The sequence below is a fragment of the Phragmites australis genome, chromosome 5 (genome assembly GCF_958298935.1).
Source record: "Phragmites australis chromosome 5, lpPhrAust1.1, whole genome shotgun sequence".
In the NCBI taxonomy this organism is placed as follows: domain Eukaryota; kingdom Viridiplantae; phylum Streptophyta; class Magnoliopsida; order Poales; family Poaceae; genus Phragmites; species Phragmites australis.
The window spans coordinates 6,493,688-6,610,397 of NC_084925.1; the positions used below are offsets into that span (position 1 = coordinate 6,493,688).

General features: G+C 44.6%; 5 protein-coding genes, 1 long non-coding RNA gene and 1 pseudogene across 9 annotated transcripts; 4 read left to right on the top strand and 3 right to left on the bottom strand.

Annotated features, from left to right (window-relative positions):
• The first annotated feature begins 27,503 nt into the window (after window positions 1–27,503).
• Window positions 27,504–30,836, top strand: LOC133918603 (plastidic ATP/ADP-transporter-like). Of its 3 annotated transcripts, none has more exons than XM_062362555.1 (6): window positions 27,550–27,594; window positions 27,658–28,317; window positions 28,599–28,865; window positions 28,948–29,091; window positions 29,181–29,528; window positions 30,191–30,836. In XM_062362555.1, the coding sequence occupies exons 1-6, from the start codon at window positions 27,565–27,567 to the stop codon at window positions 30,578–30,580; spliced, it is 1,839 nt and encodes a 612-aa protein (XP_062218539.1). In that variant the 5' UTR covers window positions 27,550–27,564; the 3' UTR covers window positions 30,581–30,836. The 3 variants fall into 3 exon arrangements, with proteins under 3 accessions (XP_062218538.1, XP_062218539.1, XP_062218540.1); XM_062362556.1 differs by having other exon boundaries at window positions 27,664–28,317; XM_062362554.1 differs by having other exon boundaries at window positions 27,504–28,317.
• Window positions 30,837–44,576: 13,740 nt separating this feature from the next.
• On the top strand, window positions 44,577–49,282 carry LOC133918604 (glycine-rich RNA-binding protein RZ1A-like). The gene is made up of 9 exons (XM_062362557.1): window positions 44,577–44,813; window positions 45,659–45,757; window positions 45,826–46,202; window positions 47,211–47,271; window positions 47,385–47,438; window positions 48,165–48,233; window positions 48,384–48,449; window positions 48,546–48,614; window positions 48,872–49,282. Exons 1-9 carry the CDS (start codon window positions 44,703–44,705, stop codon window positions 48,959–48,961), a joined length of 996 nt encoding a protein of 331 aa, XP_062218541.1. The 5' UTR covers window positions 44,577–44,702; the 3' UTR covers window positions 48,962–49,282.
• A 2,951-nt stretch (window positions 49,283–52,233) lies between these two features.
• Window positions 52,234–59,075, top strand: LOC133918605 (ABC transporter G family member 39-like). 2 transcript variants are annotated; one of them, XM_062362559.1, is made up of 23 exons: window positions 52,235–52,802; window positions 52,975–53,095; window positions 53,200–53,288; window positions 53,374–53,458; window positions 53,570–53,729; window positions 53,810–53,886; window positions 53,979–54,029; window positions 54,107–54,197; window positions 54,292–54,593; window positions 54,675–54,956; window positions 55,038–55,515; window positions 55,587–55,690; window positions 55,783–55,942; window positions 56,028–56,150; window positions 56,234–56,343; window positions 56,433–56,765; window positions 56,875–57,165; window positions 57,251–57,334; window positions 57,431–57,564; window positions 57,652–57,879; window positions 57,974–58,145; window positions 58,243–58,497; window positions 58,587–59,075. In XM_062362559.1, exons 1-23 carry the CDS (start codon window positions 52,471–52,473, stop codon window positions 58,845–58,847), a joined length of 4,323 nt encoding a protein of 1,440 aa, XP_062218543.1. In that variant the 5' UTR covers window positions 52,235–52,470; the 3' UTR covers window positions 58,848–59,075. The 2 variants fall into 2 exon arrangements, with proteins under 2 accessions (XP_062218542.1, XP_062218543.1); XM_062362558.1 differs by having other exon boundaries at window positions 52,234–52,802; window positions 54,292–54,956.
• Window positions 59,076–60,738: 1,663 nt separating this feature from the next.
• On the bottom strand, window positions 60,739–61,714 carry LOC133918606 (uncharacterized). The gene is made up of 2 exons (XR_009909798.1): window positions 61,299–61,714; window positions 60,739–61,075 (listed from the first exon to the last, which is right to left on the bottom strand). It is a non-coding gene; the product is annotated as an uncharacterized LOC133918606 (long non-coding RNA).
• A 2,275-nt stretch (window positions 61,715–63,989) lies between these two features.
• LOC133918607 (palmitoyl-acyl carrier protein thioesterase, chloroplastic-like) lies at window positions 63,990–69,431 on the bottom strand (annotated as a pseudogene).
• A 10,896-nt stretch (window positions 69,432–80,327) lies between these two features.
• LOC133918608 (uncharacterized) lies at window positions 80,328–87,374 on the top strand. Its single transcript, XM_062362561.1, has 5 exons — window positions 80,328–80,531; window positions 81,557–83,750; window positions 85,129–85,249; window positions 85,905–85,964; window positions 86,059–87,374. The coding sequence occupies exons 2-5, from the start codon at window positions 81,628–81,630 to the stop codon at window positions 87,073–87,075; spliced, it is 3,321 nt and encodes a 1,106-aa protein (XP_062218545.1). The 5' UTR covers window positions 80,328–80,531; window positions 81,557–81,627; the 3' UTR covers window positions 87,076–87,374.
• Window positions 87,375–89,882: 2,508 nt separating this feature from the next.
• LOC133917409 (F-box/kelch-repeat protein At1g80440-like) lies at window positions 89,883–91,373 on the bottom strand. The gene has a single exon (XM_062361312.1). It carries the CDS (start codon window positions 91,106–91,108, stop codon window positions 90,017–90,019), a length of 1,092 nt encoding a protein of 363 aa, XP_062217296.1. The 5' UTR covers window positions 91,109–91,373; the 3' UTR covers window positions 89,883–90,016.
• Window positions 91,374–116,710: the final 25,337 nt, after the last annotated feature.

The window sequence follows — 116,710 nt, forward strand, 5'->3', positions numbered from 1 at the left end:
ATGTATACAGTATATCCACGGGCGACAGGTACCCACAGACGAGCTAAAACTGACAAGTAAAAATATATGGGAGCATTATCCGTACTTGCCACACTCGATTGTCATCCATACTCATTACTTGCTAAGCCGAGATCGGAATGATGGAACGTTTGTGTTGAATTATTTTCTATTTATATATTTTTATTTTTTAATAAAAAAATACACATCCATTTCAAAAAAATTACAGATCTAACATATTGTCTTCCATTGGAAGGGCAAAACAGGGTGACACACCTCAAGCGAGCAACATCTTAACGTAGCAAGCCAGCATGATGATCCTCTGACATGATGCGGAAGAAAATGGATGATATCTTATTATCGCTCTTACAGTGTGACACCTTGAAAGGGTCAACATCCACACATGCGCATGCTAGCAGCAGCCAACCCGAGGCATCCACGCATGTGCATGCTAGCTGTAGCCAGCCCAAGGTTCCCACGGCGGAGGCAAATTCTATAGGACTCTGTCCTATGAAAGACCCTCTTCCCTGTGATGACACGTGTTCACTGTCTCTCTCTTCTCTTCAGCCTAGCTATTGGATCATAGGATGGATGGTATGGATGGGGTCTTACGAGGATCTTTCTGGATATAGTCCTATAGAACTTGCTTCCTCCCACGGCACCCACGCCTATGCACGCTAGAGGTTTGTCTCTTGTCATGTACATTGCTCATACATACTTTCCTAATAACACCATGTAGAATTTCCTTCCACACCATATTGCCCAGATTAATCTAGCTACTATCCATCTGGTCATATGTGGTCGTAGACTTGTACTATAGACAGTCTTAAGCAAAAAAATACTACCTTTATTTTTATTTACTTATCATCAATAATTTACTGTAGCAATTTTGACAGTGTGTTTTTAAAAAATTATGACCCTGTCCAGAAAGACTCTCGTGAGACTCCATCTATGACATCCATCCCGTGATCCAATGGCTAGGCTGAAGAGGAGAGATAGAGTGGACACGTGTCATCATAAGGGAGGGGGTCTTTTGTAGGACCGGGTCCTATAGAATTTGCTTCCGTCGCTCCGGTAGCCTCTGTCGCCTGCGCCCGTACCGATGCTACCGCGCCCGTACTGGCAGCGACTTTATACGGTGTCATCCGTTAAGCAATGATACTTTTTTTATATGTCAATGCAGACGTGTTTGTCCTACATATTTAATTCCCAACTATTACCTATAGGCTCCACAAAGTGTTGCTCGTTAGATGTGCGAAACGAGTAACACCTTACTGTCACCCTTCCAACAGATGACGATAGGTTAGATTTGTAATTTTTGAAAATAAACATGAATTTTTACCAATATTGAAATATAATATAAATATATATAAATAAATAAATATGTTTGTGATGTCCCAACCCAACACCCGCTGGCTTCCGCAATGACGGGCCCAACCGGCCCGATCCCTGTCTCTAAGTGTGGTCTGCCTGGACGTCACAAAGAGAAGAGCATCTCTCGGGCCCGTTTGGGAGCCCACAGGAGATGGGCTTGCCCGCTCCGTCTTTTTATGCGCAGGCGCGCATTTGTTGTCAGTCCGGAGAATGCAGAACTCGTTCGTCAGCTGGCTACCACTCCATCGACCCAAATGGCTTGAGAATGCGCCCACTAACCAGATGGCAAACGAGTTTGGGACGTCACGTAGCGAGCGAGTTCCCGAATGTCGATGCAACCCAGATTCCTACCTAGCGGTGAAAATGACTCAAATACAGACGAATAATGGTCGTATCATATCTTATTTTTATTTTTAACCAGAAACAGAAACAAATATGAAAATCTTAGATACGAAACAAATACGGATAATATTGGAATCAAATATGGTGCAAATACAAATCAAATACAAATAAAGATCTAGATATTTGTTAAATGATAAAGACCCCTTAAATTATGAGTATAAAAACAACAAAAATAATAATAATATAGTATAACTTCACAGATAAGTAAAATAAATTATACATATAAAAACAACAAAAAAAATAATATAGTGTAACTTCACACATAATAGAAATTCATAGTTTGTCACAAGTTGACAACTTAAATTGCTCCATCACAAGCTCATAAAATACATAGTACAATATAGATAACTAATCATAGTTCATCAAGTCATAAAATACATAGTTCATTACAAGCTCATAAAATACATAGTCCAAGCTCATAAAATACATAGTCCATTATATTTCCTAATTTAGATAGCTGCTGACATGCTGTTCCACAATCCATATCATTCCTCTATTTCAATGTCCGTCTCCATCATGTCCTACTCCTCCCCCATATCATCCGCAATTGTATTCTACTTTGGCGGCCCTACAATCTGCAAAGACAAGGATTACTGTAAAAAAAAAACTGAAAGCAAGCAACACGTTTCTGCAAAGCTATCCGAAACATTCATTTTGTTTAAGGTTCTTTCCTTTTATCTTTTTTAAGCAAAAGGGCAGGATTGACGTGCATAACATATAGGTGCAGTCATACATGTGTAAAACATACAAGTGCAGTCATACAGGTGCAAAACTTATAACTTAAAAGCAAGATCTTAAAGAAATACATGTTAAAATATGTATATCCTAGATAAGTTTCTGTATGACTAGGTATTATAGTTAGATAAGAAAAGGCAAATTGTATCCATCAAGCTTGCGAAACGTCGCTCAAGACCCTCCATGTCCAACTCGATCATCACATATGCAATGGTTCCACCTGAGAATTAGTAAAAGATTAATTAGTTATAGACATCCTCTCACATAATAGACAAACCATTCAGGCAAAATAAGATGTTACCTTTTCTAGATGCTGCACTCCAGTCTTTAGTACAAATTAAAGCTTGCACAACCTCAAGGTCTAGACAGGTGCGAAATAGGTCAACAACCCGTCCACCAGCATTGAATGCTGACTCCGAAGCAACCGTCGACACTTGAATAGCTAATACATCACGAGCAAGTCGGGAGAGAATAGGGAGTTCAGCTTTTTTGAGCTTTCACCATGACAAAATATCAAATGTTTCGTTTTTTGCGATCCACTTCACTAGCTGTTTCTCCTTGTACACTTCCACCTCGTATTTGGTACCCTTGCTTGACTCACTGCTGTTATGCAAGAAGTTATCAATATCGAGATCATTATCATCATCTAACTCATCCAGAACATCTAGTTGAGATTGCACGGTAGCACCAGTTGTCTTTGTTGAAGTTGCATTTGAAGTAGAGGCATAAGCTTCAAACAATAGGTTCACAACACTAATAAACTTATCAAACTCCTGTGTAGCATTTGTGGGGTAGATCTTTTTGCAAAATATTCTACCAACTTTGTCTTGTGTCTAGGATCTAGAAAGCTTGCTATAGATAGTGTCATGTTGGACTTCTCCCAATACTTATTATATTTAATTTGCATGGAAACTATCATAGCCTTAATTACTTCATCAGAATTGACACACCATTCTGCAATTGCAAGCTTAATTTAACAAAACTTTCTGAAGAACAGATTTGCAGTTGGATATGAAGTTCTAGAGAAGAGCTCAGTAACATCAAAAAATGGCTTCAAGCATGCAAAAATTGATGTTTCACTACCCCAATTTGCCTTAGTTGGTTTACATTTCCCATACTTCTTTTCTTGCCTAAGGAAAAGCCTACCAAAAGCTTCTTGATAATAAATAACGCTCCTTAACATGAGATACGTGGAGTTCCACCTAGTTGGAACATCCAAGGTGAGACCCTCTGAGATATCCAAGTCACATTCTAATGCACACTTCTTAAACTCCTCAAATTGTAATGGAGAATTCTTCACAATTATAATTGTATTTCTGATTTTTGAAATAGCTGATGCAATTTGTTTCAAACCATCTTGAGCAACAAGGTTTAAAATGTGATTGAAACATCTCACATGGATAAAGAGCCCATCACTGATAAAGGGAGATACCTTACTGAGTTTGGTTCCTACCCGATGAACACATTTATCATTTGCTGAGGCATTGTCCAAAGTAAGTGCAAACAATCTCCTATTAAGATTCCAGTCAATCATGCTATCATAAAACTCTGAGCACAACTTCTTTCCATCATGATGACCTCTTACATGTATGAACTTAACAATTCTCTTTTGCATGCACCAATTATCATCTATCCAATGCACTGTGATACACATGTAGCCTTTGTTTTGGTTGAATGTCCACATATCCATAGTTGTACTAAACCGACAATTGATGGTTTTAAAGTACTCGTACAATTTTTTATTTTCCTCTACAAAGATGTTTAATATATCTTTCCTCACAGTGATATGACTTTTAATCGGAAAAGTAGGGCGCAAAGATTTGATAAAATCCACAAAGTACTCATGTTCAACTATATTAAAGGGATATTCATGCATAATAATTGCAAAATAAAATTTCTTCAAACTAGCAGCCTCGTCATATCTATAAGTCTCAACCGAAGCAATAGAATTGTTAACCTCCTCCTCCTTCAAATTGAGCTTTTGCTACCCAGTCAAGATTCGATGTTGGCTATTCAAGTAAGATTTGAAAACAGATGTGCCTCTATGGCTCACATGTCGAGACTGGTAAGTGCACTATTTGCATTTGGCCCATTTGTCCACAATCTTAGTGCCATATTCTATTGTCTTCTTTTTATCAAATTGTATGAAGTAGTTCCAAACATTAGATGTGCATTTCTTCCTTCTCTTACTAGGAGGTGCCTTGTTCTCAGCATCCCTCATCAAATTCATACTTGCCTCCCCACCATTAGTGGCACCTGTAGCTTGACGTTCTGCAATAGGAGGAGGAGCGTTCGAGGGTTGTTGTGGTGAAACAATTAGAGGTAAAGCCAGGGATGTAGTTGTTGTGCTTGCAATGCTGCTAGCTTCCATGCCTTGGTGAAACAATCAAAGGTAGTTTAGATTAGCAACAAATAACTAACAATCTAGTGGATAGGGAGGCACGCGGACTCACAGTGATTTAGAAACGGTGGTGGTGACGAGCGGATGGGGCGGCGCGGTGGGCACCCGACGGCTGACGGGGAGGTGGGCGGCGACCGGGTTGGCAGCAGCGCGTGGACGGGGCAGCGCGATGGGTGCCCAGCGGCGGATGAGGTGGCAACGACACACAGACGGGGTGGAGAGGTGGGTGACCGACGGCGAAAGGGGAGGTGGGCGGCTAACAAGGTGGCGACGACATGCAGATGGGGCGACGCAGTGGGCGCCCATCATCGGACAAGGAGGTGGCAGCAGCACGCTGGCAGAGGGACGTTGTGCGGTGGGCGAGTGATGGATAGGGACGAGACAACTGATAGCCTGTATGCTGTATGGAATAAGGTTAGGGTTAAGGTCTAAGTGGGCCATGGAGGACTGGTGGGCTATTGGTGATAAGCTGGTGAAAACATATATTGTTCATTTTTAAAATGATCGGATATCTGTATTCGTATCCTTATCTGACCCAAATAGTATTTTCGTTTCCGTATCCTTATCCGGATAAGAAATATCCATATCTGATCCAGAATTATTCAGATAAGACCTTCTGTATCCGAATTTCCAGATACAAAGCAGAAATTATCTGCTCCGTTTTGAAGCCTAATTCTACCAGAGGAAGGCAAGGCGACACGGTCGTTGAATGCAAAACCCAACAACGTCTAATGTCTTCTACCTGTAGTAATACGTCATGCATGTTCTGTGTGCCGATGGAACGTATATTATTTTCCAACTTTATTATTCAGATACATGTGGAGCACGCACAACCACAACGAGCGATGGGCAGGCAAAAATCTGAAAATAGAAAATAGACATCCTCGTATTTACTAAAATAGATAATATATCAGTGTATTTGTAAATTTAGCACATTTATTTAGTATCTTAAATACCGAAAATTGATTCTGGTACCTGAGGTACCAAAAACTCCTGTATTCGGCACCTTAGGCCAGATCTGCTCATGTCGTGTCGTGTCGCCGCTTTCGGTGCGCCCGATCGCATTATGTCACGTCGTTTTGCTTTTGTCATTTTTGAACCCATGCAATGTTGTTCCTGAACCCACGCGTTGTTGTCCCCACGTTAATTAGTTAGCCTTGCGCTGCCTTGTCTCGCTATAAGATGAGAGTGGGTTGGTAAGGAACCGCAACGTGAGCAAGTGAGGAGACGAGAGGAGAAGCAGCAACGCATCGCGTGGAGAGGAGTAGCAGCATAAGGTGAGGAGTAGCAGCAGCGCGAGAAGAGGAGAATCAGCCAAGACACGGAGGAGCAGTAGCGCGAGTTACAGAAAGTACTTAAATTATATATTTAATTAATACCTGCAGCAATAATAGTAATTAGAGTAAGTAGATTATTTAATCCATTCAATTATATTTGTTTAATTATTTGCTTAGTTTGATTATATAAATTTGATTATTTGCTTAGTCAGTGTAATAGTAATTAGCATGAATTTATATAATAATAATTATTTGCTTAGTGAGAGTAAGTAGATTGTATAATAGTAATTAGCATGAATTTGATTAGTCAATGTAATTAGTTATTTAATTAGCTTAATAACATGATGGCCTAGTGATGGTACTTTATACTAGTGGTGGCGTAGGGTGTGGCCTAGTACATGCATGCTCCGTAGGTGTAATTAGGGTGTCAGTGAAATGAGAGGAAAGAGAGAAAAAAGGAAAAAGAAAGGGTAAAAGGTAAAAAAAATTCATAAAGATTGAAAAAACTTGGGTCGGATAGAAAGATTTGATTAAAATCACAATGCACCAAAAATTGTCAAATTAAAATTTTTAATTAATAGTGGTGTGCGCTTTTTTAATTAGTATTTTAATTCAATCTATTAAAATAGTGGTGTACACAAAAGCTTTTGCCCTTAGTTAAAGAAAAGAAGTAGCTATGAAGTCAAATAGAGCAATGGTTTTAGTGTCTTCTACTTACCGTAGACTAGTTCATTTCAAAACTAGCTTTCAAAATAGTTTTGAAGTCAATTTATAATGAGATTGAATATTTGGTTAATATAACTTTCATGTTAGTTTAATTAATATCTTACTTCAATATTAAATATTAATTGTTTCATTTGAATTCAATATTGATGATTTAATTTGAATTGTTAGTTACTTAAATATTTAGCATTGTTAAGTATAGTACTATTTAATTTGCATTGTTAACTTCTTTATTATTTATTGAGTGACGTAATTAGTTGGGTATCGTACATACATCTAAGTAGTTATTTTATTAGATGTATCTTTGTTTACCAGATATGTTATGACTTTTCATATTTATTATGGAGAACGTCGCGGAGTTTTACAGGGGAGACTCGTAACAATTCAGAATTGTCATCACATAGAGAGTTCAGTTGAGCTACCTAATGACCCAGATGGCCTAAAATCACATGTTATGAGTCTTTTGCGTGTGAACCAGCAACCTCATATTGTTGTCCTAGAGGGTGTGCGGTCACGCCTTGTTCCAAACAGCTCGGTCATTGTTCATACATTGTTCGAGATGAGAAGGATCGGGCAAGCAAGTGATGCATGAAGAGGATGGAGGGCATGTCGGGGAGGGCAGTTCCGGTAGAGAGGGAGTTAGAGTAGACCATTCTGAAGTGGATGCAGGATGCATGGATAGAAGCCGATGGTAGCGGGGATGAAGAAGCTGCTGAGAATGATGACCTAGTACCTGTGATCCAGTACTTCCACGGTGCTGAGCTGCTGGATTGTGTCATCATTGAGTATAACACCTTATCTAACTAGGGATACCAGAATAGTGATATCCAGGTCAGGCAACAGTTTCGTAATAGGGGAGGTCATCCACTTTATTAGCAACTATGTTGTAATAACAAGAAGGGACTACAAATACGCCCAGTCTAACCCTACAGAGTATGAGGTCAGGTGTATCAAGTACCTGAATTGTCCTTACTTCGTACGATCACATATGTCGAAATATGATAACTATTTTGTGATCAGTAGACACAACTCACATACATGCAGCGAAGAGACTATTAGGAATATGAGACACGCTGTTGATGCGAGGTTTATATAGCCCAACTCCTCATCACTCTCGTTGGCACGGATATTTATTTGTCACCAAAATCTATTATGGAGGAGGTGCATATTAAGACGGGTATGCTGATCAATTACCACATCGCGTGACGAGCAAAGCAGAAGGCATTGAAGATGTTGTTTAGAAGCTCCGATGAATCTTATAACTATGCTCTGAGGCTACTGCAGTAGATTATCATGACGAATCCAGGAAGTCAGTGGGTCATGGCGGATGAGCCGATCAAGCTAGAGGATAGGTCATACATCACCACTAACTGATACCTCAATAGGTTATTCTAGTCCTTTGGACAATGCATCGAAGCTTTCAAACATTACAGACCGGTTGTATGTGTGGATGTCACATTTCTGAGTGGCAAGTACCATGGTACCCTTATGACTGCGATAGCGGCGGATGCAAATAATCAGATCATTCCTCTCACCTTTGCAATGGTTGAGAGTGAGAACAATGATAGCTAGTTGTGGTTCCTTACTTTGGTGAGGACACGTGTCGTGAGAAACAGATAATGAGTTTGCATCATCTCAGACTATAACAAGGGCTTTCTGTATACGTTGGACATGCTACATGAAAGCACAAACAACTCTATTGCATGGCTCGATGTGGAGAGAAAATGGTGCATACCTCACTTGGGAGCGAACCTGTACACAAGGTACTGTAGCAAGTCTCTTGTAAAGAGATTCAAAGGGTTGTGTCTGCAGAACCAGCAGGTGAAGTTAAATAAGATATGAAAAGAGTTAAATGAGACCACTCACAAGATGATGACAGATTAACAAGCACAGGAGGGCCATCTACGAACGCAAATGGTTGGGTGACAAACTATCATTAGCCGTTCATGTGCTACGTTTAGCCAATGAATAGCGGTGAAGCCGGTAGAGCGTTGAGCCCTAATCCATGACACTCATGGTGCCAGGTTAGCACATAGAATTTAGATGATCATATTGTACCATTTCTTATGCAAATAGGCCTTCTAAAATTATTGTATCCCATGTTAGGTACACTATCATGACAACGAACATAGCAGAGGCGTTCAACATTATCCTAAAGGGAGTACGGGGCCTTCTGCTATGTGCCATCATTGAGCTCATATCCTATAGAACGACAGACTACTTTCGAGACCGTGGTAATGCTACTATGAATTACATCACACGGTTCGCAATTAAGGTGGAGGAAATCATATCCAAAAAAGGAACAATGCACACTTTCATCAGACGAGGATCTATGACCTAACCAACAATGAATTCGAGGTCAAATACCACCTTAGGTATACTTCAGGGTATAGCGTAGGGGACACTGTGCAGCAATGTCAACTTGGACCTCATGAGGTGAAGTGCATATGCAATAAGCTAAAACTGCATCATATCCCATGCTCGCATGTCTTAGTCGCTTGTAGGGACAAGGGCAGCAATGACAGATCACAGTACGCAGCATCGTACTTCACGATCGACGCATTAAGGAGCACATGACTTTCAAAGATATGGTCCTTCAACACCAAAAGCAGCTACAAAGCAATCAAGGGGCCTAAGTAGGTACCTTATCCGCAAGCATGATGCACGGATCCTGAAAGGCCTAGAGCCACGAGGTTACAAGGTGATATGGATGAAGCAGATGCTATTGACGGCCTATACAAGTGCAAACTTTGCAAACAACCTGGCCATAACAGGAAGACATACCCATCCCCGCAGTAAACTATCAGGCCACTATCGAACTGTAGTGTATTGGAGTTGTTGCATTTTAGTTTGTTGTTTGAAGTTATTCACAGTCATGGTTTGTATTCTAAATTGTTATTTACCTATTAGTTGTACTACTTATTTTGTAATATATCGTTTGGTACTGGCATCACACAATGTTTTTTTATTGAACCATGAAGCTTGTTATCCACCTATTTATTGAACCATGAAGCTTGTAATATATTCTAATTTGTTATTCACCTACTTATTGAACCATGTAGCATGAAATCATTGTCATAGCTCATGGTCGTCTTCCCGAGCTTCTTCAGCAGTGGTATGACGAGAACCATAGAGGACGGATGATTTTCACAGGGTAGCAGGTACCACGATTATATGTGCTTTTTAATTACCACGATAATTTGCTACTAACTTAGTACATATAATAGAAACCTTTTGCAGTTGCTTTTGTTCCGAACCCGGAGTGTCCACACGATTAAGGAGTTAGACCCTTGATTCTACGAGCCACTCGCACAGGTAGGACTACTACCTTTCACTCTCATGATGGCCGGAGCTCCTATAGCGGGTGGTGGCAAGACACCTCTCTCGCCAAATGAGGAGTCACTGCTCACATGCCTCATTGACAGGTGGCGTCCTGAGACACACACGTTCCACTTTCCTTTTGGCGAGATGGTCGTAATATTGAGGGATGTGGCTATGCTGACCGGGATACCAATCAAGTGCGCCTCGTTAGTAGTTTTGCGACCAGCAAAAGAGCAGTGGAAGGGTTACGTTGAGGGTAGGTAATTATTTATTATGTAATGCACATCGAATATTGTAGTGCTATTTAAGCTTATTCATTAATCCTCCGCACCTTGTAGGTTTGGTATGCAATATGACAAGAAGGATGTTGGCCTCTTTGTGTCCAGGATTCATGGGCTGCCACAGTTTGATCCATGCCCACCGGATGCAGATAAGGCTACGGTTTTACAGCACTATGAAGTTTACTTGTACGTTCTGCTGGGAGGCATCATATTCTGCAGCACGGTAGACGATTATGTCGTCCTTCATATTGTATGGTTTGCGAGTCAGCTCGCGTCACATCCTTATGAGCCAACATCATACAGTTGGGGATCTGCTGTGCTGGCTGCCATATATAGATGATTGTGCGATGCAACCTAGCGATCAAAGAAGAAGGGATCAATTACAGGCTGCCTACACCTCTTACAGCTATGGAGTTGGGAGTACCTCCTGGTTTGTCGGCCTTAGGTGCTCAAGAGCTACTATCCAATCCCCATATCCGATAACATTGTAGATGCCATGAGGCCTACGATGGGGTATCAATGGATGCATGCCAGTCTGAGATGGAGTTAGCAGCAAGATCATGATAGCTACTCCTGGGTGATTAGTGATTTGGATGCCCTTAGCGCTGATCTCATGGAGTGAGTAGGATCCTTGGCGTATGGCACAAGTGGCCAAAATCACGGCTGGAGGGCTCATCCCATCAAATTATTGGCGTGACTCAGAATTATGGATGACCAAATACTTCTTGTTGTACATCAACAACGTGGAAGCATATTCTCCTAAGCGTGTACAGAGCCAGTTTGGGTATCGACTGGTGGTGCCAGTACCTCCCCCACGAGACGTCGGTCGAGCGCACGAGTTAGTGTGTTATTGTAGGTAGCATTAGTACCTTCGGTGATCCATGCTAATAAATTATAATTGTTTGTATCACATACAGGAATAGCGCAAGGGGGTAGAGGCATGCGGGACTGGGCATCCGTGAATGTCGAGCACATATAGAGGTGGACGGAGTCAGCCGCGATGGATGTCATCATTCTTGCTGGATAATACGATGATGCTACGTACTGAGAGTACCTTTTGTGGTACCATCCATACACGCATGCCACCTTACTCAGCGGACTTGTAGAGACAGGCCCCATACCCTTCCTTGAGGATTGTGTCCACCTTCTTCATATTGTGGTAAGTGTTGCGGTACTTATAACGATTTTTATTGGTTAAGCCTCTGTATTACTGACATGGCCCTCATCTTATACAGACTGAAGAGGCGTACAAGATGCATACGCAGGCGGAGCAAGTTTGTGGGGAAGCAAGCAGGTCATTAATGCGGAGGGATCAGAACCCTCTTCGAGACTACATGAGGATAAGAGGGTCCTACTTCCTGTCCCCTATACATGGTCTACGTGGTTGTGCCTTGCGTTGGAGTAGGTATGACCTACTAGCCATGGAATCGTCCCATGCCTCCCATAGTAGGCACTCATACAATGCCCGTGACGAACCTGTTCGGGCACAGTAGTAAGAGACACCTTCTGCTTCAGAGTATCGCGAGGAGTGCATGCAGGCTCCTACGCCCGAGCAGTGTACACTGGGTTCATAGGCCCTGTAGTGGACATAACCTCCTCAATATATGTTGAGACCTCCGCTCACAGCATTGACTCGTCACGAGGACATCGTCAACTGCACGTAGCAAACGCCTGACTTGAGCGGCACGCATGATGTTAACTAGGCTGCTGCAATGCAGGACGCTAGCTTCACCGAGCTCCTCAGCGCACAGTACCCCCAATATCCTGATGCACCTAGGGGGATCATAGTGGTATCAGCAGGGAGAGTATTCGGCACACCGAACTCTGTCGAAGCACGCTCTAGTGGCATCCACACTGCTGCATGAGGATCCTTCATCATGGTACATGCAGGGCAGAATTAGCGAGGCAGGATACACATTTGGTGAGAGTCCCACACAGCAGGACGATGATGATGACGAGCAAGGGAATACGAGGTAGAGGCTAGCACAGGCCGCTAAGATGAGGGCCACACACCAACCAGACGCGTAAACTCTTGGAGATTGCATTCGGCGTCATCGTCGTTGAGTTGCTAGTGCAATTGGTCGGTGCACTTGTACTTGTTAATGACACATATATTATTGACTTTTTTGTCGTAGTCATTCCTATTATGTATTATTCACTGTATTGTTAATTTAATTATTTTTAATTCATGTAATATTTGTCAAATAATTCTGGCACATAATTTATGTAATGTTTGCCAAATAATTATGATATTTAATACTTGTTTAATGTTTCTTAAATAATCAGGGATTCGTGCTTTGGTGCAGAGCCATAACGTTGCAATGAAGGATCAATAAATCTATGGTAGGATCCTTGAGTACAGGCTTTCCATTGACACCTACAATGATCCATATAATACTTATTGCCTCACTGCAGGTTGTGCGTGAAGAGAAGGATGATCCTTCTAAGGAGAGCAATCTAATCCAAGCCGTAGCCAAATTGCATGCAAGACCCTTCTGTTTTGTGTTAACCGCTCTGCTCCAACATATAATCACCAAGGACCTTAGGGCCCTCTTGCACGAGCAGCGTCAAACGTATCTCAAGGTGTGCGAAATGGCCGACCATCCTTCTTTTGTAAGTTCCGACCAGTATGCATCCTACATTCAGGTTCGTAATTTTCTATGTGTTCACCCTACTTTTCTTTTTTTCATTGATTCGAAAACTCCTATTTTACGTTAGGCGTTCCTGGAAGACGCACAATTGATCAACAAAGATATCATAAACTTCTTAGTGATGTATATGCTCTTCGGCGAGGGTGTCATGTCTGGTTCGCGTAGAAGACAACGACGATCAGTGAACCTAACGGGTGCAGGGCGCATTCTACTACTCATCCAGAAAATGACGAGGGTGAGGAGGATGATGATTTCATGTCCCCAATGCCTCAACATTCCATCAACAATACAGGAGAAAGTTCAATGATCAATGCAAGAGGATGTTCATGTACCACATCGAGATGGCATACAACCAAGAAGGAAATAGGACGTGCTACTACCTTGATAGCTCAAGATGACAATGATGATAACAATTTCATGCCACAAAACCTCTCCCTCCGAGGCTTCCATTTCCGAAGGACATTGATGACCCTTAAAATAATGGTGGATTTGCTGGTACCCATCCTTACAACTTCCCATTACCACCTCGGAGACGACAACCGTCTTACCCTGATAGCCTTGACTGGCACAGCTAGCATTCTTCTGCTAATTCATGTCATCATTTTCCTCCGCCATCTTGAGATGATCGAGGTATTTAACATCTATGCACTATGAACTACGCAAATGGTAGGCAAGACTATTTATTTTGTTTATGAAATATTTATCTAATCACTGTGATGGTAAGTTTATTATATTAACGTACTATCCAAGCACAATTCTTTCCAACATATGAAAGGTATTTGTGAACTATTTGTCTAATCAATGTGATGGTAAGTTTATTATATTAACGTACTATCCAAGCACAATTCTTTCTAACATATGAAAGGTATTTGTGAACTTAGACATGTCAATGTATTACCAGCATCTCAGGAACTAACATTAATTGCAACTCTAAAATCAATAATGTGATTGTATGAACCGTTCAACCTCGGGCTGTGTTTGCTTTAGGATTAATGCTTAAAGCAGGCTTTGACTTTGGATTAAGATCAAAGGATAGATGTTACTTCTATACCCACTAAAAATCAGCAGCTTTCATAGGGAAAGCTTTCATAGGATTCTAACTCATTGCTGAACTTTTACAGAATAAAATGATCACACCAAGTAACAACTTTCATAGGGAATCTCTATCAAGCATCAATACCATAACTTTTTCAGCTTCCACAAGAAATCATATGCTCTAGCCCCCAACCAAGTCCATGCACTCAGTCCATACACCAGCCCCCAGCCACCATAAATAACTCCACTCTTATCCATGGATAGACCACTGCTTCCTCAGCTCTCTCAATTGCAGTATCTTCCTCAGCTCCACCAAGCCCACCCAAGAAACATTACAGGATTTTTATCCCCGAGGGGGTCGAACTGCCGATGTGCTTATGTGGCGACCCTTCTAGACTTCGCGAGTCCTATGACATCTCCTACACCTATGTCATATGCTTCTTCACGTGTGCCAATTAGTAGTACAAGAATCCTCGATATGGACCGTATGAGTAACCACTTGTATAGCGACGTATATCACTAATGTGGCACTTTCTGTACAATTTCATGCACTGTCTTACTAATCTACCCTCTTGTTTCATTTGCCCAGTCTCCTCCACCTACCTATCACTTCATGGAATGACTGGATATGGAGCAAAATGTGCACCAGAAGCAGTGGGTCGATATGAGCATATAGTGGAGCATCCTAGGAGTACGAGCAACAGTAGGAGGAACTATGGCTCAAGCATCGAGAGGAGGAGCGTATGAGGAAGGAAGCCAAGGAGCCCCCCGCGGCTGAGGCACATGAAGCAAAGAGGGAAAGAAAGCGAGAGAATGCCCGTCGCGCTAAAGCGGAGGGCCCTGATGCCCTGTGAAAGGGCAAATATCCTAGGTGCACTCAATAGAGAGCATCGTAACACGATCTATTTTAATTCCTTAAGGCATGTTTGGTTTAGTAACAGCACACTATTAAGTTAGTCTTTAGTCGAACTATACATGCTTACGTTTGTTGTCGTCATCTCTTTATGGTTATGGTCCATTTGCGTAGCGACGAAAAACCTCATATCACATGTAATGTTTATCAGTGTATGTAACCTCTATACCGGGTTATATCATACCGTACTTCACAACTATTATTGTTCGACAAATTCAATTTTGTATCCTCCCGTTACTTCCCTAAAAAGTTACCTACACAAATACATTAAACAAACAATTAAATATCGATAAAATTATGTTGGAACAAATTACACATACTCAATCATCCAGTTCCTTTCTTTATTTATTCACTAATTCCCTGATAAAAGAAATTGTGCTACCGCACTCTATTCAGCCCTACTATCACCAATAGGTACTGCACTCTATGCAGAATGATGACACGAAATGCAACAACCCATATTCTTAAAACCAAGACAATAAAAACTTTTTCAAAAGAAATTAAAAAGAGTTCTACAAAATTAAATAAATCTGTAAGTGTGTATGTGTGCTTTATGCATATATGCATATATATGGATATATGTGTTATGTGTATAAATACATATATAGAGAGAGATGGCTATTTTCTTATAAAAGAATATTTATAGATAAATATGTGTGTGTGTGTGTGTGTGTGTGTGTGTGTGTGTGTGTGTGTGTGTGTGTGTGTGTGTGTGTGTGTGTGTGTGTGTGTGTGTTGATTGCTATTGATTTTGTGAGCCAATATAAGGATATATATAGTATATGCGATGTATAAATATAATATACATGTGTATATACATGAGAGAAAATAGAATGGAAAAAGAAAAGCTTTTGTGTTAATGGACTAAAGCCCATCTCACCTCCCTCTCCTCTCTCTGTTTCGGCCCAACCCAACCGGCCCAGCCGAGTCAGCCCACCGCTCCCTCCTCTATTCCCTCCCTCTCTGCTTCACCTCACAGAGCAGTAGCAGCTGACTGCCACCTGCATAGTCACCGCCGAGTCCGAGTCAGAGATCAACTGCCTGACCGCCAGATGGGATCGTCGAGCCTTTAGAAGCTAAAGCTTGCAGCAATTTGCTAGAGCCCGAGCCAATCACGAGATGTGCACAAGAGTTCAACCACCAGTCGCACGAAGTTCTGATCAAATTCGCAGGATTGTTGAAGTTAAGCCAAGTAGTATAGGAAGGAAGAATCCAGAGGCTATACGTGAACTTTTGCCAAAGAGATAGAGACACGAGCACGTTTGAAGCCCCTTTTCAAATCCAAGTAGAATTAGAGATAAAAGAGATGTCCACCTATAAATATGTGTCCCTACACCCTCCCTAGATCATCCTGAGCCTTTTCCCCATCTTCTCATTGAGAAATCATCTCCATAGGTCATTGGCGTCGGGAACCGAAGCTTCAAGCCACTACTCACCGTCGCTAGCCTCAATCGCACACCGCCGATGACCACTCGTAGCCCAGTCGTGTCCACCGTGAGTACGTAGTCATTTTACGTCGCTCATCGGAGTGTTTGGAGCACGGCAACGAGCTTTTCGCCTCTCACCAGTGACGCGTCGCTGCGAGAGCCCTCTGAGCCATCGTCATCGTCGTTGCGAGCGAAGGAGACCGAGGTAAGCCGATCTGAAACCAACGGCTGACATTAGATTTGCATACCCCTTTGGTTTTAATCCCAGTCAGTCGAGGACATGGCAGCCACGTAGACGCATGCGTCAGATGTGGCCGCTCTGTCATCAAGCCACCTCAACCAAACAGTCGAATCAGCAGCCCAGTCAACGTTTCTTTTTCTTTTATTTGTTTTAATTGTTTTGTTGATGTAATAATTGTTATATATTGCGCAATAAATATTTTATTAGTATAAAAATAAATCTAAAAATAATAATAATAAGTGAATTAATTTCTAAAAATGTTTACTAATGTTATATAGTTTTATAATTCAAATAAATGCTAGAAAAATCCCAGAAAATCATACATATCTTTGGAAAAATCCTAGAACATTCCTAGGAACATAATTTCATCTCTAGATAATCTTTTTAGTCCTGTTTTAATCTTTAGAAAATCATAACTTGTCAATCGTAGCTCCGTTCTGACCTGTTCTTTCGCCAGATTGTCCGGAATAGTATGATCTTGTATGTGATGATGTTTGTTATGTGATATTTGATTCTTGTTGGATCTTGGTGTTTATGTGTTGTTGTTTTTCCACGTATGTTGCGAGTAGACGCCAACGTTCAGGAAGAGCTAGAAGGTCTGCAGGATCAGGATTTTGAAGAGCCAATTGAGTTCAGTGAAGGTAAGTTATGTTCTTGATCATTTTTATCTCAGTTTTACAAATGTTTTGTTTTATAAGCATGCATGCTAATAATTTATTGAGAATCCTAAGAGTTAGGTTTTACTCTAGATTTTCCCTTTCATCCTTATCGCCATTGTATGGTTTTGGGTTATGGATGGATAGATAATGCTTAGCCTTGCTTTGGGCTGGTAATCATGATAATTATTCCACGAACTTGATAATGGTCATATGCAACAACGATAAAATATAATGGAATATTTTTTTTCAGCAACATGGTATAGGGATTTAAGCAGGTGGTGTGATGAGATGTACGGTTGGGAAAGTGGTAGTGTTGCTCAAATCGAAGGGCCGGTTCGTGGGGTGACCTTTCTATGTTTATAGTACAACCACAAGCCTGGTACAGATGGGCCTAGCCAAGTAATTTGCTTACTCTCAGTATAGTATAGACCGGACAGAAGAGCGGTGATTGGACAATATCTTGGGATTTGAAAGGCGTAAGAGGGGGCTTCCGTTGTTGAGGTGGATTCACGCGATAGTGAAACCTTAGCGGATAGACATATGTGGAGAGGGGGCATTGTAAAAGCTTTGCAGTGGATTCATAGCGCACACCTTGGTAGTATGTAAGAGTTCTCTGTCGGCCAACAGGTGCTCGGCAAAACTGAATGAAATATCTTGTGAATAAAGTACAACCTCTGTAGAGTTAAAACTGAATATTCAGCCGTGCTCACAGTCATGAGCGCCACTGAAAATCTACCATGATTATAACTTGATGTTTTGGTTAGTTTGATCAACTACGATGGTGGAAATCATAGTTGAGGATGATCAATCATAGTTGTAGGAATTATGATTGAGGGTTCAACTTTAGTGGATGGAACTTTGGGTTGAGGTGTTAGTTAGTTGGTTAAGTCAAGATGGATGAAATCTTGAGGTGGTTTGTTATTCACTTAATTACTATTATGTTTCAAATGTTTTTTTTATTTAAATGCTGATTTATGCAAGAAAGACATATTAGCCATATTCTTGTTGAAGCCTTTATATGCATACTATTTCCTTCACAACTTGCTGAGTACAACAAGTGTTCACTCTTGCTATCACCAAACACTCAGTTGGAGAATGTATCAAGGAGTATGCTGAAGGTGGATCATTCTAAGATGCTTTCTACGTTGATGATGCATGTGGAAGAGTTGTAATGGATTAGAGCCTTCGTAGTTCACTTAGTTTCGCTGCAGAGTTTAATTGGTTCTTCGACCCTTGAAGGTCACTTCTGTAATACAGTTTATTCGATTAAGTTTGGATATTGTAATGATTATCATCAATGAAGTCACTATGTGTTGGGATTGATTCCTGGGCTCAGCACATAGATGAGATTAGTTTGTTTTTCTTGAACCGGTCTCGACAGAGGTGTTATCAGAGCCATATCGACCTAGATTGCAGCCTTAGATAGCTGGTGAATCCTAAAAGAGAAACTTTGGAAAGAATTAAAGCTATGCTTAAAGACCCCTTACTCTCCTCTCATCTAGTAAGATTTACTTACCCTCCTCTTGTGCTTAAACCTACAGATAGAATCAGATCTCAACGAAGTTCGTCATTCTAACGGATTGCGCCCACGGATCTTGCCAAGGATGCTATGGGCCTTACTTACCGACATGGGACACCAAAAGAAGCCAATGTACCAAGGAACAAGGCAAGCCAACTGCACGGAATGGTCTGTTACTGTCTTCATCTATGGACGCCGCACACACAAGGGAGAGTTCAGAGTTGCACGCACCTACACCACAGAGATAAGAAGATCCAGCTTTGAAGAAGGCATACGAGACACCGCCCATCAAGCACTCTACCGCATGTGCCTGGACTATGGAGCAACAACTAAGGACTCACTGTACCGCTACGTCCCTGTTCATGAAGACTCAAGCCCGGATACTGGAGTCTAATGTTACTACGATGAAGAGAATATCACACTCCAAATTCAAGTTCAACTCACCATCGCCCTGGATCGACTCTATGAGAGCACCATACAAGAACTGAAGGAGGTTCGCCATCACTTGGAAGAAGCTAAAGAGGACAACGTGACACTTCGACATAGCTTGCATGAATTCACTCCTACACGAGTGTCACCCCTAAGCAAGAGAGCTCGCTCTGAACCTCTCTCCAGCTCACAATCAGAGTACCCAGACAATGACTCAGATGGAGAACCTGCAACCCCACCATGTCTACCAGATAGGAAGTCCCCTGTTACAATAATAGAGATCGATCAGTAGTGTCGTTTTGGAGTTTTGGTTCTTATGGATCTTTTTGTTTGTGAGTGTCAGATGTGAGGTGCAGGATCGCCCTTAAGCACCTTGTCTGCATCCATATCTTAGAAGTAGAGTTGATAATAGTAATAAATACAATAAGAGTTTTTTTTTAGTAAAATCAAGCTCTACAACATACACTACTTCCTAGAATCTTGTGTTTTCCTCTGATCTATGCTCTTCTTTGCCAGATGGTCAACACCAAGAGCAACATCGGAAGCAATGGTAACCACACAGAAACCTCGCCTCCACCACCACCTTCGATGACTATGGAGCAGCTTGTGGTTATGCAAACCTAGATCTTGCAAGGGATGGCCTAACCAATAACCAACATGCAACAGACTACTTAGAATCATACGCCACCATAGCTCTACTACCACAACCAATCCAAGTTAGGGGAATTCATGAAGACTAAGCCACCCACATTTTCCCACACCACTGAGCCGCTTGATGCATATGGTTTTCTTAACACAATTGAGAAGAAATTATTGACCGCCCAATGCAACAATCGTGAGAAGGTTTTGTACGCTACACATCAGCTCATCGGTCATGCCGCTAACTGGTGGGATGCTTTCTGCAACGCCCATGAGGACCAGGAGTCAGTCACTTGGATAGAATTCAAGGAAGCTTTTCACCGCCAATATGTGCCAACATGCACTATTGCTATGATGAAGAAGGAGTTCTGTAACTTGAAGCAAGGGTCAATGTCAGTGAATGAGTATGTCAACAGGTTTACTCAACTCTCAAGGTATTCACCAGAGGATGTAGACACTGATGAGAAGAAACAAGAGTGTTTCTTAGACGCATTGGTTTATGGGATGAAAGCTCAGTTAAGCACCCATGACTACCCAGATTTTCAGCATTTGGTAAACAAGGCACTCGTATTGGAAGACGAATGCAGTATGCTCGGTGAAGATCGCAAGACAAGATTGGTCTCACAAGGACAACACTCAGGCAGTAACTCTCACCCATGCACCATGCCACCCCAGGGACAGCAGCAGTCATCCACTCAGTTTAGACCTCAAGCAGTAGCATCTCATTCTGTGAACCAGCAGCCTCGCCCCAACACCAGCTACAAAACACCAGCCTCGGCCAAGAACCCTAACCCACAGGCTCCAACTGGACGTGCATGTTTCAACTGTCATGAGATTAGACACTATGTCAATCAGTATCTTGGGAGGAGGCAGAACCAGACCCCGGTTCCATTCAATTTGTACACACCAACAAAGACACCTGCTCCAACTCAGAACCACAATCAGTATCAGACACCTGCACCACCCAACAGAGCTCAACAGAACCATGTGAAGGGACACGTGAACCATGTCTCTATAGAAGAAGTTCAGGATTCACCTGATGTCGTACTCGGTATGTTCTTTATCAACTCAGCCCTTGCATCTGTTTTGTTTGATTCTGGAGCCTCGCATTCGTTCATTACATCCAAATATGTGGATACACATAGTTTGCCAGTAACAACCTTGAAACATAAGATGCTAATTAGCTCACCTGGTGGAGAAATGACAGCTAGTCTTATCTGCCCTAAGTTAAGGGGGGGTAGAGTTCCCAGCCAACCACATCATCCTGGAATCAGAGGGGATCGATGTGACTATTGGGATGGATTGTTTAGCAAAGTTCAAATGAGTAATAGAGTGTTCTAGAAGGGCAGTCACCTTGGAAAACGGAAAAGGCGTCAAGATAGAGTTTGTGGCAGACACGCCGTCAGCAGAGGAATGCAAGTTGAACCACATGGAAGGATCTTCAGTGGACCAGATACAGATAAGCTGCAAGTTTCTAGACATGTTCTCAAATGAATTGGTAGGTATTCCACCAGATCGAGATATTGAGTTTGTAATTGACCTTGTTCCTAGAACTGCACCTATAGCTAAGAGACCCTATAGGATGCCCACTAACGACCTAGCCAAACTAAAGAAACAAATTATTAGAGAATGGTTATGTTTGCCCTAATACCTCGCCATGGGGAGAACATATGCTCTTTATGCAAAAGAAAGATGGAAGACAAATGATGTGAATAGATTACCGAGCATTTCATGATGTCACCATAAAGAATAAATATCCCTTATCCAGAATCGAAGATCTGTTCGACCAACTTACCGGAGCTCTAGTGTTTTCGAAGAAAGACTTAAGGTCATGATATGATCAGCTAAAGATTCCAAAATCGAATATACCCAAGATAGCATTCATCACCCGATACAGATTGTATGAGTTTACAGTCATGTCATTCGGTTTAAGTAATGCCCTGGCTTACTTCATGTACCTCATGAATAAAGTTTTCATGGAGTATCTGGATAAGTTCGTGGTAGTGTTTATTAATGACATACTGGTTTACTCTAAGAGTGAAAAAGAATATGAGGAACATCTAAGAATGGTTCTGGGAAAGCTTAGAGAACATCAATTGTATGCTAAGCTTAGCAAGTGCGAGTTTTGGTTAACAGAAGTGCCATTTCTTAGACACATTCTATTTGCTAGAGGAGTTGCAGTAGACCCAAGTAAAGTGAAAGATGTGTTGAATTAGAAATCACCTACTAGCGTTACATAAGTGAGAAGTTTTCTTGATCTAACAGGCTATTACTGTCGTTTCATAGAAGGATTCTCGAAAATAGACAAGCCACTCACAGAGTTGCTAAAGAAGGAAAAGAGGTATAAATGGACAAACGCTTGTGAAGCGAGTTTCGATGAGCTTAAGAAGAAGTTAACTACAGCCCAAGTGCTAGTGTTGTCGGGTATCCGAAAGAACTTCGACATATAATGTGATGCATCTTGATAAGGTCTTGGATGTTTTTTGATGCAAGAAGGACAAGTGGTAGCGTACGCTTCGAGACAGTTGAGGACTCATGAGAAGAATTAACCAACTCATGACCAGAAGTTAGCAGCAGTGGTACATGCTTTGAAGATATGGAGGCATTATCTTCTTAGTAAAAGATGTGAAATATACATGGATATAAGAGCTTGAAGTATATATTCACCCAGACAGATCTTAACTTGAGGCAACAAAGATGGTTAGAATTGATCAAGGATTATGATGTAGGAATCTATTATCACCCGGAAAAAGCAAACATGGTTGCAGACACGTTAAGTCGGAAAGTGTACATTACTATCACTATGTTGCAAGAAGCTCAGCCAACTTTGTGTGAAGAATTCCGACGTCTTAACCTAGGTTTCGTTACCGATTTAGAGGCAGTAACCATGGAAGTGAAACCTACTCTAGATGAGGACATCTGGAAGGGACAGGCAAAGGATGAAAATATCAAAGGGGTTAAAGAGAATATTAAAGCAGGCAAAGCCCCAAAGTTCTGAGAAGACGAGAAATGCATGATATGGTTTGGCAAGCGCATCTGTGTACCAGACCAGAAAGAGCTTAAGGAGATAATCTTAAGAGAAGCTCATGAGTCAACTTACTTTATTCACCCAGGCAGTACTAAAATATACCAAGATTTGAAGAACCGCTATTGGTGGTCTAGTATGAAGTGAGAAATAGCTGAGTATGTGGCAGTGTGTGATGTATGTCAGCGTATGAAAGCAGAACATCAGAAACCAGCATGATCGCTATAGCCTTTGAAGATACCAGAATGGAAGTGGGATGAAATTAGGATAGATTTCATAGTCAGTTTACCTCGTACCCAATTAGGCTATAATTCCATATGGGTCATTGTGGATCATCTCACGAAGGTAGCTCATTTTATCCCGGTCAAAACAATCTATAAAGGAGATAAGTTAGTAGAGTTATATATATATCCAACATGTGTGCCTACATGGAGTTCCAAAGAAAATAGTGTCGAATCGAGGGACACAATTCACCTTAAGGTTTTGGCAGCAACTTCATAAATCATTGGACACGAAGTTGAATTTTAGTTCGGCATATCACTCACAGACAAATGGACAGACCGAAAGAATAAACCAGATACTTGAGGATATGTTGCGAGCTTGTGCTCTTCAAAATCGCAACAGTTGGTACAAGAACTTATCATATGTATAATTTTCATTGAAGCGTTTGGATTTGCCTCTCGCCAGTGACGCGTCGCCACGAGAGCCCTCTGAGCCGATGTCATCGTCATCGGGAGCGAAGGAGGCCAAGGTGAGCCGTCCGATCCGAAACCAACGATCGAGATTAGATCTGCATACCCCTTCGGTTTTAATCCCAGTCAGCCGATGACATGGCAACCACGTAGACGCGTGCGTCCGATGTGTCCGCTCTGTCATCAAGCCACCTCAACCAAACAGCCCAGTCATCATTTCTTTTTCTTTTATTTGTTTTAATTATTTTACTGGTGTCATAATTGTTATATATTGCATAATAAATAGTTTTTCAGTATGAAAAATATAAAAATAATAATTATTAGTAAATTAATTTCTAAAAATGATTAATAATGTTATATAGTTTTATAATTCAAATAAATTCTAGAAACATATAGAAAAATCCCAGAAATCATAAATATCTTTGGAAAAAAATCCTAGAACATTTCTAGCAACATAATTTCATCTGTAGATAATCTTTTTAGTCCTGCTTTAATCTTTAGAAAATCATAACTTGTCAATCGTAGCTCTGTTCTGACCCATTCTTTCGTCAAATTGTCTGGAATAGTGTGATCATGTATGTGATGATATTTTTTGTTTGATATTTGGTTCTTTTTGGATCTTGGTGTTTATGTGTTGTTGTTTTTCTGCGTATGTTGTGAATAGACGCTAACATTCAGGAGGAGCTAGAAGGTCTGCAGGATCAAAATTTTGAAGACCCAACTAAGTTCAGTGAAAGCAAGTTGTGTTCTTGTGGGGTGACCTTTCTGTGTTTATAGTACAACTGCAAGCTTGGTATGAGATGGGTCTAGGCAAGTAATTTGCTTACTCTCAGCATAATATAGACCATGTAGAAGAGCGGTGAATCGACGATGTCTTGGGATTCAAAAGGTGCAAGAGGAGACTTCCATTATTGAGGTGGAATCACGAGGCAGTGAAATCTTAGCAGGTAGACATGTGTTGAGAGAGAGCATTGTAAAGGCTTTGTAGTGGATTTCTAGCGCGCACCTCAATAGTACGTAAGAGTTCTCCATCGGTCAATGGATGCTCAGTAAAACTAGATGAAATGTCTTGTGGATAAAGTACAACATCTGTAGAGTTAAAACTGAATATTTAGTCGTGCTCACAGTCATAAGCGGCAAAAAAAAACCTACCATGATTAGAACTTGATGTTTTAGTTAATCGAGTCAACTGTGATGGTGGGAATAATAGTTAAGAATGGTCAATCATAGTGGTGGGAACTATGATTGAGGGTTCAACCTTAGTGCATGGAACTTTGGGTTTATGTGTTAGTTAATTGGTTAAATTAAGATGGATGAAATCTTGAGCTGGTTTGTTATTCACTTAATTACTATTGCGTTTCAAATATTTTTTTTATTTAAATGCTGATTTATGCAAGAGAGCCATATTAATTATATTTTTGTTAAAGTCTTTATATGCATACTATTTCCTTCACAACTTGTTGAGTACGATAAATGCTCACTCTTGTTATCACCAAACACTCAGCTAGAGTAGATATTGAGGAGTACGTTGAAAGTGGATCAATCTAGGATGCTTTCTCGATGATGCTAGTGGAAGAGTCGTAAATGATTAGAGTCTTTGTAGTTCATTTAGTTCCGCTGCAGAGTTTAATTGTTTCTTCGACCCTCGAAGATCATTTTTGTAAGATGGTTTATTCAATTAAGTTTGGATATTATAATGATTATCATCAATAAAGTTACTATGTGTTAGGATTGATTTCTAGACTCAGAACATAGATAGGATTGGTTTGTTTTTTGAACCGGTCTCGACACAAAATGACACACATTCACTTATAAAATTCCTTTCTTTATTTATTCGCTTGTGTCCTAATAAAACAAAATTATGCTACTGTATTATTTAGCCTCGAAATAGCACACGACCAGAAGCGACGTAAGGGAAGAAGCAGGGTTAGCCCATATTCAGTACGAAAGTGCCGAATACAGTGGATATTATCGTATTTGGCACTCAGTTTTCGATGCCTACGATACCAAAATTGATTTTTTTTAAATATTAAATATATATACTAGATTCGTAAATACATCGTCTACTATTTATAATTATTTTAAGATTTTTGCCGCGAAGGGCGAGCAACAAAAAAGTGTACGAGGCGAGCAACATGCGTCGCTGAGAAGGGAAAGCGAAGATAAAAAAAAATTGATTTGAGAGTAATGTCACTGTCAGCTGAGATATTTCCGCGCCAGGGGCCAAGAAGCCCGTGACGGTCACGCGCGTAAAGCCAAAAGGGCCTAACAACTGAACCACACTCCACTCGAACCACTGTGCATTTTCTTAATACCCTCGCAGATTGACACGGAACTACCACCAAAGAGAGGCAGGGGCGGACTAAGGAGAGACACAGCGAGGGCATAGGCCCTGCTAAAAAAAAAATCATTTTTCATAGAATTTAAGTTTTTTTAAGTTGCAAATACCTCGTCACTGGTATGCTTGTTTAATTTGAAAAGACGCCAGCTGTCAGCCGCTTCTCTAATGACTACTGACCGCGAACTAGAATATGTGCTGGTTACACTCAGGAAACTAGTGATGTTTTGGCACCAGAGGCCGAGCATTTTCGAGCGTCCAGGTCCCATCGGTGCATATTGCATCGTCCATCAACTTTGCCATGGAGCCCAGCACGTAGCGTTTAGCGAGCAGCAGTGGAAAGGTGGGACCAGCCGGGCACCGTCACGTGGGACTTGCGGTGGGCAGAGAGGAACCGCGCGTTCCTGGCCGTCAATCCGATGGCGTCGTCCCGGTCCCGGTCCCGGTCCCGGCGACGCGTCCGCCCATCCAGAACGCAGGACCTCGCCGCCTCCGGCACCAATAATTCGAACTGCGAAGGCCAACGTGCAGCGCTGCGCGTCGCGACACGACCGGCGAGCGGGTTGCGTCCCGTCATCAGATCCTTTAGGCACAAACACATCGTACTAAGTACTACATCCGTTCTTATGTCGTGTTAGGTGTAGGGAAGGGTTTTTTAAAAAATTATTTTATTTTTAAATAGATGTTGTTTTAGTTTTAAAGATGATATTTTATCAGAGTATTTATATTAAAATATATTAAAAAGTGAAGTTTCACGTTAATAAGTGTGGTAAATTGATGGTTTTGTATTATTGATTGAATGTTAAAAAAATTAAAAAGGATAATCATATATAAAAAAATTATTATAACATTATTCTATATACCATAGGCTAAAATGATGTTTAAAAGAGAACAAGGTAGTAGTATTTACCTAGTGTGCTATACACAAGTACTACTACTATATATTGTTGTTTTGTTCACTTCAGCTAACTCATACAGGGCTCGTGTGCCCAAGCAATCAATTGTTGGAATATTTTTGCGGAATAATTATTGGATTTGTACTTGGGAAATAATGGGACGAAACGAATGTTACAGAGAACAGACACTCGAAGCTAGTCGGATAGATCATTTCTGCTAAACGAATGTTAAACCGTCAGTAGCTTTTTTCTACTAAATTATGAATTAAGGTATTTTGTATTATAATTTAGCTTGTGGATTGAAAGAACAGTTTTAAAAATGTGATTATTTATTTTTGCTTATGTTTTTAAAATTCATAATCAAAATAAGAAAACAAGTAGAGATTGCGTACTTACGTTAATCCCACACTAACCACTGCCTCTCTTCTCTAATCTCCGCACCAGCACTCGGCCAGCCTATAAGACAGAACCCTCCCCTTCCTAAACCCTCCGCTTGCGGAGCGCCTGACCTTATCTCATCCCCCACCCCCCCCCCCCCCGCCCCTCCTCCATCCCCGAGATATTTCCACGCCTCCACCACCCGCCCCCCATGGAGTCCGGCCTCGTCGCAAGCCACCGCCTCCGCCTCCCCCTCCCCCTCCCCTCCGCCGCCGCGTACCACAACCACCACCACCTCCTCCGCCTCCGCCTCCGCCACCCCCTCGCCACCCCCGCCGCGGCCGCGCGCCTCCACCTCCCCCACCCCACTCCGCTCCGCCTCCCCGCCGCGCTCCCGCTCCGCCCCTGCCTCCCGCCCCTCCGCGCCTCCGCCGCCGGCGCCGCCGCGCCGGCGCCCGGAGATGCCCCGCCGTCGTCCTCCCCCAAGTTCCTGGGCGTCGAAACGCGGACGCTGAAGAAGATCGTCCCCCTGGGGCTCATGTTCTTCTGCATCCTCTTCAACTACACTATCCTGCGGGACACTAAGGACGTGCTCGTCGTCACCGCCAAGGGCAGCAGCGCCGAGATCATCCCCTTCCTCAAGACGTGGGTCAACCTCCCCATGGCCATCGGCTTCATGCTCCTCTACACCAAGCTCGCCGACGTCCTCTCCAAGGAGGCCCTCTTCTACGTCGTCATCTTCCCCTTCATCGCCTTCTTCGGGGCCTTCGCGTACGTGCTCTACCCCATGCGCGACGCAATCCACCCCACCGCGCTCGCCGACCGCCTCCTCGCCTCGCTCGGGCCCAGCTTCCTCGGACCCGTCGCCATCCTCCGCGTCTGGAGCTTCTGCCTCTTCTACGTTATGGCCGAGCTCTGGGGCAGCGTCGTCATATCCGTCCTCTTCTGGGGGTTCGCCAATCAGGTATACCCAATTCTCTTCTGTTCTCTCTGTAATAGGCACTTAATGGTTATGGTATTGCAAATTCTCTCATGAAATGTTGGTGATTGATGACTGAATATGTTAAAACTACAGTAATTGATGGTTACTCTGTTGTGGACTCTGGATATTCCCTTTCCAAAATATTTGGAATGGTTGGCTGTATGCGCAGAAATTAGTAGAGTCTTGTTCCACAATCAGGGCGGTAGATAGTTGTTCCATGTTCTGTTTGTGTATAATTCCTCAGGTGCTCTTAATGGTTGCAGATTACTACGGTTGAAGAGGCCAAAGAGTTTTACCCGTTGTTCGGGCTTGGGGCCAATGTGGCACTTATCTTCTCCGGCCGCACGGTGAAATACTTCTCAAACATGAGGAAGAATTTGGGTCCTGGGGTGGATGGATGGGCAATTTCGTTGAAGGCCATGATGAGTATAGTGGTTGTATTGGGTTTTGTCATCGCCGGTATCTATTGGGGAGTGAACAAATTTGTTATTGGGAACTCAGCTGTGCCAAGAGTTGAGCGGAAAAAGAAGGTTGGACTTGACAAATTTCCATTTTTATTCTTCTTGTTTTTATGGATCCTTCCTTAATGGTGCTGTGAACATAACCTTTCAGGATAAGCCAAAGCTTAGTCTGGGTGAGAGCTTGAAAGTGCTGCTGTCATCTCGGTATGTCAGGGATCTTGCCACATTGGTCGTTGCTTATGGAATAAGCATTAACCTTGTTGAGGTGACGTGGAAATCAAAACTGAAGGCACAGGTATGTTTATCCACGAAGCATGCATTGTAGTTTGTCTGTACCATGTACATGGTATAGTTGTTAATTAACTTTCTGCTGCCATCTTGCAGTTCCCGAGCCCTAATGAATATTCTTCATTCATGGGCGATTTCTCAACTGCTACTGGCATTGCTACATTTACAATGATGTTGTTAGGGAGAGTAATTCTTAGAAAGTTTGGGTGGGGTGTTGCAGCTACGATCACGCCTGCAGTGTTGCTTCTCACAGGAGTTGGATTCTTCTCACTGATTTTGTTTGGTGAGCCATTGACTCCTCTTATGACCAAGTTTGGAATGACACCTTTGCTTGCGGCGGTCTATGTCGGGGCAATGCAGAACATTTTCAGTAAGAGTGCAAAATACAGTTTGTTTGATCCTTGCAAAGAGATGGCGTACATTCCTTTGGACGAGGATATGAAGGTTAGTCTTCAAGATACCTGTTTCTTTTGAAGATTAACATCCAATGCATATCGTACCAATCTCATTGTGTGTGATTGCTCCAATGAACCGAATAGTTTTGTAGTACCGTAGTAGTCCGCGTGTTTAGTTGGTTGTTGAACACACCAGATAAACCCTGTCGTTCACTAATACTGCATTCCTGCTCATACTCAATTAAAGTTTCTAATATTGGTACTTCACCTGATTACTTAATCTCATCAGAGGAGGTGCTGCAATCAGCATATACCCTGACTTGCAGAAGCAAAGACATATGCATGAGATTCCTACTTTTACTGGAGTCACATTAATTTCTTTATAATTGGAAATTGGAAGCTGTATTGATATTTAGTACTATGCCAAATATGTCGTGCTTCTTTGTTCTTGACTCTAATTGTATTTGTATTACTTAAACACTACAATAACCATTCAACCTTTCTCATGTGATTTCACAATAAAGCATTCATAATTGTTAATTTTTTATTTACTACCAAAAGTCTTGATATATCACCTGTATAAGATCCAATGATAGTCTCCAAAAGTCTTGATGTAATTGGCAATGCTGTTTCTATGTTTGTTTCATGACAAACACCTTCATATTCATTTGTTAATTTTTTTTTCTCAATGCTTTCTTGTCATGATAACAGGTAAAAGGTAAGGCAGCAATTGATGTGGTCTGCAACCCACTGGGGAAGTCTGGAGGTGCTTTGATCCAGCAGTTCATGATCTTGTCGTTTGGATCTCTTGCGAATTCAACACCCTACCTTGGTGGAATACTCCTGGTCATTGTTCTTGCGTGGCTGGGTGCTGTAAGGTCCCTCGACTCTCAGTTCTCTCCCCTGGCAAAGCAAGAGCTTGAGAGAGAAAAGATGCTGAAAGCAAAGACGGTCGAAACAACCGCACAAGTTGTTGGGACTGGAAATGATTCTCTCCAAGAAACTATAGCTAGTGAGAACTCCACAAATGGCTCGGCCATCAAGCAGTCTCAAGAACCCGAGAGTACCGCCCCGGAGAAATCCGGCCAACAATCTCAATAAGATTTCCCCCAGAAATTTAGTTAGTACAAGCATTTGGAGGAACCAGAAGTTTCTTAGACCTGTCATTGGGAGCTGCTGAAAAAGGCAGCAGGATGATAAGAAAAATAAGGCGGCCTGTTCTGTTGTTGTAGCATATTTTGATGTCACCTTGAGAGTATCTGTAGCTCTTTGTTGTTTCATTCCATAGATATAAACCATTTGTCTTGGTTATTACAATTTTGGGAAATCTGCTTCCATGAAAGTATTCATTACTGTAGCCCTGCTTGCGATTACGTACTTATTTGGCCCTGATTTTGATATTGATGGGTTTCATATGTTTGTATTCCAACTGAATATTGATTAGCCGGTTTAACCATTTTTTAGTCAAGTACGTCATCTCTTCCGTGCCTAAATGTCCAAAACCCAAGCTAGCATCGACTTTCGGTAAGAACTGAGGAGAGTACCTTCCGGCAAAAAAAACAGAAAATGAGAATAATTATACACCATATTTATCCACATTATCCTGGTTAGGACATTGTCTAATTTACAAGAAATATTAAGGAGGCTGTGTCCGTTACAGAACGTTGATCATGGCTTCCAAAGAGTCCAGCACCATCTACCGTGTTCTTCACTTTCCCCCTATCTATTCTATACTTCAAAATGCTACGGTGCTAGGTACAGCACGGTAAGTAGCAAGTTCTTCTTTCAGCAGTAGAACATCTTCTTCACCCTATCCTTCACCTCACCGCCGGCAATGGCTTCACCGTCGCTCCATTCGCCCCATCGGCGCGCCTTGACACCTGATTCTCCGACATATTTGGGTCCATATAGAAACGTGCCCGGACGCCGGGATGCAGCAAGGTGAGCATAATAAGACGGTGGGGCTGTTTTCAAGGACATGGAAGACCATCGTTCAGTCAGAGATAGTGAAACACAGAATGTTAATACTCTGAAACTGGGAATGTTTTTCAGTAATTGCAAAAGAACAGTTAGAATTTACCAACAGAAACTGACCGCTTGCAACGGGCATACCTGCATCAATCCATGCATCAAAGAAAAATATTGTTAAATTCTGGACCGAAATCCACTCTGGTTTTTAAAATAAACATAATTTTAAAATAAGTGGTAACAACTACGTGTAGCGTCCGTAGCAACGATTGTTTGTCAGTGTCTGCATTTCATCTGCTGCGAAATTGTTCTCGTCCCAGAGGACATGATAGTGGGCTGGCCGACTAGAAAAGTAATTGATCCATCTCAATGTAAGAGGATCGCACATTGTTTAATAAGACTGGTACAAGAGTTTTCTAATCCAACCGGCATAGCTGTTTTGCACAATCACATGTTTATCCATAGCCATAACAAACGAAAATGCTCCGTGGAAGCATGAGGACTGTCTATTATTTCAGGAAGACTTCCTCTTCCATTAAGCAAGTAAAAGAACATATTACAGTGCCTTTCAAATTTTAAATCTGACACATTCTTACCTGAATTCTAGCATGGCTGCAGTGGTAGAAGTCAAATTCCGTAGGGTGACAATAGGGATAAAAACGGATTAGAAATCAAATTTTGCTTATCATATCTTTTTTCACTTTTTTAGCGGATTTGAATCGGATCGGATAATGCACGGATGCGGATATAAATATGGATACAGATTTCTTCAGATGTTAGAACTAGTACAGAAAGGACGGAATGGGACCTCAAACAAATTATCATAGTCGGATAATACGTGTATATACAGAAAATAGATGCTAATAAAAATTCACACACCAAACGGCTTGGACCTGTCAGTGATTTGCACGTTGATTTCACCATTCTCACCAAAAACAGTGCGTCTGCGCGTGGTACAAGTGACACTTCATTTTTTTTCTCTTGCTTATTTGCACATTAATTTCCCACCAACAGTCACATGCGCTTCTAAACTACTACCTCCAATAATCCAATTTCAAATATAAGTCTATTTAGGATTGTTGTTGTCAAACCTTTTAAACTTTGATTATCAATATCTTAAAAAATCATATAGATTGATAATATAATATTGATGTTACTAGATTCATCGTAAATAATATTTTCATAATATATAACTATTTCTGCTTAAAATAATATATTTTTATAAATATTTTTAGTCAAAGTGCACATTAGAGATTGTGTCGATATACTTATATTTAGGATCGAAGGAACTAGCTACGGGTAAAACAAAATATCCACTCCGTGTATAATTGATTAAGTGCTCTGTTTCTTCAACATGGCAAGCAAGCGCATGCGTGGTGATTAGAAACTCTGATGACAAAGTGTTTCTCTCCTGATGGCGCGTCTTATTCCAGGGCTCATCGGCTCAAGAAGCGGAATTGGCTGAAGGTCTAACCTTGGCGCTTCACTGTCGTCGAGGACCGACAATTTTAGAGTTTGGTTTGGCTACATGTATTTCTCAGTTTGCGGCAACCTCAGTTGGCGGCTCCAGGTATGCAGCGGTGGTCCGGGACTGCCGGGATGCTATGACAACAATTGGTGAGGTCAAATTGACCAAAGAAAAGAGAGATCAGCATAGAGTAGCTCATGAACTCGCTCAACATGTTCGCCAATAATTTAGCTCGGCGATGTGGTTGTCGATATTCTAGAACGTATTGAGCACCTAGTGCTTCAAGATTGTAATACTACTCTCCCTTAATTAATACAAATTTATCTTCTTTAAAAAATATATATCTACTACTTAAAAAATATGCAGTGGTTCTCACACCTTCTCATGTTCTGCCTCCATATCCTGCCCTCCCTCATGTTCTGCTCCCGTAGTTAGATATTATTTACCCGCAAATACCACCGACTTACCCCTTCCACCCGTCCCGAGCCGCCATCTAGTCATTCCTCCCCACCCACCTCAACTCCTCCCCGCGCATCGCCCCTCATAGCGCCACCCCCACCGCAAACATCTCCTTCTCCCCTCTGCTCGCCTCCTCGTCCTCGTCGATGTCCTTCCTCCTCTAATCATCGTCCTCGTCCAGCCCCGGAGGTAGGCTCCCCCGCCCCTGTGCTCGTATGGTGGCGACGGCGGATCTGGCGACGCCACAGCACAGAGTCCCCGCGGCAACAGCGGTGATGGGCAGGTTGTCTTCCATGACGCCATCGCAATCTCCTCCATCTGTCGTGCGTGTCATCCTAGCGCCACCCAAGGCTCGAGGCTCAGAGATCTCAAGCTGCCGCCCATGATGACGTAACATCAGTCGGCTTTCGCCTAGGTCCCTGTTCCTTCACGTTGGAGTCACGGGCACGAATGAGACGAGATCGCCAACGGGCTTGGCAATGGGTACGATGATGATGAGGAACTCTTCCATGGGGACGTTTTCATGCTGCCACAACACGAGATGGTAGTGTGTGCGTCCGCGGGCGGCTACCATGACTGTGGGGAACCGTTCAAATAATATTATAATTAATCATCAGGAGCATCATTATCCATAATCACAACCTCGATGATTAACCAGAATATCATCTCGGTAGTACCGGCACATATTTTATGCTCAAGGATCGGAACACATACCTTTCAACGTATACATCATAGCTTAATAAAGAGCGAGTAATAAACATTTATATTACAAGTATTAAGCATGCAACTGATTTTAACAATTTACACAAAAGCGAGCTAGGAGGAGACAAAATCCCTCAACTCCTAACCACAAAAGAACTATGCAGCGGAAAGTTAAACTTATGAACAACAAAAGAGAACGGCGCCACATGTCCTTAGGCACTATCTCAACACGCCACCTTCAAAGTAGGATGCACTACTCTTGCCCGCCACCCTGATCGGCAGGCATGAAGTAGCCAAAAACAGCCTCTTCTCCAGCAACGGGAGTACCTGAAAGCGCAGCCATGAGTACGAAGGTACTCGCAAGACTTAAACCATATAGAGCACATATACATAGCTCGACTCCAAGGATTATGCATTGATCATTAGCAAGGATGGACCACAGGTTAGGTAAAATATATGCACTAAGCATCCTAGGCATATGTGTGAGCAACTAAAACATAACCAAAACATATGAAACTATCCTGCAACTAACAACCGAACAAATGTAACTGTAACCAACATATGTATCAATAGTAACAAGAACCAACATCACCATCTCCCACATACGGAACCACAAACCATACTCGAAACTCTACGACCGATGCAGATGGACAAAAGCATGCTTATGACCAAGAGCACGGCAGTTCGAACTCTTTATACACCCTGCAGGGGGATACTCCTGGACCCACACGACACAAGGGCCATACGGCTTGTGCCACCGGTCAAAGTGCACACAAGGGGGTACTCGTGACAACCTTTCCCAACCAGCCACAACCGTTTGGATCATGCATCGCTCGACATGATGGTACTAGAACTACTCCCGGAGCAAACTATTACCGCTACAAGCCCGCCCGCTCACACCGTCGATGTCCAAGCCCAAAAAACCATAGCTGCAAAGGTATTCGGCTCGCCTTACAATTAGATCAGCATGTGATGAGTAAGGTAAGTGCTAAAGCCAACAACACCGACGATCGGTGCTTAACCGGCACAAAGCGGTCTACGGTGTCCGATTTTCCTCTACCGACCTACCCAGGAGAACTCCACATCCGGCAGGACAAAACACCATTCTAGCATCGCCCACACCCCGTCTCATACTCACCACTTATACAACCATCCCAACCTCAATAAGTGTATGTAATCATAAAAAGACCCTATGCTCGCGAACAACAGAATGTGCCGTCGTTCGACTTCTACCGAATGACCTAAGCATGGCTAAGCATATAAGTTGAACTCATACCTGAACATTGACAACATCTCAAGGCTACAAGGAATGTAAATACACAAGTATTCAAGGTAGAAGAATGCAATCAGCATAGGTTCTACCCATTGGTACCTGACTCTGACTCACTAAACATGCATACATACATAAGCATATTTCATCAATTTTAAACCTATCCAATTACGCAAGAGGGATCAATATGCTTAGTTGCTTGCCTGGATGCACTGGCTCAAACAGGTGGGGTGCCTCGGGATCGCCCTCGGCCTCCGGAATCGACGGATCGGTGATCTCTAAAAAGGATCAACACGTGCAATACAATGAGTATGAAAGAAGTGCAAAAAGTATGCCACAAAGCTTAACAACATGCTAGAACCATAAGATATGCGAATCAATTCAATACTAAACGATCTAAATGAAATCCGAAAAATAACAGCCATCCGGAGTATCCGGGCTCGGACCCTCCGTGTGATTCTCTAGAAGAGGTGTTGGGTTGCTGCTTTTTATTTGACTGGCCTGGAGTATCCGGGTGAATCCAGAATGTCTGAGTTCCGGAGTATCCGGGCCATCCTCCAGTGAAGGCTCTCGGTTAGCACTATTCTAACTTGATTCGGAACCTCCGGGTTGATTCGGACTATCTGAGATGTGCCGGACACTCCGAGTGAGGTTCCGAACGAAGCTCTCGGCTACATGATCACATAACTACCCAGAGTCTCCGGGTTTGACCAGATTATCTGAGTGATACAGACTTGGATTCTTCACGATTTTTCCACTCGGGTGATTTGACTCATTTTACAAATATGTGCTACACAAACATGCATATGCCTTATCCAAGAGATCCTAAACCAAACTCGCACCCTAAACCCTAACCAAATTTGAACACAATTCAACGGACAAATTCTGCTGAACCCGGAGTATCCGAGTCAACCCAGAAAAGTTGTTCTCGAGTGGATTTTTAGTTGATTTGAATTGAGATCTTTTCCAAGCCTAAAGGGGACATATTAAGGATAGTCCAAGGGTACTAGAACTTACTCATCAACTACCAACACGACTCTAGAGCTCATTTTCGACCAAAACCCCATTTTTGCTCCAAAAAGCTCAAGAACGCCAAGAACTTCAAGAACTACTCGATTCTTCCACGAAAACGAAAATGGATTGGATAGATGAGTAGCTCATGAGCTAGAGAATGCAATGGTACCACATGCATACCTTGAATCCTCCACTTGAGCTCGGATTTTGGGAAGAAAGAGAGAGTGAGCTTGAGTGGGAGAGTGAGAGGGGGAGGGGAGCTGCTGCTGCAGCTTGGTGAGGACGTGTGGAGTGAGGAGAGGAGAGAGAGAGGGCAGGTGGGGTGCTTCCCACTTGAGAGAGGGAGTGGGTGAGGTGTGGGGCCACATGTGGGCCCCACATGTTAGAGAAAATAGGTATTTTCACTGCAACTTCAATTATTTTTTTCCCTAATTTTCTTTCTCTTATCCAAATAATTTTTAATAAAGTGCATTAGTGCTCTGAATTACCATTACGCAAAATTAAGCATAATACTTAAGAAGCATGATTTTACTTAAATGTGTGATTAATAATTTGGGATGTGACAATGATGCACCTGGAATGTCGTCCTCAATGTTGAAGGGCGCCGGCCGCGACCTGTGGCGTGTGCGTGTGTAACGAACATGGTACTCTTAGGGTATGTAATGTGATTTTGGTGATTAATGATAACATAGTTAATGAGACTAAAATATTTATCAAGTATATGCCTTAATAAGTCTCATTGATGCAATACATGAAAAAGCCACCGCAGTCGGGACAAAGATTGATTGAATTGGAGAAGTCTCAGGAAAATTGTACACGCCGGATGGTCCGACGCTGAGAGGTTTGTTCACGCCGGAGCATTTTCAGAACAAGGTTCTTCTACACGCCGGATGATCTGGCGCTCGGTGTTGTGTACGCCGGATGGTTACGCCAGAATGCTTTTTCCAGAGAAGGTCTCAATGGCTAGTTTGGCGTGGTTGTACACGACGTATGGTTTGGCGATGAAGATTGGCTACGCCGAAACATTTTCCATGAGTGATGTTTCTCGGTGGCAGAAGAATTGTACATGTAAGATAGTCCAGCGATAAAGCTGGTGAATACACCGGAACATCTGATGTTCACATTGAGTTTGAGTAGGGATCCAACGGCTAGTTCTTGGAGGATGTACGTGCTGGATAGTCCTGTGAGTACAATCTATTTATACCGTATCATCCGGCGCATATAGAAAATTTGAGCCGTTGGGGAAACATCTAGTTCACAGGGTTAAGGCTATAAATACCCCCCAATCAGCCATTTGAAGGTGTGGCAGTGGGCTGGGGTCCAAAGAAACTTATATACACTTGAGAAGACATTCAAGCCACAAAAAGTGCTAAAAGTGATCATCCAAGGTAATTAAGTACATAATTAGAGAGTGATTAGTGCTAATAGGCCTAGAGAGAGTTGTTCTAGGTGTTGCTGCCTAAAGAAAGGATCAATGAGTTATCCTAACTTGTACCAAGTGGTACGTCGACACCTAGCAGTCTTGATGACTTGTTGGCACCTTGGGCCTTAGTGGCTCAAACTTTTTGACCCTCCTATTTGATGTGGAGTGGCGGCAAGACTCTTGTATGGGGATGTGGAGACTTACCTTGGTGGCTCAAGCTTCAAAGTGAAGACAACGATATATGACTGGAAGATAGACGTATGGTGAGGTCTTGCCTTAGTGGCTTAGTGGCTCTACCCACTTGAGACCTTGGTGGCTCAAGGGTCGTGACCAGGTGCCATCCAGGAGCTATAGCCTAAGTGACTGCTTCAACGTGGATTAGGGATGTTATTTATTCCATCGATACCAAGGGATAAAAATATTTTGTGTCGAGTTTGCTCTCTCTACCATCTTTACGTTTCCGCATTTACTTCTTGCAATCTATCCTTGCATGTTTATATTTATAGAGTAGTTTTCTAGGATTGATTATATGTTGCAAAATTTTAAATGATGGAGTAGGCACACTAGATGAACCTATAGCACATTTAGATACAAATTGATATAGGTTTATCTTGTGAAGTTTTTGAAGCTGATTAGTTTTAGGGAAGAATGTAAAACCCCCCCAAAAGTCACTTGGATTTTGACTTTCCCCCAAAAGTTATTTTGTTGCAAAAAACCCCCCAAAGGTTTGGTTTTGTTGTAAAAACACCCCCAAAAATTCAAAAACATTTAAAAATTCTAAAAAAACTAGAGACAATTCTAAGATCTTTTGTGAAATTTTTTTTCAAAAATAATATCCTTTGCATCATATTTCATGGAGAGAAAGTTTGGAAAAAAAAAGAAAAATGTGCAGCTCATTTATTAATTCGAGTTAAATGCATAGTTAATTATTTACTAATCCAAAAATCATGAAACCAATTTTTTAGTCTTCTTACGTGATCCTCTATCTTCTAAAAATACATAAAATCTTGAAATAGTTATTATAACGTGCAGGATTGAGTAAATGTGTTGCAGATAGATTAATTCATAACTAATCCATAACACCCCCAAAATTAGTGAAACCACTCTTATTAGTTTACTTAAATAATTATTTGTGTAGGAAAAATAATGGTAGACATGACAAAGTTAAAATAACATGAGTTAATAAATGAGTTGCACATTTTGTTTTTTTTTCCAAACTTCCTCTCCATAAAATATGATGCAAAGGATATTATTTTTGAAAAACAATTCACTGAAGGTCTTAGAATTTTCTCTAGTTTTTTAGAATTTATTTGTGATTTTTTATTTTTTGAATTTTTAAGGGGTTTTTGCAACAAAGTTAAACTTTTGGAGGGTTTTTTTTCCAACAAAACAACTTATGGGAGGAAAGTCAAAATTCAAGTGACTTTTTAGGAGGGGGGGGGGGTTGCATTTTTCCCTTAGTTTTAAGTGTCCTAATTCACCCCCTCCCTCTTAGGATGTCACTGATCCTTTCAACTTGATGTCGTGCTTCGGTATACCGGCTTTCTTGACCGAATTTGTTGAAAAGTTGGTAACTAACCTTTGCCTTTGAGCTCAATAGTGCTGCATGATTTCAGTTGTAGTTTTGGTCATGGATCATGCCATATTCCTAGAAACTTTTATGCGTTGTGTACAAGGACAGGTGAAACAAGAAATTATGGTTAAATCAAACCAAAAAAGACAATTTCTACTCCAAATTGCTTACTATTTTTGTGTACTTGGAGGTGTGTGAGATCATCTCCTGCCCTATCTAGTTAGGATAGGTAGTGCAGGAGAGGGGAGCAAATTTTGTGTATATGTTGGTGATCTTGTCATTCCAAATGCCCAAACTCCAAACCAATGCACTTTTTGCTGCATTGAAATTTTGCGTTGTGAAACCTTGTGATAAAACTTGAGTCTTTATGGTACCTTGCTATTGTTTGTCATTCCGTGGTAGAAAGGTGTACACTACTACAGAACCCGTTAAAAGTAGCATCTCATTAGTGTCGGTTATGCCAAAACTAACACTAATAATGTATCAGTGCCGGTTCATAGCAAAACCAAACATCTGCTCATCCATTCAGACAAAAACCGACACTGATAAGTAGTATCAGTGCCGATTAGTATTAAAAAACAACATTAATACTATCAGTGCCGGTTTTTAATACTAACCGGCAATGATACATCGTCCGGGCCCGAATTTTTGATGAATTAGAGTTTTAGCTTTATGCCGACGTCTGGCATGACTTGCTCTCTCGACCTTATCCGATCCATGCGCAGCTCTCTCTCTTCCACCTCCACCTCCGCCTCTCTCCTCAGCGCGCCAGCTCCTCCCTCCCACCTCTGCCTCTCTCCTCTGCCCTCTCTCCTCTTCTCCGCTCGCGACGGCCTCTCTCCTCAGTGCGCCAGCTCCTCCCTCCCACCTCTGCCTCTCTCCTCTTCTCCGTGCGCAGCGGCCTCTCTCCTCTTCTCCGTCTCTCTCTCTCTCCTCTTCTATGTCTATCTCTCTCCCCTCTTCTCCAGCCTCTCTCCTCTTCTCCTCGCGTGGGGCGGCGGGATCCGGCCCGGGGGTGGCGCGATCCGGCGCGGGAGCGGTGGGATCCGGGACGGAGGTGGTGGGATCTGGTGCGGAGGCGGCGAACGGTGGTGTGGGGGCAGCGATCCGGCCACCAAGGGCTTCAGCACGACAGAGATGGATCCGCGGTTTCTGTGGCAGCGGCCTTCGTGCCCCGCATTTTATTTGTGCAGGACGGAGAAGAATCCGTTGCGGCGTCATCATCGGTGACGATGACCTTCGACATGTGGGGCCGGCAGCAGGTTCGGCTCAATGTATCAAGCTGGCTCGTTTTGCCTGGCCATTTTTCTTTTTTTGTTTCTGAAAAACCTCATCAGTGTCCGGTCCAAAATCAGCATTGATAGGCTCCCACTATCAGTGCCACTTATGGAGTGCTGATTCCAAAACCAACACTGATGAGGTTTTGGAACCGCCACTGATGATGTGTTTTGCTGTATTGGTAATAAGCAAACACAATGCTCTTCGGTACAACAAGATGACAAAAAACTATGCCTGTTGTGGTGATATGGTATATCGTGTGGTAATTTGTGTTGTTTTCCTTATTCGTCAAATCTAATGTATGAGAAGGAATTGTGATTGTCAACCTATGAGCTGCTCATTGTAATCATTTTCAAATGAATTGATATGCTGTGTGTTTAGTCTGCTTCAAAATACATGACTCATGTTATGCTTCACTTTTATGCATGTATGGTATGTTCCTTTTATGTTGTAATTTATTTCTAAACCTGTATTTTCAAGGGTTACTTTGAGATTACTTTTACTACCATGATAGAACATATTGTCTTATCAAATGATTTGTGTAAGGCGTATAAGCATGTTGTCTGATTAAATACTTTTTGTTATACATCTAAATGTAGCTACTAAACACATTCCTTACCAGCGACCTCACATTTTGGAGCTAAACCCATGAGAAACATCCAACCAAACCTTCTCTTGTATGAACCTGGCTAGTTTTAGTGTTAGCTTTTTCTACCCTTTTTGTACAAATTTTCCTGCGGCTTGTACAAACATCGAGTCTCATCAGTCTTGGTTCTGTTGGGCTTGCATAGTCTGCATTTGTAGCTTTATAAATAGGTGGCTTGACTTCAAATTTTAAGTAGCCAACAATAATTAGCATGGTCACCGTACTTCATATCAATTATTGTGAAAAAATTATACTACCGAAACACAAGCGGAATTTGGTTTTTGAATTTGAGTACCTAACTATGTGTACAGTTACAGGACAATAAGGATGCGGGAGCAGCTGCTTTGAACTGAGAAGAAATAAATTGTGGCAAGCAAGTAATAAGCATTTTAATCTTGCAATATTGAAAGTGCAGAGCTACTAGCTAGTGGAGGAGCTACTACCGTGTTTGTATGTATCACTGGATATTTCAATCTTGCACACATGACCTTACAGTGTATGCTAATTTTTCTATTAGCTCCGATGCTTCATGCCTCCGTCACATGATTTCTTTTGAAACTAAGTATCACAGGATGTTCTGACTTGCCTGCATGATCTTTGATAGAGTAAACAATAATTCATGGTCAAATATTTATTTCAGAGATGCAACTTTTTTTTATTATGAATGAATTTAGTGCTTGATCTAGCTTGCGATATTCTAGGAAGTATTGCTTAGGTTTAAGGTTTATTTGTTTCACGAGTGCAGTGTTGCAACTCATCTGCACAATTACCTACACATGTGACTTAGAAACCGTTGCAACGTACTGGCACTCAACTATTTAGGTCAAAATCTGTGTCACGAGTGCTGTGTCGTAACCCACTTGCACAATTGCCTACACATTAATTATTAATATGTGCTATTATCATCTAAAAAAACAATCTGTTCGGATTGATGAAAATACTTAGAGGTCAAAACAGCTAATCAGAAGTTGAATTTAATCTGAAATAGATTTAATGCAAATGATAGAAATATGTGCTTCTCTCACTTAAATTAATTCTCCACTTCCGCCCTTGTCCTGAATTACATTCTGCTCAGCTAATTTTCAACAATATGTGAATATATCCTTGATTCTAGGGAAAAATGCAAACCCCCATCCCAAAGTCACTTGGATTTTGACTTTCACCCTAGAAATTGTTTTGTTGCAGAAAACCTCCTAAAAGTTCGGCTTTGTTGCAAACACCCCTCCCTAAAAAAATTCAAAAAAATTCTTAAAAAGTCACAAAAAATTCTTAAAAAACTAGAGATAATTCTAAGACCTTCTATGAATTTTGTTTTTCAATAATAATATCATTTGCATCATATTTCACAGAGAGGAAGTTTGAAAAAAAGGGAAAAACGTGCAACTCATTTATTAATTCGAGTTAAATTCATAGTTAATTATTTACTAATCTAAAAATTATGAAACCATTTTTTTAGTCTTCTTACATGATCCTCTATCTTCTAAAAATACATGAAATCTTGAAATAGTTATTGTAACATGCAGGATTGAGTAAATGTGTTGCAGATAGATTAATTCATAACTAATCCATAACACCCAAAATTAGTGAAACCACTTTTATTAGTTTACTTAAACAATGATTTATGTAGGAAAAATAATAGTAGACATGACAAAGTTAAAATAACATGAGTTGCACGTTTTTCTTTTTTTTTCAAACTTCCTATCTATGAAATATGATGCAAAGGATATTATTTTTGAAAAAAAAAATCACAAAAGGTCTTAGAATTATCTCTATTTTTTTAGATTTTTTAAAGATTTTTTTTTTTGAATTTGTTTGGGGGGTTTGCAACAAAGCTGAATTTTTTAGAGTTTTTTTAACAAAATAATTTATGGAGGAAAATCAAAATCCAAGTGACTTTTGGGTTGTATTTTCCCCTTGATTCTATAATCCAGTACTTCTCTTTGATGAGATGCACCATAATCGCAATCCTCTAATTTGGCACCAGCTTTTACAAATTTATTCCGAGCTAAAGCTTTGGAGAAAACACACAAACACTGCTTTGTTGGCTATTGAATATTTTTGTTATAATATATGTATGGTAGATTATTTTCAGAATATTCTGGTTCATTGCTATGTTTATTAATTAATGCTTTTAAGTTGATTCATAGTCGCTTATGGAAGTTTTGCGTCTAAATTTTTAACTATCGCCACTATTAAGATGATGATAACATATATTATAGCGTAAAAATATTCGGTTTCAGTTGTAACGTACGAACACGTAACTAGTGTGTATATTTTATATATATATATATATATATATATATATATATATATATATTAGTGAAGGTAATCAATATCATTTTAATTTTTATATTTTAAAATTTTAAATTTAGTAATTTTATGTGGCCGTTTGAAAAAATAGTAATTATAGTCACCTGTAGCATGTTAGAAGGGCAACAGCTGTCTGTTGCATTTTCAACGAGTGACAAGAACGGTGACAGACGTCTATTCTGCTATTTTTTTCATACGAGCATCTAAAATTGCTAAATATGAAAATTTAAAATAAAAAAATTTGAGAAGGTAATTTAGAACAACGCGCTATGTTGTAAAGAACAAAATAAGATCCTCATGTAATTGAGCATTTGACTGTGACTTAAGACTATCCTAAATATATTTTCTTTATTTCGTTCATTTTCTGATTTCGCTCCCTATTTTTATTCCCTTTATTTTCTCTCATTATTAACAGCTTTCTTTCGAAGGGATTTATGAAGAGAAAGGAGAGAGAATTCCGTTCTAAAAGAAATGATCTTAAAAATACCTTCGTAACGGAAGCCATAAAGAAAAATCATTAGAACGTTAAAAAAATCCTTTCGTAAAAAATACCTTCCATCAGTTAGAGATGACCTAAGGCTAAACCCAACGAATTCACTTCGGGGACAAAAATCCCTTCGTAAAGGGATTTTCGTTCCCTTTATCGTTCTAACGGTTTCCCTTTACGATTTACTTCACGACGAGATTCTCAAGATTATTCTCTTCAGGATAGAATTCTCTCTCATTTTCCTCTATAATTCTTCTCGAAAGAAAATTATTAAAGATGAGAGAATATAAAGTAAATAAGAAGGGAAAAAAAATCGGGAAGGAAATGAAGGAAATATGGTTGATAAACCGTTTCCGTGGTGTGGGACGCGGGGACAGGCCATCCCATCGCCCCCCTGATCGAAGCGGACGGCAGAGATGGCCTGGCCGCGGATGGCGCTGGGATTCTATCCAGGCACCACACGCTCAGATCCGAGAGCCCTCTCCTCCTCCTTCACCTCTCTCTCTCTCTCTCTCTCTCTCTCTCTCTCTCCCCCACCCTCACCCCACAACCCGGTCGTCGTCTAGCGCGAGCGAGGGGAAAACCCAAAACCCTAGCCCTAGGTCCGGTCGCCACCGACCGCGAGATGGCGGTGGATGAGGTGACCTCGGTCTACGTCGGCGGCCTGCCCTACGAGGCCAACGAGGACATGCTCCGCGACGCCTTCGAGTACTACGGCACCATCGTTGCCGTCAAGGTCCGGTCCGCGACACCCTCCCCTTCCTTTCAGTACTCGCGTCTGCTCTCTCGAAGCTTTGCGGACGGTCATGGGTTCGATGCTCTGATGTGCGCGACGGCCGGTGGTATATTTTTAGAAGGGTCAAGGAACAGCGGTTTGATTTTCAGGGTTTGGTTTGCTGCGACTCCTGCTTTTTTTGCATAAGGTTGTACCTTTCAGTTCGGTGGTAGAGATAGTTTTACTCAGATTTTTTTCCTTTAGGATGATTATGTGCACATATTAGGCGCTAGGGTATTTTTTATTCTAGAGCGAGGGATCTGGCGGAGCTACGATAATGCTCAGTTTGGTGATTAATAATTCAATGTCAAGATGAATCGAGGAGGTAGAATTGTTCTGAGCGGACTCTAGATTTTCAGCTTAGTGTTTGAGGTATTTTTACCCTGAAAGTTTGCCTTTTCTTCTAGGTGCTTATGTTTTTCCTTTATGATTACTTGATTCAACACCTTGAAGAATTTTGAGGTTAAAGCTGTTCCAAGAGGATCTCATAAGTCAACTCGAGAATACGAGTGCATTATGGTCCATCTCTTGAGTATCTTGCTTAAGGGGTGTGAAGATGACATCATTATTGGCCCAGGATACAAAGTAGATGGGTTGAAAATGCGAGCTGTTAATTGCCAATGCAAACTGCATATAGAAAAACAAAAAAAAGATAAATTGATTTTTTTTTCTGCTTGTTTAATAGCATGAATTAGCAGTCAACGCTATTCGTTTTCTTAAAGTGGTTACCTGCGGTGTAACCAATTGTTTTTTAGATCGTGTGAGATTATATATCATATGTTTCCTGATTAATTTGTGCATTCCAGGTGATAAATGATCATAAGGTCAAAGGCAAGTGTTATGGTTTTGTTACTTTCACTCACCCCAAGGCTGCTGAGCATGCAATTGCGGGCATGGATGGCAAGGTATGCTTCTTATTTCGAAATTGCCTTTCTTTAATCTTGTATTATATGTTTTTTTTTGTTTGCAACAGAAAATAGGCAGTCGCGTTGTTAGAGTAAATGAAGTGCGCACAAGAGGTCCCCGAGATTTCGGTCGTGATGATTTCCGACGAGATCCTAGAAGGTATGGTAGGGATCCATACTGGGACAGAAGGGATAGGGAGAGGAGCTATGACCGCGATAGAGATCCATACCATGACAGGGATAGTGATAGATCTCGGGAGCATGATAGAGACAGAGACTATGAGCATGGTGGCTTTAATCGAGAAAATGATTATCCCATGGATCGAGATCAAGATCATGAAGTCGACGAGAGGCGTCCTAGAGACCTTGATCATGCAGTGGAAATGCATAATATGGATTCAGATAATGACAGAGACAAGGAGCATGGATCAAGAAAAAAGTTCAGGTACCACTTCCATTTTGTTTTTCATATTGAAGTTATGTTGATATTGCTTACCATGATAGCTATTTTGGATAATTGTATGAAAACAACATCATGTATGATGCACCTCTTTTGGGAAAAAAAATATTTGCAGTAGGTGTGAGAGCAATCTGAAATCATTATCTCCCGGTCCTTTTGCCAAATTCCAATGTATCCATTATGTTACTCTACACACTCAATTCTTTCAAGATAATATAATGAACCACCTGCCTGCTGAGTTAGAATGATTAGCAGTTTTGATGGTTAGTTTGCCTTTTTTTCTAACACGTGCATGCTGACTAGTGGATTTGCAGATTGTCATAGTCGCATGATTGCATGTACTCATACAATTTGCTATTGCGTGCATGTGCAAGCTTTGAGTCTTTACTTTGAGTTTTACTTCATCATTATAAATTGAAATAGGGTACATTGCACTATGACCCTCAAAGAGTTACTTGCAAATGTGTTGCATGCTTCTATTATATTATTTTAGTTTGGAAAAAGGTTTTTCCTACCCTGAAGATTTTTGGTGGTCTGAATAACCCCCTAATGTTTTTGCGTCTCGTTTAACCCCTTGCTTACCTCAAACTGGATCACTTACCCCCTTAACTAGGATTTAATCTCCGGTTTTGCCTAGCTAGATGTATGCTCAAGTGGTTTCGCCACGTAGGAAGGACAGGTGGAGACTGAAACCTGGTTAAGGGCATAAGTGATCCGGTTTGATGTAAGCCAAGGGTTAAACGAGACAGCAAAAACATTAGGTGGTTATTTAGAACACCAAAGATCTTTGGGGTAGGAAAATAGACTTTTTCCTTTTAGTTTTGTTGACTGGTAAGATATTCACAGAGGGAGCATAAATTGCAACCCTCAAATACATTCTTTATTTCTTTCTTTAGGTCCAAATTTGCTTACACCCAAGATTTTGCATTTCTTATATTAGCCATAATCTTTTCAAGAATCGAGGCATTTACTTTCCTAACGTCTTCTATGCAGCCGTCCAAAAGGTCGTGATAGCAGAGATTTATCGAGTTCCAGTGATGATCTTCAGATTGACGTAAATGCATCTCTATTCTGTTGTGAATGGCTGTTTGTAGACAGGCTCTCCTAACTCTTGATCTCAATTCCTTCTTGTTTTGTTAAGTCTGTCATTTCTCTTTTGTATATCAGGGGAAAAATCAGTTGGAGAAAGCCATTCAAATGCGTCAGGACCTTGAAAATGAGGTACTCCATTTTCTTCAAGATCTTGTTCTGTTATAGTTTGATATGGACATACCATCTCAGAGAGTGGGTGTAGAGCCACGATGAATTCCTTTCTTCACCACAGTCCATTTAAGTTAACTTGCCTGCACTGGTTTGGCAAATATAAGGTGAAAACGAGCTAAATACAAAACATTCTAAAACCAAATATTAAGTATTCAAAGTTCTCCAAGACATAATGAATGTAAGCATGAGGATGTTTGATGACCTGCTGAATTTCAACATTTAACTCAATTCCATTTGCAAGATACCAAAAACAAAGATAAGTACTAATCGATTTTCGTAATGTCCATTTAGTATGTATTTTGTATGTCACAAATTCGATTGAGTTTTACTTTGGATTTTTTCATGTTTAGCTTGTTTCCATTTGATACGCTGCCTTGCTTAAATACGGTCAGATGGCCAACCAAGCATTAATCACTGAATACACGGCCTTAGTTTGTCAAAAGAGCTTTACAATCAGTTGCCTATTCACAGTTGCATTTACACTTCTCATACATTTCTTTTTCCAACAGAGCTATCAGTTCACTGTATGTAGGACCCATGATAGGATGATAATGTACTCAGATTTAAATGGTTTTGGGCGCTCTCTGCCACTCTTTAGATGATCATAAGTAGTTTAGTTCACGATTTAACTATTTCTTGCATTTTATATTATGAAACAGGAGTTTGAATGTTGTAGTTTTGCAGGTTAATCAGGTTAAAGATAAAGTTGCAGCAAAAGAACAACATATTACAGATTTGCAGAAGAAAGCTCAGGTGATCTTCATCGTGATTTTTTATGGATTTTGTTGTCATCAGCCGCCCCATGCATATTTGAGATAGCCACTGTTTGTCCCTCTCTTAAGAGTCCAAACTGGTATGAGTTCTGATGATAGGTCATAAAACATATTTCTCCTAAAACTGCAGAAATTAGAGGATGAACTGGCTGCTGCACGGAAAGTTTCTTCAGAACGACAATTAGTTGTTACGGATGTATGTGTGCTGCTCATCACTTATTGTCCGCTTCTTTATGAAGAGAAATAACCTGTATCTCTGCAATGATATGTATGCTGAAAACATTATATGCAGCTGTACAAACATTTTCTACAACTCCAAGACTACAATGACAGGGTCAAGACGGCTGAACAGAAGCTCCAGGTTATTTTCTCTTACATTTTGTTTCCTTTATGACCCGGAATTCCATGGTCCTGTATTCATTACTCATTAGTGATTGTTGAGAACAACTGTTGTTTAAGTTTGCTCTCGTGGTCATGGTTAGAATATATAGCAGTGAGACTGGGAGTACTGATGAAGCTGTGCGATCATGAGATCACCATTCCTAGCACTTTTAGCCTTGCAGGGACCATTTTCGTGCTGTATTATATGCTAATACTGACTCTCTGTTTCCATATCAGTCTCTTGTTGATTCTGCGATGGATGAACTTGATATGGCTGAAGATGCTACAACCAAAGATGGTTCAATGTATGAGAATGGCGTGGTTTGAACAGCTGGGCGCTGCCTACTGTTTCCAGATCAGGTTACTAATTTCTTTGAGTTTAGTTTGCCTTGGCCATGTACTAGTACTGTAACTAGCAGCCAATCGTAAGTTAGGATGATGGAACGAGTGGCTGCACATTTGCTATTGTAGTCGAGACTGTCTGAGTTAAATTTATCAGCCAGCCTGACTTACTGGTGATAAGGTGAACTCAGCCTGTGATATGTCAACGAGTGTAGTTATGTAAGCTTGACTTTCGAAACGCTCCAAATTTGTTTGTCAACTATATGTCGGTCGGTGAATCGTTGAGTTTCATGGATATTGTTCAAAGCTTGTCATTCTCGCTACTGCTCACCTTTTCTTTATTTGGTGAAACTATTGCTCATTCAAAGTGCCATCATCTTACACTACAATACCACATGAGTAGCTGCATTGGGCTCCGAAATATGTGGAGATACATCTATGCCAGGAACAGGAACTGTCCCTATGCCAGGAACAGAGAAAGGAAGACGACCATGCAATTGTATACGATTGTTGGCACAGCATGCAGCAAAACACTTTATTTTTGCCAGGATACAACACAACACAAGACAGCACATTACTGGCAAATATGTGGGATTCCACATTCCATGGAATTTGCGGCCCAAATTTGAGTTACTTGTCCAAGAAAATGGCGAGTGGCAACGAAAACGCCGGCAAAGTTTGAAGTCGTAGCCTCTCCCGCGGCCGGCGAGTTGGGTCACCGCCCACATCCGAACTCAATCACGTCAACCATGGCAACCAGGATCTGTCGGTGTGACCCTCTCAACAAAGGATAACTGCATGCATTGCTTCTGCTCCACTTCAAGTCGGTCCAGGCTCCAGAGACTTTCAAGAGCAGGCCATGTTTGACCGAGAGAGAGAGAGAGAGAGAGACGGATTGCTGCCTCCTTAATTAGTTACGGGCGCCGTCAACGTCGTCATTGGCGCAGGCCCATCTTGACCACTTCTGAACCTTGACGTCGAGCACTCACCGCGCCCTGTTGACTTGTTTGATCAGCGAGGTCTGTAACGTTAGCACTCACGGGTTGGCTATCCTCGACATGACGGCAATGTGAAATGGCGATTGCAATCAACTCGTTATTCTTCCTAGTGAAGTATGTGACGTCTCGGTTCAAAGACAAAAAGAACTAGCACACGCACTAGTGTACCACTACTGCTCAACGTGTGGTGAGATGAGAGACAAAGATAACTGATAACTCCAATGCCATATCAAGCAAGCAGTTAGAAATCCAACGCAACCTATCTCGCTAAAAAAAGAAAGAAACAGTACTTAAAAAGAGAGGTAAAACCGATGTTCAGTAGCCTCTATTAGGCTAACTCTAGCAGAGCCTTCAAATTTGCAGATTCGGTGCTACAATGTTTTACGGTACTGTAGCATCTCCAGCAGAATCGGTGCAGTGAGTTACAGTGTTACAGAGAGGATATGGCTCTGTAAATATGCGGAGTTACTGTAGCATCCGCAACACTGGCAGTACTGTTTACAGAGTCCGACAGTGGGATCGGAGAGAGAAAATGAGGAATAGAAGGTAGGAAATGGGATAGCTGCTAGAGATAAAAAAAAAATAAGGGATACTGTAATAGTATTTTTGAGGATGAGAATTTAAAATAGCTACCGGAGATGATCTTATAGTACAAGCTTTTTTTAACATAAGATTAGTACGGAAATGCCCTTACTATATGGCACTCCTGGTTATCAGGATGAAATACTTGTATCCATAATCTATATCGTTAGCCAAAAAAAAAAGTACTTGTCCATATTGCTACAACATAAGCCAGCAAACAAGTCTCAGTTCCACAGTTCCTGTTACGAACTGAATGATAAAAAAATCGTCATCGGCGGTAATTCCCATCCATTGGTAAGAGTGAACATAACGTCCATTCATTGTGTATAAATAAACATCAAGTTAATGAAAGAAGTGTCGATTCCATTCTATGAATCTCTACTGCCTCAGTTTGTTACAACAGTTCCTTCAATGTGGAGTCCAGAAGCTAGGTAAAAGAGAAGTCCAGTGTCCAGCAAAACAAGTAAACAGCATGCAGCCACAAACTGATGTTCACCTGCACGGCTGACCTCACCTGAGCAAACATGCCCCTTGCCGTACGAAGCCAAGCTCCCTCACCAGGAGATCAGGACATGGAGTCACGGCGTAGAGCCATCTAATCTACGATCAACGTGTAAGATTGAATCTCAATTTTATTGGTGTTTAACGTTTTTTTAGTTATATAACATTTTCCGGTTTCATAACTATTCAACGTTTTCTATTAATTATGCCACATTTTTCGATTAGTTATGTAACAGTTTTCGAGTAAAGTCAGATGATTCTAGAGCGTGTTTGGATGCCTGCACGTGCGCCGACCTGATTCCACACGTGCAGGCGTTGGCCGTTCGCTCGGTGTTTGGTTGCTGGTACTGCCGGTCGAGACTGCATCCGCTCATGCACGTGCATTCGCCCATCCTAGCTCCGCGCGTACGTCGGAATCGGTCGTTTTCATAGGGTTGGCTGGGAGATGCAAAAGTACTGTACACATGATTTTTTTATTTAACTTTTGATTTTATTTAGAGGTACGAGAGAGGTCAAAAAACCTAAACGTTTTTTAGCAAACTAGAGCTCATTAGCAACCCATTTTAATTAGTTTGAAAAAAATCTAAATTAATATTTAATTAAAATTCTCCAAAAATTATAAAAAATTCACTAATATTCTTATCCTGCGACGTACTAATTTATAAAAATATTTTAAATCCTAGATTATTTAGTAAAAAAATAAGTTTCTTTATAATGCAACATATACTCATGCAGACAACCTAACACAATTTCTTCTCAGCGAAGCTAAGCATATGAGCCAACCAAACAAACTCTATTACATTTTCTCAGCCTATCTCAACTCAATCTGACTCAACTCAGCCTGTCTCAACTCATACAGGCTGAGCCATACAGATAACCAAACACACCTCTAATACCCTCCCTAGGCCACTGTGCAGTGATCTACACAGAACCCTAGCCGCAGATCCGCGGATCGACGGCGCACACGAGTCCGGCGACGGTTTGGCCCGTAGCGCCCGGGTCAGGAAAGGCGATTGGCGCCCGGCCAAGCCGCGAACAGCTGAGACCGTTGAAACGGTCAAACTATTTACGCCACCTCGCCAACCAAGAGCGATTAGCAAGCAAGCGCTAATCACCTTGCCAAACGACGGTTAGATGGGCACGAGAGCGCGCAGGTATTTATACCCCATCGCCGTCTCCTCACCGCAGACACTCAAGTACTCAACTCGCTCTTCTCCTTCTTCGTCTTCTTCTTCTCCTTCCTCGTCTTCTTCTTCTTCACCACAAGAGCAGCAAGCAAGAACGCAAGGTAGGTAGGAGAAGAGACCCCTCAATCAAGCAGGACCAGAATACAGGAGAAGGAATTCAAGCAAGAAGGGATCAAGAAGAGAGGAGGGCCGAGCTGGGGTTGTAGTACGTACCAGGATAGGGGGGATGGACGTGGTGCGGGTGGGGAGCAGCATCGCGGGCGGGAGCATGCGGCGGACGGCGTCCTCGTGGCGGGCATCCGGGAGGAGCAACGCCTTCGGGCGGTCGGCGAGGGAGGAGGACGACGAGGAGGCACTGCGGTGGGCGGCCATCGAGAAGCTGCCAACATACGACCGCATGAGGAAAGGCATCCTCACGGCGGCGGGAGCCGGCGTCGAGGAGGTGGACATCCAGGGGCTCGGCATGGCGGAGCGGAAGAACCTCATCGAGCGCCTCATCCGCACTGCCGAGGAGGACAACGAGAGGTTCCTCGTCAAGCTCCGTGACCGGATGGAGCGGTGAGCACTCGCTTCAGTTCTTCTTGAATCTTTGATCACTTCAGAAAACTAATCACTTGAAGAATGATCTGCACAAGCACCAGAAAACTGCTTGATTCTGCAGCACATAATAAACGAGCATTTCATGGATATATATGGCAGTCGATTCTTCATGATTTTCTTGGCCTCGCAGAGTTGGGATCGACAACCCGACGATAGAAGTGCGGTTTGAGCACCTGAACATCGACGCAGAGGCGTACGTCGGCAACCGGGGTATCCCCACATTCACCAACTTCTTCTCCAACACAGTCATGGTACGCATTTGCAGTGGCATCTCCGTGCTTCCTACTTCCTAGCAATGGAAACAGATTGTCAAGTTGCTTCAGCTTCTGACTCTCGTGTGTTGTTCCTATCTCAGGATGCATTGAGTGCTTTGCGCATCGTTTCGAGCGGGAAGAGGCCTATCTCCATCCTTCATGACATCAGTGGAATCATAAGACCCGGCAGGTGAGAGATCGAGAGCTTTTAAAAATACAATATTTCAGTTTTTTACTGTAGATTGGAGTTTAATTACGATGTGGAATTTGTTCAGAATGTCTTTGTTGCTTGGCCCCCCTGGGTCTGGGAAAACCAGTCTTCTCCTAGCTTTAGCAGGGAAACTTGACTCAACTCTGAAGGTACCACATCTTGCGTATTTTCTCGATTTGAGTTGTTCTGAGTGTCAGGCAAAAAAAAACTACTTGAGAGAAAAGTTGTAACATGGATGAACCTGTAATGGAAATTTTCAGGTGTCAGGGAGGGTGACTTACAATGGGCATGACATGGATGAGTTTGTCCCTCGGCGGACATCGGCATACATCGGGCAGCACGATCTCCACATCGGCGAAATGACGGTACGCGAAACACTGGCCTTCTCTGCAAGATGTCAAGGAGTCGGAACACGTTACGGTATGTAACATGGGCACTGGAAAGGAGAGATGATTGTTTCACCTTTTGTGAAGTGACTCTTATGGTGTTCTAAATTACAGATATGCTTGCTGAACTCTCAAGAAGGGAAAAAGAAGCCAACATTAAGCCAGATCCTGATATTGATGTTTACATGAAGGTAAATTGTCATTTAATTTGAATCAAACCCTTATATTTACATTGGAAGTAACAAGGGGTACTCAAAGTTACTGTGCTCTTCTGTGCAAACAGGCCATCTCCGTGGAAGGTCAGGAGAGCGTGGTCACAGATTACATCCTCAAAGTCAGTAAAATACAATACAAGGAAAAGAAGCAAGAGAAATCGATACACCCCTAACAATAATTGCATTCTTTTTGCAGATCCTGGGTCTGGAGATCTGTGCAGATACAATGGTTGGAGACTCTATGATCAGAGGTATATCAGGAGGACAAAAGAAGCGTGTCACAACAGGTATGTGCAATCTGCAGTTAAAGAAGGATCTGTGCATAAAGTCCTTTGAACCTGACAGAAATACCTGACTTCTCAACTCGTTGAATTTGCATAGGTGAGATGCTTGTTGGGCCAGCTAAGGCGCTATTCATGGACGAAATCTCCACCGGTCTGGACAGCTCCACGACGTATCAGATAGTCAACTCTCTAAGGCAGTCGGTCCACATCCTTGGTGGCACTGCACTGATCGCGTTACTTCAGCCTGCACCTGAAACATATGAGCTCTTTGATGACATTGTTCTCCTCTCTGAGGGCCAAATTGTGTACCAGGGACCTCGAGAAAATGTCCTTGAGTTCTTTGAGACCATGGGTTTCAGATGTCCTGAGAGGAAAGGTGCTGCAGACTTCTTGCAAGAAGTGAGTGATCCAGCAGAATCCTGTTTACTGCACGTTGGGACTTGGAACTCCGATTTAACATTGTTCTATGTGAAATCACAGGTTACATCTAGGAAGGATCAACACCAGTATTGGTGTAGAAGAGACGAGCCATATCGGTACATCTCGGTCAATGACTTCGCAGAGGCATTCAAAGCATTCCATGTTGGGCGTACGCTGGGATCGGAGCTCAAGGTGCCCTTCGATCGAACCAGGAACCACCCTGCTGCTCTCACAACGTCAAAGTTTGGCATCAGCAAGATGGAGCTTCTCAGGGCATGCTTTTCTAGGGAGTGGCTGCTGATGAAGAGGAACTCGTTTGTTTACATCTTTAAAGTAGTCCAGGTATGCATCTTGCTTCCTGAAATCTTCTCTACTTCCAAATTCAGATAGTAATTCGGATGAATTGTTACATATTTGTACCAGCTCATAATCCTTGGAACCATTGCAATGACGGTCTTCCTGCGCACAAAGATGCATCGACGCAGCGTCGAAGATGGAGTGATCTTTCTGGGTGCAATGTTCCTTGGCCTAGTCACACATTTGTTCAATGGTTTCGCTGAGCTCGCCATGAGCATTGCAAAGCTGCCGATATTTTATAAGCAGAGGGACCTCCTCTTCTATCCATCATGGGCATATGCATTGCCTACATGGGTGCTCAAGATCCCAATATCATTCTTGGAATGCGCTGTGTGGATTGGCATGACCTACTATGTCATTGGCTTTGATCCAAGCATCGAAAGGTTCTTCCGCCATTACCTGCTGCTCGTACTAATCAGCCAGATGGCATCTGGTCTTTTCCGGCTTCTTGCTGCATTAGGAAGAGAAATGGTTGTTGCAGACACGTTTGGGTCATTTGCTCAGCTTGTTCTTCTGATTCTTGGTGGCTTCTTGATAGCAAGAGGTAAGTCAAGTCTTCATTCACTCATGGTTCATATAGCGTCAGGAGCATGGGACTGAGTTTTCGTTCTGCAGATAACATCAAGAAATGGTGGATTTGGGGCTACTGGTGCTCCCCTCTGATGTATGCCCAGAATGCCATAGCGGTGAATGAGTTCCTTGGCCACAGCTGGCAGACGGTAATGCAATGACTTCTGAACCAACCCAATCCTGATCACTCTGAAGTTCAGATTGATAACTGAGCTGACAAACAATGTCAATCTTTGTGCAGGTTAATAGGACAGAAAGCAACGACACGCTCGGTGTCCAAATCCTAACAGCACGCGGCATCTTTGTAGACCCAAATTGGTACTGGATCGGTGTAGGCGCCTTGCTTGGATACATCATGCTCTTCAATGTACTCTTCGTACTGTTCCTCGACTGGCTTGGCCGTGAGTACCTCCTCAGCCCAATAATAAATTGATCCACACTTAAAACATCTTATGTTTGGCACTGACATCATTCTTGTGACAACAGCACTTGGAAAAGGTCAGACTGTTGTTTCTGAAGAGGAACTGAGGGAGAAGCAAGTAAATCGTACCGGTGAGAATGTTGAGCTGCTGCCTCTTGGAAGAGATTCCGAGAATTCGCCTTCTGATGGTCAGTCATAAGCAGATTCTTGTGCAACATGCCTTAAATAATACACACCATTGTTGCATCCTTGTAACATGTAACAAATGCAGGAAGAGGAGAAATCGCAGGAGCTGACACCAGGAAGAGAGGAATGGTGCTTCCATTTACGCCATTGTCAATCACCTTTGACAATATCAAATACTCCGTGGACATGCCTCAGGTGAGCATAAATCAGAAGATCTGTCTTATTTTTAACACAGAAACTGATAACACTAAATAGTAAGTACTAATTCTATGAATCTTTGACAGGAAATGAAAGACAAAGGTATTACTGAAGACCGGCTACTGCTGTTGAAGGGTGTAAGTGGAGCCTTCAGGCCGGGGGTCCTTACGGCATTGATGGGCGTCAGTGGAGCTGGTAAGACTACTCTGATGGATGTGCTGGCGGGAAGGAAAACTGGTGGTTACATTGAAGGAGACATTTGCATCTCTGGATACCCAAAGAAGCAAGAGACCTTTGCTCGGATTGCTGGTTACTGTGAGCAAAATGATATCCACTCTCCACATGTCACTGTCTATGAATCCCTCGTGTACTCAGCATGGCTCCGGTTGCCCCCTGAAGTTAACTCGGAAGCAAGAAAGGTAGGTTTAATGACTTTCATTCTGATAGTTCATAAGTAGCCCGTTACCATTTTTGCATTGCAACTGATAACTAGAGTACTTGGCTGATTGGATCACTTCATGGACACAGATGTTTGTGGAAGAAGTCATGGAACTCGTCGAGCTCGCACCACTGAGGGGAGCATTGGTGGGACTGCCTGGAGTGAATGGTTTATCCACCGAACAGAGGAAGAGGCTCACCATTGCTGTTGAGCTCGTTGCCAACCCATCCATCATATTCATGGATGAACCAACTTCAGGACTAGATGCGAGGGCAGCTGCAATCGTGATGAGGACAGTCAGAAATACAGTCGACACTGGACGAACAGTTGTCTGCACAATCCACCAGCCCAGCATCGACATCTTCGAAGCTTTTGATGAGGTAAGTTGCAGAAATGATAAGAAAACTGTAGAAGACATTCTTGAACCGGTATTAACACTAACATGCCATTCTTGAACTTCTACAGCTGTTTCTGATGAAACGGGGAGGTGAAGAAATTTATGTCGGCCCCTTGGGACACAACTCATGCCATCTGATTGAATACTTTGAGGTATGATTCAGTACTCACCTATTGAACAAAACATCCAACTTCCAACTTATGACATGCATGGTAAGTGGTAACTTTGTTTGGTGCTTCAAATTGTAGGGAGTACAAGGAGTGAAGAAAATCAAGGACACTTACAACCCTGCAACATGGATGTTGGAAGTGACCACCCTGGCTCAAGAAGATATACTCGGGGTCAACTTTGCTGAAGTATACAGAACTTCTGACCTATACCGGTATGTTCAGTGACATCAATCCCAGAATCATGTATCTGCTTTATCTGTGCCGCATTTCATATCACTGATTGGGTTGCATCATTGCAGGAGAAATAAAACTTTGATCAGTGAACTAAGCACACCTCCTCCTGGATCCAAGGACTTGTACTTCCCAACGCAGTACTCACAGTCCTTCATCACACAATGCATGGCTTGCCTGTGGAAGCAGCACAAGTCATACTGGAGAAATCCTTCATACACTGCAACTAGAATTTTCTTCACAACAGTTATCGCCCTCATCTTTGGAACCATCTTCTTGAACTTAGGCAAGAAAATGTAAGTACCTTCGCTAAGAATTCCAATTGAGACTTGATCCATGTCGGCATATTGTAACAAAGAAACTTACTTGTACTTCATCTTTCCTTTTTAGTGGCAAGAGACAGGACCTGTTCAATGCTTTGGGATCCATGTATGCAGCAGTTCTTTTCATTGGAATTCAGAATGGCCAAACCGTGCAACCAATTGTAGACGTTGAGAGAACAGTATTCTACCGAGAAAAGGCTGCTGGAATGTACTCAGCTCTCCCCTATGCTTTTGCACAGGTACATGGTCACAGCAGAAGTTTTGGATAAAAGGAAATAATTGCACTGTTCTTCCTTCAATCTACTTCTGAGTTCTAACAATTTAACCCTTCAACAGGTTCTTATTGAGATACCACACATCTTCCTCCAGACCGTCGTGTATGGTCTCATCGTTTACAGCTTGATTGGATTCGACTGGACAATTGAAAAGTTCTTCTGGTACATGTTCTTCATGTTCTTCACCTTCATGTACTTCACATTCTACGGGATGATGGCAGTCGCCATGACACCAAACAGTGACATTGCCGCCATAGTCTCAACTGCATTCTACGCAATATGGAATATCTTTGCCGGCTTCCTTGTCCCCCGACCGGTAAGTGTCCTAGACCAACTCCTTGTACATTGCAACATCCAAATTTTGCCTATACTGTTGATGCTAAAGCATACATGGCTGGCTTGCAGAGGATACCAATATGGTGGAGATGGTACTCGTGGGCATGTCCGGTGGCTTGGACACTCTATGGACTTGTGGCCTCACAATTTGGAGATATCACACATGTTGAGCTGGAAGATGGGGAATTGGTGAAAGATTTCATCAACAGATTCTTTGGATTCAGGCATGACCACTTAGGTTATGTAGCAACTGCAGTTGTTGGATTCACCGTTCTCTTTGCTTTTGTCTTTGCCTTCTCCATCAAAGTCCTCAACTTCCAGAGAAGATAATAGAAGCCACCTTAAAAGAATTCAGCTTTGGTTCAGCTCCCTCTTAGCATATAGGCACAAAAGAAATGTAAGATATCGAGAGAGTATATATAGTTGTTTCATTTTTTGGCAATTAACATCTTTTTATCGTTGTCCAATCACTTTGGCCTGTATAGAACAAAAGGGGGCCTATTAGCCTATATGTAAATTGTATATTGTGCATAGTTGAGTTCAATGTAAATTTTTTCAGTCAAATTTTGTACCCTTGTAGGCCTCCAAAAGAAAAGTTCATGACAAAATAACATGAGAAAAAACAATGCACTGCATACATAACGATGAAGAACATTTTAGACAGATACTCGAGAAACTCCATGAGCATTAGCAAAACAAATTAGTTTAAAGAGGAACATTCAGGAGCTACACATCATAGACATAGAGCCCCTATAACCAGCAAAGTAGAGTGCATCTAACTGTCCAAGAGAGGGATGATGTACCAAGCTTTTCCCCCTTTTTTTCTGTCTCCAGCTTTTCCGAAAGATTGCTTATCCCATGCCCAAACTCTACCAACAAGGCAACAAGCCCCATCAAGTAATCCCAAATCGGCATCTCTCCCCATCCGCACGCTTGTTCTAACACAAAACGGATCACATTTCGCAGCTAGGAACCGACCAGTGGAAGTATAGGGCACGAGATTACCGCACATCATCGCGTTGCAACTGCAGTTGCGGCTCGCATTTGCGCGAGCTCCTGCAGCCCATACTTGCAGGGCGAAGACGAAGCCGGCACCGCAGATTAGGCGCGAAACATGCCGCCGGAAACGCAAGGGTTTGGAGCTCCGTTACCCAGGCCGCCGCCGGCCGCCTCGGAGTTTGCGCGAGTCCGGCGCGGTGGGGGTTTGCGATGCTCTGGGGGGCAGTTCAACTGGATTACTGGACCCTCTTATGACCGTTGGATGAGGACCGGTCGTGCATGATCACTCTAGGAGGTGGAGAATGAGAAAACGATTTTGATTTTTCCCGGAGAAATTAACAAATTCTCTGTTGACTAGTGATGAAGTAGATACTAGAGAGTTTTTGAACAATTGTTTTCTGGGGAAGATGCAAAGACAGATTTTGCACAATATTTGAATATCGAATGGTTTACCAGTTTTGATTCATTTCTCTCGTTTCATCGGTTTCTAGCTTTCTATGGTAAAAGGTTTAAGATGTTCATGTCATGCTTAAGGAATGTCTTCAAAGAGAGATTTCAGAATTTACCACCAAATCCGCACGTCTTTCAACTCATGCCATATTCTAGAATAGAAGAGTTCGTGCATCTGGTGGCGAAATCTAAAGGGCTTGCAAATTGGGTGGCAAATCCTAAGCGACACGTCCTGTTCCTATTGCTCCGATTGACATCCGGTGTATTTGCAAGAACGGTAGGCAGCGCTGTGGCTAAGTCCCTGTTTGTTTCACCTTTAAATTCTGGATCGAAAATTGTGGATTATAGAAACTCATCTTAAGTGAGTTGTGGATTGTGCCATAATACAGATATATATTTGTAGAATTTCTTTTTAGAATTTAACCGTTTATTTGTATAATTCAAAATCTACAATTCAGGGGCAAATAAAAAGGACATAAGTATGAATAGGCAAAACTATATCATCGAACGATCAGAACAAGTGAACAACCATTCCTTCTTTTTCCCCTGTTTTTGTTTTTGTCCCCTGGTGAAGTAAAACTGCAACCTTTTTAAGGATGGTGTAAGACTGCATTGAGTATTTGTGAAGAAGGAACGCAGCAAGAGCGCATCATAAGCGACAGATCGCACCATAACCTCAACTGCATGTCTGCATCTGTCCACTGAATGGTGTCAGTCCTGAAGATGCAGCAGCATCTACGAACAGAAGCAACCTGTATACACACAAGGACTGTAACATATACTAGTGCACTGACAAGGCAAACCAGTCACAAATTTACAGTCACAAGCACAGCTGCTTCACTCAACTCACTCACAGACACTACTGGGGTTAACGTATAGTTAACACTTTACACAGCAAAGCCAAGAATTGCAGCATGTTTTATTTCGACGAACAATTCCAGATTCATCACGACTCACAACTGAAAACATATCCACAGCAAATCGATCATGGCGCGGCAGCGAGTTGGTTGATCTGATCTCACTCGTCCTTCTTGCCGCAGCTGCAGATGCACTCGAGGCAGTGCTCGCAGGCCTCGTAGCAGCAGAAGCAGCAGCACAGCATGAAGAAGCTGCAAACAAAATAGAACAAATCAAACAAACATTATGCATGATTCATCATCGTTCATATGCATGTGTAACTACATATGTTTCGATGTTTGCGCAGAACATGTGATGGTGAAGATGACAAGATGATTGCAGTTGCAGGTGGCTAGTGCACTTCAGAACACTGATACTGAAGCTACTGTATGCAGCAAAAACAGGGGGAGTAGTAGCATGTGGTATATCACTGACCAGGCATAGAGGAAGCCCTTCTCCTCATGGCGCTTCTTGACATGCTCCATGGCCGACAGCTTCCGGTCCTCGCTCTGCGATGGTTCGTCCATCGTTGCCGCCTCTTCCTCTCGACAGAAAGGAAAGTTATGATCTACTGAAAAGAGGGTGGAGAAGAGGCGTGTCTTGTTCTTGCACCAGTTCTAGTGTGGTATATAACAAGAAGGCTGGCTAGAGCGCTACCTTACCTAATCCCTTGCTCCTTGTCAGATTGTTCCAACAGCCATTGACAGTGCAAAATTTTTTTGGAAAACAGCATTGACAGTGCATTATTGTTACATATTTTTCTCTAATTTCATAACGATAAGCTCGTATCGCAACCATCGTGCTCCCCACCAATTTTAAGCTATGGGTAGATTATTATTAGCTAGGTAATCTTGGAAGATGCCCTCAAATTCCACTGTGAGAGAGTGATGTGGATAAATAGCCTTTGACAGCGTATTAGCAAGTTGCAACAAATGGAAAGAAAAGGCAGTGTCCCCTAACTTGCCGTTTACATTGGCACATCATTAGCTTTAGACTTTTAGGTCGTTTAGGCTTCAAAAGAAGCGTCATTTGCATATTAAAGGCGGCATGGAAGGGACTTGGCGCCAAAATGACAGAGATCTCAATAGCAAAAACAGGGGAAGGAACGCGATTGCGATTCAATGTGCGAAAATGATCTAAACCATCAGCTTTTAATTTGCTCGATCGGATTGCAGGTTTGTAGGCTTTCAGCTACTGTATGGTGATTTGTACTTTTTAGTGCCAAATTTATTGTATCAAAGACTTAACTTGCAGCCAACTTACAGGACAAAAATACAATTGGTACGAATATTTGTTTTAAAAAATGCATGGTACATATATTACAAATTTGGCATTTCTAATGACATTAAAACAAGTGGCTTATAGGAAGGTTGATAGGCGATTCATATGTCTGCAGCATGCACAGGATTTTGCACCACTTGTAGTTCTTTTTTTTATATATACCGCCCCCCTTACCCGGGGCCTTTCTTGAAGGCCAAATCAAGGATGTGCGACATCCGGGAATCGAATTTGGGTGGGCTCGATCACATCCTTGTGCCTCGCCACCGAGCTCTATGCCCATTCGTGCCACTTGTAGTTCTTAGGGAACTAGGTAAGCTTCTGTGCAAATCATTCATCAACCACAATCCAAGGTTAAGATTTATCAAGGTGACATGCCACCAAATGAGTGATAGCTCCTTGCTATCATCCAAGCCCCCTAAAAAAACATGGTTCAGCTACCATCTCTTTATATCAGGTGGATCATGATTCAAAGTAAGACCACAAATAGCTCATGTTCAATGAGCGTTCTAAAAAATTGAATTTTCATATACGGTGGCACCATTATTTTCAGATGTTATTTTCAGTGACTCATCTATGCCCCAGTTTCCACTAGCTGTAAGCATCAATCTCAGTGAGCACCAGCACTACGAAATGATGTGGCCTAATATTATGGGTGTGAGGTGTCCATGTAGCAACCGAGCCAGATGTATTGAACGAATCAGATAAGCTGCCGTGCGTGGGTGCATAACATGGCTGATCTTTCTGGCATGAAACGGTCAGGGTTCGGAGAATATCTTTTTGCATCAGCATATCTCATGGAGAATGAATGTTGGTCACAGTACATGTGTATATATTTTTCTTCTTTGTCTGAGTTGAAGTAGAACTAATCCTTCTAACTCTTTCCCAGCAACTTGTCTACAACGTAATATCGCCCTGTTTGGAATGCAAGATTGATGTAGGAATTCCGGAGGGATTTAAATTCCATTGTTCCAAATGAGGTGAAGTTATTAGACCGATAATTTTGCTACTCAGAATTGTCAAATGAAGTTATTAGACTCCAATGAAACTGGAGAACGAACGCTGCTACCTCCTGGTGAATTGGCTGTTTTGGTGTCTCGATGCATTTTTTTTTAGGAATTTTTATCCTTGATTTTGATTTCTTAAGCTGGAGCACTGCGCCTCTGTCAGCGCTACAGATTTGCACGAAATCTGCTCCAAGACTGCCACCTGTCGATATGGACATGCATGTTCATCAACAAAATCATGTTCTGATTGCAAAAGAATATTATATGATTACCTCAGTAGTATCAGGTTAGAATGTACAAGATTGATTACGATCATTTTGAATCAAAGCACCTGACATTGACGTACCAGATTGAAGACATGATCTCTTATGTCCAGTTTGGAGTTGAATGATGCATTGCAAAACTAAGAGACTATTCGTCGCAAGAACTTTGTAGGAATCAGGAAACAGTTTGTTTGCTACAGTACAGGAGAAAATTCTGGTGCTCCAAAGGGGCATAATACTTTGAGAGGTATTTCAAGTTACACGGTCATAAACATTGGAAAAGAACAATGAGTAAAACTAATATCATTTACCTAATTATAAAGTGGATCCATGTTGCTGGACTATCTTTTAGTCTAAGATTTACAAATGTAATTCAGAAACTTTCCAGGCTATACAATTAGGAAAGTGTTATGATAAGAGTATCAGTTCTGGAGGCAAAGAACCAGGGAAAAATGAGTTCATTTACAGGCCAATGTGGCCTTGTATGTCCTAATGGCAGGACCCAGGCAATGAACACACCCTGAGTATCATTTTACAGATTCAGGTCCCAAAACATGCAAAGACAGCGACAACAGCACTTGAAGAACCCTTTTTCAAATTAAGGACAATGTAACAACTTGGTACATAAAAAGAAGGAATAATACCAATCAAGACTAAGTCTCAATTATTTTGAGGTCTTTGTCATTGCACATAGGTCAATCGAAGATAAAAAGAATAGCTACAGCCATCACAACTCCTTAAAGGGCACGTTAAGCTGTCCATTTCAGCTCACCAAAGTCGCAAGCTTCACTAGACTTCAAGAATGGCGAGCTCGGCAGACACCCACATTTGAACAGGCCACAGCAGCCAGAGGAAACTTGGAATGTCTCGACTTATTTATAGAACAAATACAATATACAGAATCAGGAATCTGTTTGTCCGAAATGCGATTGGACTGGGCCCACTGCTCACTGGGGCTTACTGGATAAACATAGCCCTCCAGCCAACAAGGATGAGGAAGCGTCCACTTCAGCATCATACTGAGGCAGCTAAGCAGCTACATTTTCGATCGCCAAGCATACTTTGGTGAACTTGAAGAACTGTGCCCACCATCCAAAGTTTTCGAAAAGAAAAGGATAGGAAAACAACAACATACATGCAGAAGAGAAACATACTTTGTTGTTTTGCCTTCTTCTCGAATCGCCTTCCCACGGCTTTCTTCCTATATAACCTTGGTCTTGTAAGTTGCATCAGATTAGTGACATGCCGTCAGTCTGCTCCCAGTAAAGAACACAAAGCACTTGTTCCCCAGCAATCAGGTTCATGAAGTTACAACTCGCCAGCTGAGACTGGAGTCACTGTTCCCGTGGCATTGGTTCTCTTTGGCCTCCACATAGTCCGTGCCTTCACAATGGTATGCCCTGACCCAAGGCACAGCAAATGCTCACACTGCAGGGTTGTTTCTCCTGACCCATCAGTGCAGTCAGTGAACACCGTGGTCTGTGACTGCAGCACGCTGTCTCGGCCGCACTCCCTCTTGTAATCCAGGACCATGCTGGTCAGCTCATGATTCTCAAAGATGGAGATTGGAGCACTCTGGTCGAAAAACAAGTACAACAAATCAGAGGAAGGTTAAAAGTACAGCAAAGAAGCATTATATCTTTCTGTCAATGGAAAAGGTAAACCAGAAGCATTATATCTTTCTGTCAGTGGTGGGTTCTGCTCAAAGCCAAAGACAAGCTGACGATGGACTTCATCAGAAGGAAGGTGCTACGACAACTGAAGAAGACACGGTGACGAGCTCCGCACGGCTGAGGAGACAAATCTCTACGAAAAAGCAACGCTGCATGTGAAATCTGTGTGGGATTTGTGTGTTCTGGAGCTGGGACTCTTTTGTTATCCTTCTGGTTAGAATATTCTGTGATCCTATCTCTGTTTGCTCAGGTGGTTCACTTAGTAGGGGGGTTGAGTTTTTCGGCGTATGAAACTAGAGCATTGGTAACCCCACCTTTATCTTTTTGTTTCTGTTCGAGTCTGGTAGTCTGTCATCAAACTGCTTACCTGCGGCTTTCAATATAAGTCGGAATGATCCTTTCATCTAAAAAGAGGTAAACACCAGGCGACATGATTATGTGAACTAGCGAAATGTCAAGTAGCACAAGCAAAAGGATGAGCAGAGTTATGACAAACTACGAGAGCTAAATGAGCAGGAAAGAAGACCATTCAATAGACTATTCTGAAATCGATCATGCAAGCCTAAGATTGGATGAAGAATTAGGTCGTGCAAGCAGTAGAAGATTTGCATTAAAAAAACTAAAAACTACAAACAAGAATTCCAGTGTTAAGCTTTAGATCAAGGGCACAGGCAGAAAATTACAAAGTGTTGTTGTGTACCGAGTGACAATCGAACAGGTTAATTATCAGGAAATAGCATTCCATGTCCCACTTGTGCAACAATGATAGATTTGGACAAACAGTGGAACTATCAAACAGCATCTGGCTATCTGAAGTAGGTAGGCACAGAGGACACCTTGGTAGCAACAACAAACATACTGCATACTCATCTGGGGCCTGGCCATGTGCGATGTTATCTACAGTTATGCCTAATTATAGTTTTAGGACATAATATTGAGCTGTAGCAAGGGATGCTTCTTAAATTCCGAAAACAGTATGATTCCTAAAATCTTGAGACAAAACAAATACATGATTTCTTTATTGCCCGTCAACACTAACAGGTTAGACATACATCCCAAACAACAAAAAGACAGAAAGGAGGACCGAGACCTCATTTGCCATTGAGACACCTCTCAATGTTTTGTTATACACGAAAGCGTATGCCTAACAGCAGACACCTTTAGGGAATCACTAAATAGCATATAATCTGAAGATGATAAATACTCGAATTCTGAGTAAAGTGGCAATATTATCAGTTGCCAATAAATTAATAGGCTCAACTGCAATGCGAGAAATCCAAATAATTGACAACAGTATATTTAAAAACTACTCAGCCACACAATTAACAGGGTAATTAATATTATGTACATCGCAAAGACCAGTTTATTAATCTCAAGAATCCAGTCATCCAAACAAGGGACCTAAACATAAACAGAACACCATAGAGATGCAGCTTAAAGGTAATATTGTTTTTACCTCAAGAATCCACCCAATGTATCTAACATTGTTGACATGCTGGTTGAGATCAAGGTCAGCCCATCAAGGCTGCATTACATTACATACTAACAAGCATAAATTTTAAGAAACAATACCAACCCAAACATAGGACATTAACTAACGGCGTGTGGAATACTTACAATCAAACCCGTTTGGACATATTTCCTAGCCATAACATCACCATGGTCTGGCAGTTTTGGAAGTTTTCGGTTGTCTTCATCAGCAATAGCAGTGCACTCAAAAAAGTATGGTCCTATTTCAGTCCGCATTTCATCTGGAATTCTTGCAAGTTTTCTAGTATGCTTATGCATCATAACCCATTTACTACACATTTGGCCAAAGAATAAGGAGAATATATCAGTAATGCAAATGGCTAAATGACAGAATATAACATGTTGTGGATCTGTGAAGTAAGAACTAATTTGAGTGCATAGATTAATAGAAATATGGCAGGGAGGAACAGTCAAGTAGTAAATGCTTATGAATTATGATGTTATGTGACTAATTTAAACGAGGATAACATCAAGATGAAAACCTTGTAGCCCTCAGTATAGTCTGTCCTGAGTTACAATCATGTAAATGCCAATCTCGACGCATTCCATTTTTACTATGACCACTAACCCATGTATGTATGCCAACAGTATCGCCCCTGCATAAGAATAAAACAAACAGTTAATTTCAAAAAACAGAAACAAATGTCTTTGCCACATATACCAAGGTTGCAAAATTAATTAGGCCGCAGATGATAACAAATTAAGAAGGAAAATTTTATTGTGAATGCTTTCCAAGTTGAGGTTGGAATGAAAATGGACATCAAATACCTACTTTTAAATATCACTTTCACAATTATCGTCAATGACTTCCAGACCACCAATGAATGAGGTAGAAGCTCCACATGAGAAATTTATAGTGTGCAATGAACTAATCACACGGTTCCATGTCAAAATCAAATCAGGTACAGTTCTGCATCGCCAAGAAATGTAAATCCCCAAATAAAGCTTCCTCAAGCTAGGCAGCTAGCTACTCCAGCCCAGGATCTTCTAAGGCAAGGAAGCGAGAGCATGTGTCATCCGTCTGATTATAAATGAAAGATTGAGATTGAAGCATGCAAAAGTTTCATATTTTTTCGCAAGGATACTCCGCCCTTAATTTCTCACCAACACTACACATCACTATGATATTTCCAATCAAACATTCTGAAGATGCTGAAAAGATGTCATACAATCGCTTCACCACAGCAGAGGGTTCTATACTCCTCTTTCTACCTATCGTGGTACAGCAAGCTCGCGACAGGAGTAAAAACCAAAGCAATAAACCACAGTGACCCCTAGCTGGTAAGCTTGACAACTCCACATTATTAGCATAACTTGAAGAAGGCTATCACTTAAAGCCAGAAAAAACAGCCAGTTCAGCCTGAAACAACTCAAAATAACAAGAATGGGACACTTTGCAATATGTACCAGCATGGATACTGCTCGACCAGGACCTGCATTTGACTGACGACCCAGAACAAGCTTCGTTTACTCATCTCCAGCGTCGAACCGAAGCCGTCACCTAGCAACCCAGCGCTCTTGACATGATTGAGTGCCATCTCCTGAACCCAGAAACAGAACGAAACAACAAGATCAGCATCCTAGATGATGCACCTACAAGGATACAAGAACAATCAGATGCTATGATTAATGCTTCAGTTAACTCACCTGTAAATGATTCATCAGCGTCTCTATCGACGCAGTCCTGTCGGCCCCGATCTCATACGATCGGATGGAAAAGTCCTGCCGGAACACGAGCCCGTCGAAGCTGAACGTGTCGGCGAGCATGTCGGGACGCTTGGGCTTCTAGTCGACCAGCGTCCACTGCAGCTCGGCGGCCAAGAATATGGTGGTGATGGCCGCGAGGAGCATGCTCCAATCGGGCAGCTGGTTGTAGAACGTCCACGGCGCCGAGGAGCGGGCCGGCTCGTCCTCACCGTCAGTCACCGTCGCCTTGCCACCGACGTTCACCTTGGGGACGGCGTGCACGCGCGCCCTCGCTGCGGCTCTCGCCGCGCCCGCCTTGGCGGCGTCCCCGCGGACGTCCAGGCTGTCCGGCGACCCGCCAGGGGTGTTCTTGGATACCGAAGCCGGCGCCGGCGACGCCGGGAAGAACGCCGAGGAGGCGACGGAGCCGGCCATGTAAGGTACGGATGGATACGACCGAACAGCTCCGCCGCCAAATCAAATCACCGAACTGCTGGGGGAACTCGAGCTAAATTTTAGAGGAATATAGCGTTAGATTTCCGAAAAGGTGGCAACTTTATGATCAATCGACTGTATAGGGATGTTGGAGATAGAAATAGCTCGACGAATCCATCTAGCAGCACCGGGGTGAACCCTTTCGATCTTTTTTGAGAGGAGCTTTTGAGCCGAGCTGTTATTTTATTTTCCAACAAAACCAAATAAGATCATCGGTTCTTCTCGTTAACCAAGAACAACCCAAAAGGTGAATAAAAAAATAACCGAAAAGAGAGCATCGTCCATGTAACCAACACGCACCAAGAATTCGCGGTGGGGAGGGGGTGGGGGAGATCGTACAGAAGAGGGTAACTACGCCGGAGAAGAAGCCGCGGGGACGAACCTTACGAGTTAGGGGGGCGCCGAGCCGCTTCCTCCTCCTTGTGCTCGCGCCGCCGCCATTGGCCCCTGCGATCGCGCCGCGTCGGGGTCGCGAGAGTTGGGGAGATTGGACTTTTTTTTTTTAAATGGGCAGCGTTATATTAATTTAACTGATTGTTACAAATGATGGTCGGGATCACGTCCGAAGCCTCATCATACCAAACAGATTCGGAGAACCGATCAGCTAGCCTAACTATTACATGAGTTGCCTCACTCACTATGGACGTGTTTGGATGGTTGCACATTGCATGCACCGAGTCTGGCTCCTGCCGGCTTGGCTCGTGAGAAACGCGGATTTCATCCGTATCCGCGGAGCCAGGCTGTACAGTGCTTTTGCATCTGCGGAAGCTATCTCGTGTGAGCGTGCGCAGCCAACCAAACGCCCGTCAAACTGAACCAGCTGCATGCGTGGAGCCAGTCGAGCAACCAAACACATGTACGAGCCTGTTTAAGCTGCACGCACAGAGCCAGGACGGCGGGAGCCGAGCAACCAAACAGGCCCTATGTGCGCCTTTGGATTGGAGGATTTTTGTAGAATTCACTTTCTAAGGATTTTTTCCTATGAGGACTTTTGGAACATAGGAATAGAAAGGAAATATTCCTATGGAATTCTTTCCTATGCTCCAGTTTCAGAGGAAACTAAGAATGTGGTCAGATCTTTTGGAAAGAATCATAGGGGAAATGATTGCGTGCTCACGCGTCACTTGCTCCACTCGCATTGCTCGTGGCGGTCAAATTTCTGGCATTACATGTTCATCGGGAAGGAAACCAACAGAAATTACTATTTTGTTCAAATTCAAAGTGTTTTGCAGGTTCAGATTCCCATGTTTTTCCTATGGTACTGCCAAAGGCTTCTCTTCTATATTCCTATGTTTTCAATTCCTATAGGATTCAGAAAACGTGACACCTCAAATCCTATTTTTTCTATTCCTACATTTTTCCTATCCTGCATTCAAAAGGGACCCTAAGTTTTTTTTTTACATCACAGACAATAGCTCCAACTTCAAATCTATCTAGCTGCGGGGATTGTATCTTCTTTATAATATTTTGGCAGTCGGATGCAATGATGACATTCTAAAGATTTTGGTCGTTTGCGAAAACAACACCACATCGAACTGCCAAAGCTCCAGCCAGCTCTGGGTCTTCAACTCTATTCATAATCTTACAAAAAGTCTTTTTAAAGACCCCATCATGATCACGAATCACAGCTCCCACTCCCATATGAGGTGGATGTTTAAAGATGGCTGCATCCACATTAATCATCAACCATCCATCCGGCGATGATGTCCATTTAGGTACTGAGGAATTAGACTCACACCTATGAGATGTTGGTTGTCTGGTTAAGTGAAGCAAAACCATGTCTATATAAGCTTTTGCACGTTCAAACACAGAGTGAGGTTGCATCCAATTCTCACCGTTTCTAACTGCATTTCTTGCCTCCCAAATATGCCACACAGTAATTGTAAATGCTATGCTTCCTCTTCATTTGCTCCATCTAAGAAATCAAGAAGCCATTGTTTAATCGAAAGGAAAGCAAGGGACTTGCAGTTAATATTAAAGTATTTTCTTATCTGACACCATATTTTAGATGCATATTGGCAAAACAAAATGGCATGTTGTACTGTCTCTTCTCGTCCACAAAAGCAGCAAGCAACAGGAGCAGGAATGTGTCTTTGCTTTAGTTGTTCTCCAGTCGGCAAACAATCATGAGCCATTCGCCATAAGATTGTTTTCATTTTAGGTGGTTCTTTAATAGCCCATAGGTGTTTCCATGATTTAGATATTTCATATTGATGTGAGGTTTCACCTCTGCCATTTTCACTCAGAAATTTGTGGAGGCTTTCTAATCTTGTAAGGGAGTATGCTGGTTTGACAGTGTATATGTCTGATTTGCTGTATTTTCATGCAGGGAAATCCTCACAAGAAGTGTGGCATAAAGGAATCTGTAGAATCTTCTCAACATCATCTTCATTGAAGCATGATTGAACCATCTCTTCGTTCCAGTTACCTGTTGTCCCATCTATTAGAGAATGCACAGTTAAGTCATCAGATAGGGGGACAACTGGTTTAACTATGGGAGAATTTTGAATCCAATAATCCTTAGTAATTCAAATAGTTTTTCCATCTTCCACTTATGCGCGTTTGCCCGATTTTCTGAAAGGTAATATGGTAAGTCGATTGGTGGAGCTTCGATGTTGATAATCCAAAGGCTCCGACCACAACAGATCGAGAACCCTCGCAACCACTACACCACTACTTCGTGGTTATCAACCGTGTCAAGACGTGGTTGGTCTCGCTAAGAAGGCTTTTAATACAAACGAATCGATAATACAAGCAAGAACGGGTAGATGTAATCTGAATATTGCTAATTACTAATGAAGTACTCGAGTTTGGGGTTCAACAAACTGATAAATGACAAAACTGTCTAAAACAGAATAATCTAAGCTAAATCCGAACCTAAATTATGACGGTTATCCTATATTTATAGGAGGACATAAGGGGGTCAGCCTAGGGTTGTGCAGCTGTGGAAAGAGACGTGCACAACCTGAACTCCGAATCCGACATGATTACAAGACCCAACTAGGTCCAAAATGGTGACACAACATCTTATTCTTTTGACTCTGACTAAACTATAAGAAATATTTGGTCGAGCTCATATCCACTAGAAAAGGCTCGTCGTAAGCTTTCTAGAAAGTCCAAGATTGCCTAAAACGAACTTCGTATGAGAGAGTTATGTCCATTTTACTGACATGCTGTCTTGAGACTTGACCACAACCACGACTTCGACTAGAGCTCAGCCTCGAGTCCGAATAGACTTGGCTTTCGAGGGGCGACGTCCGGGTAATAGTGCTTCTCCCACGTTCCTAAGCAATAAAATATCACAAAAATTTAGTAGTAATCCATCCAAGGAAACATGAACAGCGAGAAATGAGTTCACCTGGTGGTCTAATTGTCATGCACGTGCTGTTGTAATTAGACCTTGTATGATTTGAGGATTATTGACGATATTGATCGTATCCGAAGGAGCCATAGGCTCATCACCCACTCTCCACAAAATACCTTTCATCAAGATTTCCCTACCATGCATAAGGCTTCGCCACATGAGCTTTTTGGCTGAGGTGCATTCCATAACGCGCCTTTTGGGAAATAACATCCTTTGAGCACTCTGGCACAAAGTGAATCAGAGGCTGTAAGGATTCTCCAGCATTGCTTTCCTAACATTGCTTGGTTGAAGAGTTGCATATCCCGAAACCCCATACCTCCCATAGCTTTTGGCGTCATCAACCACTCCCAGGAGCGCCAATACATTTTCTTTTTACCATTTTGAATGCCCCACTAGTGATTTGAGATTGTAGTTCTCATTCTCTCGCAAACATCAGCTGGCAGATGGAAACTACTCATAGTATACGTTGGGATTGCTTGGGTGATTGATTTCAACATCACTTCCTTGCCAGCCCTTGAGAGAGGGCGATCACTCCATGCTCTCATTTTCTTGCACATATGGTAAATTGAATCTTGTGGTAGATCTGCCTACCCAAGCAGGCATACCTAAATAATTTGCTTGCAGGACCTCACTATGGTCATTGAGGTATGTCTTCACTCTATCCTTGACTTGCTGTGGACAATGATCATCAAAGAAAATTGAAGATTTTTGAAAGCTAATCTGTTGTCCTGATCCTTCACTGTAAACATGGAGCACCTCATTTAGGGCTAGAAGGTTCTTGACATCCCCTCTAGTTAAGAGAATACTATCATCTGCAAAGAAAAGGTGGGATATTGCTGGTCCGCTTTTCCCATTTTTAATACCCTTCAATTTGCCTTCAGCATCTTTTTTTCTTAATTAAGCAAGATAAGCCCTCAGCACATAGAAGAAAGAGGTATGTGCTGATAGGATCTCCCTGCCGCAACCCCTTGTTGGGACAAAGGGCTGTGAGAGTTCATCATTAACCCAAACTGCATACCTCACATTTGTGACGCACCTCATCACTGTGTTGATCCAACCATCTGAGAACCCCATCTTGCTCATGACCCCTTCAAGGTATTTCCATTCAACTCGATTATAAGCCTTCATCATATCTATTCTCAGAGCAAAGAAAGGTGTATCAGATTTCTGTCTTCTAATTGTATGCATGCTTTTATGTGCAATTAAGACATTATCTGTTATGAGCCTGCCTGGAACAAAGGCACTTTGCTCACTAGAAATGATGTCAGGTAGGACGGTTTTCATCCTATTAGCTAGGACCTTTGAGGCAATTTTATAAAGAACATTGCACAAACTAATTGGACGAAAATTACTCAACCTCTCAGGCTTAGAGATCTTAGGAATTAAGACAATAGTTGTGTCACACAGCCATCCGGGATAACATCACCTTGTAGAAAGCTCCTAACAACTGAGCAGATTTCAGCCTGAAAAAATCCCAATGACGTTGATAAAACAGTGCTGGAAAACCATCGGGGCCAAGTGCCTGGTTGGTTCCATCTGGAATAAGGCTTCACGAATCTCCTCGTCAATATAAGGCTTGCACATCATTTCATTGGTGTTTTGATCTATCTTGTGTGGGAGCTTGGGACTTGGGGAATTGTGAGAACACTGGGCTCACGTTGTGGGCTGATCGAGCTGTGGCTGCCATTTATATATACATATACATATATATACATATACATATATATATATACATATATATATATGTATATGCAATGTTTTCAAAATTACATGGCATTTCAAATAATCGCAACAATAGGCTATCGTCGCTCATTCATCGGATGAGAGCAACGTCTCGCCCCATGAACGGGCAATACCTTTTGGGCCTCGCCAGTGAGGTAATAAAAAATCCGGTGAGGTGCCACATATCGCCCATTGACCGGGCAAAACCTTAGTCTCGCCCAATGAACACATGACAGCAAGGTCTCGCTCAATGAATGAGCGATATCTTGTTGTGGCCAAATTTATTTTTATTTGTGGTAGAATAAGCGTCTGTGCACCGTAATTTTTTTTGTTGTCGAATCGTCCAGTGTCATTAGATGTTCGTGCGGTATTTTGGATATCCGGATTTTATGGAAACATAAAGTTGAACATGGTAACATGGTGAATTTAATGGGAACCGTGACATACACGGATGGTGGCATATACAGTACATGATTATTATAACTTAAACAAGTACCACGTCTGAACTTAACATGCCTTAAGGAATATAAACAACAGAATTACAACATGTGGTCTACTAAGTGCAACATAGGTACTTTCCCTTCCTCGCTGCTTCTAGTCCTACCTCACGCGCCTGGTATGCTCTCTCGCTTCCTCTCCCTCTCTGCCTCACGGGCCTTTGCCATCATGAGGTTATGGTCTTCCCTAATCTTCTGCCGCTCTTCCTGAATGTGCTTGCGCATAGCCTCGCTCCTCCCTTCGGCTTCCATCTCATGGAAGTGTCTCCAAGCAGCGTAGTGCTGAGTGTGAAGGAAGAATACATCCACTTCTGACTGCTCAGTATCCAACCACTGTAAGAAGTCACATAGTGGTGGCGGTCACTGCAACCTCCTTCCATAGATGTAGAACTCGAAGGACTTCATGACCCTACAAAGGTCTCTACACCAACACATGGGCACTTCAACCCCATCAGGCGTAGTATCTGCTAAGTATTTCTTGAGGAAAGTATCAGATGCCATTTTCATCGGAATTGTGGAGGCCAGGGCTATTGGTTTGGTTGTACATGTGGCCAGGAGATCATCTTTTTATGCAGCAGATTCGTGCTGGTGCATGGACTAAGTTCGCAGAAATTTGCCCTGGGAAAGAAATTGATTCTGCAGTAAGGTGTGGTCATATCAACTAAAAACCTACTTCTGAAAAGCCTACATCTGAAAAGCCTACTTCTGAAAAACCTACTTTTGAAAATACTACTTTTGAAAAGCCTACATAGCTATGATTGCATCGTTCAGATGTACGATGGGAACATTCATGGGAGCGTCGATTCTTCCAAGGTCTTTTTGGTAGGGTGAGAACTATATCACCATGACCGTCTGTATCCTTTTTTGAAAACATTATACATTGTGACCTTCACATTTTTGCTAGTCTCCAATGATGACCCTAACAACTGCAAGTAAACGAGATGGGTCGATCCTCCTGTTCTGCAGCATATCCAAGATTATGTCCACCACATGCGAGACCAAATCTTTGACTTGCTGAGGGAGGTGGAGAATATACCAAGTCCTCCTATAATACACCTTGAGAACCCTTCTGTATGCATCGATCCCCGTAAGTGGCACACCAGGTAGATGCGATGTACCAAGCTCATCACCCTGTCCGAAGATGTGCGAGTAACCAGGGATCTAACTACCGTCCCTGGTGAGCAACTCCATGCATCTACTCTGCGCCTCTATGTCCCCGAGATCATCGATTTCTTCATATAGAACAACAAAGAAAACATGTTAGCACTGATAAAACGTGACATACATAACAATTGGTTATTCATGATGCGAGTGTCGTACCCGAGCTAGGACCTGATAACTCAAAGGACCTAGCTCCATGGAGGAAGGCTGTGTGGACCCACTGCCGGGGTAAAAGTGGTCACCGGCACCGGTGAACACTGGCTTGGATGGTGTGACGTCGTAGGGGGTCACCGGTGCTAGAGAAAGAATGCCTAGCCTAGGCACCACTATAATGCGGGTCACTGGCCTGGGAGAAGGACTACCTCGCCGAGTTGCCATCGTAGTAGGGGTCAGAAATCAGGGTGAAAGATGGCCTTGACGGCTCGGCAACGAAGGTTGGATATACCGGTGGGTGCGGCGGCTTGGTGAACATGGCCGATGGGCGTGGCGGGGGAGGAGCTGATGCTCGTGCTCCCATCGCAACGTCTAAGTACGACCTGCTGCTGAGCAACCAGATGACCTTGTTCACATGCTGGATAATCCAACCTAATACTGCTCTCACCTCGGTCTTGGGGACCTCAAGGCCATTATCGATTCGCACCTTGGTCGCCCATGCCTCGACCTCAACCTGGTGCAGAATATCCCTCTTCAGAGAAAAGTTTCATTTGATTGCACAATTTTTTTGTACCAACAAGTGTAGTAAATGAGGAGTTATGTACTAATGTATGTACCTCAAGCAAACGCGCGTGGTCCCTATGTGTCGGGTACGTATTGCGAACATTCAGCATGTGCCGCAAAAGCTCAGTCAGTGTGTACGTGACCCAGATCTGCATCCGAGCCACTAAACAGGACAAGTACTCTGTGTACGCCTCCTCAGTAGGGATGTATATTGAACCCATGGGTTCAAGTACCCACAGGTTCTATGCCCGACGGGTTTGGGTTTTGGTTCTATTTTTCCTCATGGGTCTAGCGGGTTGGGTAACCGAACTGGATTGGGTCAGGGTCGGGTTTTAGATTTCACCCGCAGGTGTCCATCGAGCCACTCGAATTTGAGTTATCAACCTCAGCCCAACGGCGAGCGGCCCGACCCATCCAAGTTTCATGCAGCCATGCCTCCAGTCCTCCACCGGTGAGTTATGACTTCATTAATCCATCCAGATCTAGTTCTCTACACTCCATGCCACCACGCGAGTATGTGTCGACGCTTACCAAGATCCAATAGATCGCTGGACTGCCACAACTCCATGCCTACATCGCGTCTCATCGTCTCCACCGCGTCTTCGACTGCTCATCATGTCATCTCCACCATGGCCACCCTTTTTTGTTTGTTTTCACCGAAGATTTGAAGCAGACTGCGTGAGGTAGGCAGAAGTGGACAACCGATGGTAGGAGGCACGTAGGAGCTGGAGGGCATCATGGAGAGATGTCCAAGGAAGTGAGTTACCCATCCTAGCATCAGATTGGAAAATTCCCTAATTTTTTTTGGAGAAATGTCGCGGTTGTGAAACCCCCTAATTACTTGCTTTTGTGTTTCACCATGTGTTTCCTTCCATGTCTCATGCAACATGCTGTGTTTTTTCTTTCTTTCTTGAAATCTTTTTGTTTGTGATTTTAGTGACCTTTGTTCTCTATTTCTCTCAAATTCCCATATTTGCGTGCTGAAAGTGAACATTTCAATGTGATGGATGCAAGTAGAAGGTCAAGAAGATCCTCCACAAAATTGATAGTAAGATTGAAAGACTTGAAGGGAGGAGTCTGCTGCTTCTGCCTACCATGGTCTTTCCTGAACAACAGCCACTCGATATGATGATTCTTCCACCTTTCTATTCTTTCATGATTTGTAATGGATTTAGTTTAGCGTCCATGCATGTAAATTGTGTTTCTTTGATGATGGCCGATAAAGACCCTTTCTGTTGTAAGACTCAACGGGTACCCACTGGGTTTTGGGTCCCTGCTGGGTTTAGGCGCAAAGGCACTTTTCAACACGATTAGTAATTTGAGTGCGGGTCAAGTTTTGATTTTCGTGTTTCATGGCAGGCGGATTTTGGCTGAACCCGCACCCGACCCAACCAGTTTCTATCCCTACTTGTCGGGGGATAATCCCTAACAATGAATCCATGGTATACCCTACGTCCTATGTATTTTCTTAAGGATTGGATGAACTTGTTACAAAATGTGTTTTTTGCTATCCAACAAGCCAGGTCCTCCCCCCTTTATATAACAGGAGAAAAGGTGCGCATACAAATGGGCCATGCCAAACTTCATGACAGATCTACACCTAACGAAGCCAACTAGTCCTATCTCATCATGATAAAGGATAGGCATACATGCCCTGCTCTAGTCGCCCTGCATGCCCTGTCCCCTCATCGAGCAATGTCACACTCGTCTACATGGCCATCCCGTAGCATAAATGCTATGGGACTGGTCACTGCACCACCGCACCTGCCCACGATCTTGCTCGCTAAAAGGGAGTGCCTGAGGAAGAAAAACACTTGAGTGGGTGGCATTAAATGTGATTTAACTGGTTATGTGAATACATGCCTTGCGACCAGCAGGGTCTGATAGCAGGGTTTTGTCCTCGACCATGGGACTGGTTGGAGGAATCCTGTCTTGGTCACAAGGTGAGGTCATGGTCTTGAGGGTATTCGCCCATCGGTTGACATGTGGCAGTGTGAGACCCATCGGATGGGGCACCCTCTTACCTATTACACCGACAGTAACCCCAAGCTCCATCGCGAATGTGGTGGATTGAGTGGTCATGGTTGCTGTCCTCCCACGAGTCGTAATGGAGTATTTCTTAGCCAAATCACAGTGCTTTATGGCCAAGATCTTGTCAAGTCACGCCATCTCAACGTGTCAGACACTCAGACTTGACCAAGGTCCTCATCTTCGATAAATCATGTATGTGCGAATTGACGGCGAGCTGGTAAGCCTAGCATGTTAGACATTTTTTTCCACTGCACTGGGAGTAACAGTCTTTTCTTTAAATTACAAGGTGACGGTAAACGCAGATATATGCACCAACACTCACGTCACAAATATAACTCAGGTAAGTGCGCCATCTAGTAAACATTCAAAAGTCAAAACTATGGAGGTCTCAACCAAGGTACACTAGCATATATATGAAACGTGGGCGTTATGAATTGAATTCTAGGGGATGAACTTGTACCTCCACGACTAAACCTATCACCCCACGATTAAACCCATCACACAAAAATATGATTCCGATTACTATTAGTAAGTCTAGTAGTATTAAGTATGATTTCTACTTTTATATCTTTAACGCACTCTTAATGTTGTCTTAGTTACATGTTGAATACGAAAGAACAATACAAAACTTGAAAGACCTTTTAGGGTCCTTTTGGATCCACATGCTAAAATGGAATCATATTCTTTGGCTGGCCCATTTGACTCCACATTGGAATTGGAAAACACAAATACATCCCAATTACAATGAAACCCATGGATACCTACACAAGATTTCTAGCGAAAAAAAAGAAAAGAAAGGTTGATTCTGCTTGATCTCTCACGTGCAACCCGACTACTTGATTATCAACCTCCTCCACTGCCTCACAGGCACCTCGTCCTCCTCCTGCCCTTCCTCTCCCTCCTCCTGCACCGCAGCGACGACGACCCTCGATCGCCGCATCTTAGCGGTGATGGATTCATTTACCTTGCCTCTGATATCTCTTTCTCTACTCCAAAACCTGTGTCTCCTACCAGCCATCGAACTCCTCCCCACAGATTGATTCAATTCGGTTGCTGCTGTAGGAGAGGATTGAGTTGATCTAATACCAACTGCGTTGAAACAAGCATGGGCTACATGGGGATTCGGAGTTCGTGGTGCAGGGACTTCCTTGAGCCAAAGAGATGTTGTGTGATTTTCCATATTTGAATAGGCAAACATAATTTGATTCCTGAAAAAAATTCCATGTTCATCCAAAAAAGAAAATTAGACTCGAATCATATTCTAGATAATTCATTTCCTGTCAGAATTTGAATTGGAATCTAATTGGTAGAATCAATTTCAATTCTTGGGATCCAAACGAGCCCTTACACATATTCTAGTACCATATGCACTTGTAATCGAGGGACCGCAAGGCATCTACAATGTTTTTGTGTCCCGTGGATCGGCCTCAAACATTTAAAGCGGTTGAATCCAAGAGAGATACAGAGGTTAATGCGACATCTCAATCCATTTCCTCTTCATTGAAAAAAGTAATATATGTAAATGCACTATAATGAGCTTACGCTGGTCCTCGCCATGGCCTCTATTGCCAACTACTTTTGCGGATGTTTTTCTTTTGTGCGTCTTGTTATCACTGTTGCCTGTAATCAATAATACATGATAAATGACTAGTGGCGATGAATCCATTACGGCCTTGATGAATCAACCAGTAACTAAATAAAAGGTGGAGTGAGTAAAATGGGGGTGAGATTCAATTGGAAAGCGAAGTTTAGAGGAGACCGGTGTTTGTTTTACAAGTGGTTTTATTTTTATTTGGATTCTTTTTACGTTGTTCCATTTAAAGGGAGAAGTAGAGTACTCTACATTATAGCAGGATGCTCTGAATATGTGTCTAGCCCAAGTGTTCAGACCATCCCTCAGAATTAAAATGATACAGTGGGCCTGTGGCCCAACACAACCCGGTGATGGCCGACTAAAAGCATGGTCCCAACTGTCAGTGACGGCCGAAGCCTATTTATTTCGCTATCAAGGCCCAAATAGAACAAACCGCCTGGCTGGCTGCCTCAGGCACCATCCACACGCACCAGCAGCACATGGAAAACTAATAAACCGACGAGCTCGCAGCCTCGCATCGCTAACCCTAAACCCCCAATCTCCCGACCTCCCGATCCCGATCTCGCCGCCGCCGCAGCAGCGACCACGGCGCTCACCGGCCGCCGGGCTCGCTGCGCGGCGCCGCCCCGCCGCCGTCTCCGTCACCCGAGGTACGGTGGAGCCACCCTCCTCCTCCCGAACTAATCCGACTCGAGTCGCGGGCGATCGGTGCTCGTGGGTTTTATGGCGTTTCTCTGCCTCCGCGTGGTGCTCTGGGTCGCAGGTGGATGCGGGGAGCGGGGAATTTCCCGTCGTTTGAGTTTTTTCGGATTGGGCTTGGAGGATACGCGGGAAGGTTTGGCCTAGGGCTAGCCGTCTTGGGGATCCATCTTCGGCGCGTGGCTATGTGCTGAGTGGGCGTGAGGGCGACCCTTTTGCTCCTTGGCGCTTGCCGCTTCACGGCGTGCAGAGGGTTTAGGATGGTGATATTTGTATTATCGAACCCGCTTTGTTGATTATTTCGCGTTCTCCGTTCATCATGGGAGGATTGATCCAGCATGGTTCCTGCACAGTTGATCTTCTAGATGCACGTTTTACTATCTTAGGCTGTGGAGAGGTTGATCCGTGTTATGTTTCCTTCATTCTACTTATCCTGTTTTGACTAGGCGCATTTCTTTTTCACTTGCTAATGGAACATCAAATATTGTTTCTCTATTTGTTCATTTTAGGTCAAAAGTACTGCATGTCTGCATTTTTTTGTAGTACATGCTGCCATGTTGGCACTTTAGCTCTCAGTGTTGTATGTATCACAACAGTGTCTTGGACTGGTTTTACCATTAACTAGATTACAATGCTTGTGCACTTGTAGTAGTAATTGCAATGCTCCACTGTATCAGATTTTATGGTTCACGCGAGATTCCACTTTTTGCAAAAGAACAATGCTTTCATATGCATTTCCTAGTTAGGGAGTGTTTGGATAAGGTTGATTGCTCTGGGTTTTTTTGGGTTTATTTCAACATAGTCGTCATAATTTGGATCCCAATCCCCCTATCTGAACAGGTGCTTAGTTGCTTAATTTTTTATGCTTCAGACAGTTAGAATTAGTGCATAGTTTCTTGTAACACAGCAACACTCAGAATTTACGCTTTTTTTGTTTCATGGATCTAAGGTGACCACTTATTTGACTCATTTTCAGATATCTGGGTTGTGGTAGCTAACACAGCTATTTTGCTGAGAATCTTGGGAGTTTTGAAAGGAGGTTTCATAATGGAGTTCTCAAAGCAAGGACAGGCACCCATGTCAACCAACATGGGATCTCAACCTCTGCCCTCTTCAAATGGCCAATCTAATCAGGCCGAGTATCCCTCTATCTTTTATCCATCCTTGCCTGGTGACTGGGGCGTACAACCGATGTTCTCTATGGGAGCTTCGGTACCAATTAGCTCATATTATATTGTTCCTATGAGTCAACAACCAGTCCAAGCTTGTGCCTCCAGGCCAGAGGCTTCACGTCCTTTGGGGGCACAGCCTTTACTGAGTAGAGTATCATTGAGGCCACCCCAGCAGGTGCTAAATATTCAAACATCTTTGCCAGCAATGGTTGGATCACAACCCTCGCCATCGTTTGCAGGCAGGAAATTGCAGCAGACAGTTGCTTCTCCAAAGGTTCAAATGCTAAAATCTACACCGTCACAGTCATCTAGTAAACGTTCTGCACAGAGGGAACCACCATCAAAAGTCCAACCTCAGCAACTTGAATCTGTGAGGTCCAAGTTCAGGGAGTCACTTGCTGCTGCACTGAGAATGGATTCTGATCGGCAAAATAAAAGTCAATCTCCTGAGAATGTGCAGCCTGATGGGTCTGCAGACAAAATGAAACCTGTGGAGGGAGATGCAGTACAGGATCCAGTGACAATCACATCAATAGATGCAAGCACAACCAATTCAGTTGTGGTCACAACTGTAGCTGCCAAGATATGCGAGGAAGATGAGAAGTTAAACAGTGATTTAGTTTCGAACATGATCACAAGCACAAATGATGACAAGCAGCAACAGTCAAACCATGCTTCTTCAGAAGATGTATTATTGGGTCAATGTATGGTTGTTGCAGATGAGCTTTTGCAAGGTCATGGACTTAGTTGGGTTTCTGATTTTGATGCTGGGGTTTCTGAACCTAATACAGAACCTAATTTAAAAAGGCCGAGAACTTCTGATGTGAACCCTGAGGTTACAGAATCTCTGGCAGAGTCTGAGTCAAAAAGAATAAAGGCTGCCAATGAGGCAGCGATAGATAAGGATAGCCTTATTGAAAAGGCTGAAAGTTTGGCATATAGAATTGAAGAGGAGCTGTTCAAATTATTTGGTGGAGTTAATAAGAAGTATAAGGAGAAAGGTAGATCTCTTTTGTTCAATTTGAAAGACAAAAGCAATCCTGAGCTGCGAGAGAGGGTTTTGTCTGGAGATATTGCGCCTGAACGCCTCTGTTCAATGACTGCGGAGGAACTTGCTTCCAAGGAGCTCTCAGAGTGGCGGTTGGCTAAAGCGGAAGAGTTTTCACAAATGGTTGTCCTTCCTAATACTGAAGTTGATGTTAGGCGTTTGGTTAGAAAAACACACAAAGGAGAGTTCCAAGTTGAAGTAGAAGAACCAGATGGTATGTCGGTGGAGGTTGAGCTTGGGGGTAATCTTACTAATATTCCGTCAAAAGCTGTCGAAGATCAGACCAAGTCCAATGACAAAACAAGTAACGATGGTAAAGAAGGTGTTCAAGAAAAAGACAAGGCATCTGATAGCACTTCGCAAGATGAGGATGGTGGGACAGACAACAATAATTTGTCAGGTGATCTGGAATATATTGATAACGAGAAAGCTGATATCATGCAGGATCTTATTTTGGATGACATGAAAGACGCAGAAAATCTTCCACCAATTCCTTCGTTAGATGAATTCATGCAGGGCTTAGATTCCGAGCCACCTTTTGTTGATCTCTCAGTTGGGACACCGCAAGAAGATGGTAATGATTGTGAGGAACCTGACACCACCTTGGAGTCCAAGAAACTTCCTGAGATAGAAAAGGCTTCTGCACCAGAGAAGACTACATCTGAATCTGATAAGCCATCTCCACAGGTTAACAGCAAGCCCAAATTAGAGTCACCTGAACATGCAGCGGGTCTGAATTCAGATCTTACCGAACCACACAAAGGAGAGCTGATCAAATCCTCTCCTGGTAAAGATGGAGCCAAGAAAACATCTACTGATAGTGTTTCTAATCCTGATTCTATGCTGCACAGTAAGGCAACTACTATTCCTATAGTACGTGAGAGTATATGGGAGGGTGCAATCCAACTGACAATGTCTTCACTCACTAATGTTGTTGCCATCTTCAAAAGGTTTGTTTCATCTGCAACTTTCCGTTGGATGACACTCCTTGCATTAGTATGTCATGTTGATCTAACACACTCTTCGTTGTCTTCATTTTTTTGCACTTTTCAAATCAAATTGAAGCTCTGCAGAATAATATTCTTTATCACATTCTCTTGGCCATATTAAAGACCATTATTAGGTTATTTTTTGTTACAAAGCCAGAGTGTTTTATGAACTTAGAATCAGTAACATTCTTGTTTAGGAAAAAAACTTGTTTGTTCAGGACTCATTTAATAATATTTTTGTTTGAAGTTATGCAAATACACCTTCATGTGAGAAAGTTAAGCAACATTTTATTATTGCAACCAACGGCATGAGTGTCTAAATTTAGCTTTATATGGCAGCACCTAAGGGCAACTCATAATGAAGAGAACTGTTAACAGTCCATTTGCTTTGACTTACTGTTTTCTTTAACCACCTGAACATCCTATTTTGGGCCATTTTGCAGTTATTCTGCTGGGTAGCTTTGTAGAATCTAGGTAGATACGTGAATCTTTACTAATTCAAGTAGGGTTTTTCTGTACAGTCCCGCAAAAGATGCTTCCAATCAACTGCTACATCCAAAATTATAACTGAATTAGTGCTTTCAAAAGTGAGTGCAATGCCAAACGAAGCTCATCAACTTCCAGGGGCAATGGTCATACTTAAAATGTCATTAGAAAATAGCATGACTGAAATGAGAAAATCCATTCTTATTTAATCACTGACTAATACACATCCACTTTTAATTGTTTTGTAACATGACTACATAATGACATATCGAGCTAACAGCCAAATACATGGTGCTACCTCACGATTTCGTGGTCCGTTTGTTTTTGTCAAATTATATGCATTCTATAGGGCCATCGTCTGGCAAGTGTAACTGTATTATCGTCTTCACTTTGATTCTTGGATGCATGGAGTAATAGTTAATTCTATTTTCTGTTTGTTCTTATCTTTGTTGCTAGTTTGATGTATGAACCTTATTTATTGATTACCGTGTAAGGTAGACAATTCTTGTCTTATGTTTTAATATATTCATTTTTCTTTTTTCCTCTTGATCATTTCTTATGATACCTAAGGATATGGGTACTGGTTTTAACTTGAAAATGATAGGGTGTATGGTTTGGTAAATTATACAGAAAAGATGGGGACTCATCTAATGTGTATCAACTTTGTGATATAAATAATATGTATCATAATTTTATTGGACTAAATATTTTTTTACTTTGCATGATTTATTTAATTTGTTTAGTAATAATGTGAATGCTAATTGCCTGCAAACTAGTGAATGCATGGAATTGTGTATATGTAGTTATTTTATCTGGACTGCTGCTAACATGTCTTAAAATTTTACTTTTCCAGTGGTGAAAAGCCATCACTAAAAGAGTGGCGCAGCTTTGTTGAGATCAAGGGGAGAGTTAAACTCAGTGCTTTTCAAGAGTTTGTCGAACAGCTTCCCAAATCTAGAAGCCGTGCTATAATGGTAATTCTAACCCTTTTTTCTGAATGTATAATCTGTTTATATATGCTCTTCTCACTGGAAAGACATGGCTTAATATGTGCAGTTTATTGTATGTGAAAATGCCTTATGTTTGTGTCTAATTACCTGGTGGATGGTTGCCATGTTGCACAGTGGCCTATATATCCAGAGCTGAGCGCTAGGGCATACTTGAGATTAAACATATGTTGATGAATTGTGGATCTGTGTTAGTTACTATAGGTAACTGCAGAATCCTGAGGTTACAGATTGTAGGATAAGCATAACCATGACTTTTACTCTGGCGGGATAACCTCTAGTCTGTCCACTGTATACTTAAACAAACCACATCCTTTGCATCGTTGCATGTCACACATTGCAAATGCGCAACTTATACCCTGTTTGAACTTTAGAATCATGTGGGAATTTTAAGTAATCACCCGGACCTCGATACCTTGGGCCTTAAACTGGGCATCATGATATATGATGTCATTTGGCATAGCCACCCAATTTATTCGGTAGAAGCTGTGAATAGTTCTAGATTATCATTCATACTGGAGTCCCTTCATTTTTGTGTTTTGTAATCTGCATATGCTCTGCCTGTGGTTAGTCATTGGTTATCCATTTCATCGATTTAACTACCTGGTAATTTTTTTGGTAGGTAACTGAGCTGTGTTGGAAGGATGGTTCTCCGGAGAGTGGTCGCCAACATCTCTCGCAGGTTCCTTTTCTATTCTTTGTTACTCACCACTGCAAGAGCTAGCTTAATAGAAGTTTGAGGATTGGGTTTACTAAATTTGCTTGTTCTTCTGCAGACCATCGATTCATATATTTCAGATGAGAGAGTAGGATTAGCTGAACCTGCAGATGGAATAGAGCTGTACCTGTGCCCTTCTCAAGGGAAAACCGTGGAGATTCTCTCTCGGCACTTGCCAAAGGAGCATTTGAAGAGCCTTGCTGTGGCAGGAACATCTTTCATTGGAGTCGTCGTCTGGCGGAGGCCCAATGTTCCTAGGGTACCCTCACACCGTAGACATGATGGTTCCAAGAGGCAGTCAATCCTTGGGAAACCACATGTTACCAATTTGGCCCCTGGGCCCTCCTTGCCTCTGAACTCATATGGTGCACCACCAGGCTTTCCCAATCAGCTTCACCACCACGAGGAGGATGTAACTGATGATGCCCCTCCGGGCTTTGGCCCTGGTGTTGCTAAGGATGAGGACGATCTTCCTGAATTTAATTTTGTTAACTCGTCAAACCCTGCTGCTAATGTAACTGCACATGCCTACAAGGGCCGGCAGCATGTACCAACCTCTGCTCGCCCAGCAGAGCAAATGAGGGAACTGGTTCAGAAGTATGGTAAAAGATCATCTGTTCAAGCCCATCCCTGGGATGATGATGACGATGATGATGATATACCAGAATGGAACCCCAACCAGGCTAGTTACCAGCAAATAAGGCAGCCACCGCTGCCACCCGCCCCACAGCAACTGCCATTGCCTCCACCACCTCCCGTTCAGCAAGTGCGCCCCTATCACCAGCAGCAACAGCAGCATTACCTCAGTCCAAACGCACTGCAGCCTCAGGTGCCAGTCAGTCCACTGCCCCAGGCTTACCTCCGGACCCAGCAACTCCCTTCGCAGCAGCACCAGCCTGTGCAAGCCTGGCAGCAGCCGAATGCTTGGTGGCCGGCTCATGGCGTGGCTGGCACCGCCGCTGCACCGGTGGGTAACAATGTACAGCAACCGCAGTATGGTGTAATGCCCAGCAATGGCAGCGTCCAGGGCTATGACGCTGGCAGCGCGGGTGGTTTGGCATGGAGACCGAGATAGAACATTGTAAAACTCATTTGGTTTTCTTTGTAGCTGCTAGCGTCACTTGTAGGGTGTTTTTTGTTCGCCATTCATGTAAGTATCAGTGGTGTACACCCGTACAAAGGATGTAATCTGGATAGACTAAATAGTTGCGGTTGTAATCGAAACCTTAGGACTTCTTTTGCCTAAGTTTTGAACAATAGTTACTCGTCGGTTCAGCCTGTGCTCGTAGGCACTGCGAACAACAACAATAATGTACCGCAGGACTGAAATTTTCGAAACCTTGTGCGCATCAAAACTTGCTCGTTTTAAACCCTTTTTAAGTGGCATTTCATGCACTGATTCGTATATGTACGTCGAACTTTACCTTGCGTGCTGATGTTGAGGCGAGCGGTACTATGCTGCTACCTTTTTGTGCCATTTATTTTATCGGATGTCTCCCATGGAATGATGGGATTGTTCCTGACCTTTCAAGCAATCGAGTTCTTCTGTTTTTGTGACACTTTCCACTATCATGCAATAGTGTTGTGTTGGCTTCTGTCCGTTTGCACAAGATTACAAAGATGTGGTGTTGGCTATCTATTTTTGCCGTGTTGCTATTTTGAGATGTCAGGTGCTCTGTTTACATCTTGTCTGAGGCTCTGAGCTCGCACAAATACCCTTGTGGATACCAAAGGAGGTTTGGTGATATGAACGAAAATTCCTGAAACGTAAAAGGCCACGAATTCTCACCATTTCTCACCCCATTTGGATCAAACTTTAATTTGCGTAAAGCTTTCCAAAAGTGATTCCGCCGCGCAGCCACAATGATCAATGCAAGATCCAGGCGCGAGAAGAGAAGAGAAGCTGCTCCGTGTCCATGGCGCTCATCAAGAACTTGCTAGGCGCATCGTTCCTCCCGCTTGTCCAAACCTTCAGCCACGGCCGAGCGATGACGCTCCTCGCCGCCGTCCGAGCTAGGTCCTCCTCGACGTTCAAGCCTACATCTCCGACCACCACGCGAACCCCGCTACCGTCCGTGCAGGCCGCCACGAGGGATGTACAACCCATCAGTGTGACCTGCGTGTCCCACTCTTGCGTCCACTGCCTTGGCCTGGACCCGGAGGAGTTTGCCATGGAGCCCGATATCCTCGCCGCCGAGGGCCCCTTCGCGCTCCTCCGTGTTGCCATCTGCAGTGCTGGGGTGTCCAGAGGTGGAACAACTACTTCCTATACTCCACCGGCTGCGGCCGCTCGGACATGGACACGACGTCACCGTCGCCGTTGCCGGCGGTGTCGCTGCGCTTGCTCCCCAACCCCCACCCTTTCTATTCCTCTGACCACGAAGCCGGCCTCCTGCCCCGCCCCTACGCCCACGATGGACAGGGCTGTTCGTGGGCCTGTGTCACAAGGGCGACCGCTCAGGGCCCCCATATCCAGGGCCCCCAATGCACCTCATATTTTGGGCCGGCTCATGATAACATCTGTGTACGCCGTTCTCCCCACGCCGCAGCCACTTTTCCTATGCATGGTCGACTGACGAGTTTTTTATTTTTGTATTTCGAAAATAAAAGTTCTAAAATAGATGTCGTTTCGAAAAAATTCAGAATTAGGCGTACGTTTTATATTTTTACAAATGGACAACTATTTTTGTAACTTTCTGATTTTCCAAATTTATAAAAAAATCTCGACTGACAGGGAGCATCGACCTGGTCGGTGATGCGGCACGTCGTGATTGGCCAAGGAGGATGGTTAGGGGTTTTTGATGGGATTTCATATGTTTTCATGCTTTAAATATATTTTTCTCTCAAACCAAAAGTTTGTTTTGAAAACCGTTTGCATCATTGTGTTTGTTTGTAATTAATGTAACAAAACAAGATCCAATATGAATATAGTATGAATCATTTGGATATTTCAACGATTTGAATGTACTATATCAACAATTTAAATACATTGTTTCAACAAACTGCACACAAAATGTTGACATATTATCGCAAATTATTGAAATAGGCCTTATGACTTGGTGAACATGGATTTTCGTAATGTTTAATTAGGTCTTTAGAATTGTAATATTATGTGTCGCAGGTTGTTCAACATGGTTTTTGATAATGTTGAATTATGTCTTTACAATTTTTATATTAGGTTTTGCAAATTGTTGACTCGAGTATTTTGAATTGTTGAATGTGTACGAAAATACAATACTATTCTAAATATAAATTATTGAGATTAAATTATACATGAAATAAAAAAACGAAGAAAAAAAGTTGGAATGACTGCAACCACACGCTGACAACTCTCCGACGAGCAACCTCATCCGTCCATCAGTTCATGGTACGGGCGGGGAGGAAACTATCTTGGCGAATCGATCTCATCATGAAACCTTGAGCGCACAGCGTTGCACCACGGGCTGGCCCTGGCCAGCCGGTCCACGGCGCATTACCCTCGCCGATACGCTTCCTGTAGAAAAAATCGTCAGATTGTATGGTTCCGGCTCGCGTATTCGGCTTGCCGGCGGCGGAATGGACGCCACTTTTGACGGCTTCCGTGCCGGGAACTGCTGCCCATTGGGCGCCCATCTCGCAGGCATAAATTATGAAAAACTTTTGGCCGCGGGTTGCTGATTCCCCGAACGAATCAGGCTTCGGATCTTGCTCCCACTTGCAGCCAGATTTCAGTTCATCCACTTGACGCGCGGCTGCCCCCAGTTTCACTTGGATGACACGATGTACAACCAGCAGTTCCATTCAGTTCCACGGCGGATCAAGGACTGGATATGCACCAGGAACTCTAGATGAAAAAGTCGTGTAAATCGAGATTATCTGCACATCGACAACATTGCAGCCAAATGACGGAAATTTGCGCTTCTAGTTACAACAAGAATACGTGCAAAACGTATGTATTGAACACAAGCCAATTAGCGCATTGCGCGCATACACGTACACGTATATACATCTCTACGGTACGTTGCCTACACGTAGTATTATACAGAGCACGCGGCCTGAATGTGCCCGGCGAACTCCGGTGGCGCTGGGGCGCGCGCCCAGGACAGCCTCGCCTCGTTCTCGCTCAGCACATACACGGCCTGCTCGGCGCCATGGCACGCGGAGCCGACCACGACCACACGGCCATCCCCAATGGCTGCGACGGCTGTCACCGCGCGCCCATCCTCCGGCACGCGCGCCACCTGTCGCCATGCGCCGCCATCCAATTCCCGCGCCACGACTTGTCCGTCTCGGAGCATATACATCCTGTTCCTCGCCGCGCTAGGCGCGGCACAGCACGTCCTCGGGCACGCGCCTTCCTCGAGCATGCTCTCCTGCACGGCCCCCCACGACCACGCAACCGCGTCGAACGCCTCGCCGGAGCCTGCGAACCGGCCCTGCGCCTCCGTCGGGTACCCGCCGAGCACGAGGAACCTGCCGCCAACGAAGAGACCCCTGGCCTCGTCCCGCTCCCGCGCCATGTCCGGGAGCGGCACCCACGTGTCGGCCTCGGCGTCGTACGCGGCCGCCGACCGCAGCGCGTTCTTCTCCTCGTCGTGGCCCCCCGCAACGAACACCCGCCCGCCCGCCGCGTCCGCCGCGCACGCGAAGAACGACCTCCGCGGTCCTGGCATCTCCGCGCCGCGCCGCCAGCACCCCGCGAGGAAGTCGTACACGTACACCGCGCCCGTCGGCGCCCACGTCTCCGGGTCCCATCCGCCCAGCACCACCAGTTTCCTCCCCGGGCCCTCGCCGACCGCGGCGAGCTGGCAGAAGAGCGAGAGGCCGCCCGGGAGCGGCGGCGGGAGCGTGGCCCACGTGCCGGCGTCCGGGTCGTGGAGCACGAGGCGGTAGGAGGAGGCCGCGGAGGCGGCATACTTGTGGGCCGGACCGGAGTCGGCGAGCGGGGGGCGGGCCTGGGCGAAGGCGAGGAGCCGGCGGGGACGGCGGAGGCTGTGGTGGAAGGGCGACTCCACCTCCGCCTTCCACTTGCGCGAGACGCAGCGCGCCACGGGGAGCTGCTCGAATCCCACCCGCACCAGGCATTCCCGGGCCAAATCCTCCGGGAGCCCCGGAATCAGGTCGTCCATGGCTGATGGCTCTAAGCTTGCAGCCGCTTCTTGCTTGCGAAGTGTGTGGTCGGAGTTTGGACTGGGAATCAGCTCATGAGCTGTGGTTTGTGCAAGAGTGAGCTGTACGGGGATATATAGGCAGGGATTTGGGCGTTTAAGGATGTGAACCGACTGGATTAGATTGAGGCGGAGGCAGACGGAGACGGAGACGGAGACGGCGGCGGTGGGTTTCGTTTCCGGTGTGTTTTGGCGGGGCCTCGGGTTTGTTTAAAACCGTGCAACCCCGTTGGTTTTGGAAAGGTTCCTGTGCTTAATGGTGGGTCTGCATAGGTGGGCGTAGAGTAACCTGATTCGGCGTTGTTTGGGTATCTGTCGCCGTCGGATTATAAATATTTTTTTTTACACGGGAACCTTTTTCCATCATAGAATAACGGAATTTAGTTCTTACCGTAAGAATGCTCACAACAGATTTAGGACATGTTTTGTTTTAGTCTAATCTTGTCACGCTTAAGCTTAATCATATTATAGGTTTTTAAGTAACTGTTTCATTGTTTCATTGGCTGTCATAAATATAGCAAGACATGTTTTGTTAGGCTCTGATCCACACATCACGTACTTAATTTAGATAAGATTAGTTGTGGCACTATTAAGTACGAACCAAATAGGTCTTTAACCTAGAGAAATAAAATGATGATCAAGAAACCGAAAGGATACAGTTCTAATAGCTAGACATGCAGCAAAACAAGACTAAAACTCGGATTATAAATTAGTGCTTCATATCAAGCAAGAGTCTTTGTCTCCCATCAGGTGTCCCTTCTTCTCAATATGTACTGTAAATCTGTTCAAAGATATTGCATAAGAGTAGCTCTTGGATTTGGATCACCCCTCTTTTATCTGTGTTCACAAATAATGATCCTTTTGGGCTGTTCTTCCTTCCCAGCCAAGTTACACGTTGTATGGAGATAACTAACCATGCACTTCTAACAGTGGCACGCCATCACATATCTTCAGTGAGATGCAACCATGCATGCAGTTACTCCTGCATCGGATCTCTCTCACGGCGTCGCCGGTTGGAGACAGGAGATCAGGCGTCGGCCACAACAGAGGATCCAGGCGTCTGCTGATGGAGATGGGCAGTGGCAGTGGCATGGTGGACCACGGAGAATGGCATGACGAAGAAGAGGCAAGCTACGCCCAGGAGCCAACGGCGAGGGCCCAGCCTCTGCTCCGTATACGTATCATATATGTGCACTTTGATCATTTGATGTCGACCCTTTTATCCCCATTTGTAGTGTTGTGGATCATGCTCCACTGCCTTTAGCCATCAGCAAGTGGCCTCAAGGTTATCCAAGAAATTGACTCGGAAGAACCAGGAGCTGCAGATCAGATAGAGCCCCTGGTACAGAAGGAAAAAAAACCCCCGATATATATACAGCTAGAGGATTTCCCATAGGGTTGGTACCGCAGCGGTACGTTTAGAGTGAGTGTCTATGGAGTTTTTTAGCTGATTTAGATGACAGCTTAGGATTCGTATTAAAGCTAATCATAATAAAATAATCTGTGTATAAGAGTTTTCGTTCTTGCTTGTTGATTTTCGATATGATTTTTTACTATTTTGTTCGATAAGAGTTTAGCTGTATACATCTTAAGTAGTATATTAAGTTCGTAAGAAAACAATTGTGTTATATTACGATGTAACGTTGAGAGTTAATAAACTTTTACTTTTCTTAAAAAAACAACAAATAATTTTCCCCACTAAAAACCTACATTTGGCTTCTAGATTAGCGGATAGAGATTACGGACGATAAAAACATGAGACTTTGTTTCCAAGAAGGATAAGATCATGAGCCGAGCACCCATGGTAGATGGAATCAGCAATTCAGCAGCGCAGGTGATGTGACATACTCTATCCGGTCTGAAGTAGTAGGCTATTTTTTCTTATGGTTCAAAGTTAGATTTTAATTAAGATTTTTTTATAAATATATTATTTATAGCTATAAAATTTATATAATATGAAATTATTTTTAATCGAACCTAGTTATATAATTTATATATATTAGAAATTCTTATAATTTAATTAAATATTAGTCAAAATACTTAAAATATAATTTTTTTAAAATAATTTTGTTTACTGTTTCTCAACGGAGGGAGTAGATGACAATCATCCCATATGCTAGTCCCTGTTGAGAAATCTGTACTATCGGGTATAGTCTAGAGATCCCTCAAGAACATAATAATTATATAAAGGAGACATAATATAGGGGAAAAAATTTCTTCTTTATTTATCTGTTGTTCTACAATAAGAGATTATATTCCATATATATAGTGTCAAAAATGCGTAAGAGATAGAATCAAATCTTTCAAAAGATCGAGACAAACCCACATTAAATTATAAAACTCCAGGTTCCCTAATAGTCTCCTTGTCACTTCTCGCGAAATACATATGTCTCATCAAAACTCGCTAAAAATCTAGTGGAAAAAATTAAGAGAAAACGTACATAGCTCGAGATATAGTCACATGAATTGTCTAATTAAAAACCTTATCATGAAAAACTTCAGAAAAACTCATCTAAGAGAAAAAGAGTACAATCCACTCAGAATACTTCATATAATCTTCATGATTAACTTTAGGTACTTAATCTTCTTGACTAAGATTTAATTACTTGTATCGGTATTATGTGAAAATTCTCTCTCTGAAATGTGAAAAATCTATATGTCTTATCATCCCAATACCATGAACACATCTTTCGAAACTAGATGCAGGGAGAGACTTAATTAATAAATATGCAAGATTTTCACATGATTTGGTATGTATTACCTTTATTTCATTCATTTTATGTAATTCATGAGCATAAAAGAACTTAGGGTTGATATGCTTCTTTAAGTTACTTTTCACATATCTTGATTGCACTTGTGCAACATATGCAGTATTATTTTCATAGATAATGGTTGGGGGTGTTAGTAGTGTTCAAATCACATGATTACTGGATATGATTGATCACTCTTCTAAGCCATGCACATTCCCATGTGACTTCATATAAAGTTATTATTTTCGAATGGTTCATCGAAATAGATACAAGACTTTTCTTTGACGATTTTCAGGATATTGAAGTTCTATCACATAGAAAAATATAGCTAGTTTGTGATTTCATTGTATGCGAGTCTGACAGATACCCAATATCTGTGTATCCAACCAGACTTTGGTCCTGGTTCTTTCTGTAGAATAGACCCAGATCTTTACTATCTTGCAAGTAATACAAAATATCCTTCACGCCCTTCCAATACCTTTTAGTGGGCTCTGCACTATATCATACAAGTATGTTTTTTGCAAACACTATGTCTGACCTAGTGCAATTAGCCGGATATATCAGCGCACCTATTGCACTTAAGTATGAGAATTCCAGTCCTAACACTTCCTCTCCCTCTTCTCTGGGTCTATAGGGATCTTGATCTGCTTGCAATGACCTTCCAACCACAGGGTTTTTAGCGGGAAATGATTTTTTAAAATCCAACCGCTCTAACACCTTTTGAGTGTAGTTTGACTGATGTACGAAAATTTCATCTGTCACATGATCAGCGGAGGATTTAGCTCCAGCAGAAGTGTCCAAACACGCCTGTGGGACGCCGTCTACCCACAGCATGATGGTACATGTGGCCTCCCCATCGGGTCAATTCCGTGGTTTTGCGAGGTCGTGAGTTGTGCTCACCCCTTCGATCACACGGTAAGTCCCCTGGTTAGGCATAGACGTTTTGAGTTCTTTTCTTTACTCTGCAACTTGTTGTCGCCGCAGGTCCTCCACCTTGTTAACGACTCTAATAGAAATTCCTCCTCCGGTGCCTCAGCCTAACATTCCAGCCCCCGAGCCAACTGTGGTCCCGACGCCGCCTGAAGTGCCCGTTGTGACCCCAGCACCTTTAGAGCCTATCGGGGGGCTTCTTTAGCCTCTGTCCTGCTCTCCCTAGTCACTAGCCTCCCCGCCTCCATAAGCCAGCTGATCGGTGAGAAGGAGGGGGCAAACCACAGATGCGCTGTGTTAGAGAGACTGGTGGCCGAGGAAAAGGAGGCGAGGTGCGTGCTTCAACATGAAAATGATGCACTTCAATAGGAGAAAACACATTTTAACAAGAGAGAGTTACGCTCGTCGCTCAATGTTCCAAGCTGAGGTAGGATTAGTGGACGACCCGTAACTTTCTTCAGACTGCCTTTATGGCGATGCGAGGGGCCGTAAAGAGCGTTAGGCTGGAAGTCATCGAGCCGAAGGAAGAGTCCACTTAGGGTTGGTCTTACTCCATCAACGCCCTAGCGGGGAAGTTCACCTAGCTCCTAGGCATCTTGTCACAACCAATTTTACAAGGTCAAATCGGATGTAAGCTACATGAATGCCAAGATCAGTTTCATCATACATGTAGTAACGTCATCAGTGATAAATAGTACTACATCGAATAAAAATAACTTTACTGAAATAAATACTAGAGTTTTAAATAGCAGCGTAAGAACACGAGAAAACTCAAACGAATTAGGGCACACCAGAGGCAATCGACTAGGGGCAACACGACTTAGGATGCTCCGTCTTCATTGTAGTCTCCAGCTTCCTTGATCTCCGTGCAGCCTTCTCCAACTGAGCAACATTTATTATTGAAAATAGCAAGTCATACTCCGCAAGTATGGGAAAGCATAACATGAGGGCATGAGATAAGAAAGGCTTGACTTAGGTTTACTGCATCTATACCATCCTAACCTAGGACTTAAAAAGGTATAGCAGTCCTATATACTATGTGTGACGACATTGACTTACAAGAACAGCTCATCGGATTCCAATCAACTACCAAACTCACTAGATATTCCATATCCAGCTACCAACTCATTGGGTTACCATCACCCGACTACCAAAACCAACCCCAAGATCCCTAAAAATCAAGAAGAAGTCTAAGTCGCTATTGACCGTGAGCACGACTGATCGATCAGTTTTATACTCTGCAGAGTTTGCACAACTTTTTCCATGAGTCGTGATTTCATCACCCATATTATCAGGTGACAATCTCCATATTGCTGTGCTGGCCAAGCACTTACACACTTCTTATAGTGTACAGCCAGGAGATCACTACAATGACGTTACAAAGCTCCTGCCGACCTATAAGCACCAATTAAAGTTTCACTGCTAACAGTGATTCCATCACTGCAGAAGCCTCCTCTTGTGTCACTCAACCGTCCACTGGTACCTACAGAATCAAAGGGGTAGCTAATTAATTGGCCAGGCCGTACCCATATTGGCTTCGTGGTTGTGCGGTTTAGCCGGGTTACATGCTTCAAGAACCGATCCTTAAGATCCCACATATGTACAAACCACAATCCAATTATGCATTCCCCGCACAGGTGCATACCCGCACCATCATCAAGCTAATCATTCTGCTAGGATCCCTAACTCCATGTTGCTACAAAAATTACCATTTTTTGTTTATGTTACATAGATATTAAACATGTTTAAATTATAACCCAACCATGACAGTGCCTAGCATATGTACCTTTTATTTTTAGGACTCATTCAACGACGACAAGGAAAATCAGACAAATTCTAGTAAACCCTAATCATAGTATTCCAATTTAAACAAGTATGCATGAAGAATAAACAACTAACATAAAATCCTAAAGTAGGTGCAAGATGTTCAAGTACACTTGCCTGGATACTGCTCATGATCTTTGTAAACTAGGTCCTGGAATATCCAAAAGTCTTGACTTTGTAGATCATCGATTCTTCTAGACACGTTGTACTCTACTCGTGAAAACATGCAATTAAAAGCAAAACCAAATAAATACAAAATAAAACCCAATTTGAAAATCAAAAGAGGAAAGAACAAAGGGTTGGGGCTTTCAATGAAGAAAGAACTAGGTTGACTGGATTTAACATGAAGGAATCCAAGATGACAGAAACTAGGGTTTTGCCGGAAAAGGATGTACAAAGATGTTCGAGAATATTGATATGTAATATATTATATAATTTTATAAATATTATTTTAATATTGAATTCATATCCTATGTGCAACAATATGTGAGCTCGACACATCTAAGCCATCTGACATGCATCCAGCTATTAAAATAACATCTATAATTATATAGTACTACATGACCAATTAATTATCAGACATGAACAAGGCTGATTCATTGGAAACTTGCCGAATTTAGATGAATTTCCAAAGTGGTTTGGAATTTAGATGAAATTCTCTGAACAAGATTTGAAATGATGAACTCTATTTGAATTATGAGGACTGGAATAAAATTGATTATAGAAGGCAGGGGCTAATATGTAAACATTCTAAATAGGAAACAAAGACACAAATAAAAGAGAGAAAGGGAGGGGGTTTCTTGCAATTGTGTATACCAATAGAGAGGATAGAGAGAGTGGAACAGGGCAACGACCGTCGGTGGGGTCTTGGCATCGCCGACATGAGGGGGCCCGGTGGCTACGACAGTCAGCTCAGAACAGGCGTCCACCTTGCTGTGGACTCAAGGAGGTTCTCACCTCGGCTGCGACACACAGAGGCGCATCTAAGGCAGAGGGGATTGGGTTTCGTCGGAGGCGGTGATCGAGCGTGTGGCCACTGACATCAACGCTGGGCTTCGGTGACTTTTCAGCGAAATGAGGGAAGCATGGCGTAGAATGTGGAAAGACTAACTCAGTAGTATGGTTGGTTTTCGAAGGGATCCTCCGAGGTAGCGGCAAAGCAACGACGACTACTCTCAGATTCAACCTTGTTTGTGTCCAAATACAGCGATGAAGATGCACATGTTTCCAGAGATTGGCTAAGAAATTTGAGAAACCATCTGAACAGAAATGTTTATATTTCCTAGGAACAAAATTGTATGGCACGGGTTTGATTAGATCATCCCTTGAGAGGAAAATCGATCATCGGAGATGAGACGGGTGATGGGTGCAGCAAGCTGCCATTGGCAACCGTGTTCCGGTCGTGTTGCTGCACAACCAGTGAAGGGCTCCTAATGTCACGTAGAAGATTCCATAGACACACCGTGACGTAGTTGGCGCATCCATACGATTTCTGGATTGACGGGGAATGCGAATACAAAACCCAGTGCGCGCGCATAATGCGACCAGACACCGGACAGCGGGCATGGCAACTTTGATCCCAGCGGCGTAGGTGCTCTACTGGCTGACCTATTTTGTGGGGCGTGGGGATAATCTTGAAGCATGTGCTGGACAAAGGGTATGGTGATCCGACCTCTGGTAGGCCAGGGAACACCGATGCCATCTGCGATGGCGCGACTGTCCATGACGACGACGATCGTGACAACACAGATCGGGCTTTGGCTGGGGTTTGTTAGGGGCTTATATACGATGGCAATACAGGGGAAAAGAAGGAGTAGGAAGGGTTGGTCTTCACCTTACTGCGATGGTCGGGGAGGTGGTCATCGAGGCGGTGAATGCTAGCAGCTGCAGCATGCGGTGTTGGAAGTCCAGATCACGTTTCTATTGCGCTGATGAATATCTGGTCGAGTCCTTTTGGGATCCTGAGGTTCTCTCTACGTTATACATGGTGACGTGGGTGGTGTGGCTAAATCTTTGTTGTATCATCGGGAACGCTGATAAATTCTTCGGTTCGCGCCTTGGACGCGGACAGATGCAGAGCATCGCGGACGGCGGTCACAGAACCAGCTGCTATGCTGCACCTTTGGCCGATATGATTTGGGGATTAGTGTAAGATGACTAGGGGAAACATCCTGGTGAAAGGGCATGGCATTTGGTATGCTGGATCGACAGGAATGTGGATGCCAATCGAGGATCTCGTGACTGAACGCGGCTAGCAGCAAGGACAGTGAGCCATAGCAATAGCCTGGCGGTGTGATAGGGCTTTGTAGGGGCGAGGGATGGGCAGAGGAGGGTGTGCTAGTCTTTTATAGGGCTAGGTGTGGCTGGCCACAAAGTGGGGAGGGGAAATAGGCGAAGGTGGAAGACGAAATGAATGGGTGGAAGACGAAATGGACGGCTCAGGTTCAAGGATGATATCTCCACCGTACGAAATCCAAATTAGACGTTTTTGAACTCTATCTTGTAGTACTCGAAAAGATATACAATTTTGGTATTCATTAGAACTTCTAAAAACTCCATCTTTATTTCTAAAAATAAGTCACAAGATAAACTATTTGAACTCAGACCTATCTATGCAACACTGATTTAGGGGGACATAACTCCTAGCTCCTTTATCCAAATGGGGACTTCCATAGGTGCAAATCAAAGCTATCAATGAGACCTACAACTTTGGTATATGTCAAGATTTGTATTTGAGGTCGTCTTGAACTCCGAAACTGTGTGAGAACATGAAACTGTGAAATGACGCCGACTAGGCACTACTGACTGTGCTGACACATAAGCTAAATGGGTGGCATGGCGGCCACATGGAGAGAGAGGGGGGAGGATCGACGCTGGTGGTTCGGGTTCATGGCAGGGCCGACAGAGGGGAACGACGCGACAGGAGGTGGGTGATGACACGCGAGCCCTGCGTGTCAATGAGGGAGCCAGCGTGCGGTGAGAGAGCTTGGCCACGGGGAGAGATGGGCCAAGCCCAGGTGGAGGTGAAGGGTGGGGCTAGGCTTTAGATAGGTTTGAGTCCGGCTAGGTTTAGGATTTTATGAATTAAAGTATTTTTTAAAAAACAAATATAACCAATAAAATCCAAATAAATAGCAAATACACTCAAATAAATTCAGAAAGACATTTTGGAAAGTTTTGAAACCAAATAAAATATTTTACCACTGGAAAAAAGATACTTTTTTAAGTGCCAAAAAAATTAGGAAAGACTTTTAAATAATAAAATATTATTATATTGTTTTAAAATATTCACATCCCAAAATTGAAATTTTGGAGTGTGACACATCCTGGCTTCGAGGACAGCAGAGGATGCGGCGAAGGCGGCTAAGACTACGGCAGGGTATGTTTTCTGGTGCTACCGTAGTCATGACCCCGACTTCAACCTTAGATCGTCCAGGAGGGGGTCATGACCATAGACCTGAAGCCGAGGCAAAGTTGAAAGTGGAGTACCAAGGGCCACTGGAGTTCATAGGGTCTCTCTTCCTAGTGGAGACCGAGGAAGAGTAAACCCTAGTCTGTAATTTAAGTTCGTACGATACCTGATTGACATTCTTTGTTTCTTTGATGGGCTTATGTCGCTTCTATGGTTGTAGAGTCCTCGACCACCACCATTGATGACATCAACATCCAACATAGTTGGGAGGCAGTGACCGAGTGCGAGCGTGCGTTTATGGTTGAGCGAGAGATCCTTCATAGCGATCTTCAAGGTGCGCCAATCTTGCCACTGAATAAGCCACATGTAGGCTTAGGCTAGCCAAATAATACCCAGCCAGCTGACTTCTGTGTGCTCTACAACTTGTTTTCGACCAGTTTATCAGGAGGAACTGCTCACGGTGTAAAGGGACTTGGAGTGGACATCGAGGGAGAACGACTAGTGGCGAGCGTACTTCTACGATTGCCTTAGTTAGGCATTCACCCCCTTTGACTTGATGCTCCAACTGCTGGCGTTCATGTCCGCCCAACACCTGGGGATACCATGACAGGTCATATTGATTGGTTTTTGGTGGCCTTCGAGGAGGCAGGTGACCTCGAGTAGAGGTTTCACGAGACCGTTGGTGACCACCTCTTTGAGATCGGAGTCTTCAGCATCTACCTTGCCCTAGCTTGCATCAGCAATCACTTACCTGACCTCGACATTGCTCTGGTAGTCTCTGTAGGTTTTGACGGTGTTCAGAGGACCACGATGGATCTTGGCGACTGTGTAGACTCATTTAAAATATTTGGATCCTAGGGACACTAAATAAAATCATTAGAACCAGCCCTTGGGCACTATCCAAGCGGTCTTTTTGTACTTGAGGACTTGTTTTCATATAAATTTTTCCATGCTCATGCGGTGGGCAGGCTCGGCTAGTCATAACTTCCAGAGGGGATCCCGGCTTTTCGTACCACTCACTAGCTAGATTCGTGGTGCCTAGGACAGCCCTTAGCCCTATAAGCCCTTCAGTGGTGACCATCGCTCAACCCGAGTTTGGACTTATGGTCTCGTGGTCGGTATCCCACTTTGTAGGGCCTCTCCCACTTGAGGGAGAGATTTTTTTGGCCTACCTTATTCTAAATCTGTCTAAGGACGAGGTCGCCTACGACCAGTGTTCGCTCCCGTACCTTGTGGTTGTGGTAGCACCTGAGGCTCTATTGGTATCGGGAAACTCGAATTAGAGCGCAATCATGGAACTCTTCGATCAGGTTTATATCATCCTCCCATCACCCCAAATGATCATCAGTTGGTCAGTCGAGGAGAATAGAGGGCGATATCGGAGGGGAGCATTGCCTTAACGCAAAAAACTAGGAAGAAAGAGGTTTGGTCGTAGCCCAACTGGGGGTCGTTCGCAGCGACCAGAGTACTTTGAGGAGTTTGTCCACCAAGTGTCTCAAATAGCTCTTAAGTCGATCAAAGACCCGGTTTTGACCCCCCCCCCTCCCGCAGTATCATCCCGTACGCCCTTTTGACCTTTCTGTTGCTTTGGGGATGTGCAACCAACGCGTAGCAAACCTTGGTCCCGATCTCTTTGCAGTAGTCTCTAAAAGCGCTATTGGTGAACTGAGTCTCGTTGTTCATAATTATGCGGTTTGGACTGTCAAACCGCACTACCAATCCTTGTATGAACTTAATCGCTGCTGCGGTAGTGATTTTTCCGACACGTTCGGCTTCAATCCACTTAGTAAACTTGTTGACTGCCACAAACAGGAATTTGAAACCACCAGGGGTCTTGGGGAATGATCCCACGATATCAAACCCCCAGACAGCGAAAGGCCAAAAGAGTGGTATGGTTTGCAGTGCTTGGACTAGTAGGTTGGTCTATCGGCCATGGTACTGACATAGCTCGTGCCTTTTCACCAGCTCGCAAGCATCTTAGAGAGCCGTGGGCCAATAAAATCTTTGTCGGAACGCTTTTTTGACCAGAGTACGGTATGAAGCATGGCTACCACATATGTCTCCATAGATATCAAAGAGCATTGTGCTCTCCTTTTACTAAGTGATGCATTTCAATAAAAGGTCATTGCTCCCCCTGCGATAAAGGTGTCCCTCTACCAGGGAGTATATACGGGCTTGATGCATGACCCTTTTTGCTGACACATCATCGTTAGGGATTGCACGATTCTGAAGGTATGCTGAGATCTGATACATCCAAATCGAATCCAAATCAAGCTGGGTGACCACATGATGGTCGCCCAAGGACTGCACTAAGGGAGGCATTACCTCTAAAGGTGTTACCTCGAGTGCTCCGTCTCCAACCGGTGTATCCCCTTCATGTTGTCTTGAGACCGCGGTGGATCATCATGTGAGTCTTTCTTCAAAGACTTCGATCGAGACAAGTTCACAAGAAGAAGCTAGACGAGCCAGCTCATCGGTGAGGAAGTTACCCCTACAGAGGACATGCTTAACCTCAAAACCGATAAAGCTTCGCTCTAGCTTTCTGACTTTAGCGAGGCATGCCGCCATTGTTGGATCAGAGCACTGAAACTCCTTTTGCACTTGGTTTACAACTAGTAGCGAGTTCCCTTTCGCTAGCAGGCATTTTATACCCAGTGTGGAGGATGCTCTCATTCATGATAAGAGACCCTCATATTCTGCAATATTGTTAGTGACCTGAAAATATAATTGAACTATGTACCTAAGGATGTCACCGGTTGGTGATATCAAGACCACTCCGGCCCTCGCTCCCTTCAGCGTGAACAACACGTCAAAGTCCTTGGTCCTATTTTTCACAACCACATCATCGACGTACGCCTCAACATTCCTACCGAGATATGGTTCAAGAACTGAATACACTGCTGGTAAGTGACACCGACACTTTTCAAGACAAAAGGCATCTTTACATAGCAGAAGACCACGAAGGGTGTCGCAAAAGCAGTTTTCTCTTCATCTGCCCTACACATGCTAATCTGATGGTATCCCAAATGACATCTAAAAGGTTTAGCAGATCGCTATCAGCAGTTGAGTCAACAAGCTGATTGATCCAAGGCAAGGGGAACAGATCTTTCGAGCACACCTTGTTGGGGTCGGTGAAGTCAACGCAGATCCTCCATTTACTATTAGGTTTTCGTACTATGACTAGGTTGGCCAGCTACTCTGGGTATTGTGCCTCTCAAACGAAGCCTACCTCCAGGAGCTTGTCAATCTCCTCACGAAGTGTTTCTTTTTGGTCGGGTGCGAACATGCATGCTTTCTGCTTTACTAGTCGCACCTCAGGTCGTACTAACAACTTGTGCTCGATAACGTCCCTAGGGACTCCAGGCATATCGGACGGACTCCAAGAAAAGACATCCGCATTGACCTAGAAAAAAGTGATGAGCGTGAGTTCCTATTTAGGGTCCAGGCTGGCCCCTATCTGAACCGTCCTAGTTGGGTTGATGTTGTTTAGGAATATTGCCTTGAGCTGATCGGCGGAACTAGCTGTAGACCTTTTCTGGGCGATCGCTCGGCCCTGCGTTCTCAGACTACGACTCAAGAGCCAGCTCGACCATGTTGTGGCTCCTCTTGTCACAGTGTATGGCTGTCTTTTGGTTGCCCACTATGGTAATGACTCCCTTGGGACCAGGTATCTTGATCACCTGGTACGTATAATGGGAGACAACCATGAACTGAGCCATTGTTGGCCGAAGAGCCTAGGATGATCCCAAAAAAGGAGGAGATAGCCTCAACGTACTCCTTGGGATCTACAGGGTGTCTAGCGCGTCAGCGAAGAGGAGGTTGATGGAACTCCCTCCATCGACTAGTATGCGCCCCATCTACACATTGTGCATTGTGGGCTCTACCACTATGGGGTATCGTTCGGGGCGTTTGATGCATGCGGGGTGGTCGGCCTGGTTGAAGGTGAGGGGCAGCTCCAACCACTTCAGTCGCAGACTCAGACCTAGCATGGTTGCGCATAGCTCGTGGGCCACCGACTTGTACTCCCAATTCGAGGAGTACGTCGTGGCTCCCCCAAATATATGGCGAACCATGTGCTTGGCATGCTAAAAGCCCAGCACCAACAGGTCAGGGTTGGCCCTGTCCTCTCTATCATTGTTGTGCCTGGGCTTGCACTCCACAAGTTCTTGGTTGATAATGCCTCGTATGACCTTGCATTCATTCAAGTCATGGGTGTCTGTCGGAGTATTAACTCCAGTCGCAGGGATCCCGAGAGACCCCTTTTTAGAGATTCGGCCGGGGGGATGATCCTGAATAAGTTCGTCGGAGAAATAAATGGGAATGAATGCAACGGTCGGTGGTGGGGGTGTTGCCTAGTGCAAGAAGAAGTAAATGCACCGGAATTTAGACAGGTTCGGGTCGCACGGGGGCGTAATACCCTACTCATGTATGGATACTATAACTGTCCTGAGGAAGTCCCTCAAGGATGTTGCTGGTTACAAGAATGTTTGTTCTATCTAAGAGCCTGGGGCTCCTTGTTCTTCGGCTGAGACTGGGCTCAGCCTTCCTTACAGTATGTCTCTTGCGATGTGTTCTTGGCTATTCGTTGCCTCTAACCGTCTTCTTTAGTTCTCATTTTTCCACTGTGTTTTTTCCCGTCTTTCTTCGTTCCTCTTGCTTCTGTGCCGCCGGCTACTTTAAGTACCCGCCGGCAGCAGCGTGCCCCGAACGGAAGGGGGGCACGAGTTCCGAGACACCATAAATGGAAAGGGCGTCATCATTTCCTCTGGGCGAAATGACTGGGGGTGGAAAATGCGTCGCACGCCTGGTCATCCGTCACAATAAATGCCCTGGCAACGGGCGCCGTGGAGGGGGCCCACCGGGCAGCCGCAGAGCAGCCCGGCAAACGGAACGCCTTGGTCCTTACGACGTTATCCCGAGATAGACCGGATGGCACGGGATGGGACCCATGCAATTAATAGCCCCACGCCTCTCTGCCAGAATCGTGGCAGGAATTGACGCTGAGCGCGGCGAGAGCAGTTGGAGGTGACAGGCCACGCACGCTCATTAAATGCGGCCTCGGGCCTTTGACTGGTTGACACCTCAGCGGTGGGCCCCTCGGGGGCCTTTCTGGGTCGTCGGGGTACCGAGTGCTCGGGGGTACTGTTCACCTCCCCGAGCACTCTCTCCTGAGAAGGCCCCTTCTTGTCCTCGGGGGACCGAGTGCTCGGGGGTACTGTACACCTCCCCGAGCACTCTCTCCCGAGCACTCTTGTACGGATCCTCGGGGAACCGAGTGCTCGGGGGCTGCCGCACGCAGCCCCGAGCACTCTCTCCCAGAACTTAGCTCTCCTGGTCGTCGGGGGACTAGGGTGCTCGGGGGTGATCACACACCTCCCCGAGCACTTTCTTCCCTGTACTTGGGTTCCGTGGATCATCGGGGAACTAGGGTACTCGGGGGCCACCGACTGTGGCCCCGAGCACCTTCTCCCGGGACTTGATCTTTTCTCATCTTGCAGGGGAGACCCCACGGGATGGCACCATGTGGCGGATGGCTGGCCCGGCCTCGGGATTCGGGGACCTTCGGTTCCTGATACACCGACAGTAGCCCCTGGGCCCATTGGGAGGCAATGGCCTAGAGACTGCGGATGGACCCTTCGTCGCGAGCGAGGCCGAAGCCGGCGCGGACGCCACGTGGCGAGCTTTCAGAAGGTGGTCCCTCCGGTCCGGGCCTTTGATATGGCACAACGGGGGAGCCGAATGGACATGCGTCCACACAACTCCAGAAGGGTGTGACAATGGGACAGGCGGCGCGTGATGACGGAGCAGGCGGCACGCGCGGCAGTCGCGCCAATCGAGGAAAATACGCCAGGTAACCGCCGACATCGCACGACCTGTGCTAGATTCGCCTGGCGGTTGCGTCGATAGAGGAAACCGTCCCGCCGAATGTGCCGTGGCAGGAGACGTTTGAATTCCCTGAGGTATAAAAGAAGGAGGGGAGCGAACCACCCCCCTCTTTACGCCATCTTGTGATCCAGCCTCTGCTCTCTTTGCGCTCTTGAGCCCTTAAAATCTCTTTAGGCGATCATAGCACCTTCCCTTCTCCACCGCCCAGATCATCTCCCACCCTGACAAAATGCCAAGAGCAGGAGGAAGCCGCTGCGACAGGACTCCCGACGGCGTGCTGCCGGAGTCTCGCCTGTCGATCAAGGAGGCGGCGGGGAAGATTCGGAAGTTGTTGGTCCCCGAGGGCCAGCAGGGGGCCTTAGTGGTGACGCCGGTGAACTTCCTGCCGTCGACCAACCGCCCGGGGCGCATCGTGCTCTTCACATCCTTCGTGGCGGCCGGGCTGGTGCCGCCGTTCTCAACGTTGTTCCTCCAAATCCTCGACACCTACGGGATCCAGTAGGTGCATCTCAGCCCCAACTCGGTCGTCATCCTGGCGGTCTTCGCCCACTTCTGTGAGATGTTCGTGGGGGTGCCGCCATCGGTGACACTCTTTTGACACTTCTTCGCGCTGCGGTCGGCCGGGAAGAAAAGGGGTTTCTCCACCGCGGACGTCGCCGGCTGCTGCAGCTTCTGGCTGCGGGATAGCCTGGGGGAGCGATATATTCCCCAGGTGCTGCGAAGCAAGTGGGAGGAATGGCGGCGCTATTGGTTCTACGTCGACGTCGACCCCCACGACCGTCTGACCCTGCCGGAGGTGGCGGCGGAGCCCCATAAGGCGACTTGGGAGGTGCCGCCGCCGACGAACGCGCGGCTGGAGACGGTCATGGAGCGCATCGGGTTCCTGCGCGACACCGGGCTCACCTCGGTGATGGTGGTGGCGGACTTCCTGCGTCGCCGCCTGACGCCCCTGCGGGAGCGGGCCCGGCCTTGCTGGCTTTACACCGGCCCGGAGGACATCACCCGAACCCAGGTCGGCGCGGATTGGGACCTGGGCACGCCGGAGTTGAGGGGCATGCTCCGGATGGTGACCGGGGTGGATGAGCTAAGCCGGGCGGAGCTCCCGTGGAGAGAGATGGCGCTCTGCACCAATCCTGATTGGGTGGCGATTCAGGCAAAGCTGTCGGAGTTCGACGCCCAGGGGTTGGTCGACCGGTCGAGGCGCCGGAGTCCCGAGACCACCGAGACCCCCGGGGTGGACGAGGCGGCCGGCGAGGAGGCCGCAAGCGGTCCGGCGCAGACTGGTGGCCCAGGCGCCGCAAGCGGCGAGCCGCAGGCCAGCAGTATGGCTGCTGCGGGCAGCAGCCGCCGCACCGGAGGAGGAGGCACCGCCGGCAGCGGGGTGGCGACGGCGCCGGAGGACCGGGGGAAGCACCCCCGGCTCTTTATTCCTGTGCTGGTGTCCCCGCCGTCGCGATTGCCAGGAGAGGGGGGAAGCCGGGACGGCCGGGCGTCCAGCGCGGGGCCGTCGACGGGGGCGGCATCTGCGGTTCTGGAACCGCACTTTGGTCTGCTTGGGCCCAATCTGGGGCCCGGAGACCAGGCGGCGGCCCCGCAGAACCCTCGGCGGAAGAGGAGGAGGGAGGACTCCGGGCCAATGCCATAGAGCCCGGAGTTCAGGATTCCGGCAGCAAGGTGGCAGTACCGAAGACCCACAACCACGTAAGTTTCGTCCTCCATTCTTTCCTGGGCGTGCTTTGCCCGGATTAGATTCTGAGTTTTGACCTTCTTCTTCTCCTGCAGGACGCCTGCGGGCGCCGCCGACAGCCAGGGCCAGCCGGAGGCGTCGAGGCCGACGCCAACCCTCGAGCCGAGTGCGCCCGAGCTGAGTGCACCGGCGGAGCCAGGGCAGGCAGGCGCGGCGGAGCCGAGGCTAGTGGACGCGGCGGCGGAGCCGGCGTCGGCGGACGCGGCAGTGGAGGTGGGGCTGGCAGATGCGGCGGTCTAGACAGAGATGCAGCCGCCGGCCGAGCCCGCCCTGAGCGCGCCAAGCGTGGGGCGGGTGACCGCGTGGCAGTTTTCGGGGACCCCAAGCCCCTCGTTGGAGTCTCGTAGCGGACCCAGCGCCCAGCCGCCGCGCAGCCAACCCGTCGGCCCCCTCCCGGTCGTGCTTGAGAGCGCTCGGGAGGTGATCTGGCAGCTGGAGGAAGCCGTAGCGGGGGAGATGGCGCAGCGGGAGGCGGAGCGCGCCGCCCTGGCCACGGAGAGAGCCCAGCTTGCCGCGGCTTGTTGTGTTTTCGACTCCCGCCTTGCCGCGGCACGCGCCACCAACGAGGACGAGCGGCGCACCATAGAGGAGGGGCGGAAGGCCTTGGATGAGGCCCGCGTGGAGGTCGCGCGGGAACGGAAGACTCTAGAAGACACCAGCGCGAAGGTCGGACGGGAGCTGGAAGACGCCGCCCACCTGGCCGAGGCGTCGCGGCAGCAGGCTGCCGAGGCCCTTGCCAGGGAGAGGCAGGCGCAGGAGCGGGAGGAGGCGGTGGCAAACCGTGAGAGGGCAGCAGAGGCCTTCGAGGCCAACCTAGCTCGCCAGAAGGGCGAGGTCGATCGGACCCGCGCCGACCTCCAATACTGGGCGGAGGAGCTCCAGCACATCGAAGGGGATCTCCAACGCCGGGAGGAGGACGTCGCAATCCGGGAGACCGACGCCGAGATAACGGCGAAGGACTTGCTCGCCTGGGAGGATATGCTGGCCCGCCGGGAGGCGGAGGCTGCCGAGGCGGCGGCGGCCATTGCTGCTAGGGAAGAGCGGGCCGCCAAGTCCGAGGCGAAGCTGACTGCCAGCGAGCGGGCCCTGTCCGTCTTGGCGGGGCAGGTGAAGCTGGCTGTCAAGGCCCAGAGTTTCTAAACATGTAATTAAGTGCTAATGAGCATCATTAGCGTCATTTGTTTTTGTTTTGAGCAGTATAGACATGCAATGTGGATTAAACCGAATTTGGTTAAACTAGGTTAAACTGATCCGTTGTAAAGCATCTCCCAAAACTTTTATGGAATATAGGGCTGGTGATAATTTTAGAAATTAGTAGATGCCAGGAGAAGAATATAAATGAATTTTCCCAAATTTTTGGGAAATATTTAGAAGGCATAAAATTAATCAGAAGTTGGAAAAGATATAATCTTCAAACAATTTTTATTCAAAATTGGATCAAGCATTCTGGGTCAAACAATTTCAAATGGGATCCTTATGAATTTTAGTTTCAAACAAAATTTGTTTTACTAATTTTGGACCTTGGGAAGGCATTCAAATGGATGGCTAAAGTAGTTGGGATATTTTGCCGGCCGGTTACTGTTCCTCGGGCCCGCTTGTCATCCCCCCCCCCTCCGGCTTCTCTGCTCTCTCTGCCGTCCCCTCTCACAGAGCAAGCGGCGCCGCCATGCTTGACTTTGGTGGCCACCTCCACGTTGCCGGCCAAAAGATCAGCACCCAGGCCTTATCCCCCTCCCCTTGCCCTCTCTCTTTCTCCTCTCTCTGCTCCTCCTCTCGCGTGGCACCAGCGAGCACAGAGAGCAGCGCAGCGCTGAGCAAAGTAGAGCTGCAGCCGCCGGCCAAAAACGCATGCCACCGGCGTGTTCCGCCGAGCCTGAGCAGGGTGGAACACCGAGGGAGGACGCCAAGGCCCTCCTCTGCCGTTTCCCGCACGGATTGGAGCCGTCCGCGCTTTCTTCCCCAACGGTGGCAACCGAGCTCCGCCATCCTCCGTCGACCAGCCGCGTCCTCGCTTCTTCGGCCCAACCCGCTGCACGGTGAGCTTCCCCGTGCTCCTGTACACCTTATGCGCGCGCCGTTTTCCCTCCGTCCCGTCGCTGGCGCGTGCGTCCGCGCCGACCGGCTACCGCCGCGCCACAGCTCTCGCTGTCGGCCGTGCCACCGTCGAGCTCCTCGGCGTTGGGCCGCACCATTTGGTCCACGCGCCCTCGTAGAAGCTATAGCCACCCTCGTCCGAGTCTATTGCGCCACGGTTTCGCCACCGGCGACGCCAACCGTGCCGCCGCCGTGCTAGTCTCGCCCCTCGCCGCCGCTCGCCGTGCTCCGGCCGTCGCCAGTGTCGACGTGTGCCCCCACCGTAACCGTGTGCTCGTGCTAGTGCTATTGCCGCCCTTGGCGGGGCCGTTCAGGCCGCCGCTCGCCGCTGGCAGCCACCACAAGGGCCGCCGGCCATCCGCCTGTTGCGCGCGCGCCGTGGCCGTGGGCCTATTTTTGACTTCGGTCAAGGGAGCCGGGCCCGCTGTCAGTGGCTTGAGCTAGATCAGCACCGGTAGAAAAAGGGTTGGGGCTATTTAATATCTGGTTTAAGTGGAAAATGCAGATAGATTTAAATATGTATTGATAAATCGGATGATAGCTTGTATAATGCGTAGAAAAATGTATATAGCTCCAAAAATATTGAAACCAATTTTTTTGAGTTCGTATTACCATGCTCTACATGTTAAAAATACCAGAAGCCATGAAATGTGTTCTGGGAATTATTGAACTAATGAAATGTGTTTAAGCTTTGTTAATTCATAGTTAAATATGGGTAATTCCAAAAGTGATGATTCCAATTCTGTAAATCTTGTTGATTTATTCTCTGTTTAGTAAAAATATGCATTTTCATGTTTAGCACAGTTAGCATCCTAAATTGGTTTAAGCCTTGGTTGTGCTTGGATTAATCCAAAGATGATTGAATGGTTAACCCTAATCTCAATTAGGAAATCTTTAGTGCGTGAAACTCGTGCCATGGCGCTTTGCATTGTTATCGCGTGCTATGAAGCATCATTCTTTTCATAACATTCATTATATTGCACGCGTTATTCTTATAGAGAATGTCGATTCGACGACAGAGGCGAGCGAGGCTATTCCCGGAGGTTCTAACGGTGGTGATCGTGGTTCGGGTAGCTGTGAGCAGCAGCTAGGGCAGCAAGGCAAGCATCGTACATATTGCACCGTGTCTACTTGAAAAATCTAATATGTTATCTACGCTTATGTATGCATTGCATGTGTCGGGTACCGAGTTGGGTAGAACCTATGCCGATGCTTTCTCCTATTTCGGTCACGTGTCAAGTGCTATTCCTTGGAGCCTAGTGGTGTCGTCGCGGTCTAATTATAGTTCACTATGCTTAGTGGTACTTAGGCTTTCCGGTAGAAGTCGACGACGGCGTCCGCCGTTGTCGCGAGCCTAGGGCTTATTACTTGTTCACACTTGTGGTTGTGTTGATGATGAGTCGGTTTGGTGAGTGGTGAGTTGAGACGAGGTGTGGGTGGTGTTAGGGGTGTCATCTGCTCACGAGGAGTTCTCAGGCAGTTCGGGGAGGGAACCCGGACACCGTAGACCGCTTGTACCAGTTAAGCACCGACCGTCAGTGTAGTCGGCTTTAGCACTTACCTTACTCACCACATGCTGATATAATTGTAGGCGAGCTGATTACCTTCGCAGACGTGGTCATGTGGGCCTCGTCATAGACGGTGTGAGTCCGGTTTGAGTCCGGGCTTTTAGCGGTATTGGTTTGCTCGTGGAGTAGTTCTAATACCGCCGCACCGAGCTATGGTTGATCCACATGGTTGGGTCTGGTTGGGAAAGGTTGTCACGGGTACCCCCTTGTGTGCATCTTAGCGGGTGGCACAAGCCGTATGGTCCCTGTGTCGTGTGGGTCCAGGAGTATCCCCCTGCAGGGTGTATAATCAGTTTGAACTGCCGTGCTCTCGGTCATGAGCATTGCTATCGCTTATCTCCACCGAGCGACCATGTTTTGGTTGTAGAGTTTCGATGTGGGTTGTGGGCTTGTGGCATGGTTGGTTTGGATGGTTTGGTCGGTATGTGGTCGGTGGTTTGGGGTAATGGTTTACTCTTATACACTTGTTGTTTATATATCTGTTCTGATCAGTTGGTTGGCAGGGTTTGAGTTGGTGGTTGGTTAAGTCGTTTGCTTACACCTAGAGTCTAGGTTGCTTACCGCTTAATGAACTTAAACATATCTTAATCCTTGCTACAGCTTTAAATTCATGATCCTTGGAGTCGAGAATATATATACTCATACTGTGTAAGACTTGCTAGTATCTTCGTACTAAGGGTAGTGCCCTTAAGTTTTAGGTTCACAGGTTGGCGAGGAAGAGGCAGTGTTTGGCTACTTTGTACCTGCCGATCAGGGTGGCGGGCAGGAGTAGCACCTTCTACTCCGAACTCCGGCGCTTTTGGTATGGAGCCCAAGGGCATACGGCTCCATACTCTTTTGTTGTATAGGTTTATCTTCCGCTGCGTAGTTGTTGTTGTTCCTCTTTTGTTGTAAATTGTAGAAGCAGTTGCATGTTTAAGTATTGTAATACAGCTTAATTACTTGCTCTCTATTAAACTTTGTTGTGATATTTGAGTTGGAAGGCATGTGTTCCGATCCTGGGCACAAAACACGTGCCGGGACTACCGGAATGGTATTCTGGTTAATCGTCGAGGTTGTGATTATGAATAACGATCCTCCTGATGATTAATTTGAATACTATTTGGACGGTTCCTCACAGCTTAGTATCAGAGCTTGGTTTAATTTAGTAGCCTAAACATAATTAGTGCGTTGTTTAGTAAGTCGACAACTCCACCTAAACAACCCACAATTTATGTTTATGCCTCTTCATGATTAATATGTATTAAACTGCTATCGTTTCTGCCCCTAAGTTAAAATGCGTATTATGAGTGGCGTTTATATGTCTTATACCACATTGTTTTGCTTTCGACCCTGCATTGATTCATGTTGAGCATTGCATTTTCGGCTTTGCATTGTCGGAAGGTAAGGTACGACGCTCGGTGGCGGTTAATCACCGAGGGCTCAGCCGGATGCGAGGCAGGGGCCCGGCGTGTCCCATACAGCGATCAGTACGGGAAGTGAATACGCTAGCAATAGCGTATGAACATCCACCATGCGATGGGAGATATGGTCGTCTACTCGTGTGGCGATTACACGAGATGTCACGTAGGGTCTACGGGAAGTGAATACGTCATTGTCGACGTATGGATTGTCGCTTGTATGGCATGTGGTACAAGGGCCGTTCGCGCTCTTACCCTTTCTAGCGCGAAGGGTACGTTCTGGATGTTATAAACTGCCTGTGATTTTGATGCTTGCAGGTGCGGTTCTTGTTTTGAGAAAGAAGCGGTAGCTAGGTTCGAGCATGCATTATTTCATGGCATTCATGCATGCATTCATACTTATACATGTATTACGGGGTTCTAACAATATATCCGGCGAATGCATTGTGCTATGTCGGAATTTGATGTTTCCCCTTTTGTTTTACATTTCAGAATGGTTGTCACTCGACGTGGTGGGGAAGTTCCGGAGGGTTCCGCGGCCAGGCACCCGGCGCTGACTCTGCCGGTACGGCCGGGGGCCAGTGGCTCGAGGAGCGGCTGCGGACCGCGACGGAGGAGCTCGAGGCCGCCTCGGTCGAACGGGCCAGCCTACAGTTGATGCTAGAGGACATCCTCCGGTGGATGCAGCGGTCCGTGACGGCGGCCGAACTCGGGCAACTTCTCGTGGAGGAGAAGGGGGCGGCCCTTGCCGGTACGCCCTCGGCTTCCAGAAGGTCTGCGAGCGCCTCGAGGCGCTGCCCTGGGCCGTCCAGGAACTCGCCGCCCGGGAGGGGCGTGGCTTGGCCCAAGCGGTGGCCGAACACGTCCTGGCTTGCTTCCGGAGCTGAGACCCAAACTTCCCGCTGGAGCCAGCTCAGGAATGGGTGGTTGAAGCCGAGGAGGAGGCCGCCCGGGAGGCAGTTCGGAGTACCACTGCCGCGGTGGCGGCCGGCTTCAAGCGGGAGGCGCCGCCGCCCCCAGTTCCGAGGAGCAGCAACGAAGGCTCCGACTCCGACTCCGACTAGGCTTTTGTAGTAGTTTTTTCTTCTTATTTTCTTTTTGACTTTATGTAAATATGGGAGTGATCCCCCAGAACAGCTGTCCTTTTTTGTGAATATAATGGAAGCCTTTCTTTGGGGTCGCAACTCCAGTATTCTTCTGAGTGCTTGATGTAGTTTTTGCTGTTTTCACTTGATGCCCCGAGGAGTACTCAGTCGGACCGACCCCGACCTTTCCTTCCCCGAGAACGAAATCGCCCCGACCGTCCTTCTCGGTGCGTTCAGCCCCCGATCCCTCGCGAGTCCGCAACGGCTAAGTCAAAAGACAAAGGCACGAACTTCTTTGCTCGGGAGATAGATCGATCCAGCACGGAGCACGCCATGACCGATGAACACTTTTCCACTTGCGACCACTCAGCCAGTAGACTGGAGACACGCGCGGGCGGGAATGCGTCCAAGAGTCTCCACGGTTCGGTGGTTCCCGGGCTTAGGACGGACCGGACCGAGCACCGACAGCCCGTCCCTGGGGCCCAGGCTCCGGACTACTCTAGCGGCTCGAGCGATAGGATTACCCGGGGCGCCCAGGGACTCGGTAGTGCTCGGGGCCCTGCAAGCGGACCGAACACCACGACCACCATGAAAGACTTCGATCGGACATTACCGCACATATGGTACACCTTTCTACGGACCGTTCTGTCGTTCTAGGAAAAAGTGAACATGCGGTAGGGTTTTGTGCGCGAGGAGACCATCTCACCGAGCAGATTAGAGTACGAGGGGCCCCGAGGACAACTCGGGAACAAAATATTATTGAATGTAAATTCGTCTGAATTTAACCACTCACCGGACAGCGGTCAGCCTTTTGGCCAACCGATCTAGGAGGGGCATGCGCTCCGAGCTCGGGGTGCCCGGGGACTTGGTTCCCACGGCCGGGGCGCCCGAGCACCAGGGGGCGCGTGAGGAGCCCGGGATCAGGCGATCTCGACCACTCAAGCCTGAGCGGTAGGACCACCCGAGGACCCTTTGGGCGGAGCAGCGACCTAGGCACTGAGGCCCTCGCGGTCGAGCTGCTTTTGCTTTTGATTGTCGATCTGTGACTTGACATAAAATAGAGAAATTCTTTGCTTGGTGCGCTCTGTTAGTGCGGTACTCATTATAGACTACTCTCGTTTTCGACCCGAGACCTCTCGAATACCCAGACCGGCGGACAAGAGCAGGCAGAGGCATAGCCCAGAGGTCCTATGGTTCGGTGGCACCCGGGTATGACAGACCAGACCGAGAACCGACAGCCCGCCCCTGGGGCCTAGGCTCTGGACTACTCGAGTGGCTCGAGCGATAAGATTACCCGAGAACCCCAGGGGCTCGGTAGTGCCCGGGAGCCTGCCACGACACCGAACGCCACAGCCTACCACATCAGACGTAAGTCAGCAGCAACTGCCCGCGCGCATACCGATCGAGATTCTTTTATCAGCGGGGAAAAAGAGAGAGCGAACTTTTCTCGCACAATCGAGCATCTCACCAAACATATTAAACATATGGAATCCAGAGAAATGAAATTAACATAAGGATTGCACATTGATATTCATACGGTATTGACAATTCTTTTTACAAGGTTGGGTGACTTACCCAGTTAGTGGTAGCCCCCGATCAACTTGGGCGGAGGGGAGCCCCCGGTCTGGTTGGCCTGAGCCTGCAAACATGGCCACCTATGGGAAGAACTTGCGCAGGTGCTCGATGTTCCACGGGTTGGGGAGCGGCTGCCCATCTTCTGCTGCCAACCGGAAAGAGCCTTCTCGCGGGACACCGATCACGGTAAAGGGGCCTTCCCACATAGGGGACAGCTTATTCCTTCCTTCGCGGGACTAGACGCGTCGGAGAACTAGATCCCCCACCTCGAGAGACCGGGCCCGGACGTGGCACTGATGGTAGCGTCGCAGGCTTTGCTGGTAGCGGGCTGCTCGGACGACGGCACGTCGTCGGCGCTCTTCCAAATAGTCAACGTCGTCGCGCCTCTACTGCTCCTGTTCGCTTTCAGAGTAGGCATGCACCTGAGGGGAGACTAGAGTGAGCTCGGAGGGGAGGACCGCCTCAGCGCCGTACACGAGGAAGAAAGGAGTCTCCCCGGTAGCGCGACTTGGCGTGGTCCGGTTGGCCCATAGCACGGCAGGCAGCTCGTCGACCCACCCCTTCCCGTGCTTTGCGAGCACGTCGTAGGTCCGGGTTTTGAGCCCCTTCAGTATCTCTGCGTTGGCGCGCTCGACCTGCCCGTTGCTCCGAGGATGAGCGATAGAGGCGAAGCAGAGCTTGATGCCGAGGTCTTCGCAGTAGTCCCCGAACAGGGCACTTGTGAACTGAGTGCCATTGTCGGTGATGATCCGGTTCGGGACACCAAAGCGACTGGTGATGCCGCGGATGAACTGGAGCGCCGTGTTCTTGGTCACCTTGATGACTGGGACCGCCTCCGGCCACTTGGTGAACTTGTCGATGGCGACGTAGAGGTACTCATAGCCCCCGATTGCTCGGGGGAATGGACCCAGAATGTCCAGCCCCCAGACCACGAAAGGCCATGACAGGGGGATGGTGTGAAGAGCCTAAGCTGGCTGGTGAATCTGCTTTGCGTGGAACTGGCACGCCCTGCAGCGCCGAACCAGCTCAGAAGCATCCTGGAGGGCTGTAGGCCAGTAGAAACCTTGCCGGAAGGCCTTCCCGACCAACGTGCGGAACGATGCATATAAAATAGTTTATATGCATTTTTATCATTTCATGTAAATGAAGCATTACAAAGGAATCACTTTTTCATCATATAAACTAGGGCTGGAAATAATTTTATAAATTAGTCCATCATATAACAAGAATATTAGTGAATGTTTCTAGATTTTTGAGAATTTATTTGAGACACTAACAATTATTACATGTAA

Bases quoted from the DNA above. Each gene is read 5' to 3' on its own strand.
- LOC133918603 (XM_062362554.1), top strand. From the start codon at position 27,565: ATGGAGTCCGGCCTCGTCGCAAGCCACCGCCTCCGCCTCCCCCTCCCC. The intron at 28,318-28,598 runs GTATACCCAATT...TAATGGTTGCAG, and splicing joins TCTGGGGGTTCGCCAATCAG to ATTACTACGGTTGAAGAGGC. The intron at 29,092-29,180 runs GTATGTTTATCC...GCCATCTTGCAG, and splicing joins AATCAAAACTGAAGGCACAG to TTCCCGAGCCCTAATGAATA.
- LOC133918604 (XM_062362557.1), top strand. From the start codon at position 44,703: ATGGCGGTGGATGAGGTGACCTCGGTCTACGTCGGCGGCCTGCCCTAC. The intron at 48,450-48,545 runs GTATGTGTGCTG...CATTATATGCAG, and splicing joins GACAATTAGTTGTTACGGAT to CTGTACAAACATTTTCTACA. The intron at 48,615-48,871 runs GTTATTTTCTCT...TTTCCATATCAG, and splicing joins CGGCTGAACAGAAGCTCCAG to TCTCTTGTTGATTCTGCGAT.
- LOC133918605 (XM_062362558.1), top strand. From the start codon at position 52,471: ATGGACGTGGTGCGGGTGGGGAGCAGCATCGCGGGCGGGAGCATGCGG. The intron at 53,096-53,199 runs GTACGCATTTGC...TTCCTATCTCAG, and splicing joins TCTTCTCCAACACAGTCATG to GATGCATTGAGTGCTTTGCG. The intron at 57,565-57,651 runs GTATGTTCAGTG...GCATCATTGCAG, and splicing joins AGAACTTCTGACCTATACCG to GAGAAATAAAACTTTGATCA.
- LOC133918608 (XM_062362561.1), top strand. From the start codon at position 81,628: ATGGAGTTCTCAAAGCAAGGACAGGCACCCATGTCAACCAACATGGGA. The intron at 85,250-85,904 runs GTAATTCTAACC...TTTTTTTGGTAG, and splicing joins CTAGAAGCCGTGCTATAATG to GTAACTGAGCTGTGTTGGAA. The intron at 85,965-86,058 runs GTTCCTTTTCTA...GTTCTTCTGCAG, and splicing joins GTCGCCAACATCTCTCGCAG to ACCATCGATTCATATATTTC.
- LOC133917409 (XM_062361312.1), bottom strand. From the start codon at position 91,108: ATGGACGACCTGATTCCGGGGCTCCCGGAGGATTTGGCCCGGGAATGC.